The sequence below is a fragment of the Pan troglodytes genome, chromosome 1 (genome assembly GCF_028858775.2).
Source record: "Pan troglodytes isolate AG18354 chromosome 1, NHGRI_mPanTro3-v2.0_pri, whole genome shotgun sequence".
Taxonomy (NCBI): domain Eukaryota; kingdom Metazoa; phylum Chordata; class Mammalia; order Primates; family Hominidae; genus Pan; species Pan troglodytes.
This window is the reverse complement of record NC_072398.2, coordinates 213,380,974-213,487,655: the sequence shown is the minus strand read 5'-3', so window position 1 is coordinate 213,487,655 and position 106,682 is coordinate 213,380,974. Positions and strand designations below refer to the sequence as shown.

The following is a 106,682-nucleotide window of genomic DNA, read 5'->3' as shown; positions in this document are numbered from 1 at the left end:
ATCCCAGATACTCGGGAGGCTGAGGTACGAGAATCGCTTGAACCCGGGAGGCGGAGGTTGCAGTGAGCCGTGATCGTGCCATTGCACTCCAGCCTGGGCAACAAGAGTGAAACTCCGTCTCAAAAACAAACAAACAAACAAACAAACAACAAACCATGTTTCTTGATGCTGGGGAGTGTGGAATGATGCAGGTTGTTTATTCCTGCCTGATAACATAGAAATTAATATGAGCTTTCTGGAAGCGAGAGCTTCTACATTGTTTTAAGAGTCTTGAGCATTTTGTACCCTTTGACTTCCAGAAATTTTATTTCCAGGAATTCATGTTCAGATAATGGGAGAGATGGACATTGAATGATATATAAAGCCGTCCACGGCTGTGTTACTTGTAGCGGGGAAAACCTGGCACCACCGTGATCTTGATTTTTTATGCTTACATGTCATTAGTATCCATCTCAGTCTGCCAACTGCCATGTGTGAGAAAAATGCAACCCTCTTTATTGTTCTAGAGCTGAGTTTAATTTTTATTTCAAGACTCTGAGATGACCAAGTGGCAAAAACCTAGTCTCTGTCAGCTCAGGGACCCCCACCACATTTCCCCCTTTGGACTGCACCTTGCACTGGCACCTATGAGGTTCTTGGTGTGGTGTGGTTGTCAGTCTTTGATCTGTTTGGCCACCGCCTGTGCCTCTCCATTCCTGATCCTACAGGCTCTTCTGGTCCCACAGTTCTCTGTGTATAGAAAACATTCTCTGTCTGGGTTGTGAGAATGTGGCAGGCAGTCAGGCCCTCTGCGTGGACCCCACAGGCGGTCAGGCAGTCTTTTCTTCTGCTCTCATGCTGTGCTGACGCAGGGACTTTGGGGTCTCCTTGCTTCCTTTGGGATTGGCAGCATAGACTCCCTCTGTCTCAGATCCCCACGCTTTCATGGAGGTCTGGGGATTCCTTAGCTGGCTTGTGGTAATAACCATTGCTTTTAAACGAACCTCCTGATTTCTTCCACATCTTCTGCCTGTGTCAGAAGCTAGGCAGTTAGCACAGAATGCCCCAGCTGCCTGAACTTTTTGGGGGTGGGGTGGTACACGAAGACGACTCTGGAGGAACCTTGGTTAGAACCCCAAATAAGAACAGCTAGTATTTATTGAGCATTTGCTAGGTGCCAGACCCTATTCTAACTGATTTACGTGGATTTGCTCAGTTATTTGTTGTGAAACCTTCTTTGATAGGAAGAAACTAAAGCACAGACAGGGGAATCACTCATCCAAGGCCACACAGTTGGGAACGGTAGGACGGGGCTTTGAACCTAGGCAGTCCAGTTCCACACTTTCTGCTCCCAATCATTCTCTCCTGTGGCCAGCAGGGGCCGTGAGGGGTGTTGGTGCTGAGAGCGGGGCTGGAGAGGTTTGGGGGCTCAGAGCTGGTCTGGAGGAGGAAAGAAGTTCAGGGTCAGCCCCCTTTCCTGCTCCCTGCTGCTGTGAACTGCCTGTGCCTGGAAAGGGCTGAGCCACTCTGAGAAGTTCATGGGCCAATGTTCTGCTGCAGCAACTAAATCTCGAGCCGACTGGCCTTGATCTTGGCTCTGCCTGTGGAGTTGCTGAATGATCCACCTTGAGGCTTCTTGCAGCAGATGCATTTTGCATGGGGGCCTTGGAGGCTAGCTCCTTCCATGGTGGGGCTGGGAAATCCAGCCTCCTTCCACCCCTACATCCAGCCCCACTCCTGTCTGAGGTGCAGGGTGGAATCCTGAGCACCTACTGTTGTGTTCTCTCTCTATATGCCATCTCATCGGATCTTCCCACCAGCCCTATGTGATGATTCACCTTAAACAGTTGAGAAAACAGCCTCAGAGAGGTGAAGACACTTATCCCTGTCACACAGCCAGTGAGAGGGGCAGTGTGGGGTTGAACCTCCCTGACTCATGCTCATCTCACTCCATTAGGGGGCGTGAATAGGAGGTGTGGTCCCTGCTCTTAGACTTCTAGCACTGACAGGGTCCTTTGGGGAATGAGGCCAGAGTTTGGGTTATGAGGTTGGAGGTGAAGAGGGGACAAGGGCTTAGCTCTTTGCTAATGAATCCAGGAAAGCTTTCTACAGGGATTCTTTTTAAAGGACCTGTTTGAGGCTGGGCAAGGTGGCTCACACCTGTAATCCCAGCACTTTGGGAGGCTGAGGTGGGTGGATCACCTGAGGCCAGGAGTTCGAGACCAGCCTGGCCAACATGGCGAAACCCTGTCTCTACTAAAAATACAAAAATTGGCTGGGCCTGGTAGCGAGTGCCTGTAATCTAACTACTCAGGAGGCTGAGGCAGGAGAATTGCTTGAACCCAGGAGGTGGAGGTTGCAGTGAGCTGAGATCGTGCCATTGCACTTCAGCCTGGCCAACAAGAGCAAAACTCTGTCTCAGAAAAAAAAAGGACCAGTTTGAGTGAGAAGGGAAGGTCTGCCATCGTGTTCTGATGATAAACTTTGGAGTCGCACAGACCTGGGTTTGAATCCCAGCTCTACCCGTTTCCAGGTTTGTGGTTTTGAAGAAGTTCCTTATCTTCTCTGGTCTTGGGCTTTGTATCTGAACAACAGGTATAATAATGCCTCCTCTGACCCTAGAGAAGTAACAGTATACAATGTCCACATACAGACTTAGCTGAATTCATTGAGCTCTCACTATCTACTAGGCCCCAACCTAACTCTTCCCACCTCTAACTTCATTTGCTCCTCATCACACCCCATGGGGTGGATACTCAGAGTTGAGTCACCTGCCTGAGGTCATGCAGCGTGGAGGTGGCAGAGCTGGGGTTCCGTGGCCTGCCTGAGCTCCTCTTGCCCTTCTCTTTCTCAGTCCCGCTTGTGCTTGGCTATGGCTGCAGTAGTTCTGATCCTGCGAAGAGCTTCAAGGTGAAGCCGGATTCAGGATTTCCCAGGGATTCTCTAGCAGCCTCCATTATTCCCCGGGGAGTGCAGGCAGCTGGGGACTCAGGGTGTGGGTCCTCTTGACTCTCTCCCTGAGGCATAAATAACCCTTTGTCTCAACCCCCCCCCCCCCCACTTTTTTTTTTTGAGACAGAGTCTCATTCTATTGCCCAGGCTGGAGTGCAGAGATGCAATCTCAGCTCACTGCAGCCTCCGCCTCCTGGGATCAAGAAATTCTCCTACCTCAGCCTCCCAAGTAGCTGGGACTACAAGCCTGTGCCACCACGCCTGGCTAATTTTTTTATTTTTAGCAGAGATGGCGTTTCACCATGTTGGCCAGGCTGGTTTTGATCTCCTGGCCTCAAATGATCCACCCACCTCAGCCTCCCGAAGTGCTGGGATTACAGGCGTGAGCCACCATGCCTGGCCCCTCAAAGTTTTTTTAATCCCTCAAGCTTGTAGAATCTTCCCTGCTGGGGCAATGATACTCTCCTGGAGCTTGCCAGGGAGCTGGGCTTCAGGAATCATTCAGCTGGTGCTCCCAGCCCACTCTCCACCTGCAGATGGCGCTCCCAGCCCCCTCTCCACCTGGTGGCTGGTGGTGTGGCCTGACCCTGAGATGGCCAGTTGGTGGCTGTTGGTGGGCCCTGGGGTATCCCCAGAAGAATCCCTGTAAACCTGCCTGGCAGGCAGCACCAAAGGCACATCACCCTAGAGAATCGTTTCCTGGAGCGTATCTCTCTCATTTTGGGGTCCCCCTCCCAAAGGCAGACCCCAAGACAGTGCTTGGTACAGGTAGTTTATGTAGGGCTTGATTCTGGGAAACAGGGGAAGAGAAGAGAGGATTCAAGTGCTACAAGTTAGACTTTGGTGTGGGGGACAGTGCTCCCTCTTGCTGGAACATTCTGAGAAGCCTTAGGAAATGCATCTCTGAACTGTCCACCAGGGGAGATGGAACGTTTACCCACCAGCCTGTGTCCCTGCCAGTAGAGGTGGCCCCACAGGTGTTAACTCCCCTGTGTCCGGACTGTGCATCTGTGAGTCCCTCTGCTGCTTCAGAGAAGGAGTTCCAAGCGCTGGGAGGTGACCCTTGCAAGATGTTGCCGGAGGTCTGTGTAGAATTGGTCCCTGCAGCAGCGGCTGGAGAAGGTATGGCAGGGGCAGTGAGAGGATTTGCAGAGGGGTAGAATCCGCCAGTGTCCCCGGCTTTTTTTCTGTGTGCTGACCAAAAATCAGAGTGCCTTGACCCAGGGCCTGTGACCAGGCCAGCTTCAATTTTTTTCACAGCACGTTTGAACCCAAACTAGGACCTTGAACATTCCTAGGCACTGGCAAAGATATCTAGGGTTACTAGAAAGAAATTGGCCCAGCCCTTTAGCCAAACTCCTTAAGCCCTCATGTAAATTCCATACCTCACCCCCTCGCTGCTGACATAACCTCAGTAGATGCCCCTTTTCTCTTACAGTCCCTCAGAGGATTGTCATAGCACTCTGTAAGTTCTCTAATGAGTACTTTGCATGGACTACCCTGGCGTTTAGGGCTTCTTTCTTTGGAATCTCTGCCCTGTCCTAGTACAGCTTGGGGCACTCCTTTGTGGGAACTCCCCTGCCATTGTTTTTTGGGGTGATTCCAGCTATGGATTTGCAGGGACAAAACAATAGGTGTGAAGGAGGGTGCACACCTGCATCTCTGCCTCGCTGGGTCACTCAGTCCCCAACCCCTGGCCTGGGAGTGCTGAGGGGTACCCTGCAGTAATAGTCCCTCTCAGTCCCTAGACTCCAAGACCACAGCTGGCCTTCCATGCTTTTGTGTCTTCCATGTTTTTTGGAGATGGAGTCTCGCTCTGTCACCCAGGTTGGAGTGCAGTGGCACGATCTTGGCTCACTGCAACCTCCACCTCCTGGGTTCAAGTGATTCTCATGCCTCAGCCTCCTGAGTAGCTGGGATTACAGGTATGTACCAACAGGCCCGGTTAATTTTTGTATTTTTAGTAGAGTTGGGGTTTTGCTCTGTTGGCCAGGCTGGTCTTGAACTCCTGAACTCAAGTCATCCACCCATCTCAGCCTCCCAAAATGCTGGGATTATAGGCATAAGTTACCATGCCTGGCCATTTTTGTGTCTTTCTTGATGAGCACCTGCTCTGTTCCAGCCCTGTGCTGGGCATATTCACATCTTTTTCTTCTCTCTCTCTCTCTTTTCTTTCTTTCTTTCTTTCTTTCTTTCTTTCTTTCTTTCTTTCTTTCTTTCTTTCCTTCCTTCCTTCTTTCCTTCCTTCTTCCTTCCTTGCTTGCTTCCTTCCTTCCTTCTTTCCCTCCTTCCCTCCCTCCCTCTCTCTTTCTCTTTCTTTCTTTTTCTTTCGCCTGTGTCTTGTTCTGTTACCCAGTGTATTAGTCTGTTGTCACACTGCTGATAAAGACATACCTGAAACTGGGAAGAAAAAGAGGTCTAATTGGACTTACAGTTCCACGTGGCTGGGGAGGCCTCAGAATCATGGCAGGAGGTGAAAGGCACTTCTTACATGGTGGTGGCAAAATAAAATGAGGAAGAAGCAAAAGCAGAAACCTCTGATAAACCCATCAGATCTCGTGAGACTTATTCACTATCACAAGAATAGCATGGGAAAGACTGGCCCCCCATGATTCAATTACCTCCCCCTGGATCCCTCCCATAACACATGAGAATTCTAGGAGATAAAATTCAAGTGGAGATTTGTGGGGGGACACAGCCAAACCATATCACCAGGCTGAAGTGCAGTGGCACAATCACAGCTCACCGCATCCTTGAACTCCTGGGCTCATGTCGCCCTCTCCACTCCAAGCAGTGGGACTACAGGCTTGAGCCACCATGTCTGGCTAATTTTTTTTTTTTGAGAAGTAGGGGCTCTTGCTGCTTTGCCAAGACTGGTCTCGAACTCCTGGCCTCAAGCAGTCTTCCTGCATCCCTCCCAAAATGCTGGGATTACAGGCATGAGCCACCACACCCAGCCACTTTAACATCTTATTTGATCCTCCCAATTCTACAAGGCAGTCGTTACTTCCCTCTGCATTTTACATGGGAGGAAACCAGACTCAAAGAAGTAAAGAAACAAGCCCCAGGTTACTTGGCTGGGCAGGAGTGGGGTCAGGATTGGCAACCAGATGTGCCCCCTGCCCCCCGACCACCACCATCACGTCCCCTGCATCCCTACTTCCATCCCCTGCCTCTGCAGCTCGGCCTTCCAGGCCAGACCACCCAGGTGAAAGGCAGGCACTATATTTTACAAGGCAGGGAGCCTTGGGGAGGCGCCGAGTGGGAGGAGATGAAGTAGGTGGCCATAGCTCTGCCAGGTGGCAGCTGTGCCCACTCTTAGTCCTGACAGCCCCCACCTCAAACCATCCTGCAGCCCTCAGTCTTGTCTCTCCACCATCTCTTCCTTACCCCCCTAGACTCCCAGAGGGTCCTCATGGCCCATCTAGTCTGGACTTCCCTTAAAGTAGTGAAATCCTTTGTGGAAATGACATCTTACAGGGACTCCTGGCACATCACACAGATTAGAGCAGGTCTGGTCTGGTGGCAGTCAGGGTCAGGGACAGGGTGCCACTTTCTCTTCCTCCTATTTAAGATGCCCCTGAGGCCATTGTGGAGAACCCTGGGGTCCCAAGGAATGTACTTTGAAAACCCCTAGTGTGGTCCATACCCCTCCTTGAGCAGGTTGGGGAAGGGGACCCAGTGAGGTCTCCTGACTTGTTCAAGGTCATCTGAGGAGTCAGGGGCAGAGGCAAGGCCTGAGTTGCATGGTGTCCCAGGCACGTCTCCCCAGAGTCCTCTACATTGCCAGGGGGTCTCCATGGAGGCTTCCAGAGCTGCACTTTGTGAAATCCCCTATGCAAATGCCACGCCTGCCCGGGTGCTGCGTTTGCTCACAGCTGCAGAGGCTGGTGCTTCCAAAGCCTTATCACTAAAGCGGGCATCTCATTCCGGGCCTCCTGCACCCTGCTCTCCAGGTGGAGATAAGGAGCATTATCTATCTCAGAGAGCGGAGCTCCAGGAGCGGACGTAATAAATGGTGTTTGCCGATGGGCGCTATGTTCGGAAGAATCTCCTTGAAAAAAAACCCAGAAATAGCTCTGCGGGCTCCACATTCCCCAAGGCCTGACTTCCCCAGAAGACGCAAGGACCAGGCAATGTGAGACCGTGGAAGACCCCTGCTTTTATAGGGCCCCTTTCTCAGGGGGAGCACCCAGAGAGGCCCCCAACATGAGTCAGGGATGAGCTGGGCTACCAGCTGGCAAGAGGAGTACCCAGGGTCCCGTTGGCCTCCATCTGGCTGTGTGGCTCGGTTAAGTCTCTGCACCTCTCCAGCCTCAGTTTCTCCATCTGTCCCAGAAGCCCTTGGCCTGGATAATCCCTGGTTCCTTAGTAGTTCAGGCAGCCTTTGTCTTCTGGACCCCATGCTGCCTTGGGTTCCACGGATGCAGGTAAGTCTTGGGGGTTCCCGCCCCGCCTGCATGCTCAGGGAAGGCTCTCCACTGCCGCCTTCCCCCGCTGCCAGTGGCTCCCACCTGCTCCCCTCCCAGAGGGCTGACTCCAAAGGAAGCCTGTCCTTTGTCAGCAGAGCTGCCTTGCCCGGCCAAGAGGCTTTCATCTCTGTGCATAGGATTTCCCGCCGCATCAGCAGAAACTTCTGGCTGCTTAGTGCAGGGACTAGGGGGTGGCTCAGTTGTTGAGGGCACAAACTTTGGAGTAAAGCGACCCTGGCCTTGAATGCTGGCTATGCCATTTATTCTGTCTGACCTTGAGCTAGTTGCTTAACCTTCATCTGACTCCGCAACCCTAACTGGGATATGGAGACTAATAACAATATGTAATTAAATTATAGGAATGACTCAAGAAATAAATGATAACAAGTGTAAAACACCCAGCACACTGCCTGGTGCCTGGTGCCTGGTAGAGACTCTATTATGATAAACTGATTGCATTAACAACCTCAAGTTTTCAGTCTTTCCCATACCTAGAGGCTTTGCAATGAGACTTTGAAGTTGCTTTCACTCAAGAAGCAGAGGTGATCTCCCCATCCTCTGCACCTGGTCTGGCTTTGTGATGTGCTGTGGCCATAGAATGTGGTGGAAGCAATGATGGGCCAGATCAGAGTCTAGGCCTTGTACATTTACACTGGCATGCTCTTGCACTTCCGTTGTCAGAAGAACATTCCTGGCTACCTAGTGGAGAGGAGACATGGGGAGGAGCTGAGTTGCCCTAATTGAAGCCAGCCCAGATCAGTCAACCAACCCCACGACACAAACCAGAGCCATCCAACTGACCCACAGACTCATAAACTTAAGAAATGCCAGTTGTTTCAAGCCACTGAGTTTTGGGCTGGTTTGTTACACAGCATTGTTATGGCACTAGATAACTGATATAGATACTTGTATGATTTACTTTAGAATGACAGAGGTAGCCCTGTGTACTAACTTGCTATGTGGCATTGGGGAAGTCACATCTTTCTGAACTGTGAGTTCCTATTTGCTAAGTGGCAGTCTTAACACCCAGGGCTTTCGTGGTGACAGTTCTTGCTAAGCTTCGTTGCTAGAATTAGACTGGGGTTTGAACGTTAGCTTTACCCCTTTCTTCATGCCTGAACTTGACTTATCACTTGGCCTGTCTGAGCCTCATTTCCTTCCCTTGCTGGGTAATCAAACCATCTTACAGGACTGTCGTACAGATTACAAATTCTTACAGGAAGGGCTGAGTCCAGTGCTTGGCACATATTAGGGACTTGTTCCAGTTATCTATTGCTGCATCCCAACACACCCCAACACTTTGAGGTTTAAAACAACAGCTATTGATTGTTTTCTTAATTCTATGGGCTAATGGGTTGAGTTTTCTGCTCAATCTGTGTTCCGTAGGGTGGTGGGGTAGGGGCAGGGGGGAGTATTCCTGGGAATTGAAAACTGGGAGTGTCCTAGGCCACCTGAGATGAGTTGGTCACCTTGTTATTGCCTGGATCATTCATGTAGCTGCAGCCGCTGTAGGCTTGCTGGGCTGGGGGGGTCCAGGATGGCTTCAGTCGTGTGGTTGGCAGTTGGTGCTAGCTGTGGACTGGGAGCTCAGCTATACTCTCTGCCAGGGCTTCTAGGTTTTTCTTTATAGCCTGGACTTCCTTACAGCATGCAGTTCTCAAGGCAGCATTCCAAGAGGGAGTGTCCCAAGAGTGAAAGCCCAGCCGGGCTCACGCCTGTAATCCCAGCACTTTGGGAGGCCAAGGTGGGCAGATCACTAGAGGTCAGAGTTTGAGACCAGCCTGGCCAACATGGCAAAACCGTCTCTACTAAAAATACAAAAGTTAGCCGGGTGTGATGGTGCACACCTGTAATCCCAGCTACTTGGGAGGCTGAGGCAGGAGAATCACTTGAACCTGGGAGGTGGAGGTTGCAGTGAGCCAAGATTGCACCACTGCACTCCAGCCTGGGTGACAGACAGAGACCCTGTCACTTACACACACACACACACACACACAAGGCCGGGTGCAGTGGCTCACGCCTGTAATCCCAGCACTTTGGGAGGCCGAGGCGAGTGGATCATGAGGTCAGGAGATCGAGACCATCCTGGCTAACACGGTGAAACCCCACCTCTACTAAAAATACAAAAAATTAGCCGGGCGTGGTAGCACGCACCTGTAGTCCCAGCTACTCCGTCTCTACTAAAAATACAAAAATACAAAAGTTAGCCGTGCGTGATGGTGCGTGCCTGTAATCCCAGCTACTCGAGAGGCTGAGGCAGGAGAATCGCTTGAACCCGGTAGGCGGAGGTTGCAGTGAGCCAAGATCGCACCACTGCACTCTAGCCTGGGCAACAGAGCGAGACTTGGTCTAAAAAATAAAACAAAAAACAAAAACAAAACAAAACCCAAGGAGTGAGCACCCATAGAGCACCCACTTGCTTCTGCTAGCTAATGCCCCAAAGACCAAAGCAAGGGGCATGGCCTCCCCCAGAGTCAATGTGAGAGGGGACTTCAGGAGGGCAGAAACACTGAGAGGCATGGTTCACTGGGACCAGCAGCAGATGTGCTGGTCTGCCGCAGATCCATAGGTAGTTTGAGTTGTCACTGTGGTTATTATCCCTATAATGAAAGGCCTGGATTGATGATCTCTGAGGTCACTCCCTTCCAGTGCCTGTATTCTGTGATTCAGGAGGATGAATGACTCACCCAGGGCCACATAGGGAGGTGGGAGAAGAACCAGATAAATTGTGGAAGTCACATAAACAGCACTATTGATAAAACAATCAGTAACTGAGAAACGACAGAAACATAAAACATTCTATATCTAGCTGTTTGTTAGGAGTTTTAAATGTGGCAGGACCATCGCAGGGGCAAGCTGGTCTGTGCCTGCATCATTGCAGACAGTGATGGGCTGGGAAAAGAGTCAGAGGGACCTGAGGCCATGAGGGTGATGCACACAGATCCTACTGAGCAAAGGCCTTGCCAGAGGGGACGTGCCTTCAAACCAAGAGTGAAAGAATGTGTACAAATTGAGGCTCAGAGAGCTCAAGCCATTTGCCCAAGGCCACACAGCTAGGACATGGTAGAGCTGGGATTCAAACCAGCTGTATCTGGTTGCAAACTCCCAGGCTTATTTTTCAGGTCATACTGACTCCAGTCTTCCTAAATCAGTAGCCCTGCTCCAGGGTGCTGGGTCAGGGTAGATAGATGGCCCTCGGCCCAGTGGGCCTACAGGTCAGGAAATCCCATTTCCTCGCATTCTTGATCCGAAAGCCTTTCTGACAGGCAGCTTGCTGCATGGTTAAGGTCAGACTTTGGATTGGGGAAACTGGAGTTTGAGGTTCAGATAAGTCTCTTCCTGGCTGTGTGACTTTGGGCAAGGATCTTAACCTCTCTGGGCCTCAGTTTTCCCAGATAGCTATAAGGATGAAATGAGAGGGTGTACCCTGAACCCTTAGTCGGGGGTCTGGCACCCAGTAAACCCTCCGTAATGCTCCCTGGTGTCCCAGCCCCAAACACCGCCATCCTCTGTAGCAGTAGTGGAAGGGACAGGATGACAGATGACCTCTCTAGGCCCATTTCAGACAGGATTCTTCCCCTCAAGGCCCAATAATGCGGGTGCAGATATGTCTGCCTCCTCCTCCATCCCTCTAACCCTCCACCCCCCGGCCCCGACACCAGCACAGGATTGAGAAGGAAACTCAAGCAAAATGAATCGGTTGGCCGGCAGGAGCAGCTGTTGATTTATTTCTGGGAAGGGCCCGGCGTCCCCTGGAACGGTGACCTCTATTAATGTTGACGTGTTCAAAGCCTCATATTGGGATGCAGCACGCCTCTCCTGTCCCTTTAAAGAGCCCGCTGTTAAGTTTCAAAGACCCTTGCGGAGCATGAGGAGTGTCTGGGAGCACGATTCCTCAAGGAGGAATATTCCATCAAACGCCGCGTGATAAATGGGGACCCGCGTGGTTGTAGACACTCACTTTGGACGCGAGTGGCCCAGCGCAGGCGACTTCACTCGCTGGGATAAAAGGAGATTCATTCCAAGCTGAGAGCCTGAACAAACAGCCGGCGCCTGTGTGTATTTCGGCTGCCCCTGTCCTTTGCTGCAGCTAGTTTCTTGGCCTGGCCGGAGCTGGTTTGGGCTTGGAGAAGGTCAGCTCCTCACCAGGAATCAGAAGCTCTGTACTAAGGCGTCTCTGTGTGCCCAAGATGTGCTGGGTGCTTTGCATAAGCTGTCTCACTGCATGCCCGCTCTTTTTGGCCAGGTGAGAGTTATTATTCCCATTCTCCAGAAGAAGGTGAGGCCCAGAAGATTTGGGGAACTTGCCTAAGGTCACACAACCTAATAATCAGGAAGCCAGGAATTTGACTCCTAAAGAATTTTCTTGGCTCGCGCCTGCCTGTAAATGCCAGCACTTTGGGAGACCAAGGCAGGTAGATCGCCTGAGGTCAGGAGCTCTAGACCAGTCTGGCCAACATAGCGAAACCTCATCTCTACTAAAATTACAAAAAATTAGCCGGGCGTGGTGATGCGTGATTGTAATCACAGCTACTCGAGAGGCTGAGGCAGGAGAATCGCTTGAACCTGGGAGGTGGAGGTTGCAGTGAGCCAAGATCGCTCCACTGCCCTCCAGCCAGGGCGACGGAGTGAGACTCAGTCTCAAAAACAAAACAAAAAACAACAGAAAAAGAATTTTCTTTGTCCTACCCAGAGTGTTAGCACCGATTGAACCCCTAAAGACAAGAACCAACCATGGCATTTTACAGTTGGAAAACTGAGGCCCAGAGAGGGAATGTGACCTGCTCAAGATCACACAGCAAATTCGGCAAAGAGAAATTTTCTAGTGGTCAACAGAGAAACAAACGGCAGCCTCTGACCCATAGTTGGCACTTACTAGGTTTAAGTTTGTTTCCTTCCCCCTCTCCCTCCCTCCCACCAAGGGAAGGAAGGGGGCATTACAGTGAAGAGAACTAGAAAACCCAGGGGTTGGAGTGAATGGCTTGGGTCACACAGGGAGCCTGGACTGGAATCAGGTGGTGATAAACCTCCCTTCTGTATCCAGGATTCCCTTCAACTCTCACCGAAAGGACTGTTGCCCAAGTGTCAGCTGCAGAGGTCGCTTTGTGAGTCAAGGATGGCTCCCTGCTCTGTTGGACTCCCAGCAGAGGTCACACAGCTTCCAGAAGGATAGACTGGGATCCTGGAGAATCTGGGGTTGCTTGGGGCCTCCCTGGAGCTCTGGATAACACCCTTCTCTTCCATGTCACCTGCTCTCCCACCCAGGCCCCACTCCAGAGAGACGGCCTAGAACTGATTCTTCAAAAGTACATAAGATAACACCAGGACCCCTGCTCTCCCCCTGGCTCTTGTCCCACTGCAGAATGGCTGCTAAGCCCTGGACACACCCACCCTCTTTTCTGCCTCTGGCTCTTTTTCATGTTGTTCCCCCAGCTGGAACACCTTTCCCTCTCCCTTCATAGCCTAACAAAGCCCTTCCTCCTCTTTTGGGCTCAGCACAGTGGTTGCCTCCTCCAGGAAGCCCTCCTTGCCTTTAGCCTGGGCTTGTGTCCCTCCCCTGGGTTCCTGCAGCCCCTGGGCTTGCTTCTCTCAGCATAGTAATCACCCAGGCAGTAACTCCCTATTTCATCTATTTTCCAAACAGGGCTGTGAGCCTCTTGAGGGCAGGGCCTGTCCCCCATTCCGGTCAGTGCACCAGGGCCTGGCACTAGTAGGTACTCTGTAAACAGCTGTCCTGCAGCGATCCGTGGGACGTGGGCATGGCTCGCTGTGTGTGTGTCTGGGCAGGGGTCTCACATGCCAGCTGCTCCTGTGGGAAAAGGCCTCAGAGTAGTGGTTTGGAGTGGCTTTCTCACCCCCACGGGTCCCACAGCCCCCGCTTCCCTGAGCCCCACTGCAAGGGGTAGCCTATGAGGGCTGGCCAGAGTCAGGGCTCTTCACACCCTCCGAGCTCCCAATCAATCCCTGTTCCTAACGTGCCCTAGGATTGCTATTCTTCCTTGGCCCGGCCCAGGGCTGGATCGATTCCTCTCTTAAAGGCACAGGCCTCCCTTTACAGCCATCAGTGGGCATTCTGCAGAGAAGTTTATTTACAAAAAAAGTCTTTTGTTTTATTCTTGACTCGGATGGTGCCAGTTCTCATTCACTGACTGTGGACAGGGGGCAGGTGCTGGGCTTGGTGCTCGTTATGGATTATCTAGTTTAATCTCTAGGTAACCATCTGAAACGGGGGTATTAGGATTCCCTTTTCAGGTGGAGACACCAGGCTCAGGTTGGTGTGGTAACTTTTCCAAGGCTGCACAGCCCCCGAGGGGCAGAGCTGGGACTGGAACCCATTTATCTGATGCTGGGATCCATATGCATAATGGAGAATGAACCCAGCTTGGGTGAAACTCTGACAGCAGCCCCTCCACCCCCACTACGGGTCTGGGGATATCCCTGAAGCCCCCAGCACCCTGCTGCCTGCTGTACTGGGGCCGCCTCAGCCCCAGTCCCTGGTCCTGGGAGCAGGTCCCTCCTTTCCCATCCCTCCCTCAGCCTCTTGCCTGCTTGATTGCAATTAAGGATGAGAACCATCGAATAGGGCTCGAATGGTGAATTAATAACCTTATCTCGCCCCAGCCAAATCTGGGGCCATTGCACACCTCTGGCCCAGGGTGGGGAGGGCTTCTTTATCAGGCTGCAGGCAGCGCTCAGATTTTCCTTCTCAGACAAGATGAAACAATTATCTCGTCTGCTGGCTGCTTCCCCTCCCCACCCCCAGCTGCTGCTGCGAGTGCCCAGCCACTGCCTGGAAATTCCTTAAAGCCCAGGGCTTCTGTTGGGAAATGCACCCCGAGCTGCTTGTCTGAAGTCTCAGGGCTGGATTGGTTCCATGCAATGCATTGGTGCCTGCCTCTGTCACCGAGCAGGGAGTGACGGTGTTCCCCTGGAAATGATGGTACTTTGTCTAGTTCGGGGTGGAGGCTGTGTCATGGCAAGGGCCACTTTTAGGCTATGAGCTCCCACCTGCAAGGACAAGGACTGGTGTTGGCCTGGCAGGGAAGGGTCTCAGTACCTAATTTGAGAAAGAAAAGATGGCGCTCCCCTTGATCCTCTTTGGCTGTTGGCTCATTTTCCTCCTAGCCATGGTGGAGAGGGGGGCTCTGTTTCTCGGGGGTACCCTGAGGGCTCTTGCCTCATAGGCAGTAGAGAGGTGACACTGCTGTTGCCCTACCTAAAGTCTCTGCCTCCTTGGCTGACTCTAGCTGGTTCACTTGCTCTGCTGGGAGACCCTTGTCATGGTAAAGGGACCCAGATTTGGCTGTGATGCTGGAGGGAGAGAGAAACAGCTGACCCCTGTGACACGGGCCCACATTTCAGATGCTCACCACGGAGGTGGCTCAACACAGCTCAAAGAATGTGGAGGCTTGGTCAGACCTCGTGGCATCCTGGCTCTGCTACTCGAAAGCCAGGGTCTTTGGGTGAGGAATCTGACTGTTCTTAGCCTCAGGTTCCTCCTCTGTGAGCTGGGGACACTGGCAGTAAGGAGTACCAGGCGATTTTGAGAGGCAAACGAGTCAATCTGTGTGAGTGCCTAGAACCATGCCTGGCCCAGAGTCACGGTTGTGTAAGCATCTGCGGTCATTCTTCTATTTGATCTTCATGTGAGAACCCTCTGAGAGGTCATCAGAAAACTGAGGATTAGAGAGGGGAGGAACTTGTCCAGGGCCACATAGCTCTGAAGGGAGAGCTGGGATTTATTTATTTATGCTAGAGACATGGTCTTGCTGTGTTGCCCAGGCTGGTCTTGAACTCCTGGCCTCAATCAATCCTTCCCTCCTCGGCCTCCCAAAGTGTTGGGATTACAGGCATGAGCACCGCATCTGACCTTAGAGAGCTGGGATTTAAATCTCTAAATCCTTCCACCTTATTTTGCGGACAGGGGCCCAGGGCTCTGGGTCTCCCCTCTGTCCCTGACTCATCATGTGACCTCAGGCAAGTTACTTCACCTCTTTAGGCCTCTGTTGCTGCACCTTTAAGATGGTGATATCCCCTCTGCTGAAAGAAGGCAGAGGATTGATTAGATGGAATGGAATAGACTCGAAGGGGCCTCAGAATCCATCCAGGCTCATTCTGTCCTTTTAACACTATGGTCACTAAAGCGTAGAGAAAAGGAGAGAGCTTCCAGAATTACACAGCGTTTGGGATGCAGCCAGGGCCAGAAGTTTCCAGCATCCAGAGCCCGGGTCCAAGAAGTCACCTCTGGTGGCCTTCCTTGTTGAGACTTCAGGATCCTCCCCACCTGGTGGGTGGTGTCACCCACATCCCAGCTGCAGGTTCTGTGGCTTCTTGGCTCAGCCCTCTTATGCCTCTTCTGATGGGTCTGGCCAGTTACAAACTGTGTCCATCTGTGGCACACCTTCCGAAAAAACCTGTGGAGGCCGGGTGTGGTGGCTCACTCCTGTAATCCCAGCACTTTGGAAGGCAGAGGCGGGCGGATCATAAGGTCAAGAGATCGAGACCATCCTGGCCAACATGGTGAAACCGCGTCTCTACTAAAAATACAAAAATTACCTGGGCGTGGTGGTGCATGCCTGTAGTCACAGCTACTTGGGACACTGAGGCAGGAAAATCGCTTGAACCCAGGAGGCTAAGGTTGCAGTGAGCCGAGATCTCGCCACTGCACTCCAGCCTGGCAACAGAGCGAGACTCTGTCAAAAAAAAAAAAAAAAAAAAACCTGTGGAAACTGGCCCCATCTGGCAAATGAGTGGGGAAGACAGGAAGGGATCCCCCAGAAAGTGGAGAGAAACAGCCTTGAAATAAACGATGCCCTGCCAGACCCAATATTGAAGGGGGATTGGATCCTATCTTGGGAGATTGATGCCCCAACCCTGTTGGTCTCGTAATGTTCCTATTGGATTACTGATACCCCAAAAAGCGAATGCCCCAGGAATACTGATCTTTAAGGATTATTGGGACCTCAAGCTCTGGAAATTGTGATTGTAGGAGCATTAATTGCCCAAGAACACTGTTATTTAAGAAGTACTGAGTGCCCATCTCAGGAAATTGATCCCCTGAGAGTATTGATTCTACTGTGCTGTTGATACCCCAGGAGCTTTGCTTTCTACTCTCCAGGCCCTCAGCAACCTGACTTTCCCCGAGTTCATTTAGGGGCAGCAGGGGTCCCTGTAAGTGATTTCTTCCAGGAGGGAATTTGGAGGAACATTCCAGAGCTTGGCTCTCACACTTGAGCTGCATCACAATCAGTTAGGGGGCTTTGTAAAACACAGCCTGCTGGGCCCACTCCCAGAGTTTCAGATTTAGCAGGTCTGGAGTAGAGGCCAAGAATTTACACTTGTAACAAGTTCCAAGGTCTGTGAGGCCACACTGTGAAGACCACTGTTCTAGAGGTGAGATGATGGGTTCTCAGCCCCAGCTGCACCCGGGCATCGTCCATGAAGCTTTGAAAACTCTGTCAGGGGCCCCAGACCTCACTCCTAGAGGTTGACTTAATTGGTCTGGGATGGAGCAGGACATTTAAAAGGTTCTCTGGGTGATTCTGGTGTGGTCATGAGCTGGGAATCAGCCAAGTTTGGGGTGAGGTGAGTGAGCACCTGTACCCTGCTAAAGGTTCTGAGATGGGGGAGGCAAAAGACACACCTTGGGCTTAGCTCCCAGTGGGGAACCCCCAGACTCAGGGCCAGGCAGCCCAGGGGCCTCCCCTTGGAGCTACTGAGGTGGCACTGCTAGGGGGTCCATTCATTCATCTACCTGCCTGTATTCAGTAGACATGGCACTGTTCTAGACCATGGGGATGAATGAGGCAGACAGAGCTCCCCACCATCAAGCAGTTCATAGCATCAATGTGGCTATGGACCATGTTGGACCACACTCATGGTCCAAAGGTGTCCTGGCACCCAAGGCTCCCTTTGTTCATACTCATGACTGTCAAAGTGATGGAAGCTAGATACTGGGACAGGCAGTGGAGTCAGGGCTGGGCAGGGGACGGCGGGTGGGCTCTCTGTATACCCTCTGGGGAGATTCTCCAAAACCAGCCAAGAAGGGGGTTGATTGTTTCTTGTTGGCAGACGTTGGTCAGCTTCTAGGCACCTCACGGTCACCCAGTCCAACCCCTGCCTGCAGCAAAGATGGCAGCAGCCTCCCCTACTCATGGGCTTGTCTCCTGGTGGTGGTCTAGGAGCCCCTTCTATCTTAGGTCTCTGCCCCATTTTGTTCCTTCTTTGGCTGACAGTCTCTCTCTCTCTCTCTTTTTTTAGAGACAGGGTCTTGCTTTGTCACCCAGGCTGGAATGCAGTGGCATGATCATGGCTCACTGCAGCCTCAACTTCCCTGGCTCAAGGGATCCTCTTGCCTCAGCCCCCCAAGTAGCTGGGACTACAGGTGCATAACAGCATGTCAGGCTAATTTTTTAAAAATTTTAATAGAGATGGGGTCTCTCTCTATGCTGCCCAGGCTGGTCTTGAACTCGTGGGCTCAAGCAATTCTCCCACCTCAGCTTCCCAAAGTTCTGGGATTATAGGCGTGAGCCACCACGCCAGGTAAGGGTTTTTTTTTTTTTTGTCTCTGGTTTTTGACCCCTTCCATCTCTGTTTCTCCTTTGTTTGCCTATCTCCACCCCTCCAGCACCCAGTCAGACCACTGACACCTTAGGACAGTTGGATTTTTTCTAGCTCTGTCTCCTTGGACAGCACCTTTCCTGGTTGGCTCTATTCCCTGCCCACACCCCCTTCCTCTTGATAAACACTTTCCAAACCTCAAGCTCCAAGACCCCTTTGGCAACTGCTTGACCTGTTTCCTTCCCACTGCCTGTGGATGTAAGATTCCCTCCCTGGTGAGGGCACACGGAGCATCCCGCCTTTCCCCTCTCCCCAGGCTTGTGCACCAGGGGGCTACTCAAGGGGCAGAGCCCCCAATGGGCAGGTTTCAATCTTGGTTGGGTCAGGAAGCGAGGTCCTCAAGCCTGGTCGGGGTGGTGGCTGTGGTTCATTCTCTGATCAATATTAATTTGGTGACAGGTATTGACTGCCTGTGGTGCTTCAGGCAGAGGGAGAGAGAAATAGTCACAGTCCTTACCCTGGTGAGTTAAAAGGATAATGCTTAAGATGCCATTCACCCACCCTTCTATCCATTTGTCATTCATTCATTCATTCATTCATTCATGTATCCATTCATTTATTCGGTAAATAGCAAGCACCTACTACTGTATAGGAGTAAACCCGAGACAATCTCTGCCCTCAAAGTCACCCCCTAGTGGGGAAAACAGACAAGCAGACAGACAACTGGGGGGCTTGAATGCAGAGCTCTCAGCAGATTCCAGGTCTGGGTGGCCAGACCTCTTTTTGAGCTGACCCAGCAGCGGGCTAGGCTCGGACAATCACTGCAGCCGTTGGCTCTGGCCTGGCTCAGGGACAGGTGGGGCTGATTGGACACAGCTCAGAAGGGTGGTCCTGGGATGCTACTAAGCCTCCCTGAGCTAGAAAGGGATTGGGGGCCACACACCAGAACCTGCTATAGAGTGCGCCCCATAAAACCTCAAGGATGTCGTGCATGAGAATGCAAACCGGCTGCCGGGGGAAGGGGAGGAAATCCATTTCCCAGCTCGGAAATTATTGAATATTTAGGAGCCGGAGCAGATCATTTAGAGGGGAAATGAATTTCTCCGGTTTCCTCTGGCCAAGATAAATCAGCCCGGATGCTCTTGTACTTTCATTTACCCCCACAGAACAGGTCTGGATGGGTGTTTATGCAGCGCTCAAATAATCATTCTTCCAGAAGTGGTAGCGATTGCTTCCAAAGCCATCGACTTTCTATTAATGCTGGTGTGGTGACCCGCTTGGTCAGCCCCTGCCTGTGCACATCCCTGGGGTGTGGAGCCCAAGAAGGGGAGGAGCAGGGCTGGCTGTTCATAGGTTTGTCCGTAGTGCCATTTCCCTCCGGATGGTTGAGGTCTTGCAGGCTTGACAGGGCATTGAGCAAGCTCCAAGCCTTAGCCAATAACAGCTGGAGACCTACCAAAGTTGGCTAAGGGTCTGAGCTGGGAACAGGAGGATTAGGGGGTGCAGGATTTAAGTCAGATTTAAGAAAGAACTTCCTGGGCCCGGCTTGGTGGCTCAAGTCTGTAATCCCAGCACTTTGGGAGGCAGGTGGATCACCTGAGGTCAGGAGTTTGAGACCAGCCTGATCAACGTGGTGAAACCCAGTCTCTACTAAAAATACAAAAAATTAGCTGGGCATGGTGGTGCACACATGTAATCCCAGCTACTTGGGAGGCTGAGGCAGGAGAATCGCTTGAACCTGAAAGGCAGAGGTTGCAGTGAATGAAGATCGCACCACTGCACTCCAGCCTGGGCAAGAAGAGCAAAACTTTGTCGCAAAAAAAAAAAAAAAAAAAAAAAAGGAACTTCACCTGCAGTAGACGGTTGTGGTATTGCTCTCCCTGGGTGAGTGGTCAGAGCAGAGACCCTCTTCTACGGGGCATGGAGGCAGGGGATGGACTGAATGGCTTCTGAATCCTGAATGACCCAGGATTCTGTGATGTCCAACTAATCTTCGCAATGTGATGTTTTCCTAGACCAGGGTTCTGCAAACTTTTTCTGTAAGGGACCAAACAAGTAAATTGTTTTGGCTTTGGAGGCCATATGATTTCTGTTACAACTGCACAACTCAACTCCACTGCTGTAGTGCCGAAGGAGCCGTAGGCAACGTGTGAATGAGTGGAAGTGGCTGTGTTCCAATGAAACAGGGAGTGAGTGGCCTGGACTTGGCCCACCTGCCATAGTTTGCTGGCTTTATTCCAGAGACTGAAAACTCTTTCGGGGTTTCTTAGAGGAATCAATGTTTCTGGCTCTTGTCCGTTTTTGAAACAACTCTCTTTCGCTTTCCTGATGAAAAAGTAACATTTGCTTATAGAAAACATTAAAATAATACAGAAAGGTAGAAGGGGGAAGTCGTTGGTAATCTTCCCCTGCTCAAAGTTCACAGTTTAATGTCTGTATGTATTTTTGCCCTAATATTATGTTCTATTTAAAGGCCATCTTATACAGACCGTATTTACAGAGGCTGTTGTATTTTGAGTCCCAAGTGGACTCTGGTTTAAAAAGGAAATCTGGAGACGGCCGTTGGGAAATCAAGTCCAGGGTGATAGGAAATGGACAAAGTAGACTTCTCTTTCCTGGGGGTGTTCCCTCTGAGGAAGCTGCCTGATGCCTCTGAGGGTGGAGGAGGGATGGGTGGAGGAGGGATGGGTTGAGGAGAGGCGGGGAGGGGAGGGGGCCGGGGCCTGCTCCTGCTCCTGCTGGGAGCTCAGAAGCTGCTGGGAACAACTTGCAAGAACCCAGCCTTGGGGCAGGGACCGCGAGACCCCAAGATGCACATCCCAGTGGGTCCCGGACAGCTGCAAGATGAATCCTGAGCCTCACAGGGCTGGTTTTTGGCTGCCCTGAGGAGCTCTCAGCTTGGGCCTCTGGGCTTATCTGTCCACTTCTGGAGGGGAGGAGAGGCTGTTTCCAAGAGGACCCCTTGAATGCTGTGGGAGGCTGCTCCTTCTCCTCCCCCACCCTCCACCTTGAGCAAAAAGACACTGAAGCATCCGAACCCTGAAACAGGGGCCCACATCCCCACGCACTGGCTTATCTTCAGTCTCAGATCCGCAGAGGAGGACATATTTTTTTTCCCTAATGGTGACAGGATCAAGGAGAAAGGAAGAGGACAAAAAGGCCACCTGAACCAGCTGTCCATCTCCACTTCAAGGCAGAGAGGAGGATTGGGGGGCAGGAATGGGGAGCATCGCCCCCTGCCAAGGTGAGACTTTTGCCCACAGTCCCCACTGTGGCCATCACACACCTTGGCCCTCACTCATTTCCGGCACTTGGCGTTCTAGGATCACAGGATCACACTCAGGTCTGACCCTCGGCTCCTGGGGGCAGGGAAGGGCCCAAGACACAGTGGTTTTCTGTCAGAGGCCGAACAGCCTGATGGTTCTAGGAACAGGTTTGGGAATCACTCAGGTCTGAGTTCAAGTTCCAGCTTTGTCACTTCCTCATCATGGGCCAGTTTGGCCCCATTTGAACCTCAGTTTTCTCATCCGTAAAATGGGTATAAAGTTAGCACCCTAAGGATGACATGAGATGCTTCATTGTGTAAAGTGTCTACCCCAGTGAAAGATACGAGAGTGATTTTTCATTCCTTCCTGCATTTCTTTGATAAAATCTAATTGGGGACATCAATAAAATCTTGTACTAAATCTCAGACTGATAGGAGGCTCTGGAGAAAACTGTTTTCTGTTGTTTTTGTTCTTTAGAATCTTAAGATTCTCAATGACAAAGCTGGGCTGCAAGCTCCTTGGGCAGAAACCCTGACCAGCACATTCACGGCTGTATCCCTCTCTAATGCCCAGTCAAGGCCTGGCACCCAGTAGGTGCTCATAAGTAGTTGTGGAAGAATGAAGGTATCAAAAGCTGCAGAAAGAAGGGCTTCCCCCTGCAGAGAGTGGAAGAGGCAGAAAGGCTGAGCAGTCACCTTCCCACCCCCCACCCCCGGCAACCTGAGAGCTGATGGCCCAGTTTTCCATGCCCCTGTGTTATGCTACAAATTAATTTCAGGTCGGCCAGATCCAATTTGGTTCCTGAGGCTTTTTTTTTTTCTCTCTTTAAAGAGGTGTAATTAAAAAACAATAACAACAATGGAACAGAAGTTCAGCTATCACAGTTGATTTTTCACAGAGGCTGGTGATGGGGAAGCTGGCACAGCCCTGTGTGATTCTGGTAGCTGTGCCAGGCAGGGAGCAGGCGGGTGTCCCTGCCTCCTTGAGCATGTGCGGTCCCAGGAGGGACACCGAGGCCGGGCATTTCTTCCCCCCGACTGGACTGTGGGGCAGACCTCACTGGCCTCACAGCCAAGCTAACCTCTCTCTTTGTCCCTGTTTGTCTTCTGCAAGGCTGAGTCTCTGGTCAGCTTTCTGCAGTCTTGGCCTGCACTCCTCAATCTGCGACCCACCGCAGGCTCCTCTCCTGCAGGAAGGCTGCCCAGCCGCCCTGTCATGTCACAGCAGTGTGGAGCTGGGAGGGGCCTTGGAGCCTGGGCTCCTACTCATCATGACAGCCAATGCTCACAGCTAGCTGTGAATGCACACCTACTATGTGCCTGCATCTCCTCCTCCTCCTCATGACATGAGGTAGGTGATGTCATGTCCCCCTTTTATAGATAAAATAACTGAGGCTTAGGGAGGTGAAGTGTCTTGTCCAAGGATAACAGCTAACAAGGGGCTAAGTTGGGGAAGACTGTGCCGGACGCCACCCTGCGGCAAGTTGAGGACACAAAACCAGGCAAGTCAAGCTGTTGATGTCAAGCAGTTTAGAGACCTTGAACCAGGCTGGCTGGCTAGCTGGATGGACAGACAGACAGAAAGCCAGATTTGGAGGCACAGAGAAAAACAGGTAATGAAGCCAGGCTGCACAGTGGATCTCTTTGTTCTCAATTTCATGGGCGATGAGTGAGCAAGTCTCATTGGCCCTGATGCTAGCTTGCTGTGTGAACTTGGCGATCCATTGAATCTCTCTGAATGTAATGATGCCATCTGTGAAATGAGGGCTTAGATACCACAGCTCCTAAAATCCCATTGGGCCTCAGTGTTCACTAATTTTCTAAATCTCCAAACTCCACAGTTGTAAGATCCACATTCATCCTGTAAATCCAAGGGAGTGGTGTGGGCGGTGGTGGATGACATTTTAATTCTGACTTGCTGAAATTCTCTAAGAGCAGCAATTATAAGCTGGCAGCTGAGAATGAGACACAGGTATCTTTTGTGTACATCCACAAATAGTACTTATTTTTTCTTAATTAGCAGCCAGCATTTAGAATCAGGTGATTTTTCAACTTTCTTTGGAAAACTGAAAGGTTAGGCAACATGGGATCCTGCTCCCAGCACAGTGGCAGAGAGCCTAAGCTTTGCATTGAGCTTGATAGATTCCAATCCCAGTGTTGCCGTTTTTAGCTGTTAGTCTTCCGGGGAAGTGACTCAAACCCTTTGTACCTCAGTTTTCTTATCTGTGAAATGGAGATGATAACATTACCTGCCTCACTGAACTAACTTTGAGAGAAACTTAGTTTATAGTTTAAACAAAGATGGTAACAGCCCTTTCCCAAAGCAGATCTCCTTCTTGCCTGGAGACTAGATTGCCTTTGTAGGACTCACATTAGCCACAAGATTAGAAATTATGGTTTAGGGGTCATGCAGCTGGAGGTTACAAGATTCTGACCCTCCCTAAACTGCTCCTAAGATCAGGGCTTGAGATATTTTGCAGAACCTGCACTTGATGGATCAGCTGGCCCCCTATCAATAAACTGGCTCATCTGATCTTGTGGCCCCCGCCCAGGAACTGACTGAGCACAAGAAGACAGTTCTGACTCCCTATGATTTCATCTCTGACCAGTCAACACTCGTGGCTCACTGGCCTCCCCCACCCAACAAGTTATCCTTAAAAACTTTGCTTCCTGAATGCTTGGGGAGACTGATTTGAGTAATAATAAAACTCCAGTCTCCTGCAAAAAAAAACCAAAAAAACAAAAAAACAAAAACAAAAAACAAAAAAAACCTGCCTCATAGGTTCGTTTGTTGAGTAAATTAATCCATGTAGAGCCTAGAACACATTGAGGGCTGTGTACATGTTAACTTTTGTTACTATTATTTCCCCCCCAACAGATACTATGGCAGCTAGGGCTGCCATTACTGTTCTGGAGGCTGGAAGTGCAAGATCAAGGTGCAGGCAGGGTTGGTTTCTTCTGAGGCCTCTCTCCCTGGCTTGCAGATGGCCACCTTCTTGCTGTGCCCTCACATGGCCTTTTCTCTGTGTGTGGGTCCTCCTGGTGTCTCTTCCTCTTCTCACAAGGACACCAGCCACACTGGATTAGGGTCCCACCCTTAGGACCTCATTTAACCTTAATCACCTCCTATGAGGCTCTCTCTGCCAATGTAGTCACATTGGGGATTAGGGCTTCAACATATGGATTTGGAGGGGGACAGGGTTCAGCCCATAACACACATGGTAGCAATCGGCCCAAGACTGAGTAGCTGCTGCCCGCACAGGACAGGATATATATATATTTTTCTGTTCATGACAGTCCCACTTAGGCTGACCAACCTTTAGGGTTTGCCTGGGACTGAGGGGGTGACTGGGATGGAACTCTCTATTTTAAAACCAGGCAAACCAAGATGAATTGGTTGCTTTCTTTTTTTCTTTTTTTGTTGAGACCAAGTTTTACTCTGTCGCCCAGGCTGGAGTGCAGCTGTGCGATCTTGGCTCACTGCAACCTCTGCCTCCCGGGTTCAAGCGTTTCTCCTGCCTCAGCTTCCCGAGTAACTGGGATTACAGGCACATGCCACCATGCGCAACTAATTTTTGTATTTTTAGTAGATAGGGTTTTGCCATGTTGGCCAGGCTGGTCTCGAACTCCTGACCTCAGGTGATCTACCTGCCTTGACCTCCCAAAGTGCTGGAATTACAGGCATGAGCCACCACACCTGCTTGAACTGGTCGCTTTCATCCTAACCTCAACCCATTTCCATCATTTATTTTACCTGCCTGGCTCCTGAGTTTTGCCTCTGCCTGGGAGTGACCACTAGACCCAGGAAGGCCGGTGGAGATGGGAACAGATGTGCTCTCGGTGCTTCCAGGAACTGGCAAGTGACTTGGCCAAGGGAGGGAGAGTACACAGCCCTGGGGACCCTTCAGGAGGCCGGGCTACTGAGGGTTAAATCTACCTCGAGAAACAACATCTAGCAACCACCAAGGGAGGGAACCAGCAAAAGCATTATCATGATTAATGTTATTTCAAAGACTTAATTTTTCCCCCTCTTTCAGGAATGTTTGTCTGCAGTTGCACCGAGTGCTATCTCTTGATTCTGCGTGTCCTTCCCCCAGAGTAATTTGGGACAAGGTCACTGTTCACCAGGCGCGCCTCCTTACCCCCAATCTACTTGCTGGCAGGCCTGCAAGGCTGAGGTGCTGGGACAGCAGGAGGCTGCATGGTGGGGGAGCCACACGGGGCCAGTCTTGATGCGTTCAGGGCTGGGCCCAGGATGGCTGCAGCCTCACCTCACCCAGGGGCAAACAGAGGCTCAGCCCAACGGAGTGGCGGGGGAGGAGTCTGGAGTGAGGACCCAGACCCTTATTTTGGCTCTACCCCTTGTCGGCTGGGGAACTTCTCCAAGCCTCAGTTTTGTCATCTGCAAAAGGGGGGCAAGAATAACGCTTCCCCTTCCAGATGATGTAAACGGCACTGTGCACACCAATCACCAGGGCAGGTGGGGAGGTGGAGGTAAGATGGACTCTGGACTCTGAATTTTTTTTTTTCTTTTCTTTCTTTCTTTTTTTTTTTTTTTGAGATGGAGTCTTGCTCTGTTGCCCAGACTGGAGTGCAGTGGCACGATCTCGGCTCACTGCAAATTCCACCTCCTGAGTTCACGCCATTCTTCTGCCTCAGCCTCCCGAGTAGCTGGGACTACAGGTGCCTGCCACCACGCCTGGCTAATTTTTTTGTATTTTTTAGTAGAGACGGGGTTTCAACGTGTTAGCCAGGATGGGCTCAATCTCCTGACCTTGTGATCCATCTGCCTCGGTCTCCCAAATTGCTGGGATTACAGGCATGAGCCACCGCGCCCGGCCTGGACTCTGAATTTCTAACAAGTGCTCAGGTGACAGCCATGCTGCTGGTCCATGGGCCACATTTTGAAAGGCAAAGGTTGTGAAGACAAAATGCAAGGTAAGTTCTTAGCTTATAGGAAGTGCTCAAAGTACACACTACTTATCATCATCACCACATCTGTCATCATCATCATCATCGTCACCATTTCATCTTCATCTCCATCACCGGCATCATCTTATCATCATTACTGACATCATCACTGACTTCCTTGTGGTTGGCATCATCATCATCGCCATTTCATCTTCATCTCCATCACTGGCATCATCTTCTTTATCATCATCACCACCATCATCATCACTGGCTTCCTTGTGATTGGCATCGTCATCAGCTCTTGTCTTTTGTTTCCCTTCCTCACATTCTCCAGAAGAGGTAACCAAGACCCAGAGATGTTTGAGACTTGCACGAGGCAATTTTATACAGAAGAGAAGTTGCCTAGGATTGAGGACTGAAGCAGACAAGAGCCTGGTGGCTGGAAGTCAGGAGACTGAGATTCAGGTCCTAGTGCTGTACCTGGCTCATTCAGCCTTTGAACTTTCTAAATGGAAAGGCCATTAAAGATTATCCAGTCTAACTCCCCACTAGCATCTGAGGAACCTGAGGCCAGACTGGGGATGGGGAGACAATATACAATCAAGGGTATAGATGTAGGAGCTAGACAGTTTGCATTCAAATCTCTACTCCATCACTTGCTGGTTACATGACCTTAGGTAAGTCCCTTCATCTCCCTGAGTCTCAGCGTCTTCATCTGTGAAACTGGATGTGCTATCCAGCTTCCAAGATGGCCTCCAAAGAGTGTCATTCCCTGGTATTTATAGCCTTGGTCAATCTCCTCCCACATTGTCCCAGGGTTGTTCTGTGTGACCCATAGAATATAGCAGAGCTGATGTTAGTATCTTTGGAGGTGAGGTTATGAGAGATGCTGTGGGTTCTGTTTTAGGTTCTCTCTCTCTCTCTGGCCATTCACTGTGGGGGAAGTCAGTTCCATGCCCTGAGTCCATTCAGGCAGCTTGTGAAGAGGCCCACATGGCCAATAGCCAGTGAGGAACTGAGGCCTGCAGTGACCACTTGGATGAGCTTGGAAGCACGTCCTCCAGCCCCAGTCAAGTCTTGAGGTGAGACCACAGTCCTGGCCAACAGGGAAACCCAGAGCCATTCAGCTAAGCCACTCTCAGATTGCTGATCCCCAGAAGCTGCGTGAGATAATAAATATTTGTTGTTTTAAGCTGCTAAGTTTTGGAGTAATTGACTACACAGTAATGGATAAATAACATGTGGGGATAACTATCTTGTAGGTTTGTTGTGAGGATTAAATTCACGTAAGCACTTTGTATAGTACACGATGCATGTTGAAGGCTGTGTGAAATGTAAGAAAACAATGGCAGCATAGAAAATATCGTCGATGAACCCCAGGGTCATGTAGCCAGGGTGTGACAGGGCTAATGATGCTGCAGTTCCTAGCTGCCCAGTTTTAACCATTTGTGCCCCCTAATCCTTATTGATTATGGTGGGCACCACAGGCTTTGCCAGAAATGGAAAAACAGTGTCAGAGGGTGGGGAGCAGAAGAGGAAGTGATGGTGCCAGTCAGTGGGCCCCTGGGGTGGGGAGCAGCCCCAGGGTACTGGGGGTGGAAGACTGAGGCACAGGACTGGAGTGAGTGTGTGTGTGTGTGTGTGCATGTGTGTGTGTGTGTATAGGTCACCTCTGGAGACCCTTCCAGCCCAAGACTGGCTGATGATCTGATTTGCTGCTTGTTTCTGGCCCCGCTCTGTGTGGAAGACTCAGAAAAACCATGGCAACCACGGGATAATTAATGATCAGGGATGGAGGAGGCCAGGAACCTGGTGTCCCCGAGGCCACGTGGAGAGCAGCTTGGGAGGAAGGTCCACTGGGCTTTCTCTCCGTGACCATGTGGGCTTCCTTGGAAGAGAGATATCAGAGAGGGTCCAGGTGGGAGATAAGCCCCTGGGCCTGTAGCCCTAACAGTCCAGGAAGCACAGGCCTCTCTGGGCCCAGTAGATGGTTCCTTTGGGGTCGTTGGCTCCCAGGCCCTGGACTGCTGAAATTAATGCATTGTTTTCAGGAGGCCGTCCATGGCTTCCACCAGGTTCTCAGATGGGTCTGGGACCCAAACCATGGAGACTGTCTAGATATTACCCATTGTAAAGACATGGAAATGGAGGCACAGAGAGGTTAAGAGACCTGCCCAGGCCACACAGCAGGCTGTGGCAAAGTCAGGCCTGGAATCCAGGCCTCCTTGCTGAACTCTCCCAGGGTAGGACCCACAGTGGGTGGACCAGAATGTGCTGTGCATGTGGGCCCCCCTGGCTGGCAGAACTCCCGTCAGGACAGCTGGGTCACTCCTGCCCCCTCCCTGGGCCAGATGGGCAGCTCTCTCCTCTGCTATTTTCTCCACCTTTGCCTTTTCACAGGGAGTGACTGGGGTGGAAAATTCTAGGGGAGCACAAAGTCTGCCAAGTTTAAACCTGGCACCAACCCAGGCACCTGGCTACTAGGCACTTGGAAATAGAACTGGTAAAAGGGTCCCTGGGGGACTGGGCTGCTGGGAGCAGCTTGGCAACTGCCTCTCCTGGCTCCTGCCAGACTTTCTATCCCAGGAATATTCCCTCCTCGCTAGAACCTGCTGCCATGTGCCAGGAACATCTGGAAGAGAGTTTTCTGGCAGGTCTGGGGGTACAGAAATGGGTTACAGGGGGCTTGGTCATGTATTATATCACAAACATCTACCGTGGTAAGCGAACCAGTGTGCGTCTGCAGCGCCTGCTGCAAGGGACTGAGCGAGGCCCCCGCACATCCTTCATTTCCCTTCGAATCACTTCTGTGATATGGGGTTCCCCATTTTACAGATGAAGAAACAGGCTTGGGAACTCCAGAGGACTGCCCAAGTTCACCTAGCTTTTCAGTGGCAGTGCTGAGACTTGAATCCAATCTGTGTGACTCCAAAGCCTGCCTTTTTCCATGGTCTCTCCCTATGCCCTCTACACCCACCATGTCCAGGTACCAGTCTAGATGCTAGGGATATGGAGATAAACGAGCCATGAGCCTTGCCCTTAAAGCACCTGTAGTTTAGTGAGTGTATTAGCTATTGCTGCTATGCTAATGCCCCATAACAAGCAGCCCCCAGCTCCCACATCTCAGTTGCTTGCAACCACAAGCAGTTATCCTTCTTGTTCCCAGCTGGCTGGGTCGGCTGGGGTGGTTCTGCTTCAGGCTGCAGGTTGGCCAGGTTGGCTTCACCTGTCTCTCATTCTCCTTGCACCAATGAAAAAGAAAAATACTCAGGTCCTGTTTTCATGACTGGGAAGGAACACGCAATGTCTCCTAAGGGTTCATCTTAGAACTGGGGTACTGTCATGCTGCTCACATATGGAGGCAGGTTACACGGGCAAGGCCTACATCATCAGTGTGGTGGGGAAATACACTTTGCCTCCTCTGATGTGAGGCACTGCAAAATCACATAGCAAAAGCAAGGATGCCTAATTCTCTAACAGGGAGGCAGGAAGAATAGGCCACAATAATCCAATCACCCACAGGGTGGACTAGAGACTTATGATAATAATATTGTACTGCATTCTATCAAACCTAAGCTGCAAGACACACCATTAATTTATGTACCACTAAGAAAGAAAAGTGGCTGTGAACTAAAGTATGGCATGATGCTTTCTTAGCCCATCATATTTTTATTTTATTCTTACTGAAAGAGCTATTTGATGCTGAGGCATGGAAGTGTCAACAATGGGAACAGTTGGAACCAGGTTTGCTCTTGCAGAGACAATGACGACTGTCACAACTGTCACTGTCCAAGGAGACTATGAGATGCCATTGATTGTAAAACACATTTTGATTTCAAGGATGTGAAAATGTGTGTCTTAGAACGGATGAAATTTGTCATTTACTGAGAGTAAGTGGTTGTTCTAGGGTGGACATTGTGGCTAAAATTTCTATGTGGATAAGCTCATTTGTACCTCAAGACAACCCAAGAGGAAAATATTATTATCCCCATTTCAAAGATGAGTAGGGCAAGATTCAGAGTGATCATGAGGTGGGAGGCAGGACTTGACTCCTGATGTGGGGCTTGGACACCGGACCAAATGGCGGACTAGCTAAAATAGAGGGGGCAAAGCAGCTTTCTATAAGACACATCCACCAGTAGGCCATGTCAGTTTACCATTGCCATGGCAACATGCAGGAGTTACCACCCCTTTCCATGGCAATGACCTGACAACCCAAAAGTTACCACCCTTTCCCTAGCAATTGCTGTATAAACCACCGCTTAATCTCCATGTAATTAAACATGGGTATAAATACGACTGTGAGGCTGCCCTGAGCTGCTGTTCTGCCTATGGGGTAGCCCTGCTCTGCAGGAGCAGTCAAAGACTGGAGCTTTATCACTGGCCCTTCAATAAAGCTCTGCCTTCTTCTACACTTTCTTCTCACCCTTGAATTTTTTCCTGGAGGAAGCCAAGAACCCTCATGGGCTAAGCTCTGTTTTGGGGCTTGCCTGCCCTGCATCAGTCAGTTGTCCTGCCCAAGACTCATGGTTAGCAAGTGGAAGAGCTGAGATTTGCACCTAGGATGGTCTGACTTCCAAGACAAAGTGATAAAGAGTGTGGGCCCTAGGACAAACTATACTTCAGTTTCTTCATCTGTAAAATTGGGATGATAGGAGTAACTACCGCATAGATTATTGTCCTATGAGAGTTCTGAAAAGAGTGTCAGGCACAGAGCACTCAAGACGTGCTGGGTTCTCTGGTAGAACCAGAGATTTTGCCTCTCTGAAGCTAACATTAGTGTAATAAAAGCTGCAACCGGACTAAGAGGAGAGGACTATGGGAGCCCAGAAAGGCAGGCCAATAGCTTAGTAATTTGGGGGAACCATCAGAAATTTGCTGTGAGGAGAGCAAAAAGAATGTGTGATTCATGTGTGCACTTATTTATTCAACAATATTTGTTTACCCACTGTATTAGTCTGTTCTCATGCTGCTAATAAAGACATACTCAAATCTGGGTAATTTATAAAGGAAAGAGGTTTAATAGATTCACAGTTCCAATTGGCTGGGGAGGCCTCACAATCAAGGTGGAAGGCAAAGGAGGGGCAAAGTCACGTCTTACATGGCGGCAGGCAAAAAGCTTGTGCAGGGGAACTCCCATTTATAAAACCATCAGATCTCGTGAGACTTATTCACTATCATGAGAACAGTATGGGGCAAACAGCCCCCATGATTCAATGATCTCCACCTGGCCCCACCCTTGACACGTGGGGATTATTAAAATACAAGGTGAGATTTGGGTGAGGACACAAAGCCAAACCATATCACCCACTGTGTACAGGTAGTACACAGTGACTGGATTTGAAACCAAGTTTGGGGGATAATTTTTAAAAATTGAGGTATAATTTATCTACAATGCAACACACAGATCTTAGTGTTCAGTATGATGAATTTTTACAAATGTATACAGCACCCCAATTGCAATGGAGAGTATTTCCATTGCCCTAGAAAATTCCACTGTGCCCTCTTCCAGCTAAATACACCCATCTCCACCTGTTGTTTTTTTTTTAATTTCTGTCACTGTAGGTTGCTTTGCCTGTTCTTGAACTTCATATTGTGAACAAATGTGAACCTGAAAGGGCCAGACCTTCAAGATGGATCCTGAGTGGCTAAGTGGGCTAGGCTCCGCTGTTCTTGCTTGTAATCCCATCACTTTGGTAGGCCAGGGTGGGCAGATCACTTGAGCCCCTGAGTTTAAGACCAGACTGGGCAACATACCAAGACCCTGTTCTTTACAAAATAAATAAATACTAACCTCCCCCAAATAAGAATGGGTAAGTGGGCCTAAATTTAAAATAGAGTGAAGCAGCCACTTACTGACTATGGTTACACAACTACCCTGACTTCCCCAGAAAACCTGCACCTTTTTATCTTTGATACTTTCTCAGCTCACCTGAACCAACCAATCAGGGCTCAAGTGTATAAACCGATCAGGGTTTGGCTGTATCAACCAATGAGAGCTCAGCTATATTGACCAATCAGGGTTTGGCTGTATCAACCAATGAGAGCTCAGCTATATTGACCAATCAGAACTAAGCAAGTTTCAATCCTTCATTTGCACAACTTGATCTGATTGGGAACCTGGGCAGGAACTTTTGCGCAAAACTTGATCCTTCCCTCATTCCTGGGAACTCCCCTTCATTTTCCAGTGGAGGGTGCATCTCCAAGTTTGCAAACTGTTTTCTGTATAAAGTCTCTTTCCTCTAAATTTCTTTTCAGAGAACTTTTGTGCATAATGTAAATGGAAACTTACGGATTGTGCTGCTTTGCATCTGGTTTCTTTTACTCAGCATAATACGTATATGATTAATGCATTTGTTTTATGTATCAGTAGTTATTTTCTTTTTCACTGCTGATATTTCATTGTTGCTGGTTGTCAAATTATTGCCTGTCCGCTCCACATTCACCCTTCTTGCCTGCTTGGTAAAAATGGATCTGGGCCCTTTAAATTTTCTCCCTGGCCAGCAGGCATGCTGGGCTTTGCCAGTAGAGGGCGCTGGGGAGCCCCAGCAGCGGGGAGGTTCCGCTTCCTGTTTGCCACGTGCTCACAGCGTAGGCTGCGGCACCACGTGCAGCCGCTCTCGTGCAGGCGTTTGCAGTGTGCGGCTGAGTTCGGCAGCTCGCACAGCACCCCTTTCAAGTTGTTTTGCAGTGGGTGCCTCTTGTGAGACACTGTTTCTGAGAGCAGCTTTTGTGGCATCTTACAGGGCAGATTTCTGGTACGTTCTAAAAGTTGAATTTCTAACTTCGGCTGGTTGTGGCCCCTGACTGTTTGTTTTTTTTTTTTGTCCTTCCTGTGGCACAGCCATGCCCTCTTAAGCAAGGCCTGGTGGTCAGCCCCCAAGGGTTTGTGTGTGGGGCACTTCTTTGTGGGGTTGGGGAGTGACAGGCTCTACCTCAGACCAAGGGCTTTTCCTTAGGGACTTGATTTCAGCTTTCGGAGGAGACTCTTCCATAGCGGCTGTACCTCAGCCACATGTGTGGGACTGGGGGCCCTTCCTTGGGGGCCCAAGCTTAGCCCCTTGTGGGGGCACTGCCTGGAGGGGGTTATCTCAGCCTGGTGGAGGGTCCCTTCCCTGGGGTGAGGGGCTCTTTCTGGAGGTCTCTATCTCAGCCTGATATGGGGGTCTCTTTTTGGGGCTCTATTTCAGTCCTGGGGTGGCGGGCTGTTCCTTGGGGGCTCCACCTCAGCCCTGGGAGGGCTCTTTTTTTGAGGACGTTTTCTCTGTCACAGGTGGCAGGAGGGTGTCTCTTCGGGTCTCTACCACAGCCCTCAGGGGCTTTTTCTTTGTGGACTTTATTTCAGCCCTAGGAGGGGACTCTTCCTTGGGGGATCAATCACAGTCCTGGGTAGGGGGGCCCTTCCTTGGTAGCTCTGGGAGCTCTTCTTTGGGGCTCTATCTTATCCCTTGAATAGGGACTCTTCCCAGGGGGCCTCAGCCCTGGGGGCCTCTTCTTGGGAAGTTTTTTTTAAACCTCTGGTGGGGGACTTATCTTTGGGGATCCTATGAAAGCCCCCAGGGGCTCTTTCTTGGGGACTCTACCTTGGCCTTGAGGGGTTCTTCCTTGAGAGCTTTATCCAGCTCTGGTTTGGGGGATTCTTAGCGGGGGGTTGTTTATCACAGCTCTGGATGGGGTCTGGTCTTCGGAGGCTCCATCTCAGCTCTGTGGGTTGTGGTTGCTCCTTGCGTCTGCTGTTTCTGTATTAATTATCATTCTCTTTACTCCTTATCAGTCAATTTCTTGTTAATTCAGTTCTCTATTATAAGTTAATAATTCTTCATAAGAAACTTTCCCTGTAAAAATCACTGTATGGTGTCCTTTCCTTGACTGGACCCAAACTGATACAGAATTGGTGTCAGGAATAGGTATCAGGAGATGGAACCACAGAGGTACCATTTTGGGAGTGGTTTTCTGGTGATTTTGGGCTTGGGTGTAGTGTCACGTTCCTTGCCAATGGGAAATGGGGTGCTAGTTACCCAAGGCATGTGGTGACATTATATGAGTCTATCATTTGCGGTTAAGACAAAATGCCACCTGAGGCACGTCTGTTGGGAGCCAGAGTGATGCTGCACTTGACTGTGTGGCCATAATGAGGACTGTGAGAACTGTGTGGTGGGTTGGATCCTTTTGAGGGCTCCTGTCTTCAAGGAACCAGATACTATGCTCTATTTAAAACATACATAGGCAGGCCGGGCACAGGCATGGTGGCTCAGGCCTTTAATCCCAACACTTTGGGAGGCTGAGGCAGGCGGATTGCTTGAGCCCAGGGGTTTGAGGCTGCGGTAAGCTATGATTGCACCGCTGCACTGTAGCCAGGTGACAGAGCAAGACCCTAGCTCTAAAAAATAATAATATAATAAGAATTTGAAAAATGTGTAGATAATGACATAGAAAATGACAAGCCCAGGTCCATTAACTCTTCCTTCGAGCCACAGTCTGAGAATCAGACAGCTTCCATGGCAGCCCTTAAGGAAGTTCTTATTTCTTGCTGCCACAAGGCTGAGACTGCTGAAAATAAAACAAAAAATTTAATTGTGCTGGTTGCTGAATTATGACAACAGTTGGAATCACATCTGGACAAATTAGGGCATGAATCGTGAAAGAATGGGGTCCTGAAACATGGAATGGGGGCAGTTGTTGGACTCTGATGAAACTGACAATCTAAACTGCAAGTCACTCTGAGCCCACCCACCCCACCCCCACCCCAACTTATCAAGTGGAAATACCTTTCCCTCCGCAGTGCTGGAGGAGACTGCTTTTTCTCTGTTAAGAAACCCTGTGATAATCTCGGCTGGAGCAGATGCCGTTCTCAAGACTCATCACAGCCACCTGCTGTTGTCACTAGCCCCTAGCTGTGGTCAGATCTCAGCATGTTCCACGGTGACAGGTATACACGGACCTAGGAGGAAACAGAAAAAGAACGACAAGACTGGAGACATGTATGGGAGTGGATTCTAAGGGTTTTAGATCCAGGAAGGCAGAATGTAACACTAGCCTGGGCTGGATGCATTGATAGGGGCACACTCATTAGAGGTTCTGAATTTGGCTGTTAGCTTCTGCAGCTGGAGGTGGCTCTAACAGCTTGGTTGGTTGACTGAAACTTGGACTTGACAGTAACCTGCAGTTAATGAGGGTTGTGATGTCATGATGTGGAAGAGGGAATCCAAAGGCTTGGGGAGACCGCAATGTTGGACTGCATGTATCATGTCCAATCTGCACTCCCCTGCTGCCACCACCTATGTTCCACAAGAAGGACCCAAAGACAGAGACATAGAGAGATCCATTAGTGAGGGAGCCCCTTTGTCCTTGAAATGCACGGTGGCTGCTCTCTTTTGTAGGCCACTGTGAATATAGAGGCGGCCTCCATTGAGATGGGCTCCCTGATTTCAGTGGGGATAAGGGGGTCCTGGAGTAGCAGATACCGAGGGGCAGCACTTCACTGTCAAGGACAAGGTGGGCACACATTGGAGAGGGTAGCAGGAATGTATGGGAAGGCAGAATGCCTTTGCCCACAGGGATTTCTAGTGGTGGTGAATTGATTAGAGTGTCTCTGGGAATGAAATAAGTGGGCAGCCTACTAGAGTATTATTTCATGTATTTTTATATGTGATAGAAAGTTCTAGGCCCGGTAGCCAAAACCTGGCAATTGATAGTCATGGCTTCTCATTCAGTTTCCAGACCCTAAGTCAATTCACAGACCCAGAATCCCTGGGTGGCCGGGTCCCCTTGAGGAAGGAGCCTGCATCATTGCCATAAATACTTATTGTAAATCTTCCACCAAACCTTCCTCCAAAGGGACCTGTGACCATTTACCAAAATAATGGGGAAATGGACATACCCAGACAGTTCTGGAGTTACTTGGCACTAACTCTGAACTGATGCTGTTTCCTGGGGATCTAAAATGCCACTCTGGCTCATAAGTCAAAGTGGGGCTTGTGATGGTCAGGGATAGAGTCTTAGCTGTAGTCTTACTCTCAGTAGATTTGCTTGGTTCATGCCCACCCCGAAGTTATTTTCTGAGCTCCTGAATAAACAATTAGAGTAAGCACACTTGGTAATTATCCATTTTCTTCTCTCTTCTTGCCATTTTTGTTTTATATGCAAGTTTTTGGAAGTCGACTTTATAGTCTTTAGGTGACAGAATGTTCCATGGAACTGTGATCGGTATTTAAGTCCTAATAAATATAGTCCACGACGACTCCTGGGCCTATTAGTCTCCTTGTTTTGGGGAGTGAGTGAGAACTTACAAGGATGATAGCTGCATCTTTTTAGATAGAAATACGCAGTTGTGTTGTTGTACAGGACTTCAGTGGTGTGCAGGAGGATTCATATGGAAGCTAAGTAGTCAAAGAGATGGGCTTTTCTGGTTATCAATGATTGCTTTTCTGTGTCCAATCACCCTTCTTGCCTGCCTGGTGAAAATGGATCTGGGCCCTTTAAATTTTCTCCCTGTCCAGGCAGCAAGCTGGGCTTTGCCAGTAGAGGGCGCCGAGGAGCCTCTGCAGCAGGGACCTTCTGCTTCCTGGTTGCCACGTGCTCACAGGGCCTGCTCCTGCAGCACGTGCAGCAGCTCAGTGCTGGCTGCTGCCGTGCTCAGCAGAGGCCAGCAGCACCTTATTTTAGGCAGTTTTGTAGTGGGTGCCTCTGGTGAGACACCTCCTGTGAGCAGCTTTTGTGGCACCCTGCGGGGCAGATTTCTGGTAAGTTCTACAGGTTGGCTTTCTTGCAAGTTCTGCCGGTGTGCACCAGACCAACTTTTTTTCTCCCCCAATGTAGTGAGGCACAGCCATACCCTCTTCAGCAAGGCCTGGATATCAGCCCTCAGGGGTGTTTGTGGGAGGATGCTTGTTTCTGGGTGGAGGCTCCTCCTTGGGCACTCTGTCAGCTCAGGTTGAAGAACTGTTCTTTAGGGGCTCTGCCATAACGCTGGAGTAGAAGCCTCTTCCTTGAGGGCTGGATGTCAGCCCTAGAGAAGGTGCGTTTGCTTGATACTCTAGCTCAGCACTGGGTGGGGTGGGGGACTTTTGCTTCTGAGGGTCTCTTTCAGCCCTGGGGGGCAGCAGCTGCTCCTTTTGTCTCCTAAACCTATATTCTTCAGAGTTCCCTTTCCTTTCTAGCCAGTTTCTTGTTAATTCCACCTCCCATTATGGTTAATAATCCTTTATATGAAACTTACCTATTCAAATGACTGCGCAGCTTCCCCCTCCTAATAGGATGCAGAGTGATGCCCATTGTGCATACTGGCCACAGTTTGTCCACAGTTTTCCTGTGGACATTTCCAATTTGGGGCTATTATGAATAATCTGTGACGTGTATTCTTGAGTGGATGGGCTTTTTTGTGTGATGCGTTTTCATATCTCTTGGATAAATACCTCGAATGAGGTTCCTTTGGGAAGGCCAGGCCACAGGGCTTTCAATTTGTCTAGAGGGTGCTGAGGAGCTGCTGGAAGTTTTGTATGTCTATTTTAAGTAACACTAATGGATTCGATGTGAATCTTAGAAGGAGTGAATGGGAGGGGAGATGCCAGTCTTCAATTCCCCAGATGAGGGTGGCAGCTCAAACTGGTGACTTGGTGTGGGACTTTGCTCCATTGTCTTTTTCCTAATCTGTGAAATGGGTTTTTCACAGGCGTGCATAGGATCGTTGGCAGGACTGAGTGGGATGATGCATGAGGGGCACTTGGCATGGGGCTGGCATGGAGCAGATGCACAGTGGTGGCAGCCAACAGGACTGCCATTTTTAGGTGTTTCAGGCAGGATGTCCTAGCTTCCCCCTGGTGCTAGCCATTATGTGTTCACAGTCCAAGAGCCCAGGGGCGTGGCAAAGGGTCTTGGTGCCCTGCTTAGAGACAACTCTGGACCCAGAAGGTGGGGCACAGCTGCCCGTTGTTCTGCAGTGCTGGGCACTTTCTGATGCCTTCTTGTGGCATCCCTCAGAGGAGTGGGTGGACAAGGTGGCCTTGGGTTCTGGGCACTTTGCCCAGCCCCCTGACAATCACCTCAGCTGGCATCTTGCCTGTCCAAGCCCCGAGCTGCTGTGCCCCAGCAAGTCAAGCGGCCATGATTAGTCAAATAAAATTTCCATCTGTTGAAGAATTTACGAGAGTTATTACTGGCTATAAAACCGATCTGAGGAGAAAGATGGATCCGAGGGGGTAAGTGCCTCTAATTATGTGCAGCAGTGACGTTTAAATAAGGTAGCACAAGTCCTTATTGGAGGGAGCCAGGTCCCTATCCCTCTCTGGGCCCAGAATGTGGCCAGACTGGTGGGGGTGGTGCTTCACTGCAGAGGGAGGAAAGAGGAGCTACCCTATGCAAACTCGGGGACAGGGGTCATTGCGGCTTAATTTTTTTTTTTTTTTTTTTTTGGTAGAGACAAGGTCTTGCTATGTTGCCCAGGCTGGTCTCAAACTCCTGGGCTCAAGCAGCCCTCCCGGCCTCCCAAAGTGCTGGGATTACAGGTGTGAGCCACTGTGCTTGGCCACTGTGGCATTTAGAAAGATCTTAGATGCCAAAGGGCCTAGCGCAGTGCCTGGCATGCAGCAGTGACTTAATAAATGCATGTTTCTGCTTTACCTGCTTCCCTCCTACCTCCGAGGACTGAGCTGGGCCGCTTACAGGATGCAGGCAGTGGTCTCCCTGGGCCAGGCTCTTGTTGGCACAGACTCTGTGTGATCCGCCCAGGTAACCTTGCTGGGTCTTCATAGCTTCGACTTTAAAGTGGGACAATTAATTACCAAAGGAGCACGGGGAAGGCAGGCTTTTGGGTACGTGGGCCCAAACTTGTTCTTTTTGGGACTGAGTCTCGCTGTTTCACCTAGGCTGGAGTGCAGTGGTGTAATCTTAGCTCACTGTAACCTCTGCCTCTTGGGTTCAAGTGATTCTCCTGCCTCAGCCTCCCAAGTAGCTGGGATTACAGGCACCCACCACCACGCCCAGCTAATTTTTGTATTTTTAGTAGAGACGGGGTTTCGCCGTGTTGGCCAGGCTGGTCTCGAACTCCTGACTTCAGGTGGTCCGCCCTCCTCGGCCTCTCAAAGTGCTGGGATTACAGGTGTGAGCTGCCGCGCCCGGCCCTGTTCTTAACACATGACTTAGCTCTAATGCCTCCAGCATCTAGGGAAGGAGATCACATCGTGGGTTTCTCCTCATCTCAGGTGGGAAGGTCTCGGGGGTCCATGCGCTCACCTGAGGTCACCTGGATCCCAGATGCTCCTGCCTTCTTGGAGGAATGTGGCTTTAAAAGGCCAACCCCTAACCTTCACCTTACTCAAGATACTGAGAACAAGACCACCTGGGAGCAAATGTTGCCTCCTGGTAGCTGGGGAGAGCCGTGAGATGGTTGGTGCTGGAAATTCTGCCTGGAGTCCGGCATAACTGAGTTCCCGGGACCCAGGGTGGGGACGAATAATCCCATCCCAGAGAGTCCGAGCCTTCAGATATAGGGCTCCGGGGCCTGAGACTCTGAGGTCGTGCAGCAAATTCATGGCAGGTCCACTGACTGCTAGGCCAGGGGTCTTGTCGCTGGTCCACGCAGAAAGGAAGGATGGCTACTTTCTGTTCCTCCCCTGACCACCGCCCCATCAAGCACAGACCAGGCCCCACCCCCTGGGCCATTTAAAACCAGAGGCCCAGGTGCTGTGGCCACGCTTTCAGACCGAGAGTCATCTGTTAAAAGGCTCACACCTGGGCCGGGAGCCATCAGAATTCAGTCTTCCTGAGGCTCTGGTTCACCTCCAGGCAGGTAGGTCTCACCGTGGGTCCCTTTCTCTCGGCCAGGCAGCTTGAGTGTGACTGTTTGGCAGTGGTTGTGCACTGTGTCTGGAGCCCCTGGTCCCCGATATCGAACCCCAGGGGGTTGGGCTGCAGGCGGGAGCCCAGGGGCTGGCGTTTGTGGTGGGGCTGCAGGAAAAACCGAGCTTCTCTGGTCAGGTTGTGGCCTGTGTGGGTGGTCTTCTCCTTGGTGCCCCCCCCCGCCCGCAAGGTCTTGTTCCCCGGTGACTTCTGAGCTGTGGGCCCCAGGTGGCAGTGGAGGGGCTCCCAACTCTGGCGCTTTCTGCGTGGCCTCCCGGGGACTCAGTTTTCCTCTGCGTCCATGGGGGTGGTAGGGCTGCCTGGTGGGGCCCGGGCAATAATGGAATGAGTGTGTGTGAGAGAGGGGGACCCCAGGCCTCTGATTCCTCGTTCGCCTTTTGGGGCCAGGCTAGGAGAAGCGGTGGGGAAGCGCTTACCTTGCCGTGGCAAGTTGATGTCTCTTGGACTGAGACCTTTGGGCCAGAGTGGCCTGGGTCTCTGGGAATTTTCATTTCGTCCTGCAATGAAAGAGCCTGGCCTGTGGGTCCCCAGACACTGTGGGCTCTGGGACAGCTATGGAATTTCTGTCTTTGGATGGCTTCTATCGTGCTGAGGGATTCATTCTGTCTGGGTTTCCCGTTGTTTAAAACCAGGTGGGCTGGGGAGCAGGAGTGTGTGGGGGCTGTGTTGATGCACCCCTGTGTTGGCCCCGAGCTGGCCCAACGCTCCTCTGACCTCGCTTTCAGACCATAGAGTCAAGTGACGGGGTAGCGTGGGGGTGCTTTGGGGTGTGGTCTTCAGACAGCCTCCCCGGAGGTGCTGGCATCCCTGGTTCCCTCTTAGTCATAATACGTGACCTCCATGGCTTTCCCATCTCAAACTCAGGGTGGAGTGGGTCCCTCAACCCTTTTCCCCACTTCTGCGGGACCCTCGGCCCCTCCCCGTGCCCCCTGCCTCCAGCCTGGAAGGAGGTTCTGACGAATTGGAGGGCTGCAGATCCCCCTGCTGGCTCGACAGCCTTGGTAAGCAGCTCATTACGTTTTCCCCATTCTATTCCTCATTAGCCGCAGGTGCTCTCCATGAGAGGGTTGCCAGGATTTCTGAGTTTTAGTGGCACCTGGGGCAGGGGAAGGCTTATGGCAAAATGTTCCTTAGTCTTTTCTCCCCCATTCCCTCCCCCTGCACAAAAGGATGAGCGGTTGGGAGCCTTGGGGCTGACAGGTTTTGTGAGTGTGCAGTGGGGGCTTCCGCCCTTGGAAAACAGGGGTTGGCTCTCTGGAAACGGGTTGCGATGGAGCTCCATGCTTTACCGGCTGATGACTCAGCAGGTCTGAGCCTCAGCTTCCCATTTACTAAATGGGCTAACTGGGACAATGATTGATCTAGTGCCTTCTATCATGATAATCATTATTTTTGATAATATGTCCCAGACAAGAATAGCAAAGGTTGGAAAGCAGCTCTGTGTTGAGCTGAGCAGGGCTCGGGAAACCCCGGTGGGGGTGGGGGTGGGGGTGCTGGTGCTTTCATGGAGGCAGAAGCCTCTGGCTGGTCCCTTCCCTTGGTGGGCAGCTATGGTCCAGTTCCCGGCTGACGGTGGGGCTGGCCTTAGGTGTGACGCAAGGGGTGGGTAGAGGCCAGGGAAGCTGCTCTGTATCCTGCAGTGCACAGGCCGGCCCCTGCTGCAGACAGTCATCCTGCCTCAAATGTCAACAGTGCTCAGGTTGAGACACCCTCAAGCTCCATGCCTGGCACATAGTTGGCTCTCTATAAAGCTTGGATGAACACCAGTGGGCAAGCCAAGGGGGACTGGTCATAAAGTCAGCCTGAAAACTGGGGGTTCACTTACTTCCAGCCCAATGTTTCTTCCTATTGCTCTGTTAGGCATGGTCAGGAATGCTACGAGGTTCTGACAGGCAGCTTCCAGTCCTGGGTACCCTTGGAGGTGGGGTTGGTGATGCTGTGACTTCAGCAGCCTAAGCTCCTGGGCGCCCCCCCCCACAGCATCTCTCATCCTGATGCCTATTGGGTTCAGCTTCGTCCTCCTTGTCTCGCCCCCACGCTGTTGATGATCCGCCAGCCCCACTTGGCATGCCTGATGTGGCCTGAGAGCCTGGGTTTTAATAGCTGAATATTTCTTTAAAAGAAATTCCACTTGTCTCGAGGCCCGCGTTCCTCCAGCGTTGCCTGCCTGGCTCCCCGGGGGAGTTCACGCAGAAACTGATGTGTTAACAGGCTGCAGTGTCTCCCTTTCCATCTCTCCATTTAGCCTCCCTTGGAGATGGCCTGGTCGCTGGCTCTCTGTGCCCTTGCCCAGTGGCTCAAGATGGCACATGACTTGGGGCCCCCGGATCTGGGTAGGGGGGCTGTATAGACACCAGATGTTGGAATCCACCCAGGTAAAGCCACCATGATGCACAAGTCCCAGGTGCCAACTGTGCAGCGGTTGGGGGCTCCAGCCAGAGTGGAGTTGGAAGGGATGCTGCTGGAATCCAGCTTGTGGGGAGATGGTACCAACTGGAGGTGCTGGATGCTTCCTTCTTTGAGATGAGCAGGCAGCGATCACCGGGTCTGGGGCTGTGTGGAGCAGGTTGGGGCTGGCCTTCCTCCTCTGGGTCCCTGAGTGTGGTGGGCCTGAAGGAAGAGAAACATGTCAACTTGGCTGTCCAGGCCAAGTGTACTAAAGAGTAACCTCCACGTGGGCAGGGATTTTTATCTGCCTTAGTTCACTGTGGTGTCCTGGTGCCTAGGAGAGCGCCTGGCATGGAGGCCGCACTGTCCCCCACTCCTTGCCTCCAAACCACCTCTGCTTGAGCTCTACCTACAGACAGGACCTTGTGCTTTTTACACATTAACTCATCAGACACTCGCAATAACCATATGGAGTTGGTGTGATAACATACCCATTTGACAGGTGAGGAAACCAAGGCCCAGGGAAGTGAGGTAACGTGCCCAAGCCCCTCTCCATGGCAGGCTATGTAGCATCTCTTAGGTCTCAGCTCAGGGTTCCCCTCTTAAGAGGTCTGACCAGAGCCCTGGCTCCATTCCACACATGATGTCATTGTTGCTCCCTTGTAGCACATGTCACCCGGCTCTCTATAAATGTCTGATTCACTGACTTATTCACGATCTGTCTCCACTCCCCGGAATGTGAGGTCTCTCAGGACAATGTCTGGCCCCTTGCAGGGCAGAGCTGACTGGTCTGACCTGACATCTGTGCTCTTACCCACCAGGCTTTCCTGCCTGCCTGGTTTGATGAGCCGTGGGTTCATTACATCTGGCATGGGCACCATTTCCCGGGTCCTAGGATGTGAGGCAGAGGTTCCCTCGAGACCTCTCTCAACTTCCAGGGAGTTAAATCTCACCCCAGGTTTTAGAGCAGCCAACTTCCCGTGGCCTGCCCTCCTGCAGAGTAATTACTGTAATTTTCCCAGTGTCACCCTCAGCCTTTGGATGATATTGTGACTGAAATGTGAGAAGCAATGACACCCCGTGACACTCCCAGCCCTTGTAATTGAGGCTTTGAAAGCACTGCTGACGTCTCCAAAGGCATCTGGGTGCTCCACGGCTGTGATGGAGGTGGGACCTCTGGACCCTGGCTTTTTGACTTTGGCTGCTTTGCAAATGTAGTGACTAATAGATGTGATGTGTTGATTCACTCTCCTGTCTTCCCAAAATTGCGTTCATATCCCTGATCCAATCTGGAGCCTTGTAGCAGCCTCGTGAGGCTGGGACTGGTACTTTGGCCCTGACTTAATCGGCAGAGAACTTGTGCATTCCTTGAAATTGTACAGCGTATAAGTGGCAGAGCCTGGCTCAAACCTGCGTCTTCTGCTCCCATGTCACACGCACTCTGTCTGGGACCTCTTCTGTGCAAATATCCCATTCAAGAGGGCCTCCTGATTATTCTACCACTATCTAAAGTTGGTTGCAGAGTAGCAATAGCAAAAGCAAAAGTCATAACCTTGGGCGCTGACAGCCTGTCAGGCACCGTCCTAATTGACTTGCCGTGTGTTAAGGCACTTATTCCTCCCTGAAGCCCACTGTGGTGGGGGCTGTGATTATCCCCACTTTACAGATGAGGAAACTGATGCCCAGAGAGGGTATATTTAGCCCAGGACTGGGAGCCATAATGTGATGGAGCTGGGATTGGAACCGACGTAGTCTTCAGAGACCAAACTTTGACCATACTGCCGTATGAATCATCTAGAAAGCCATCATTCCTGGAACGCACTGCATTTTTTTCTCAGGGGTGTTCATTTGTTCATTCATTCCTAAGCTATGGTTGAATGAATGAATGAATCTATTATGTACTGACCATTGTTCTAGGTGCTGAGGATTCAGTCCTGGGCAAAACAGACAAAGTTTTGCCCCCGTGCAGTTCCATTCTAGTTGGGAGAGACAAGATAAGCAGATGATGAATGTGGTTTCAGGTTGGGAGAACTATGGAGAACAATGAATGGAAAGGGAACAGAGAGTGATGAAGAAGGTGACTTTGGCCACAGTGGTCAGGGACGGGGGAAGCAGACACCTGAGGGGGAAGCGAGATGGGTGAGCATCATGAGGAAGGGGTTCCAGGCAGAGAGCAGCATCTGCAAAGGCCCTGCGGTGGGACTGTAGAGGCCTGCTCTGGAAACAGTGAGGAGGGCATCAGGAGGTGAGGTCAGAACGGTAAGAGTGAGGAGATGCTGGGGTTGCATCGGATGATAGGATCCGACTTCGTTGCTGGGGACAGAGCCGGGGGATGAGGCGGAGGCAGGGGGACCAGTGTGGGGGCCGTCCCTGTGGTACAGGGGAGAGACGATGCTGGCAACTTAGCCTCAGGGTGCTTCTAAAGAGTCTCTTCTTAGATATCACTCTCTTCCCTTTCCTCCCGGACTGACGTCTGCACATCCTTCTCTCCCGGCTAAGACCTTCCCTGCTCTCCTGGGGGTTGAGTTTGGCCTTGTCTAAGCCCGTGGCTGGGTGCATGGCTCCCGGGCACTGCTCTTTTGTGGCTGCCTTGTCCAGTGGTTTTTTGGTGCGCAGTAAGCCCTTTGCTTTTTGGGTATTGACTGTAGATCAGTGCTCACCACGTTTATCCTCCATAGGTGCTTTATTATTATTTTTGGCATCTGCAGAAATACCTGCTTTATGTGTTGCCTGCTCAGTTATGTCTCATTGTTGCCTTTATTTACTTATTTCACACGAGACAATGTCCCTGCTTGGCTTCTCGGCTCAGTCGGATGCCGTGACTGCTGACACGGGAGGAATGACGCTGCGTTACTCAAGCAGGTGGCAGTGTGGCTTTTCTCGAAAGCATGAGGCCCCAGCCTCCCTGGGTGTGCAGAATGGGTGCTCGTGAATCCCTCTGGTGGGACTGGGTGTCTGTGGGTTCAGTCCTGGGGGCCAGGGGTGAGCATATATGTGATGTGGGGTTTTAGAGAATCAGTCAGGGCTCCGTGTGTGTAAGCAATAGAAATTGCCTCTGGCCAACTGCAGCAGAAAAGGAATCATCAGAAGGAAACTCTTGTATCTGAAGTTGGGCCAAAAGACTGGCTGGGAAAAGGTGGGAACCCAGCTAACTCTGGTTGGGAATAGGGTGGCGGGCAGGTGGGGGTGGGTGGGTGGTGTTTCTAGCAAGATCTGCTCAAGGCCCTCTGGGGACCCCATCAGGATGGGTGGCTCCAGCCAGCTTGAGAATTTTGCAAGACTGGAAATCCATGTACCCAGAGAGAAGGGACCTAACTGGTGGGGATTTGACCTTGTGGCCAGGCCTGGCCTGGCAGTGTGCAGGGCTCATGTTCAACAGTCCTGCCAAGACTGCAGTTTGGGGAGAGGATCACTCCTGGAAAGGAATTTTGGGGTGCTGGTGTCAGAAGAAGAGAGGCTGGGCACTTGGCTGCTACAAGTACCTCCTGTACCCTTAAAGAGCCACACATGTGAGCTGTGTTTTGGTCTTTTAAGATGCTAAGGACGGAGGATATCATCAAATGGAATGTTAAAGTACAGGACCGAGTTCCTCTGAGCCAGTGAACGGGCTGGGCTCAGAGTGCAGAGAGGTTCCCAGGTCTGGGGAAGTTTTGGACATAGTGATCCGGCTGGGCCTCTAGGGCTGGGTTGCCTGGAATAGGAGGGGCGTTTGGGGAATGGAGCTCTGAGTCAGCCTCACTGCAGGGGCAAAGGCCTGGAGGCTGGGTTTGGTGGAGGTGAGGGGCAGAGTTGCCGACTTACTGCTAGGGAGTGGGGAGTGAGGCTGGAGCTGCAGGCTGAAGATGTCTTTGGACACCAGGCTGAGGAGTGTAGTCTTGGGAGGGTAACTGTGTCAGGAAGCAGAGTGGGAGGAGTGGTCCACTGCTTCGTGACATCCCTCCTATGTGCCTGACACTATACTAAGTGCTTTGTTGTAGCCTGTTTAACCTACCGATGCTGCTATTTCCCTTTTATACAGATGAAGAGACGGGGGGTCAGAGAGGTGAAGTGACTTGGACAAAGTCACATAGTGAGTCAGTCACAAAGAAGGTCCTACTTCTTGCTATGTCGCCCAGGCCTGGCCAATATTCTCCGCTGGTCTGTGTTGCAGAATCGCCAGCTGTGAAGTCAGGCAGCCTGCTGATCTGTCCTGTTGAGCGCCTTGATTCTTTTCCTTCAGACTTCCCTTCCCCAGTATCCCTAGAGCACACTGGGCATGGCTGTGGGCTGGCAGGGGTGGCAGAGTGTAGGGAGAGGGTCTGGGGAGACTTTCTCCTTGTCACTGCAGAGCTGTTTCTCTTCTCTCCGTTTCCTCTGTAAAGAGCTGGTACAAAGCTAGCAAAATCAGAGTCAGCAGAAAAATCTAATTTTCACCTTAGACACGTTTGTAGCTGGTAGATAGTCACCCACCTTCTAGACTTTCCTTCCAGACAGGGCTGAGCTGAGTCCTGCCCTGGACATTGGGAGACCCCCTCTGTCACGAATTCCCTGCCTCTTGTTAGGCAAGACAGTTCTTCTCTGTAGGCCTCAGTTTGTCCACCAGTAAAAAGGGGGTGGTGGTGATCGTGGCGGGGTGTTACAAGCCCACATGCCTGCAGGGGCCCTCCAGGAGAGACAGAGGCATGAAATAAACCAGGCGCAGGGCAGAAGAGGGCATGGGAATACAAGGGGCCTGGTGGGCACGTGCTCAGCTCATAGAGTCAACCCCAGCTCAGGGCCAACCAGCTGTTGCTGTGTAGGGCTTCTTGGGCCACATCTTTGGATTATTTTCAAGAAAATCCAGAAATCTGAACTATGCTCCAAAATAATTGAAATTTTAAATGTTAGCAACTGATTTGAAATTTTTGAAAGATAGTATAGGCCAATAATAGTAGCTCCATGGGCTGAAACTGGCCTGTGGGGTCACCAGCTTGCAGTGTCTGGATTATTTGGGTCTCCTCCAGCCAGATGAGCTATGGCTACATTTAATAGGCGTATAAATAAAAATAAAATATTTGCCTTCTAGATATGTTGATTTGTATTTATTCATGAGGTCTGTGGTTTATAATTGGCATCTGAGCTCAGAGTTAATAATGGGGTAGAAGCCTCTTTGAGAAACTTTAATCAGAGATGTAGAATTGGTGTGCTTATACCTCTCTCTCCAGGTTACTTCCTCCTCCTAACATCTATCCTTAATCCTTCCTGCTGCAGACTTAGCCTAGCCTAGTTTCTATGGCAACAGAGTATGCTACCTTTTCTCTCCTGGTAGATTCAGAGAGAAGGAAGCAGGGAGGGTGGCCTTGAGATTTTCATAACTCAGACAGCAGTTCCAGGTTCCTCTACTTTCTACACCTGCAAAATCAGGGGCAGGACAGGTTTATCTGAAGCCAGTGGGCAGCCCAAGAGCAAGATTTATTGTCTCTCATAAATTTTTAGAGACCTCTGGCTAAGAGCTACCGACTTTATCACATTAGCTGCTACCTTAGTCCCCAGTCTGGAGGGTGTTCGTGGATTAGTTTCTTTACTATCCAGAGAGCAGTGAGTTTATAGGCCCTTTTAAGGGTGGGCTTGGGAAAGACCTATAGGAACCAAAGGCTTAAAAGAGGATCTAGGGGTCATACTGGCCAATGTGCCGGTCATTTCTACCATGCACAGTGCAGAGTTTGGGAAAGACCTCAGAGAGACAGTAGTGGCAGAAGAGGATCTAGAGGTCATAGTGGCCAATGAGCTGGTCATTCTCGCCATGCACAGTGAAACCAAGATGGACTGTATAGTCAGGAAAGGGAAGTGGCTCCACTGAGGTTGTGGTGCTGATAGCAGTTGTCAGTCCTGGGCTCTGACCGGGAAGAATAGGGGAAGTGGGTAGGATACAGACATTGGAGTCAAATGCCTGGGTTTGGATCCTGGCTTCACCGCTGTGAGGCTGGGGGCGCGGGTAATTTACTTAACATCTCTGAGCTTCTAAGAACTCATCTGTAATGGGAAGATGACAGCAGTTACCTCCTCATAGGTTATCGTGAGGATTGAGATGATACTTGTAAAGCGTATAGAACAGGGGCGGCAAACTTTTTCTGTAAAGGACCAGATTGTAAACATTTTGGGCTTTGTGGGCCATATGGTCTCTGTCGGACGCTGCAACTCAGCTGTTGTAACTTGAAAGCAGCCATAGATAGATAATATGTAAATGATGGGCGTGGCTGTGTTCCAATAAAACTTTATTTATAGACACTGAAATTTGAATTTCAGATACTTTTCATGTGTCACAAAATAGTCTTCTTTTTCTGATTTTTTTTTCAACATTTAAAAATACAAAAACCATTCTTGGCTCTTGGGCCATATAAAAACAGGCAGTGAGCCGGATTTGGCCCATGGGCCATAGTTTGCTGACTCCTAGTATAGAATAATGCCTATTATGTGTTTATTAAATGTCAGTCACTGATATTACCTTGATCTTTATCATTATTCTTTTTATCTCAGGAGGGTGGGTTGAAGACAGTCAGATATTTGGCTCAGAAAGAGGTGACTTGGTTTGGGGGAAGGAGCATATAAACCGTTACCACCAGGAAGGGAAGATGGGATTTGTCCTGCACTGTCCCAGAGGTGTGTCCTCCAGGCCCGATTGGCAGAATTGACAGGGAGGTAGATTTTTGGCTTCGAGGCCCCTAGCAGCTAGAGGTACTGAAAGTTGCTATAGACTGCCTTGGGCATAGTTGAGTGCCTGTCACTGGGGGTGTCAAGCAGAGGACAGATACTCCTGACATGCTGCAGTGGAGGGGGCGTGCTCACCGGCTGGACAAATGGACACTGAGGTGCTGGGGTCACCATCGTTTCTTGCAGCACCATCAAGGCTAGTGGAAGAGGGGGTGTTTTCCTATTCTTCCACGGTCCTTTTCTTAATTCGTGAAGTATCTTGTCCTCTTCCTGCCTTCTCAAATAATCCAGTGACATGCACAGGCCACATTCTCCCCATTTGAACAGGAGAGACAGAGAAAGAAAGCAGGAGAACAGGGAGGTGGTGGGAGACAGGATGCAGCGCTAACCTTCGCTGTGGACCTTGTGCAGTGCATGCGCTTCGTGTATCCCTGTGAGGCTGAGCTCTGCTGGGTGTAGTCTTCCGTGTTCACCTAGTGTTTCTAGGGGAAAAGTCCTGCATCAACACATGAGAAGTTTGCATAATGCTCAGATTATTCCCTAATATATCGATTGCATTGGAACAAATATGCATTTTAAAAATTAGTGTTATGGCAGCATGAACTGCACTTTGGATCGGGAGTTATGAGCGGTGGGAGGGTCTTTTCTAGATAGGGACTTCCTTGTAAGGCTCACCTCACCCCAGAAGGTGGGCTGTTACTCGGCACTTCAGGGCCTGTGAAGGTTTCTGGGCTTTCGGTGAGGTTGATCCTCTCCTAAAGTCGGTTTCTCCCCCAGACCCCAGCAGCTTGTCTTTTGGGATCTCAAGGCACCATACTGGATCCTCTCATAACTTCTGATCCCACCCATTATTTGGGGGAAAGCTGACACCAGGGATGTTGGGGCAGCTCCACAATTCTGACCACACAAACTCAGCAAAGATGTAGTTTATGCAGGATCATGCTGGACCGGAGAGAGGAAGCCCAATAGTGGTGGGAAGAGGTTGGGGGGCTCCCTTTTGAACGAGAGGGGAGCAATGACGTTTAGCAGGAATTGGCCATGCATCCCTAGCTCCCAGCTCCCTGGAGCCTCTGCCATTTGACCAGTAAGTCCCACGTGCTCTGGAGCTACAGGGACCCAGAGGGATGTTTCTGGGGCCAGACCCAGGCAGTCTAAGAACCGCTTTCTTTTGCATCAAAGCCCACCATGGGGCCTCTGTGTGGGTAATGAGGTCTTGTGAGTACCTCTTCCTTAGAGCAAAGAGGAAAGGAAAAAAAAAAGGATTGCCTGGAATGTATTAGTCTAATTACATTTTCCTAATGTGGTTGACCCTGGCTCACAGCAGCGAGCTTATCAAAGCAGCAATCATACCAGCATTATTGGAGTTTTAATAAGAGTCAATTGGTTATTGTCCTCGCTGCGTCGGACACTGTCGACGTAATCCTCCGAAGCCCCTCGGGAAGACAGGGAGTTTGCTTTCTTTGCTGGAATATTATTTACGTTAATAACAAGGATTAGAGGCTTGTTCTATGTGTTTAGGAGAAGCAGAGCTTTTCTTTGTTCGAGTAGCTCCTGGCTGCCGGCTGTGTACCTACTCGTGGCCCCTCTGAAGTCTAGAGAGCACCAGGCTGAGAGTCTGGACCCTGGGGCCATAGCTCCAGCTCCTGGCTCACCGATCGCTGTGCCTTGCTCTGTGAGCTTAGCCAAGCTGTCTCACCTCTGTGGTCCCTCCTTTGTGAAATGAGAAGACACAAGTAATAACAATTAGCGAGAATGCAGGGGAAGCCTTTCCTAGCACGCAGCAAGCATTAACAAATGCAGGCTCTTCTAAAATAGCCAAATACAGTGGTAGGTGCCGGCTTAGCTCTACCCTTATGCGTATATTTATGATGCCATAGAGTGGAGCAGCTTTGTATCAGGATTGAGCATTTCCAGAGTGCCCGGTTCTGTCCTAGTTACTTGACACAAGCTGGGGAGCAATTTAGCCTGATGAAGAGGAGGCGGGGCTGCAGGGCTCACATTTCTGCTCTCCCCTTAGCTGTGTGACTTTGGGCGACATTCATGACCTTTCTGTGCCCAAGCAAGGATAATCAAAGGGTCTCTCTCACAGGCCTAATGAGAGGATTAGGAGAGGCAATTCATGCAGAGTCCATAGAACAGCACTTGGCCCATGCCGAACAGATGCTGGTTATTGTGAGATTAACAGGATTTCTGAGCTTCCGTCTTCTACTTTGCGAAGGGAGGGGGAAGAGGCTGTCTGTGCAGGGCCACAGAGGGTGCACTAGAGTGACGTTTATGTAATGCCTGGCACAAGAGGGTAGCCAGAGGTGGTGGGGTGGGCATACAGGTGGGTAGACTGAGGCCAGATGGTGCAGGGGTTGGCCTGAGTTCACCTTAGCAAATTAGATGCCCACCTGTGGGCATCGCTGTCATGGCCTAGAGGTAGCGCCACCTTCCCTCTCACGCATGAGGACTGCAGAGTCGGAACTAAAGCCTGGGGTCCTCTGAGGCCAAAATCTGGGCTCGTTAAGCTCCAGCAGGGGCTTGGGGGGTGCTTTCTGTGACCGAGGACTCGGCAGCCTGACGGATAATCGCTTCCTGCCTTTCCCTCATTTTGCTAATGAGGAAAGCTCTTCCACCAGCTGAACAGCTAGGCGCCCTTGCCCACGCTGGGGGGTGGGGGCGGGGTGTAGGCTGCTGAGTCCCAGGGCCAGACCCAGCACCAGGCACATAGTAGGTGCTCCGTAAATATCAGCCCCACGTGGAGCTTACAGTATGTCAGAGTGGAATGGGGACAGGATACTGGGGGACTGGGGGTAGGGGGTGTTTAGGGAGCCTTGAAAATTCAACTCCTCAGGGGCCAGGGAAGGCCCACTGAGAAGGTGCCATCTAAGTAGAGAAATCCAAGGTTATGAAGGAGCAGGGTGTGCCACTGTCAGGGGGAAGGGTGTTCAGGCAGCAGGAAGAGCAGGTGCAAAGGTCCTGGGGTAGGCACGTGCCTGGAGTGTTTGAAGAGCAGAAGGGAGCCAGGGAGGCTGGAGTGCAGCACGCAAGGGGGCCTTGTGGACAAGGCCACAGCCAACTCTGGGACCACAGCAGCTTGTCGGGCCAGGCTCTGAGCTGCGGTAGAGGTGTTGACAGAGGCACCTGACCCCTGGAGCCGCTGGAAGAGGGCTGAGGGCCGCCTCTTTTGAAGGTTTGACTCTAGCATCTTTGTCTACGTCTCCCAGGAGATGATACTCCTCTCTCAGCTGGGTGGATGTACCTGCCATGCCAGGCTCCCCTTTCATCTCTCCAGTCCTCTTCATTTACCTGTTCCTAGACAGGAGGCGTGGGCTCTGGAATCTAGGTGAGGAGAGAGAGGCCTGGAGGTTCCTGGGAGGTGCTCCTTGCTCCTTCCCAAAAGTTCTAGGAGGACACCCCTGCTGGCTCAGCCTTCTGCAGCTGCCCTGTCTGTACTCTGAGAGGACTCCTTTCATCAGAGCAAAATTTAGCCTGATGCTCTCTAAATACAGGTGGGTAGACTGAGGCCAGATGGTGCAGGGGTTGGCCTGAGTTCACCCAGCAAATTAGAGACTGAGGGCTGATGTCAGGCCGTACGTTTGGAGCCCAGGGGTCCAGCTGGGCAGGGTCCCGGGAATAGCCTGCAGAGGCCACCCCATCCCTCCCCACTCAGCTGATTGACTCCTGGGGCCTGAGTCCTCACTGCCTGGAACTGGAGGAGGAGGAGGGTTGGCTCTTAGGATGGGAGTGGCCAGGAAGCTCATTAACCAAGCACCGGGCTGGGGAGGTGGAAGATTCCGGAGGGAAGTGAAGAGAGAGGTACCAGAGGCCAGGAGGTCCAGCCAGGGCTGTACTGTCAGCATTAGAAGCTCAGGCAGACCCAGAGGTGACATCACAAAGAAACCATCACAGGCCTGGACCCAGATATACCACCAAAAGGCTATCGTTTCCTGCCAAGGTCACCTGTGTCCCATGGTAGTTAAATCTAACAGCCACGTCAGTCCTCATCCTGATCTCAGCAGAGTTAAAGATATTCTTTCTTGAAACGCTCTTGAGCTCTTGGCTTGACTCCACTCCAGGCACCTGCTTAACTTTGAGAATGTCCCTTTTGGGGCTCCTTGAGGCCTCTCCTCTCCTCCCCCATCCTCCTTCCCTCCTAACATTCATGTGCCCTAGGTGCTCTCAGTCTAGTAGAGTGGACAGACCAAGGCTAATGAACCTAGCATGAGGCAGGGGCTTCTTAGAGCTAGGACAGAAGATTCCCGGGACAGTATAAGGAAGCATCTGTTCTACCTGGAAGAGTAAGGGAGGGCTTCCTGGAGGAGGCCTCAGACCAGATCTGTCACTGTTTGTGCTATCCAGATGCTGAGGTTCAGGGAAGTGAAGTCTCTCACCCAGGTCACATAGCCTGTAAATGATGGGGACAGGATTTGTCCCCCTTAGCCTTGCCTCCCCAACCACAACTTGTGACCTGCCTCTGAGGGCCACAGGGAGCCATGGGAAGCTTTAGAGCGGTGGTCAGAAAGCAGCTCAGGATGAAGACAGCACGAAGGTCCTAGGCAGGATGGGACTTGCCCAAGGAGCCTTCACCCTGCCCCTTCCACCAGGCTTTGGTGACAGCTGTCGTCTCTGAGAGGACCTAGAAGACAGTCAGATCATGGGTTTAAACCAGATCCTGTGTACAGCCACTCCAGGGTCAATGAGTTTGGTTGCTTGGTGCCTGGAGCTGATGGTGAGGACTGCTGGGTTGGTCCTGAACTTGCCTTCCTCCTGTTTTGGCCCTCCCGCTGTGCCCCTGGTGTACAGCTAGTTCCAGGAGTTGCGGGGTGAGGCTCACTCGCTTCGGCTCCCCTGCAGTCTCCCAGGAGCTTGGACGGCTACTTCCTTGCAGACCCCCTCTCTGTGGAGCTGAGTCTGCTTCCGTTCCACTCTGCCGTCGTCCCTTCTTCCTGCCATATGTTCCTAATGGCCTCATTTTTCCTCCCAGGCAGAGTCAGTGGCCATCTGCAAACTTGGCAGTGTCACATACGTTCCTGTACCCAGCTTGCTCAGAAGGGTTTTAAATAAGGCCGATTCTAGCACCGGTCCCTAGGGTTACCTCCTGTTTTATGCGTTCCTTCCAGAGGACCTTATTTGATCCTATTGTTTGTTTCCTCTTTCCTTTTTCTTTGGACAGGGTCTCGCTCTAGCTCCCAGGCAGGAGTGCCGTGGTAAGATCATGGCTTACTGCAGCCTCGACCTCCTGGGCTCAAGCAATCCTCCCACCTCTGCCTCCTGAGTAGCTGGGACTATAGGCATCCACCACCGTTCCTGGCTAATGATTTTTTTTTTTTTTTTAAGAGATGGGGGTCTTGCCATGTTGCCCAGGCTGGTCTTGAATCCTGGGCCTGGGCCCAAGTGATCCTCCTGCCTTAGCCTCCCAAAGTGCTGAGATTACAGGTGTGAGCCGCAGAACCTGGCTATTTCCTTTTTCTAAGCCAATAACCTACCTGTGGCAGAACAAGCGCCTCTCTTTGAAAAATGCCAATCATGTGTCTATTGTCCTGGGTCAGAACTTTCAGAAAGTCCAAGGTCCCACATCCTGATTCTCCAGGAACATTTTAGCCTCTCTGGAGCGCCACCTGGTTGTTTACATCGTAGAAATGCTACTTCCTCTACCAGCAACTTCTGGCCAGCAGTTCTTGGGTGGCACAGCGCCCCCTGAAATCCTTCATCCCTCAGCCCCAGGCTCATGCTGCTCCCACTTCGAAGTGTGTCCCCATTCTCTCGCACATTCCACCAGATAAACACGTGCCTGGTGGTGGAAGGTGTCTGAGATCCTTGGCCGGTGATAGCAGGTGTGAGACGGGGTGCTCATCTCCTGTGCCAACTCTGATAGATTGGCTGTTGCTTACCAGAGTGTGGTGTGGAGCCATTCCAGGCTGTGCTTGGGCTCGTGGGAAAGAATCCATCTGCTGATTGATTCGTGATGTCTGCCACCTCTGTGATGGAAAAGATTGGTGGTATGTGTGCTAGAAAGTGCCATCTGAGGCCTGCTGCCTTTTGTTTTGAAATAGTCTCACTCTGTCACCCAGGCTGGAGTGCAGTGGTGCAATCTCAGCTCACTGCAACCTCTGCCTCCTGAGTTCAAGCGATTCTTCTGCCTCAGCCTCCCGAGTAGCTGGAACTACAGGCGTATACCACCATGCCCGGCTAATTTTTGTGTTTTTAGTAGAAATGAGGTTTCACCATGGTGGCCAGGCTTGTCTTGAACTCCTGACTTCTGGTGATCTTCCTGCTTCGGACTCCCAAAGTGCTGGAATTACAGGCGTGAGCCACCGTTCCTAGCCCCGCCGCCTTTTTCTCTTGGGTTCCTTGTCATGCCATGTACTGTGGAAGGTGACATTGCTGGATGGTGGCACATGTTGGCTGCTTTGAGGGCTGAATGGGAGACAAGCTCTGCTTGTCTTAACCAGTTTGGGGAACAGTTGGGAATTGCTCTGTGCTTAGCAGCAAAAAGCTGTGGGTTGGCCCCTGCGTTGGGGTAGGCTGGGGCAGCTTTGGTAAACAGAAAGGGTTTATCCAGGCATGGGGCTTTGGGATCCCTCCAGCCTTGGTGCAGGGCCTGCTCTTTTCCTGGTGGCATCTCACTGGCCCCGAGGGGCTGTAAGGCTGAAGCATTTCCTAAGCTGTAGGCCAGGGTGTCTTTCAGGATCCTGGGTGGGGGAGGGTATGAAGGGGCCCAAGCTAAGCTGCTCCCACTGAGACCCTGAATCATCATTTCATTCCCTTCTGTCTCAAGACTGTAGAACTGATGTCTAGTTGGCTGAAAGCATGTTGTCGGGTGTGGCTCCTGATTCAGAGAAGGGCCACTTTTGGTGAAGCAAAAATCCCAAGGACCCTGGGATCCCAAGAAGCAGTAGTAAAAGAAAGAATAGTATTCTCGGGGATGAATCTGCATTCTAGTCACACAGCTGTACCTTGGATTTGCTGTGTGGCTTTAGGGAAGTTAATTCCCTACTCTGGGCCTATCTTTCTTCTCCGTACAAGGAAGAGGACTGACTAGAGATCTAAGGGCCCTTTTTGCCCTAACTGATGAGATGGGCTGTCTTGGGCACAATGTGTCTGATTAGCTTTCGGTGGGGCTTGTTTGAGAATCTGAGCTCAGGGATGGTGAGTCCTGGAGGCTGCTCTTCCAGACATGGATTTGGTGCTCATGTGTTGGGCGATGAGTTGAAGAAGAGATGCTGGAGTTGAGTGGCCAGTGTGGGAATGATAGAGGGGCTGAAGACACAGGCCCGACCCGGGTCATGAGAAGCCAGGCCCTGCCTGCCTCTCCCCAGGACTGTTTTTGCCTGGAGGTGGGATAGGCACCCATTCTAGAAATGTCCCCGTCCCTGGCTTCCCCACTTACCTTGTACTCTTTCTCTGCCTCTCCAGCCCTGTTCCTTCTATACATACCCGAGATTCCAGATGTGCTAAACGACTCACAGGCTCACAGCTCAGTGTTTGATTTCTCCCCTGGGCATTTGTACCCACGGACCCTCTCCCTCCTGGACCCCTCTGCCTCCTGGACCCCTCTCCCTCCCACAACCCCTTCTCATCTCCTTCAACATTCAGCTGGGGCAAGCCACCACAGAAGCCTTCTCTGACCTTTGCCTTGTACCTTGCATCTGGCTTGAGTCAGAGGCCATCCAAGACTGCCTCCCTCCCCATTAAATTCCTTTGCCACCCTGTCTGGGTTTGATTGCTGCTTCCCCACATTATAGCTGTGTGAATTTGGGAAAATCCTTCTATCTTTCTGCCTAGATCCCTCATCATCAGATCCGCAAAAGGAGACAGTACTTGTGTTAGTCAGGATAGGCCAGGCTGTGTTGCACTAATAAATATGTCCTGAAATCTTGGTGGCTTAAAATACCCAAGTCTGGTTCTCCCCTCTGCAAAGCGCTAAGATGAGCTGGGTGCCTCTCTCGAGTGGCTCTCTTCCATGCAGTAACTCAGAGATCCAGGGTTGCTTTGATCTATGGCTCCACCCTCTCAACATGGGGCCTCCGTGTTTACCGCTAAAGGGGACAGACCACAAGCACACAGATGTCCCGCTGCTTTTTAACAGTCTTCGCGTGGAGGTGATCACTTCTGCTCATAACTTTATAGGCTAAAATGTCTCATGGCCCTACCTGGAGTGGGTCTTCCATGTTCCTGGGGAGGGAGACCTGGCTAGGGGTAAGCACTAGGGAATCTACTACAGTCCATGAATCCATAAAGCTTAAGAACCTTTTGGCTGGGTACAGTGGCTCATACATGTAATCCCAGAGTTTTGGGAGGCTGAGGCGGGAGGATTGCTTGAGTCCAGGAGTTTGAGACCAGCCTGGGCAACATAGGGAGACCCTTTCTCTACAAAAAATAACAAAATTAACTGGTTGTAGTGGTGTGCACCTGCAGTCCCAGCCTCTTGGGAAGCTGAGGTGGGAGGATTGCTTGAGCCTAGGAGGTCGAAGCTGCAGCGAGCTGTGATTGCGCCACTGCACTCCAGCCTGGGTGACAGAGTTGAGACCCTGTCTTGAAAAAAAACCCAAAAAATAAAAAACCCTCTGGTTTAGTGACTGGCTTGTAGCAAAGAAGTGGCATTAGCCTGGGAAGACCTTAGGATGCTCTTGTCTAAAGAACAGGTGGGAGAACTGAGGCTCAGAGAGGGCTGGGGCCTTGCCTGAGATGGCATGTGGAGTCTGCGGAGGGGCTGTAGATCCTAGTTCTCCCACAGTCCAGGCCATATTCTTCCTTCCTTGTTCTGCTCACTGTAGCCTGGCCTCCTGCTGTGGGATACAGGCAGGGATGGGGGTGTCATCTCTGGGGCTCTTGTGAAATTATTTTAAGACCATGGAAAACAAATTAGAATTTCAAACCATCCAGCCCTCTTGAAAGCAGACTGGGGGTGTGTTCGAAGTAATGTAATTTTTGCTTTGTTTTATTAATAGGATGTGGGAGGTGAGGGGAGGGTGTGAGCCGATGGTGACTGAAGATGCTGGCTTCAGTGCCTTGGTTGACAGTGCCAGTCCTGAATCGGGAACATTGGAGGAAGAGTAGGTGTGGGAGTGTGTTTTGGGGGTGGGGGTGGGGAGGATAAACCCAATTTGGTACACACTGAGGCTGAAGGGCCTTGAGATAGTTCCGGGTAGTGGCCAGGGAGCCCTGGCCTGGACATACAGATTTGGCAACTGCTGGTCTGCATCTGGGAGGTTCTAAACTGGAGTCTGTGGTCTCTCTGGGACTGGGGGGCTGTGTTAATTTCCTTTGGTTGCCATAACAAATGACCACAATCTGAATGGCTTAAGAGAAATGTATTCTTTCATAGTTCTGGAGGTCAGAAGTCTGAGATCGGTCAGCAGACTGAGATCAAGGTATCAGCAGATCCCCAGTAACCTCCGAAGGCTCTGGCAGAGGATCCTTCCTTCCTATTCCAGCTTCTGGGGAATCCTGTTCCTGGCATGTGGCTGTATCACTGCCGTCTCCGGCTCTGTCCTTACATGGCCTTCCTCTCTGTGTGTCTGTGTTATTTCCCCTTCTTAGAAGGATATCAGGAACATTTTCTTTTTGTTCTTTTCTTTTTTTTTTTTTTTTAATGGAGACAGAGTCTCACCCTGTCACCCAGGCTGGAGTACACTGGTGCGATCTCAGCTTGCTGCAACCTCTGCCTTCCAGGTTCAAGCGATTCTCCTTCCTCAGCCTCCCGAGTAGCTGGGATTATAGTGCCTGCCACCATGCCTGCTAATTTTTGTATTTTTAGTAGAGACGGGGTTTTGCCATGTTGGCCAGGCTGGTCTTGAACTCCTGACCTCAGGTGATCTGCCTGCCTCAACCTCCCAAAGTGCTGGGATTACAGGTGTGAACCACTGCACCCAACCAGGATACCAGGAATTTCTAAGTCATTGGGCTTAGGGCCCAGCCTAAATCCAGGAGGATTTCATCTTGAGATCCCTAGCTAGTTACACCTACAAAGATCCTTATTTCCAGATAAGGTTACATTCTGAGGTCCTGGGGTAGACATGAATTTTGGGGGACATGATTCAACCCACTACAAGGGCCATTTATGGGTGGGCTTCGGGAGGGCTGCACACCACCTAGATCCATACGTAAAATCCCATGCATACATTTCCCCTGGAAAGACACACAGCTCTCTTTGATTTGTTAGGGCCCCCACAGATGCGGGGACCCATGCTCCTCCAGGACCCATCTCTGGCAGATAGGGCTATTGGGACAGAGGACAGGCCACAAACACAGAAAGAAGGGGAATGTGGAGAATGGGCCATCCATGAAGGAGCCAGATGGAGCCAAGAAGATATGGCAGAAAGATGTTTTGGAGGCTTTGGGAGACTGGCCATACCTCCTAGGTGTTACAGGCATCTTTAAGAACCTGATTTTTTTGGATCTATTCCCACAAGAATGTACATAATGAACACACACACCTTTGGTATACAGCTCTGGTACACGAGCCCCCCGTACCCCAAAGCCCATCCCTGGGCCTCTGGAGACCCTGATTCAGACTCCAGTTAGGGTACCTTGCTAGAGGAGAAGAGTTTGAGGACAGGGGGAGGGAACAGCACTAAATGCTGCAGACAGCTTGAGGCAGACTGACAATTAGGAAGACAAGGGCCATTGCTTTCGCTTCTGGCATTGAGGATTACAAGAGAGAATACGGGCGAAAGTGCTCTGTGGTTTTAAAAGTTAAATGACTTATCTTGTCATTTTTTTTTGTTAAACGCTACAAAGCAATATCTGTCCATGGTAGGAAAAAATGAGGAAATATGCAGATAAGCCAAAGGAGGAAAATCCCTTTAATCGTATTATGCATAGATCGCCATGGCGGCCACCTGGGTATATGACCTTCTGAACCTTCTTCTCTGTATTTTATTTGACATGAATGGGACCATAACATACGTAACGGTGTAACTCACATTTTCACGTGAAGAAGTGCTCATGAAACATCTTTACCAGCCACATAGAGTTCTGTTGTCTGGTTGTACTGCACCTTAACCAGTCTTCTGCTTCTGAACAAATTGTTTTGCATCGTTTCCTTCTTGGTAAACAATTCTGTAGTGAACATCCTTGGAGTTTCTTTTGTGCATCTGCTTCTATAGGGGAAAGTACACCACACTCTAAACCGTAAAGCACTTTACTGATGTACACATCTCAAACGCCTTTTATTTGATGCTGAATCTGTGTGAAGCTAGTCCTCAGCTATCCCATCCCACATCTGGGAACTGGCTTTAGGCAAGTTAATTCCCCACTCAATCAATGGCACATTGCAGAATGGAACCTTTCCAGTCAACATGGCTCACCATGTGTTTGCCAGCACACACCCAGTATGCCAGGCCAGCTGCTGATTGGGCAAATGGGGACAGACACTGAAGTGGGCCCCATAGGCCCACCAAGAACAGGTCTTGCTTCCAGTTTATGGATGAGGGAACAGAGATTTAAAGGTCATGCAACTAGTAAGTAGCCCAACAATCATTCAGACTGGCTCTTCTGGGTACCTGATATGGTTTGGCTGTGTCCCCACCCAAATCTCATCTTGAATTTCCACATGTTGTGGGAGGGACCCAGTGGGAGGTAATTGAATCATGGGGGCAAATCTTTCCCATGCTGTTCCCGTGATAGTGAATAATTCTCATGAGATCTGATGGTTTTAAAAAGAGGAGTTTTTTTTTTTTTTTTTTTTAAACTCCAGGGCCTGTGACCCTAACTGGTCCCATGTGTCGGATAATGCCTGGAGGCTGTCTGTGAAGGTGGTGGTCCGTATTTAAAGCATTCATCACTTGTGCTCGCTTTGGCAGCACCACATATATGAAAACATTGATTACTTAATACTTGTGTTCTGTGCTGAACTAGAATAGAGGAAAAGGAGTTCCATTCCTGCTGCCGTTTGGCTCTCTAGCTTCTGCAACTCTGGCCTCCTTGTGTGTCCCCGAGGTGAGCTTATTTCTCGTGATGTTAAAGGGATCTAGAACTGCATGGTCATCGGGCTGGAGATGTCACCTCCAGGCCTCTTCTGCAGACAAGCTGCTTCTATGTTCACTTTCATTCTAAGGAAAGGCTCTGTTTTCTGGGGAAAGCTTCTCTTAAGCTCCACTGGCCTACAATTCTGAAATGAGAAATAACTCTTGCCTTGAGTTGGTGTAAAGGGGATATCTTGGGCCATTGGCTGAAAGCCTTTGAATTGTTAGTAGCTTGGAGCTTAAGAGTCTCTAGGGTGGGTCTGGCATCATCACCCTCTAGATCTAAATGGATATCCACCTTCCATTCTGCCTCTCAAATTGTAGACTGGTCAAGCTGCTTAACCATTTCGAGCCTTAGTTGTCTAGTCTGTGATATGGGAATCGTGTTAGTCCATTTTCATACTGCTATAAAGAACTACCTGAGACTGGGTAATTTATGAAGAAAAGGGGTTTAATTGACTCACAGTTCTGGAGGCTGTATGGGAAGCATGGTTAGGGAGGCCTCAGGAAACTTACAATCATGGCAGAAGGTGAAGGGGAAGCAAGCACTTTCTTCACATGGTGGAGTGGAGAAGAGAGAAAGAGTGAAGGGGGAATTGCTACATGCTTTTAAACAACCAGATCTCATGAGAACTCACTAGCTTGAGGACAGCAAGGGGGAAGTCCGCCCCCATGATCCAGTCACCTCCCACCAGGTCCCTTCTCCAACATTGGGGATTACAATTCAACAGGAGATTTGGGTGGGACACAGAGCCAAACCATATCAGGAATTGAACTTCTACCTTCCATGTCTCATAGGAACATTAGAAAGCGAGTTCCATTGTCCTCTGTGGGTGAAGAACAAGTACCATATGTTTGGAAGAATGATTTGTCATAACCCACTTTCCCAGAAGTTGTTATTGTTCTGAAATTGAACTTTTGTTATTTTTGTCCTCGTATTTTTTGAGAGCAGTATAGAACGTTAGGAAAGAGATTCAGCATCTTCCTATGCTGGGTACCGTGAGGTGTTCTTCTCAAGACAATGCTATACCCCATTTATTCCTCATGGGATAAGCACCACACTTCTTCCCGTTTTACAGGTAGAGCAGACTGAGGCTCAAGAGATAGCATGGTGTGTTCAAAGCCTAGGTTGTGGAGTCAGACACAACATGGGCTTGGGTACTGTATTAGTCCGTTTTCACACTGCTGATAAAGACATACCCGAGACTTGGCAAGTTACAAAAGAAAGAGGTTGAATTGGACTTACAGTTCCATGTGGCTGGGGAAGCCTCACAATCATGGCAGAAGGCAAGGAGGAGCAAGTCCCGTTTTACATGGATGGCAGCAGGCAAAGAGAGAATGAGCTTGTGCAGTAGAACTCCTCTTTCTAAAGCTGTCAGATCTTGTGAGAATTATTCACTATCACGGGAACAGTATGGGAAAGATTTGCCCCCATGATTCAATTACCTCCCACTGGGTCCCTCTCACAACATGCGGGAATTCAAGATGAGATTTCGGTGGGGACACAGCCAAACCATATCAGGTACCCAGAAGAGCCAGTCTGTATGATTGTTGGGCTACTTACTAGTTGTATGACCTTTAAATCTCTGTTCCCTCATCCATAAACTGGAAGCAAGACCTGTTCTTGGTGGGCCTATGGGGCCCACTTCAGTGTCTGTCCCCATTTGCCCAATCAGCAGCTGGCCTGGCATACTGAGTGTGTGCTGGCAAACACATGGTGAGCCATGTTGACTGGAAAGGTTCCATTCTGCAACATGCCTCTGATTCTTGATAGGAACATTTGGACTATCCCCTTTCGTCCTGGGAGATAAGAGGACGCACCTAATAGGTTGTTGTGACAATGAAATGAGCAAATGCAGGTAAATTTCCTAGAGCAGTTGACAGCACAGATGTACACTGCCTTGCTGGTCCTTCAGGGTCTTAGATTTCAACCCTCTCATCCCACTGTGACAGGGATGCTTGTAGGGTCCTTTGCCCTAACTCACTATGGCTCCAGATAGTTGTTAGCTAGTTTATATCTGCTATTCTTCATCTCAATCCTCACTTCTTACAGTTATTAGTATCTTTTTTTCACTCCACTCTTTTATTTCTTAATTTGATGGGTGTGTTAGTTTTTTCCTTGTTGCATAACAAATGACTACAGATTTAGAGGCTGAAAACAGCACTAATTTGTTATCTCACCATTTCCTTGGGTCGGGAGCCCAGGCAAAGCTTAGCTGGGTCTCCTGCTTGGATCTCACATGGCCACAGTCAAGGTGGTGACTGGGCTGTGTTCTCATCTAGAGGCTGGAGTTGGGGGAGAAGTGCTTCCACACTCATCTGGATTGCTGGCAGGATTCATTCCCTGTGGCTGTGTGACTGAGGGCTCCAGCCTATTTCTGGCTCTTGGCTGGGCCTGTCCTTGGGTGCTGCAGGTGGCCCTGAGCCCCTAAGAGGCTCCCGCAGGCCTCTGCCACGTGGTCCTCTCCATAGGCAGAGCCCAGCATGGTGCTTTGCTTCTTCAAGGTGGACAGGGTGTCTCTCTCCAGCCTGTTCAGACAGAGTCTAACAGGAAATAGAATGAAACGCCATCACAGGAGAGACGATTTATCACCTCTGCCTTACCCTATTGATTAGAAGGAAGCTGCAGCTCTCACCCACCCTCAAGGGGAGGGAATTATACAAGTATGTGGATCACTGGGTTCGCCTTCAGGTGTGTCTGCCTTGGTGAGTTTAGTAAGCTGACAGCTTATTGAAATACAAAACAAGAGTTATTAGTTTAAAGCAGATACAATGCATTTTGACCATCAGATGTCTGTTTGTCTTGTGGTTCTAGGCTGTGTTCTGGAGAGTGAAGGGTGCCAGATAAATAAGTTATTTAGCCTGTTACTCAGCCTGTTACTGTTTGTTTTTTGTGTCTAAATGGCCTGAAGTGAGAGGAAGAATGGAGAACAGGGGAGGAAAGTGAGCAGGACCTCAAAAGGGATAGAGGAGAGAGGGGACATATACATGGACCTTCTTTACATACATATGCAAATGCCTTTTGATAGACAATTTTATTTTTAATTATCATTTTTTTAGAGATACGGTCTCACTCTGTTGCCCAGGCTGGAGTGCAGTGGCATGATCATAGCTCAGCACAGCCTCGAGCTCCTCAAGCAATCCTCCTGCCTCAGACTCCCAAGTAACTGGGACTACAGGTGTGCACCACCATGCTGGCCTATTTTTTTAAGTGTTTTTTTTGTAGAGACAGGATCGTGCTTTCTTGCACAGGCTGGTCTTGAACTCCTGGCCTCAAGCAATCCTCCCACCTTGGCCTCCCAAAACCCTGGCATGACAGGTGTGAGCCATGACACCTGGCCCTGACAGTTTTAGATAAGTGCATAAATGTTACATTTATAAAGTTCAGTATATTTTTTCCCTTGTTTTGCTTATCTCCTAACCCTCCTTCAGTGACATCCCCCCTCACTCCCACCCTGGAACCCATGCTAATGATCTCATATAGATCTTTTTCATATTTTTCCATGCTCTTATAGTCAGTTACAAAAATATATGAATGCTTTCCTGGATCTTTTCCCATTCAACCATGTCCTATGGAAATCCTCCCACCTCAATGCTGTAGTTCTAGTGCATTCTTTTTTTTTTTTTTTTTGAGACAGTCTCGTTCTGTCACTGGGGCTGGAGTGCAGTGGAGTTATCTTGCTTCACTGCAGCCTCTTCCTCCCAGGCTCAAGCAATTCTCATGCTCAGCCTCCCAAGTAGCTGAGATTACAGGTGTGTGCCACCACGCCCACCTAAATTGTTTTCTGTATTTTTAGTAGAGACAGGGTTTCACCGTGTTGGCCAGGCTGGTCTCCAACTCCCGGCCTCAAGTGATCCTCCTGCCTTGGCCTCCCAAAGTGCTGGGATTATAGGCATGAGCCACCGCGCCAGGCTTCTAGTGCATTCTTTTAACAGCTACATAATATTCCAGTGCGTGGGTGTGCTGTAATTCAACTGACCATTCCCTATTGATGGATATTTGTTTCATTTCTCATTTTTTTTTTGCCATAATAAATAGCACCAAGATAAACCTCCTTGCATGCACATACATCCTACAGAGCTAGTTTTATTTCTCTGGGGTATAATCCCAGGCGTTGGATTGCTGGGTCAAAAGGTTTGTGTGCTGTTAATTTTAATAGCTGTTGCCAACTGGATTTCCCCAGAGGCTGTAATACTTCACATTTACCCTGGTAATTTGAGAGAGGTCGTTTTCCTGTATCTTGCCAGCAAGAGATGTTATTGGCCTTGTTAGTTTTGTGGGGGCTGAGAGGTATAAAGTGATCTCATTGTTGCTTTCCATTTTCATTTCCCTGACAAGCAGGGGGGCTGAGCAGCCTTTCATCTGTTTGGCCCTTTGGCCGTGCTCTTGTGAGTTGCGTCTGTGGATCCTTTGCTCATTTCCCCGTTGGGTCCTCTGCCCCTTCTTGTCCACCGTCAGCCCTGTGTATAGCATAGATATTAACCCTCTTTTTGCCTTCTGTGTAGCAGTTACTTTGCCAGAGATGTTGTGTGTTCATTTTGTTTATGATATCCTTTGCTATGTAGAAGTTCTTATTGTTAGTCAGTTTAAAAAAAATCTGTGTCTTCTTCTGCAGTCTCTGGGTCCCCAAGGTTGGTTAAGAAGCCTCCTTTCCACCCCCTGCTCCTGCCACATGCCTACCTTCCTTTCACATCCACAGCTCTGGACTGGGGCTGGGAGTCAAGGAGGGCTGCTGCCTCAGCTCAGAGCTTCCCAGTCAGGATACAAGTGTGCCCAGCTCTGATGCCCTCAACCCTCGGAGCAGCCAGGCAGGGCCTGGGGTAGCCAAAGCCTGAGGAAGATCACTGCCTGCCATGGACGGCCTCATCCCTTTACCCCGTACAAATATTTTCTGTTTTCCAAGTTTGCATGCTTCAAGGATGACGGCTGAGTCAGCCAGGTGCAGAGGAGGAGGGTGGTGTGACAGAATTCCTGGAGAAAGAAACAGCAAGAGGAGTGGGGTGGGGGGTCTTGTCCTACCTGAGGAGTCCCACCCTGGGCCATAGGAAGAGGTGGGCACAGGGGAGCAATGGGCATGTGGGGAGGTGTACCACCAGGCTGCAGAAGGCCCAGTGCAAACCAAAAAGGGACCCAGAGTGGGTGCCCACCATAGCGGGGACGTTGGGGAGAGGAGAGTTGGACTTGGACACTTTGCCTCCTTTTTAGTACATCTGAGGTGGGAGGGGCAGGGCCCCTGTGTGACAGCTGACCTCCTGGCATGGCTCAGGTCATCTCTCCTGGCTGCTCTTGATCAGTGGTCATCAAAGAGGTATACACGAATTTGCAGGAGAGTTTGAGAAGACCTGCAGAGTGCAGGAGACAGAATTAGAACTGCATTTCTATTTATGTTCTCATTTCTTCCTCTAAAGGTGTATTTTTGTGTGTGTTTAATGATGTACTTAATATTAGGAAGGCAGTGCATGTTCTTAATTATAAACAAATATGTATCAGGACATATACATAATCAGAGTTTGGAGACAACTGCTCTTAGTGGCATGATGTATGGCAGCCCTTGGTCCTCTTACCTTCAGCGACTCCCAAGAGCGAGGGGATCCCCTGACATAGAAGGGAGGGATGCTCGTGTGCGCAGGGGAGGACTGGGAAAGTGATTGCTGGGAAGGGAATAACTTCTCCCATGCTCCCAGAAGGGCCATCTCCTTCTCCATATCACCCCTTAGAGCAGTCCCTCTCAGTGCCCCTTGCATGTTATTCTAGCCCCCTTTTTTCTTTCCAAGATATCTTCTAATTTGTAGTGATTTTGCCTATTTACCTTTTTCCTATTTCCTCACTAGACTGTAAGCTCTGTGAGAGCAGAGATGGGATGTTTCAGTCTTGGTGGTGTCCCCAGCACTTAGCACAGTGCCAGGCAACAAAATTGGCCCTCAATACAGAGTTGGGGAGTGTAATGAGTGGATGTTCCAAGCACATGTTAGTGTTTTCCATACCTTATTTATTTCCATGTCCTTGAAGGTAGACATCATCATCTCCATTTTGTAGGTAAGAAACTTGGGTTCAGAGAGGTTGAGTAATTTACTCTAGGTCACACAGCCGTTTGTGCCTAGAGGTGGGAGAAAGAGAGATAACATTTTCCAAGTACCTGCTAAATGCCTGGCTCTGACCATACCGTTGTTATAGGACCTTTGGGGTGTCATTTTTCTGGCTGGAAACCTGTGGCTGGTGGCACCTTTGCCTGAGTTTTGCTTAGGCCTGCCGGGCTCATTTCACGCACTCAGCCTGGAAGGCTGCACTTGGCTCATGCCACTGGCCTGGGTCCCACGCCTGCCAAGGGAGAGTCAACTGTGGAATGGCAAGGGGTGTGTGAGCAAGCGTGGTGTGTGGCCACTGCACACAGTCAGACATGCCAGCTGCTGCAGTGGGGCAGGCAGCTCTGGGTGCCAGCACAGGTGCCAGCTCTCTGTGGGTCTGTGGCTGGACCAGGTGCACCACAAGCAGCTTCCACGGCTGGCACTGGGGAACACAAAGGCACCCGGAAGCTTGGAGATGCCAGGAACCACAGGGCCCCAGTGAGGAAGTCACAGCCCTGGCATGGGGAGCTCCCAGGTCTGGGCTCCCTGAAGGGCCACAGCTCTTCTCTTCTTCTCTTCACCTGCAATGTGGTGAGCAAGGGGCATGTTTCAGCCCTGTTTGTGTTACAGCTCTTTTAGCCTCATTCAGTGGTTCCCAAGTTCTTGTCCCGTGCCCTGGAAGAATGAGATAGGCAGACAAACAGAAGGTGAGCAAGACGAAGAGGAGCTTTATTGAGCAAATATAGCTCAGTGGAGGCCCTGGAGTGGGTAACTCCTCTCTGCAGCCTGTTGTCCTGATGTCTGCTCAGCTCTGGCTGATCCCAGGGCTTTTATGGGCCTCAGAAAGTGCATGCTGATTGGTCCATGGGCACCCATGGGCGGGCCCAGAAAAGGCACCACAAGTTCCCACTCTGTGAGACTGGCATCTGGCCCCCAGCCTTCAGGTCCTCCCTGATCTGAAGGTGGGGCCTCACCAGGGACCCACCCCCTTCTACCCAGGAAACTGTCTGCCTCCAGCTGCTGTTCATAGTGCCCCAGGCTGTAGGTGCCAAGGGGCACCTGCAGGCCAGTGCCAAGTTGCCCTTAGCCCTCCCTTGGCTTCCCTCCTGTGTTCATCAGCATCCAAAATTCAGAGGGGGCTGAGGCAGCAGGAGGCTGGTGTGTCAGCACTTTCCTGACCGTGTGCACATCTGGCTGGGCTGTGACAGTGCCTGGGCTTGGCCTTGACTTTGCTCTGAGATTGGAGCAGATGCTAACAGCAGGGAGAAGCCGGGCAGTGGGAGCAGGCTTTTCTGAGCCTATGAGGGTTGGGGGGAGGGGGCCTTCCTGGGCCCCTAAGAGTGCAGAGATGACTGGGTGGCTGCAGCTGTGCCTGGCAGGGGGTGGGGCCGGGCTCCTGCCTACTCCATGGAGCAGGAGGCCTGGGTCTGCTGCCATAGTTCGGACAGCTGCAGCGGCAACCAGGGATCTCCTGCCCCAACTCGGAAGGGGCAGGCCTCCTGCTTGTCCCCAGCTCCCGCCAGCTCCACGGAGTGTACAGCCCTGGCCACGCCTCCCTGCTGCAGCAGGCATGATGGCAGCAGCTGCTTCAGATGGCTCGCTGCTGCCATCACCTTGATACCACCTCATTGGCTACGAAGAGGAAACTGTGTTCACAGAATAGTAAACTGAGACTCAGAGATGAGAAGCAGCTTTCCAGGGCCACACAATTAGGGAGTGGAAGATCCGGGATTTGAACACAGGTCTGTGTGAATCCTAGGCACATTCTCTTGCCACCACCCCAGCAGCAATTTCCTTTATTTTGAGTCAGCTCAAGTGCCTGGTGGTGGCTCTGAGGTCTGCATCGGGCACATCGGGGTGCAGAGTGAATGTGGGTTCCCCTGGCAGATGCCTCCCTGAGGGGCCATCAGCATGGTGAGGAGGCTGGCTAGATCAAGCCGCCCTGCGAGTGGGCACTGGGCCATGGGCACCAGGCCCCGAAGCCAGCCTGATTTGCCTGTGGAACGAGGAGGGTGATGTTTTATGCATGGTGCCTAATTTTGCCCCGGCAGTCTCTGGCTATATTTAACACCATTAATCATTATTGTTGGCTCCCGGGGGGATGGATCCCTGATTAGTGTCAGAAACACATCTTATGAGGAAGAGAGAGGGAAAAAATAAGAGCTTCACTCCCAACTTGATTTCTTCCAACTGAAGCCGGGACTCCCATTCCTGCCACCATCTCTTTGCCATCTGCAGAGTTTGTGACTTGTGGCATCCTTGGCTTGGGATCCTGCCCCTCATCAACCCCATCAGGAACCCCTATCATTGGGGCTGGAGCCAGGGCCTCTTAACCCCAATAGGCCCCTCTCAGTTCAAAGAAGAGGAGCCCCTCTTTGCATCAAAGCACTGTGTGGCTCAGCCAGGTCAGGACAGCTGCCCCAGGTGGAGCTCAAGAAAGGGTGGACCAGGCGCTTATTAGGCTCTTGCAGTAGGCAAGTCTCACTGCTCAGTACCTTACCTGCCTTATTCCAGTCGTCCCGACTCTGACCTTCCTAACGGATGTGTTTTTAACCCTTCTTGACAAATGGGGAAACTGAGGCTTGGAGTTAGCTTTCATAGGCCCATGGCTGGTTTGATCGAATGTGTATAATCACCCCCTCTCCATTTATAAAGTACCATGTGAACATTGTGTAACCCTGTGGTTTTGCCTTCAAATATCTGGAAGGGTCTTCAGACCATATCCAATACAGGCAAGCGTCCATCTTTCTGATAATCAAACATCACCATGCATATAGACCAGAGATTCGTGTACAACATTCATGTTCTGCTGTCTTCGGGCCTCAGATAAGGAGCTTGAAGCCCCTTCTGCTTATCTTCATCCTCCTCCTAACTCTGCCGTTTGACCCCCCACTCCCTTGGGGCCCTGCTCATCCTGCCATTACCTTTGTGTTGACATTGGGACAGTGGCTCCTTGTCTCCTCTTGGAGATCATGAGGCTCTTTCCTGAGCAGAGTGTCTGCCCTCCTGCTCATCGTGATGACTTTTCTTGACATGACTTTAGGGCTCACTAAGAACCTTCCCTAGCAGGGGTGTATATGGGAGACCAAAGAGAAGGCAAGGACAGAAGACCCTGTTATCATCCAGGGAGGTGGCAGACTGAAGATCCCAGAGAACTAGACAGAGGTCAGTGGAGAGTGGAGACAGGAGGACATAGGCTCTCTCTCTGGGGTGTGGGAAGCGACAGGACCACCATCAGGTTCACATCTGCATTTTTTGGGGACCAAAGGCTTCTTGCCCTGGGAGAGAGAAAGCAGGGGCGGGACAGTTGGTCCCCTCCCATCCACCCTGCCCAAGCCTGTCCTGAGCGGTGTCTTCTGACTTTCTTGCACTGTCGAGGGGACGATAACCACACAAATGACAACAGATGCTGGCCTGGGAATGGAACAGCATTTCCTAAGCAAGGGCTGGACTTCCCTCTCTTCTGTGCCAGATCTAGTGTCTCCAGGTTAGACTGCATTGGGTGCTCTTGGTCTGAAATGTTCAAATCCTGGGGCTCCCTGGAAGGGTCTGGAGTGGCCATCTGGAGCCCTCTTACTCTTGCATATGTGGAGCTGATGCACTGTGAGCACCTACTGTGTGCACAGCCTGTGCAAAAGGTTTTATCTGCGCAGCTAGTTAACTGAGGAGTCGTAATGCTTTATGGGTAAAACCAGGATATGGTTTTCATTTTTCCACTTGTTGCTTTTAATGGAATTCCTTCAAGTTCTCCTTTTTTTGAGCCTTAAGGTCCTCAGGCAGATTTCATTATTTTCCGGCCATTTCCAGTTAAAATATAATCTGATTCATTTTAGAACCTGGGACCTCACATCTCATCTAAAGCACTCTAAACCCTTCCCCTACAGCTTGTCCAGGCTGCTCCAGGAGTGGGGAGAAGGAAGGAATCTCACTCTCTATTGGACAGGCAGGTTGCAGAGGGTGAGTGGCCACCTACCCTGGTCTGGGTTAGCTCTGCCTACTCTGGTGATCTTCTGCTGTGGTGGCACCTCCTGGCTCCTGTTCCCTGACAACCTCCACCTCCCGGCCTGTGTCACCTCTCCTGGCCCATACTCTGCTCTCTGCAAGGTTGGCATCCTTTGTGTAGAATATGTGTGGGGAGAATTGGTATTGGGGGTGATTCTGTTGGCTTGCGGTCAGTGCTGCCTGGTAGAGGATGGGAAGGGGGCAGGTCTGGCCCCAGTTGTGAGTAGCTTCTTGTCAGCTCTCTTTAGAATCTCGGGATACTTGGCCCTCCTTGTCCTTCATTTTGGCTTCAGCTGTCATTCCAGGGCACCATGAAAAGTCCCTCTCACATTCTGTTATGTGGCAATCTCTCTTGCTGACGCCTCACAATCACCCTGTTTATGGGATTATTCCTATGGACAGATGGGGAAATAGAAGCTCAGAGAGATGCAGTCGCTTGGCCAAGGCTGCTCAGCAGTGGAGAGTGGGTAATATCTGAACCTAGGTCTGGCTGACCTTAAAGCCCGTGGTTAAGAGCCCAGTGGAATGGAATCACAGTACTGCCATTTCCTAGCTGTGTGACCTTGGACATAGTTACTTAACTTCCTTTTCCTCATCTATAAAATGAGGAGGATGACTAGCAACAATATCCTGGGTTTCTGGGGGGGATTCAATACATTGTATACCATAAGACTCATGATTGCATTGGCTACCAGGACTGTTGGTGGCATTGTCCATCAGTTACACCATCCCCTCTAGGCTCCACAGGAGAAATGGCTTTCAGGCCATGATGTCTGGAAAATAGATGTTAAACAAGCAACAGTTACCATAAATTGATTGTGTTTTCCTCTTTGCTTTGGCTACTAGGAAGCTCAGTGAAATTGCTCAAAGTATATAGGCCTCCCTGGTCTCATCTTATTTTTTACTACTTTTCTCTTTGCATAATTTTTATTTGTGTCTTATTTCCTACTGTATGAAGTTGTATTAACATGTTAAATTTCTGTATCAAGCTCTTGTTGTCATAGGCCAATGTTGCCATCAGAGGGGAAGTTGAGGGCAACGTAGAGATCCCACAGAGAGTTGCTCTCCCAGATCGTGTCCAGTTCTTATTCCTTAAAGAAAAGCACCTTTGAAAACAGAATTGCCCTTGTGGGAGTGGGAGAGGGGGCTGGTTAGTGAGACTGGACTTTCCTTCTAACTCTTTGGATGCTGAGGTATGTGGTAGGGGAATCTGCTGATGACATCTGCAGAAGGAGGAATGCTTAGCAGCTCACTGTATCAGTTTAAGATTGATGCAGAAAATCCCCAAATGAGAGGCTTAAACAATCCAATAGTTGATTTCACTTTCATGTTCAAATAGTTTAGAAGAGGGTCCATTCCTGGGGTGGCATGGGGCCCCAGAGTCCAGGTACGTTAATAGCATTCTCGCTCGCACTGCTGTGTAATAGCTTCCATTCTCAAAGTCACTCATGTTCCATGTCCAGAGTCACTGTCGTTTGCCCTCACACCCTGCATTTCAGAAGGGAGGGCAAAGCAAAGAAGGGCAGTTCCTAGAAGTTGCAGAAGACAGCCCCTCCCCACCCTACTTTGTCCTCATTGACTAGTTTCAGGACCGGCCTAGCTTCTAGGGAGGCCTGGGAAAGGAGTCCTCATTCTGTGCAAACTTGGGCTTCTTTGAGCCTATTTCCTCCACTATAAACAGTCTGACTGCCTTGCAGGGTTCATGTGAGGATTAAATAAGAATGTAGTAAAATATAACAGGTGTTCTGCAAATGTAAATTTGCTTCTATTTTTAGTTTTCCCTTCCCTCCGTTACTTGGGACTAAGAGAGAAGCTTTAGCTACACGAAGAAAGATTTAGGAGCAATAAAAAAAGAAAACTCTTTGAGAGGAAACGTTGCAGCACACACCAGGAAGCTGGGATAACAGATTCCCTTTGGCTTCAATCAGGGAGGCAGTAAAACTGAAATTAAACAGAAGGGTGGGGGTCCCGCGTCAATCACTAGAGGTTAGATAGGTGCAGAAATGGGGTACAGACCCTCAGAAGGACCTCCCGTGCCGTTTGATTCCAAAATCTTGTTGTGATCACCTTCCCCGAGTTCGAGGTGGTGCGTGCAATACATGTGCAAGGCGGGTTGCGTTTGAATGTGCAGCTGTTTTCATCCTCAAGATGAGCTCGGGCATTTCCAAGACTGTCTGCACACCAAGCACACTGACATAGGGTACAGCATTGCTCAGCATCTCATTCCGCTGATGCCCCTTTCTGCCAGGGCTGAACCCTCAGGAAGTCTCCCCTGGGGCCTTTAAAAGCTGAGCTAGGGAGGGAGGGAGCCCAGCTGGTGGCTCGCTCTGCTCAGTGGGGGCTGCTGGGAAGTGCTGCTCTTCCCTGGGTGTCTTACCAGGGTGGAGATGTTGAAGTCAGCAATGGGGCAGCAGGTCCTGGGGACCCCAGCTGCTCTGGCTACTGAGCATGCTCAGACACGGACTCTGCTGGGGATGGTTTGGTTCCCTGGAGGAGAAGGAAGAAGAGGAGGAAGAGGTGGTTTTGGGTGGGGTGGGCTTTAACTTGATGGAGGGAGGAGGATGGCTCTGTGCATGCGTGCACCTGTGTGTGTGTGTGTGTGTGTGTGTGTGTGTGTGTGTGTGTAGGTAAGCACTCCCACTGTTTTAAACGTTCTCTAGCACTGCTGGAGTGATGGGCAGCTGGAGGTGAGTTAGCTCATACATGCAGGTGCCTTCAGTATCTCATTTAATCTTCACCATCCCAAGAGGTGGGCATCACGCCCCCACTTACCAGAGGTGAAACTGAGGCTCGCATGGGAGAACAACTTGTCCAAGGTCAGTGGCAGCCAGCGGTATATTTGGAGAGATACAAATCCAGCTTTGTTAAACACTCAGCTTTGCCCTCCACCCCCTCTGGGGTAAATGGGCATAATCCCTACAGAGGATGCTGGGACTCTCCAACCCCCAGCTCTCACAGCTACCCTGTGGCTCATACCGGATTCAAACCCCAGGTCCACCCGGCTTCAAAAGCCAGCCGTGTGCTTCTTGATCTAGTCTTCCGATCTCTTCAAGCTTCTTCAGCAGCTGAGAGGATGCTCTAGACTTAGATTGCAACGAGTAGGGAGGTTTAGGTGGCTACTTGTCGGAGTGTTAACTTCTAAGCTGGGAATTTCTAGAATGATAGAGTTTGCACAGCACCGGCACTGCCGTGGCAAGTGGGCCAGCCCTGAGGGCCTCGGAAGGCAGCAGAAGTCTGCTCTCTGCTCTGGCACGTTCTAGGGACACGCTGCTCAAGTATGGCTCTTACAGGGCCTTCCCTAGGGGTGGTATCCACACTCCTAGCATGGTGCTTCCTGGGTTTCAGGCCAGTAGCTGAGATCTGGGGCACCTGCTACTAAGAAGCTCTTGTTTAAGCAGAAAGAGCTCAGACTTCCAAACCTACCAGGGTTGGGATCCAAATCCCTCCCGCCTCTCTGTGGTCCCTGCTGCCTGAGAGCTTCAGTTTCTGCACCTCTCCAGGCAGGACAGCAGCTGCCACCTGCTAGGGCACTGTGGCAGTTCGAGGTGATGCCGATGTTGTGCCCAAGCCCTGCCATGAGGGCACTTGATGCATGGTAGCTATTAGTCGTAATTTAGGACCTCTCTGTCCCTCCTATGAGACCACGTATGCTTTGGAGCTAAGGACCCCACCTCTTTGAAGTGCCTGGAGCTTACTTCATGCCATATCGGCGCTTCCCAGGCTGTGTTCTGCAGACAAGAATGTTCCCGAAAAGAGTGTTCTGTAACCACCGTGCATCGGAGGCATTGCGCTCAGTAGCCTTCTCAGGATCTTTAATATGGCAGAAAGCATTGTGACTCTGCAGGTGGACAGGGCCAGGTATCCAGCATTTCTCAAGCTTGACCAATAATCAGACCTTCCTGTCCTGCCTTCAGAATGCAGTGTAGTGTGCAGTCGAGAGAATATTCTGGAAGCCCGCAGGCCTGGGTATGGCTCTGGCAGCTTCCTGTACTTGCTGCCTGTTTCCTCTCTGAACCCTGAATCTCATTTCTTCCTCTGAGGAGTGGGGAGATGAATCCCCAGCCTTCCAGGTGGCTGATAATTAAATTGTGGGGTGGAAGTAAAGCGGTTTGCACAGGGCCTGGCCGTCAGTGGGCTTCCAGCAAATGGGAGCCAATGTTCCTGGCAGGGGCTGGGTACAGGGCAGGGGAGCAGGAAATCTGACTTGGCTGTAGGAGGTGAGGAGGTGGGAGCAGGATCATTGAGAAACTGAAATGCTGTCGAATCTGAGTGGGGCAGAGGACGGAACTGAGTCTCCCTCCATAAAGGCGTTTTGTCCCGGAGTAGATTGACAATCTGTGTTACCTCCACCACATCTTCAGTCTGGGGGCACCTGGGTTCTCTCCTAGGATCTCAAGGAATTAGCTAATTAGGCTGGTGTGCCTAGAAGGCAGAGGTCATGTGGGTCTGGGAAGCCGTGAAATGTGCAGTGAAACTAAGCGCAGTCATCAGTCCTGGCTTCTGCCTTCCCTTTTCCTGAAATATGCGGTGGGAGTGCTGCAGGGTGTGGCACATGTCATCACTTCATGCCACAAATATCTACCCCAAGATATTCGCCCGAGGTGCCCTAAGGAGCTCATGGTCTAGGGTGGAGCTAGACCAGCAAATGCAGAATTAGAATAGGTGACTGGGGAGGGGCCAGGAGGGCAGAAGACCCACTGCTGCTGGGAGGGAGGACCCAGACGGGAGTAAGAGTAGGTGATGGCAGAGGTGCTGGCTCTTAAAGGAAGCCACAACAGCTCGCCTGGCAGATGCTGGGCTTGGAGAAGGACATTTTGGGAGAGGGAGTTGGTGGAGGGGGCCATTCAAAAGGACCAGAGAGTTTTCTTGGGAGTTCTGTTTTAAGATTTTAGTCTGAGTCACATCCTAATTTCTACCAGGATGATTGAGATGCATGAGATTGACTTGCATTTGTTCCAAACATGCTTTTCAAAAGCAAAACTGCTTTTTAAAAAAATCTATTTTTGTTCCCCCAGGTAAAACAAGTTCATGTCATTCTACCATTTGTCTGGCCAAGGACCCTCTCCGGTTTTCACTTTTTAAAAGTCTTTCCTTCTCCATTCCAGCTCCTGGACCCTCCTGGTGGGAAGCCACGTGTGTGTTGTCCTCAGATATGTGTGCATCCGTGTAAAATAAGCAGGCGTTTGCCTTAACCGACATCACTAGTCTTGTGCTATTTAAGTTCTTGTTTTACATCTTTACCATATCCACCCCACACGCTGTTTGAAAGCTCTGTCTGCACTGCTGTGAAGTCCACTCACGAGCGAGCTCTCCATGGATGCATTCCTGGCTCAGCCTCTCCCTAAGTGATGTCCACTTTGGTCCCCTCTCTGGTTTTCCACTTTACTAATGATGCTGTAGAGAACGTCCTTGTAGAGTCCCATCACAAGCTTGGAGGATGTGGTTTCTCTGGGGGGTGTGCCAAGGTTTGGGAAATGCCGAGTCAGCAGGACACGCACATCAAATTCACCGTGTTCCCAGATGCCTTTCCAGCCAGTCCCATTGGGCTCACTCCCACCAGCGGGGTTGGGAGCTTCCTTTTCCCACATCTGTGCCAGCACCTGTTGGCGATCGTCTAGTTTTGCTAATCTGATATGTGTAAAACATCTCATCCCTTTACTGTGTGTGTTGCTGATCAATGTATGGTTGAACATCATCTGCTTATATGCTTGCTGTTTGGATTGCTGGTGTCTGAATGGATGCGTTTATACACTTTGTCAATTTCCTCATCTTTTTGTCTTTTTTTTTTCTTGTTGGTTTCTAAGTTCGTTCCATGTCATTTTTAGATGTTGCTAGTATCGTCTCCCATTTTGATATGTTTGTCTTAAAGGTGTCTGTGTTTTCACTGAACAGAAATCTATTTCTTTGTTGCTTCCTCTCTTTTTTTTCTCTGGCCTTAGAAATTGTGTGTGTGCCTTCTGTCTTGTTTTTAGAAGTCCTTCCCTTTACCAAGACCAAAAAAATTCTCCCACAATCTCTTCCCTTAGCTTTATAGTTTTACTTTTCAAATTTAGGTCTTTAATCCATCTGGGTTCTGTCCTGTGTTCTCTGTCTGATAAGCACACAACCTCGTTTTTCTCTGTACTGTAAATCAGCTCCGCCCCCGCCCCCACCACCCACATCCATCCTTTTTCCTCCGGTTTCAGGAACCACCTTTATGGTGCTGAATTCAGCTCTTCACACACAGGAGGTTCTATTTCTGAGCTCTCTCTGCTGTTCCGTTGGTCTGTCTGTTTTTTTACGAATGCCTTAGCCGTTTCTATTGCTGTACCTCTGGGACATCTCTTAATGCCTCGGAGGCCAGAAGTTTTGCTCTTCTTTTTCATGATTAAGCAATTGGCAGACCCTTTTCTTCTTCTAGACAATTTTAGAACTTATTGACCATATTCTCTAAAAACCCTGCTGTAATTATTATTGAAATTACTTGAAAATGTCTACACTACTTTGGGGAGTTAACATGTGACTAATGTTAACATGACAGTTGCCCTTTTGGGTCATTTTAATAATGTAAAACGTTTCTCCATACAAGTCTTGAGCATCTGATTCAATTCTAAAATAGTGTATATGTTTTCGTTGATAATATGAGTGGGGTGTCATTTTCTGTTGTGTTTTCTTCTAGTTGGTTATTGCTAGGGCAAAAGAATGCTGTTAATTTTTAAGTTGGTCACTTTGAACGTGTTCAGATTCTGTTGGATTTTTTCTATAGATGATATTATCTTAAACGTGAACAATGGTGGTCTCTCTGTCTCTTCTTCCAGTTATTTTACGTGATGTTTCTCCTTTGCCCTACTGCCCTTGCCGGGACTTCGTTTGATGTTGAGTTGTTGCAGTAGTGGCAAACTTCCTTGCCTTGGTATCAATTTTTTTTTTTTTTTTTTGAGACAGAGTCTCGCACTATTGTTGCCAGGGCTGGAGTGCAGTGGCGTGATCTCGGCTCACCACACCCTCTGCACCCGGGTTCAATCAATTCTCCTGCTTCAGCCTCCCGAGTAGCTAGGACTAAAGGCCCGTGCCACCATGCCTGGCTAATTTTTGTATTTTTAGTAGAGACTGGGTTTTGATATGTTGGCCAGGCTGGTCTCAAACTCCTCACCTCGTGATCCACCCACCTCAGCCTCCCAAAGCGCTGGGATTACAGGCATGAGCCACTGTGCCCGGCCACCTTGGTGTCAATCTTAAGAGAAATAAGGTGAAAATTCCCAGCAAAGGGCGGCATTTGCTGTAGGTTTTACTGTGTTGTGTTCATCCAGTCAAGGAAATTCTCTTCAATTCCTTGAGTTTTTAAAAGTAAATACATGTTAAATTTGGTCAAACGCTTTTGCCAATCTATTAAAATAATTCTTGCACTTCTGTGCTAAACTCTGTTCTGCCTAAAAGTACTTATAAAGCTCTGTGTGCCAGACTGTGTTGTAGGTGCTTTGTAAATATTTACTTTCTTAATCCTTATGACAGCTCTATAGAGCTAGATACTGTTTATTATCTCCTCCTTGCAGATGAGACAAGACACAGAGAGGTTAATTAATGTACTCAAAGTCACACAGCTGGTCAGGCCCATCTCTAGCATTTGCAATACTGGGGAAGAGTATAAATGGACACACAGCAATTCTAGATATTTAAAGCTGTAAAACAAGATAACAAACTGTTAAACATCTATCCCCTTATCTGAGAAATATACGTTGATAAAGATAAAATCTACAAGATACCAAGATGGCCAAATTTAATGATTATTGCACATTTTGGCATTCCATTGTAAGTCTGAGATAGTTGGATGAGTAATAGTCATACATAACTCATAAATTATGTATTCCATAAAATTTTTCTTGCCTTCAATAAAATAAATTCTGATGTAATCAAGATTTTCATGTAGTTTGTGTTCTATTATAGTAGTGATATAAAAGATTAAAAATAAAACATAATTATGCTCAAAGCATACAAAATTAAACTTTTACCACCTAGAAGTGAAAGTAAATGTAAAAAAAACAATTTCTGAAGCTTTCAAAAAGTTTTTCATCTAAAATTGAGAATTATCTGTAAACATTAAGAAGCAAAATACAAATCAGTACGAATTTTAAAATTAAATGTATTTAAAACAAATTTATTCATGCTTTGAAAATACAATGTTAGCATTCGGTGTCCATCTAGTTGCCAGCATAAATCATTGGTCTCATGCTTTTACCCTTATAACATCTACAGATGGGTATATGAAGGGTCATATGAATTGTTCAGGGTTTCGAAATGTTCCCAAGCTGCAGCGTTGAGCTGTTGTGAACGCTGTTCTAATTTAGCTGCTAATTCGTATACCTCTGCTACCCCAATGAGGAGCATGAAGAGAAACAAGAAAATGGATGCCCTGCATTTCTAGGAAATGATTCTTCATTTCGTGGGAATCTATTGCAGGAGTGCTAACAGGAAGATTTGATAAGTTGGTTAATTTGTCTTTTCTCTTACCAAAGTGCTTTTGCAGCTCAAATCCTCCCTGCACCTCAGAGCTGTGCCCTCCTTCTGTCGACAGCACTACATACAACCAACTTCCATGGTGTGTGGATTCAGGTTGCTATTTGTTTCTATGAAGTTGAGCCGGGGCTGCTGGGGAGTGTTTCCCTGGGCCCTGAATGGTATTAGTCATGAGGGTGGACGTGGAGTCAGGAGTTGCATCGTGCTGGCACAGAACAGCAGACCCCGGATGACTGTGCATGCGTGTGTGTGTGTGTGTGTGTGTGTGTGTGTGTTGGAGGGCAGTGGTGCACATATTTATCAGATGATGGGGTTTAGGGCAGAATCCCCTTTTACCTGGGCTGAAAGGAGTTACTACCGAGGGTAAGGAACAGAGCTGGGGTGTGACCTCAGGCTGCCTGATTCGAGTCATATCCCCAATCATAACATCATGTAACTTTCTCTACCATATTGTCTTTAATTAACTCTTAGACTTACTAGCTGATACTTTATTTTGCAGAAAAGATATCTTCAAACAGTTAGTGATGGCTGGGCATGGCGGCTCATACCTGTAATCCCAGCACTTTGGGAGGCCAAGGCAGGCAGATCACTTGAGGTCAGGAGTGTGAGACCAGCCTGGTCAACATGGCGAAACCCCATCTCTACTAAAAATACAGAAAAATTAGCTGGGCATGGTGGTGGGCACCTGTAATCCCAGCTACTCGGGAGGCTGAGGCAGGAGAATTGCTTGAACCTGGAAGGCAGAGGTTGCAGTGAGCCGAGATCGTGCCATTGCACTCCAGCCTGGGTGATAGAGTGAGATTGTTTCAAAAATAAAGATAAAATAACAAACAGTGATACCTGCTGCTATGGTTTGGCTGTGTGCCTATCCAAATCTCATCTTGAATTGTAGTTCCCATAATCCCCATATGTTGTGGGAGGGACTTGGTGGGAGGTAATTGAGTCACAGAGGCGGTTATCCCCATGCTATTCTCGTAATAGTGAGTGAGTTCTTACAAGATCTGATTGTTTTATAAGGGGCTCCCCCCCCCTTTTGCTCGGCACTTCTCCTTGCTGCCGCCATGTGAAGAAGGAGGTGTTTGCTTCCCTTTCCACCATGATTGTAAGTTCCTGAGGCCTCCCCAGCCATGCGGAAATGTGAGTCAATTAAATCTCTTTCCTTTATAAATTACCCAGTCTTGGGTATGTTGCCCAGGCTAGAGTGCACTAGTGGTGCAGTCTCAGCTCACTGCAGCCTTCACCTCCTGAGTTCAAGTGATTCTCCTGCCTCAGTTTTCTCAGTAGCTGAGATTACAGATGCCTGCCACCTTGCCTGGCTAATTTTTGTATTTTTAGTAGAGAGGGGGTTTTGCCATGTTGGCCAGGCCTGTCTCGAACTCCTGACCTCAGGTGATCCATGTGCCTCGGCCTCTGAAAGTGCTAGGATGATAGGCGTGAGCCGCTGTGCCTGGGCCTTGGGTATGTCCTTATTTAGCAGCATGAGGACGGACTAATACACCTGCCAAGGGTATAAGTGGGGAGTGAGAGTGTATGCTGCATTGGTCATTTCTGACTTAAATCATTAAATTCAGCAGAAGGTCTCTATGACTGTAAAGGCAGACAGAGTGAGCGAGGGAGAGTGATAGGGAGTCTAAGCACAGAGTAGGACTTTTGAGCCAGCAAGACTTGGTTCATATGTCAGCTTTGCCAATTTCCATCACTATGCCTCTGGACAGTTTATTTTTCTAATTCTCAGTTTTTGTACCTGTAAGTTGGAAAATTGGATATACACTTACTTCCTAGGGTCCTCATATGGCCTAAGTGACATCACATACGAACCCTAAGAATTCTGTCACGAATCTAACCTACCCAAACTGGCTCAAAGAAAACAAGGAAATTGATTGATTCAACGAATTTAAAGCCCCAAAGGTAGTTCATGCTTCAGGAGCAGTTTGATCCAGAAGTTCACAGTGATGTGCCCTGGCCATATTTCTCTGTGACATTCTTGGCCCTGTCCTTCTCCACAGGCCTGCCTCTTCTTCAGGCTGTAGTGGGAAACACTAAAGGCTGTGGTGGTCTCAGAGCTGACACCCACCAGCTGAACACGAGCAAATGGGTCTTTGGGGGCCTTGTGTGATGAGGAATGAGAAAGCCTCTTTCCCAGAAGCCCTTAGTTAGTGTCTCCTCCTCTGATTGGCTTGAGTTGGGTCACATGGTCCTCCCTGAACCTTCACTTTGTCAAAAGGTTGGGCTGCACCCCTGAGCTGAGAGTGGGGTGAATACATTTCATCTAGGCCACAGGCTGACATGGGGAAAGGGCAGGTCCAAAGCAAGACCTGGGTGCAAGACTGGGGAGGCAACGAGGACACAGGGACCCAGCAAATGGCTGCCCCTGACCATTGCAGCCACCTCCCAGCTGGTTGTCCTCCTTCCATCTTTGTCCCCATCTTTTTTTTTTTTTCTTTTGAAATGGAGTTTTGCTTTTGTTGCCCAGGCTGGAGTGCAATGGTGCCATCTCGGCTCACTGCAACCTCTGCAACCTCTGCCTCCTGGGTTCAAGCGATTCTTCTGCCTTAGCCTCCTGAGTAGCTGGGATGTAGGCACACACCACCAAGCCCAGCTAATTTTTGTATTTTTAGTAGAAATGGGGTTTCACCATGTTGGCCAGGCTGGTCTCGAACCCCTGACTTCAGATGATCACCCACCTTGGGCTCCCAAAGTGCTGGGATTACAGGTGTGAGCCACTGTGCCCGGCAGTCCTCATCTTCTATCCTCAACCCAGCAGCCAGTGTCATTCTCCTAACACTTGGGACAGACGGGACCCACCTCCTCTCTGCTCAGAAACCTTCAGTGGCTCTCCATCTCCCTAGGGACCAAAGCCGTATTCTTTACAATTTCCTAACAAGGCCCTAGATGCCCTGTGCACCTCACTTCTCCAGGACCTCACTTCCTCTCCCTCCAGCTCCCTTCCAGCCACACGGGGACGCACCCACTTCAGGGCCTTTGCATTTGCCCAGACCCCTGCCTGGAATTCTCTTCCCCAGATATCTGTGTGCTTCCTGCCCTCACTACTTTGGGGTCTTGGCCAACTGGGACCCTCCTCAGTCTAAAACAGGAACTCTTTCATCTTCTGTCATCTTCTACCCCTCACAAGTCTTGGCTTTATTTTTCTTTATAGCTAGTGCTTTATAAAATAGATATATTTTCTTTTTCTTTTTCTTTTTTTTTTTTTTTTTGAGATTAAGTCTCCCTCTGTCACCCAGGCTGGAGTGCAGTGGCGCGGTCTTGGGTCACTGCAACCTCTGCCGGGTTCAAGCGATTCTTCTGCCTCAGCCTCCCAAGTAGCTGGACTACAGGTATGCACCACCATGCCCAGCCAATTTTTGTATTTTTAGTAGAGACAGGGTTTCACCATATTGGCCAGGCTGGTCTCAAACTCCTGATCTTGTGATCCACCGCCTCAGCCTCCCAAAGTGCTGGGATTACAGGCGTGAGCCACTGCGTCCGGCCAAAATAGATGTATTTTCTAACAGACATACAGACATGCATACACACCCTCCACTCCAATGTCAGCTTCCTTAGGGCAGCCACTGTTGTCTTGTTCATGGCTATATCTGCAGAGCCCTGTGCAGTGTATGGTACATAGAAGGTGCTCAGTAAGTATTTGTTGAGAGCTGTAACTCTAACCCCACTGCCTCTTCCTAACAGCCCACTGAGGGTCTCCTCTCTCTCACCTACCTATCCACTCTTGTCCTAGGGACAGGCTGGGAGGCCGTAGGGACAAGATGTCACCTACCCTGATGATTTGTGATATGTGTCCTGGACATTGGTGTATCTACTCCGGTCCTTGGGAGTGGCTGATTAAAGGCATCATCTTCCTGCTTCCTCCTTTTCCTCCTCTTTCTAGGCTGCCAGGATCTTATTAGCCCTGTTTACACGGCCGGGATGTCGAGCGATTAATTTTTAATGGCTTAGTTTATTGCATGTTTGAATGGTTTATTGAGTAATTCTCACATTTAAGTGATTAATTCTCCAGAGTTCAGAATGACTGGTTAGTTTTACATTAATGGGGGTTTCTGAATGCCAAGAGACAATCAATCAATCCTTCCTGCCAGGGAGAGTAATGTTAAGATACCTCAAGGTACAATGAGGTTAAGAAAAGACATAATTAAAACCCTGTCCTCCCCTCATGCAAATTTGATGTCTTTCTCTGTTTCTCCTTCTCTTTCTTCTGGTACTCCCCCTGTTTCTCAGTACAGCCCTTCCTGAACCCGGTTGCTCTTTAAGAGGCGCAAGTCTCCCTCTGTCCCTGGAGGCTCTGACTTCCCTAGTAATGAGGCCCAGTCCAGCTGCTGCTGGGAGTGGGACTTGCTTAGCGCTTGGTCCCCAGGAAGGGGACTTTGGAGCAGAGGAGGCCTGTAGCAGAGGTTCCTGATTTGCGGGGAAGCTGGGCCACATCCTCAGGATACAATGTCCGGTCACACCTTGTAGCCAGACAAAGCCCAGGTGGGCCTCAGGAGGATGTCCGCACAGGGAGCAAGGGAGGGTTTTGGGATGGGGTTTTGCCTTTGGATTCTTCCGCAGAGCCCTGCGGCCTGCTGCGCTTTGAGCAGGAGAGAAGTGGGAGCTGCTTTTGCATCTGCATGAATCTCCTGTTATTACTGTAGCAAATTACCAAATGCAGTGGCCCAACACAGCACAGATTCATTATCCTGCAGTTCTGGAGGTCAGAAGCACGGGATGTGTCCCACTGGGCTACAGTCAAGGTGTTGTCAGGGCTGCCTCCTTTTGGGGGTTCTAGGGAAATATCCATGTCTTTGCCGTTTCCAGCTTGTGGAGGCCACCTGCATTGCTTGGCTCATGGCCTCTTCTTCCATCTTCAGATCTGGCAGCGTTGCTGCATCTGCACATCTTTCTCTGACTCTGGCCATACTCTTCGACATTTAAAGGACCTTTGTGATTACTGTGGGCTCACATGGATAATCCAGGATAATCTTTGCCTTCTCAAAGTCAGATGACCAGTAATCTTAATTCCATCTGCAGTCTTCATTCCCCTTGGTCTTGTAATCTGACATAGTCACAGTTTCCATGGATTAGGGCATCAGAATCTTTGTGCTTTGGAGACCGCAGCATTGACAGGATGAGAAACAAGACGGCTGACAGGTTGGAGGCACAGACCCTGGAGCCTGATACCCTGGTTCAGTCCTTGCTCAGCTCCTCAATAGCTGTGGGGACATGAGTAAGTTTCCCAACTGTGCCTCAGTTTCCTTATGAAACTGAGGCAGATGATAGTACTGATCTCCTAGAGTTGTGCTGGGGAAACGAGGAGTGAAGTAGTTGGCCTGGTGTTTGGATCATAGCAAGTATGCCGTGTTATGTATGTTTATTGCGGTACTATTCACAATAGCAAAGACTTGGAACCAACCCAAATGGCCATCAGTGATAGACTGGATTAAGAAAATGTGGCACATATACACTGTGGAATACTATGTAGCCATAAAAAAGAATGAGTTCATGTCCTTTGCAGGGACATGGATGAAGCTGGAAACCGTCATTCTCAGCAAACTATCACAAGATCAGAAAACCAAACACCACATGTTCTCACTCATAAGTGGGAGTTGAATAATGAGAACACATGGACACAGGGAGGAGAACATCACACACTGGGGCCTGTGGGGGGTGGGGAGCTGGGGGAGGGATAACATTAGGAGAATTACCTAATGTAGGTGATGGGTTGATGGGTGCAGCAAACTACCATGGCACGTGTATACCTGTGTAACAAAATTGGATGTTCTGCACATGTATCCCAGAACCTAAAGTATAATAATAAAAGTATGCCATGTTAGCAGCAGTAGCAGTGCTGATACCCATAAAATGAGATGGAAACTGGAATGATGTTGCCTACTTCAAGAGGTTGTCTAGGACTCACTGAGAATGTGGGTAAAAGTGCTAAGTGGAAAGTTCCTTGCAAGATGTTTACAATCACAAAGCAATTCATAAGGGTCCCTGATGGAGTCTTGATGAGCAAACTCTGGAGAGCTTGTGTGTGCAAACATTGCACAGACTTGAGGGACACAAGACCCCAGGTACACATTAACAGGAGGCAGATGGCAATAAGAGCTCAACAGACCAATGTGAGTGAACACACTAAGGCCTCTACCCTTTTTCCTTCAAATGTTATTGTTAGTCCTTTCATCTGCAAAAGATAGTTATTCTCATCTGAAGACTACGGTGTAGAGAGGTGCTTAACTTCAGGCCACATAATTAATCATGGCAGTGATTAAGAGCTTGGGCTGTGAACCCACAGGTACGGATTTGAATCTTGACTACACTCAAAGGTGGGTGGCGTGGGGACAACTCTGTCACTTCTCTAAGCCTCATTCCTTCATCTATAAACTGGCAATGATACTATGCCCTCATCATTGGGTTTTTGTGCGGAGTAAATAAGAGAGATACTGTGTGAGAAGTACCATACCCAGTGCCTCGTTCTTAGTAAGCGTGCTCAGCAAGGATTCTGGATTCATAGTGGTCCGTGGAGGAATGAATTCCTGTTTGCAAGTTGTCTGGTGTTAGAAGCTTTATGGGGTGAAGGTTTGGTGTGGATCTTGAAGGACTGAGAGGTGTGATGGAAGTGAATTTTAGGCAAAGAAGAGATGTAGAAAGGACAGAATTCTCCAGCAGCAAACATTCCAGCGTGGCTTTAGCTTCAGGTGCATGGAGAAGATGGGGAAGGTTGGCCAGAGACTGGTGGGCTTTGTGTGTCAAGCTAAGTTTAGGCTTCATCTTGTTGGCAGTGGGAGCTGTTGAAGAGTTTGGAGCAGGAAAGTAACCAGAAGCCTATAGAAGAAACTCATGTTTTAGGGACACGGGAGTGCAGCCCATATGGAGCTATCATGCCGCCAGCAAACCAATGTATTTTTAAAAATTTATTCATTCAACACAAACCGATTTAACAAAAATATGCCAGTTACGTGGTAGAGATGGGGAAGTAAAATACAAATATGAACTTGTCTTCCTGGAGCCTACGTTCTGGTGGTGCTTGGGAGAGGTAGACAACAGCCAGCAAACACACAGCATAATTATGTATGGTAATAAGTGCTATGACAATAATAAAACTAGTCAATGCAATATTGGGTTGGAGTTGAGTGGTCAGGAAAGGCTCCAGATCTCACTCAAGCTAAATAAGAGTGATGAGAGCTGGTTTTTGGAAGGGCTAGCCAGGGGTTCCACACAGAGGGTAAGGCAAACATAGGGGCTGAGGAAGGAAGAAGCAGGCTGTGGTCCAGGGACAGAGAGAAAGGAAAGGCCGTGGCCTGTTAGGAACTAGGCAACAGGAGGTGAGCAGCAGGCAGGTGAACCAGTGAGGCTTCATCTGTATTTACAGCCGCTCCCCATTGCTCACATTACTGCCTGAGCTCCACCTCCTGTCAGATCAATGGTGGCATTAGATTCACATAGGAACGTGAACCCTACTGTGAACTGCGCGTGTGAGGGATCTAGGTTGCGCGCTCCTTATGAGAATCTAATGCCCGATGATCTGTTGGTGTCTCCCATCACTCCCAGATGGGACCATCTAGTTGCAGGAAAACAAGCTCAGGGCTCCCACTGATTCTACATGATGGTGATTTGTATAATTATTTCATTGTATATTGCAATATAGTAATAGAAATAAAGTGTACAAGAAATGTAATGCACTTTTGAATCATTCCGTAAACCAAGCCCTACTCCAGGTGTGTGGAAAAATTATCTTCCACAAAACCAGTCACTGGTGCCAAAAAGGTTGGGGATCGCTGATACAGCGTCTAGATTTAACTGTAGTTTGTTCTGATTTTATTCAACTTTTTCTTCCACTGGATTATTCCCATCAGCGTAAAACCTTAATACATTATTTCTTCTCTTGAACAAAACAACCAAAACCTCCTGGGGCCCCAATTCTCTGCACAATCTACTGTTGTGTTTCTTTGCTTCCTTTCAGAGCAGAGCTCTTCAGAGTTGTCTTGCTGTCTCCCATATCTCTCGCCGCATCCTTTCTTTTCCTAAAAGCTTTTCATTTAGAGAAGGTCCAAGAATAGTTCAATACGTTCTCCAGTATCCATCATATATATTCACTAGTTACTATCTTTTGACCCCATTTGCTTTGACACCTTTTCTATCGACACATGCTGGGTTTTTCTTGATCTATTTGAAAGTAAATCTCATGATATTTTACCTGTAAATACTTTTTCATGGATCTGCTTAAAAATAAGAATATTCTCTTTGAAAACCACAACATAGTGATCAAACACAGGAAATTTAACATTGAAAATATAACCCATATTCAAATTTTACCATCTGTCCCCAAAATGTTCTTTCGAAAATTTCACCTTAAAATGTCATGTGGCGAGACTCGCTTTTTTTGATGTATAGTTCTCAGTTCTGATAAATGCATGCAGGCATGTAACCACTCTGGCAATCAAGATATGAGACAGTTCCACCACCTCCAAAAATTCCTCCAGTCCTGTTTAGTTAACTCTTCTCACCGCCCCAGAAACGACTGATCTGTTTTGTTACTATAGTTTTGCCTTTTCCTGAATATCATATAATTGGGAATATGCAGTATGTAAGTCTGGTTTATTTCATGTAGCATAGTAATTTTGACAATCATGGATGTTGTCATGTATATCAATAGTTCCTTTTTATTGCTAAGTAGTATTCCATTGTATGGATGTACCACAGTTTGTTCATTTACCAGCTGAAGAACATTTGGGTTGTTTAGTGATTATGAATTAAGCCTCTGTAAACATTGGTGTAAGGGTTTTTGTGTGAACATAAGTTCTTATTTCTCTGGAGTACATAGGAATAGGATTACTTGTTTGTATGGTAAGTATATGTTTAACTTTAAAAGAAACTCCTAAACTGTTTTCCAGAGTGTACACTTTTATATTCCCACTAGCAGTGTATGAGAGTTCCAATTTCTCCACATCCTTGTTAGCTCTTGGTATTGTCCTTAAAATTTTATGGTTTTAATTTGTTTTTCTCTAGTGACTAATGACATTTAGCATCTTTCAGTGTGCTTACTTACCGTCTGTGTAGCTTATTTGATGAAGTGTGAAAATCTTTGGCCCATCTTTGGAAGTGAGTTGTTTGCTTTCTTATTATTGATTATTAGTTGGTCTTTATATATTCTGGATACAAGTCCTTTAGCAGATGTGTGATGTGTGACTTGCAAATAGTTTCTCCCAGTCTTTGGCTTTTCATTTTCATTCTCTTGGTAGTGTCTTTCAAAGAGCAGAATTTTAAAATTTTGGTGAAGTCCAGGATATTAACTTTTTCTTTTATGAGTGGTGCTTTTGATGTTGTACCTAAGAAACTTAGATGTTCTTAGATCTAAGGTCACAAAGATGTTCTTATGTTTTTTGCAGGAGTTTTATAATTTTCTGTTTTATATCTATATTTTACATGATCCATTTTGAGTTAATTATGTTTTTTGTAAACAAGTGAGGAATGAGTCGAGGTTATTATTTTTACACGGAGAGGTCCAGTTTTTCCAGCACCATTTGTTGAAAAGACTGTCTTTTCATCACGGAATTGTCCTTGTACCTTTGTCAAAATCAATTGATTAGATTTGTGTGAGTCTATTCTTGACACTCTGTTCTTTTCTACTGATCCATGTGACTGTGCTTTTACCAATGTCACATTGTCTTGATGACTGGGTTTTCTGTCTTTTTTTTTTTTTTTTGAGACAGGGTCTGGCTGTGTGGCCCAGGTTGGAGTGCAATGATCTGATCTCAGCTCACTGCAGCCTCTGCCTCCTGGCTTGGCCTCCCAAGTAGCTGGGACTACAGGTGCATGCCACTGAACCTGGCTAATTTTTTTCTTTTTTTGTATTTTTAGTAGAGATGGGGTTTCATCATGTTGCCCAGGCTTGTCTCGAACTCCTGAGCTCAAGTGATCTGCCTGCCTTGGCCTCCCAAAGTGCTGGGATTATAGGTGTGAGCTACCACACCCAGCTCTATCTTGATTATTATAAACTTATAGTGGGCCTTGAAATCAGATAGTGTGAGTCTTCCAACTTTGTTCTTTTAGAAATTGTTTTGGCTATTGTGATTCCTTTGCCTTACCATATACACTTTAGAATCAACTTGTTGATATCTAACAGTAATCCTGCTGGGATTCTGAGATTTTGATTAGGATTGAATCAATAGAGCAGCTTAGGTAGAAATGACATTTTAATGATATTGAATTGTCTAATCTGTGAACATAGCATATCTATTTTTTTTCCTTTTTTTTTTTTTTTTTTTTTTTTTTTGAGACAGAGTCTCACTCTGTCATCCAGGGTGGAGTGCAATGGCGCAATCTCAGCTCACTGCAACCTCCGCCTCCCGGGCTCAAGCAATTCTCCTGCCTCAGCCTCCCAAGAAGCTGGGACTACAGGCGTACGCCACCACGCCCTGTCAATTTTTTTTTTTTTTTTGTATTTTAGTAGAGATGGGGTTTCACTGTGTTGCCCAGGCTGGTCGTGAACTTGTATTTTAGTAGAGATGGGGTTTCACCGTGTTGCCCAGGCTGGTCGTGAACTCCTGAGCTCAGGCAACCCACCCGCCTCAGCCTCCCAAATTGCTGGGATTACAGGCCTGAGCCACCACACCTGGCCATCTCTCTATTTAGGTTTTCTTTGATTTATTTCATCAGTATTTTGTAGTTTTAAGCATATTTAATGTTTTGTTAGATTTACACCAAAGTATCTCTCTCATAATTTTTGATGTTATTGTCAATGATACTTTTTTAAAGAAACACTTTTCAGCTATTTATTGATAGTATATAAAATATAATTGGTTTTTAAAACATTTAACTTGTATCTTGTGACTTAGTCAAATTCACTTATTAGTTCTAGGATCTTTTTTGTAGATTCTTTGGCATTTTCTACTTAGACAATTATGTCTTCTGCAAATAGGGATAGTTTTATTTATTTCCAATTCATGTGTCTTTTGTTTCTTCAGTCTTGCCATATTGCACTGGTTTAGGACTTTCAGTTCAATGTTGAATATGCGTGGTGAGGACTGACATCTTTACCTTGTTCCCAGTCTTAGGGAGAAAGCATCCTACTTCTCACTATTACCTATGTGAGTTGTAGGTGTTTGGATATTCTCTTTATTAGGATAAGGAAAGTCTTCTCTGTTCCTAGTTAAAAATTTTTATGATAAATGCTTGTTGAATTCTATCCATTGATTTTTTTGCATCTGTTGAGATGGTCATATGGTTTTTCTTTTTCAGTCTGTTACTCGTTTGAATCATACAGATTTAAAATATTGAACCAGTGTTGCATTCCTGGGAGAAGCCCCATTTAGTCATTGTGTATTATTCTTTTTATATATTACTGGGCTTGCCAAAATCTTATTAAAGAATAATATATCTTCATGAAAGATTTTTGGTTTGAGTTTTGTTTTATTTTGTAATATCTTTGCTTTTGGTTCAAGGTAATACTGGCCCCACAAACTGAGTTGGGGTGTGTTGCCTCCTCTTTTGCTTTCTGGGAGAGATTGTGTACCGTTAGTATTATTTCTTCCTTAAATGTTGGGTAAATTCTCCAGTGAAACCGTTTAGACCTAGAGTATTCTTTGTTGAAGGTTTATAACTAAAAAGTCTATTTCTAATAGTTATATGGCTATTTAAATATATATTTCTTCTTGATTGAGCTTTGGTACTTTATGTCTTTAAAGGATTTATCTATTTTACCTAAATTGTCAAAGTGTCAGGTAGAAAGTTATTCCTAATATTCTCTTGTTATCCTTTTCGTGTCTGTAGAGTCTGAAGTGATGCCACCTCATTCCTGATCGCAGTCTTTTGTGTCTTTTCTCTTTTTTCTTAGTCTTTGATCTTTTCAAAGAACTAGCTTTTAGCTTTTGGCTTTATTGACTTTTCATCATTTGTTTTCCATTTTCAATTTCGATTACGGTCATTCACCACATGACATTTTGATCAACCACAGATGGCATATATGATGGTGGTCCCATAAGATTATAATATTGTAGTTCTACTGTACCTTTTCTATGTTAAGATACACCAATACTTACTGGCTGGATATGATGGCTCATGCCTGTATTCCTGGCCCTTTGAGAAGCCAAGGCAGGAAGAACCCTTGAGGACAGGCATTCAAAACCAGCCCGGACAACAGAGCAGACTCCATATCTACCAACAAAACAAAACAATACATACAATTATATTACAGTTGCCTACAGTATTCAGTACAATAACATGCCATACCAGTTTGTAGCATAGCAAGACTCTATATCTACCAACAAAACAATACATACCATTATGTTAGTCACCTACAGTATTCAGTACAATAACACGCCATACCCGTTTGTAGCATAGCAAGACTCCATATCTACCAACAAAACAAGACAATACATACCATTATGTTACAATCGCCTACAGTATTCAGTAGAATAACATGCAGTACCAGTTCATAGCATAGCAAGACTCCATATCTACCAACAAAACAAGACAATACATACCATTATGTTACAATCGCCTACAGTATTCAGTACAATAACATGCCGTACCCGTTTGTAGCATAGCAAGACTCCATATCTACCAACAAAACAAGACAATACATACCATTATGTTACAATCGCCTACAGTATTCAGTACAATAACATGCCGTACCCGTTTGTAGCATAGCAAGACTCCATATCTACCAACAAAACAAGACAATACATACCATTATGTTACAATTGCCTACAGTGTTTAGTACAATAACATGCAGTACCAGTTTGTACCATAGCAAGACTCCATATCTACCAACAATATGTACTATTATTTTACAATCGCCTGCAGTATTCAGTACAATAACATGCTGTACCCGTTTATAGCATAGCAAGACTCCATATCTACCAATAAAACAAGACAATACATACCATTATGTTACAGTCGCCTACAGTATTCAGTACAATAACACGCAGTACCAGTTCGTAGCTTAGGAGCAAATGGCTATACCATACAACCTAGGTAAGTAGTAGGCTATACCATATCTTTGCTTTCAATGGCCATACATATTTTGGGAGGAGAAAAATAGACTTTATAATTTTTTAAATATTTACCGTTTCTGTTTCTCTTTCTTCATTCCTGAGTGCTAGATTCAGCATTATTTTCCTTCAGCCTGAAGAGCTTTAATTAGCATTTCTTTTTAGAGCAGTTCTGCTAGTAATTTTCTTAGTTTTCCTTCATCTAAGAATGTCTTAACTTCATTCCTGAAAGATTTTTTGCTGGGTATAGAATTCTGAGTTGATATCTCTTTTCTTTCAGTCCTTTAAAGATGCCTGACTGTCTTCTGGACTCCATTTTTTTTTTCCCCTGGTGGGAAGTCTGCAGTCATTCAAAGTGATATTCACCTATATTTAGTGTTTTATTTTTCTCTGGATTCTTTGAAGATTTAAAAAAATATTTGGTATTTAGCAGTTGGGTTATAATATGGTTTTCTGGATGGTTTGCATGGTTTTCTTTGAATTTATTTTCTATGGGGTGTGCTGAGCTTCCTGGCTTTGTAGATTTGTCTTTGACCAAATTTGGGAAATTTTTAGCCATTATGTCTTCAAAACTTTTTCTGAGCCAGTCTTTTTCCTCTCACTTTGAAACTTCAATGACATGAATGTTAGATCTCTTTATATTGCCCCACAGGTCTCTGAAGCTTTGCTCAGTAAATTTTTTTCTCTCTGTGTTTTAGATTGAATAATTTCTATTGATATTTGAAAATCCCCTTACTCATTCCTCTGTCATCTCCATTCTATGGAGCAGAACTTTTCTTTGTTTTTATTTTTTATTCTAAATTAAGAATTTACAATTGTATAAATGTATGGGGTACAACATGTTATAATTTATGAATACAAGGTGGAATAAGTAAATCAAGCTGGTTAACACATCCATTACCTCTAATCCTTAACATTATTTGTGATGAGAGCTTTCAGAACTGTCAGCGAATTTGAAATGTACAATACTCTGTTATGAGTTATATTCACCATGCTATGCAATAGAACTCAAAATATTAATAGCATTTTTTTTTTTTTTTGAGACCAGGTTTTGCTCCCATAGTCTCTAGGCTGAAGTGCAGTGGTGCAATCTTAGCTCTCTGCAAACTCTGCCTCCTGGGCTCAAGCAATCTTCCCACCTCAGCCTCCTGAGTAGCTGGGACCACAGGCACACACCACCACACCTGGCTAATTTTTTTGTACTTTTGGGAGAGATGGGGTTTTACCATGTTGCCCAGGCTGGTTTCAAACTCCTGAGCTCAAGCAATCCACCCGCCTTGGCCTCCCAAAGTGCTAGTATTACAGGCGTGAGCCTCTGTGCCCAGCCTAAAATATTAATAGCTTTTCAGGCTAAAAATATTTGAGCATTATGCTGTGAGACTCTGTGTTCTTTTAACATCCTATGGAGAACATTTATTTGGTTGTGTTTTAGCCTTCAGTCACCCCTGTTGCACGCAGCCTGCAACTCTGTCTTGTCCTTTGTGGGTGGTGATTCCGCTGTGAGTTCAGTACAAAGGCCTGTGCTCTACTGCCATGGGTGTGTCCCAGCCATGCACAGGTGAGCTGGGACCTGTGCCCGTTCACATATAGAATCTGGGGAATCCTTTCTCTGACTGGCTCCCATTTCTTCAGTATTCTTCCCCAACTCTTTGAGTTGCATAGGTTCCTTTTCTTGGTCTTATGTCCAGAGAGACAGGATTTCGCTCAGTCTTGGCTGTGCTAGAAACTTGTCTCAGGTCAAAGTTTGAGAGAAAACAGGAAAATAAAACAAATAGGAACCTCACCCTCTGCAGGTTGCTTCTCCAAGTTTTGATTCTCTTCAGTCTGCCTGTTATTTTTTTCACTCATTGTCCTCAGGTTGTTGGGTTTTTTGTTTTGTTTTGTTTTTTGTTTGTTTTTTCATTTTGTCTAGAATTTTTAGTCCTACTCAGTAGGAAAGAGGGCTGAAGGAGGCTTACTTCATCCTGGTGAGCATCAGAAGCCTGTGGTAATGTACCTTAATGCCATTTTTTTTTTTTTTTCTGATCTGGGATCAGAAAATGTGCGTGGTGTTGGCTGCCATGTCCTTCAATTTTGAACACTTCTTTAATATTTCATTGTTGTGTATGCTGTGATATTTTTGCAGAGCCTGGGCCAGTTTGATAGAATTGCTCTCAATCTCTCACCCTTTCTTGAATCAACCTTTTCAAGCTTTTTCTCACCTCTTCAATGGACATGCTTTAGCCAAGGCTGCTGGTAACTTCCATGTTGCTAAATCCAATGGATAGTCCTTTGTTTTCCTCCTAATTTCTCATCCCATTCGATTCTTCCCTTCTTGAAATACTTTCTCTGCTCGGCCCCGGGACACTGTTCCCTCTGGGTTTCTTGCCCTCCTCCCTGGCCATTCTCACTCAGTCCTCTTTATTGGTGCCTTCCCAAGGCCTGGCCACTAGACCTTAGAGGCCCTCAGGCACAAATCTTTGTCTACACTACATCTCTTCATGATCACTTCCATCCCAACCACTTTTCTTTTTTCTTTCTTTCTTTCTTTTTTTTTTTTTTTCGAGATGGAGTCTCACTCTGTCACCCAGGCTGGAGTGCAGTGGCGTGATCTCGGCTCACTGCACCCTCCATCTCCTGGGTTCAAGCAATTCTCCTGCCTCAGCCTCCTGAGTAGCTGGGATTACAGGTGTGTGCCACCACTCCTAGCTAATTTTTGTATTTTTCAGTAGAGACGGGGTTTCGCCATGTTGGCCAGGCTGGTCTCAAACTTCTGACCTCAGGTGATCCACCTGCCTTGGCCTTCCAAAGTGCTGGGATTACAGGTGTGAGCCACCGTGCCTGACCTCAACCACGTTCAATTCCATCCATTCAGGAACTCCCAATTACACCACTAGCTCAGAGATCTTTACATACACTTAATAGGCACCTCCAACTTAACATGTCCCAAATAAATTTCTTAATTTCCTCCCAAATGCCAAACTCTTCCCCCATGGTCTTTTCCATCATAGTAAATGGATACTTTATTCTTCTAGCTTTTCAGGCTAAAAATTGTGGTATCTTCCTTCATTCTTCTTCTGGTCTAATATTTCAGTCTATGAGCCTTACTTAGGTATATCCAGAATCTGATCACCTTGCACCCTCTTCCTGGCCACCACTTTAGCGCAGGCTACCCACACCTTTCACCTCCTGTAATCTTTCTTCTGCTCTCTGCAGTCTATCCTTTCTATTGGCCGAAGTGATCCTTTCACAAGTGAAGTCAGATCATGCCATTCCTCTGGCCAAGCCCCCAGTGGCCTCCCACATCTGCAAGCATGATACAGAGGCTTGCAAGGCCCTTCTCAGATCTCCAGTATCCTCCCTCCACTCACCGTGTCCCTGCTACACAGGCCTGCTGGCTGATCCTAGAACTCATCTGACCTTGTCTTCCTCAGGGCCTTTGCACTTGCTGTTCCTTTGGGGTGGAATGCTTTTCCAGGTATTCACGTGCCTTATTCCCTCACTTCATTCAGTTTTCTGCTCAGATGTCACCCTAGAAAGAGGCCTTTGATGACTGCTCTGCTTAAAATGGCATTGTGCCTCTGTGCCTCTTGAGTTCCCTGTCCTTACCAGGTTTTCTTTTTCTCCGCTGTACTGATCTTCCCTGACATGCTGTGTTTGATTTGGTGCTTATGGACGTTCTTTCTTAGTAGAATGTAAACTCCAGAAGGGGAGAAATCATGCCAGCCTAGAACAGGTTTTATACCTAGGTAGATGCTAATGGGGATTTGTAGAATTGGTGGCTCAGTAAAAATGCTTCTGAATATACAGATTTTATCTCTGTCTTCAAAGCTGGCTCGTTGGACCCATCCAAACTTTCTTTTACAGTCATGTGCCAGGGGAAGAATGGCCCCTGCCTCCCAGCCTCCTCCTCCCAGGTCAGGTCACTTGGGCCACCAACCTGGAGTCCTTTTCCATCCCCTACCCTTGCCATGCGCACCTTGTTTCACAGCCACAGTGGAGATCACTCTGCCAGTGTCTCCCATGACACCACATGCCAGGGCCGAGAAGCATTTATCATTCACCTGCTCTCATGGTGCAGAGGGCGTTGTCGGCAGCAGAGCCTGCTTCCCGGAATGTCATGCAGGCGGCCAGTTCTCTGTCACTCTGGATGATTGAGTGTGAGGAATCTATCACTCAGCCTGCCAGGAGGCGAGGCAGGAGGCCGGGTCACCACAGCTCCATCTCCAAGCTCCTTCTTGGCTCTCCCCAGGTCTATGTCAGAGCCGATTAAAGGCAGATAAGCCTGTTCTCTGCCCTGCAGCCGGTGACAGCAGGGAGCCACTGGCCAGGGCCAGGCCATGGCTCTCATGCTCAATAGTGATGGGTAGATGCAACTGCTGTCCAGAAACGGAAGCCGAGCAGATAGCTGGGGGAGCGACAGCTCCAGAATGCTGCCTTCGGGCTGAGCTGCCTATCCGGAGGCCTCTCTTACAGGAAACACCCACATACAGTCTAGGCACCCAGTCTGCTGTCTGTCTGACAATTTGTATTCTGCAAGATGAGTTCATACACCTTTCATTGAATATCCCACACCCGCTGGATTTTTCCCTTAAAATTTTTTTTTACTAGGGCCAGGTGTGGTGGCTTCCAACTGTAATCCTAGCACTTTGGGAGGCCTAGGTGGGCGGATTGCTTGAGCCCGGGAGTTTGAGACCAGCCTAGGCTGTTGCCTAGGAAAATTAGCTGGGTGTGCATGGCTTGCACCTGTAGCCCCAGCTACCCAGGAGGCTGAGGTGGGAGGATTGCTTGAGCCCAGGAGATTGAGGCTGAAGTGAGACGCGATCGTGCCACTGCCCTCCAGCCTGCGCAAGAGCGAGATCCTGTCTCAAAAAAAAAAACAACTTTGTTTTTACTAAAAGTTTACTCTAAAAATAATATAGTTGTGGGAATTTAACAAATGCATACAGAAGTGTGCCCAGCTCCACAAACAAGATACAGCATAGTTCCGTCATGGCCCCAAATTCTGCCATGTCCCCTCTGGTCATCCCCTCTCACCACCTGGCTGCCAGCGGCCACTGATCTGATTTTGGTCCTTATAGTTTTACCTTTTCCAGAATGTCATGGGAATGGAGTCATACGGTTTGTCGTCTTTGGGGTCTGGCTTCTTTCAGCCTCGGGCATTTGAGATTTATGCACATGGGTGTATCGGTTGTTCATTCTGTTTTATTGCCAGGTAGTATTCCACTGAATGGAGATTTGTGTATTCATTCCCTAGCTGAAGGACTTTGGGTTGGTTTCTAGTTTTTGGCAGTTAGGAATAAGGCTATCTGGCTACTATACGTATGTGCATAAAGGTTTTTGTGTGAACGTACGTTTTCATTTCCCTTGAGTAAATACGTAAGTGGAAATGCAGGTCATACGGTAGGTGTATGTTGAACTTTTTTTTTTTTTTTTTTTTGAGATGGAGTTTTGCTCTTGTCACCCAGGCTGGAGTACAATGGTGCGATCTTGGCTCACCGCAACCTCCACCTCCTGGGTTCAAGCGAATCTCCTCCCTCAGCCTCCCCAGTAGCTGGGATTACAGGTATGTGTCACCACGCCCAGCTAATTTTTTTTGTTTGTTTTTGTATTTTTAGTAGAGACAGGGTTTCTCCATGTTGGTCGGGCTGGTCTTGAACTCCTGACCTCAGGTGATCTGCCCGTCTTGGCCTCCCAAAGTATGCTGAACTTTTTAAGAAACTGCCACACCATTTTCCAAAGTGCTGGTGTCATTTGCCATTCCCACCAGCTGTGCATGGGATTTCCAATTTCTCCACTTCCTTGTCAGCACTTGGTAAGGGTGGGCCTTAATTTCAGTCATTCTAATAGGTAGGTGTATAGAAATATCTTGTGATTTTAACTGGCATTTTCCTAATGAGTAATAATGCTGAATACCTTTTCATGTGTTTATGTGCCATCCATCTATCTTCTTTGGTGAAGTGATTCTTCAAAGCTTTTGCCCATTAAAAAAAAATTGGCTTGTTTCTCCTATTACTGGGTTTTGAGAGTTCTGTATTAAATATATGATTTGTAAGTATTTTCTCCCAGTCTATGGCTTGTCTTTTCATTCTCTTTGTAGTAAATAGCATCTTTGGAAGAACAAAAGTTCCTAAATGTGATGAAATCCAGTTTATCAATTTGTTCTTTTGTGGGTCAGACTTCTAATGTTCTAAGGAAACTTTGCCTTCGTGGTTTCTCCTAGGTGTTCTTTTAGAAGTCTTACGGTTTCAGGTTTTACATTTATTTCTGTGATCCATTTTAAGTTAATTTTTTGTAAGGTGTGAGGTATGGGCTAAGGTTCTTTTTTTGGTATATGGACATCCAATTGTTCTTTGCTATTTGTTGTAAAGACTGTCCTTTCTCCATTTAATTATTTTTCGACCTTGTCAAAGAGCAAATGACACTTTTTTTGTGTGTGGGCCTATTTCTGGACTTTCTGTTCCATGGATCTATGTTTGTGACTATTCCCTTTTTTTTCTTTTTGAGATGGAGTCTCACTCTGTCGCCTAGTCTGGAGTGCAGTGGCACAATCTTGGCTCACTGCAACATCCGCCTCCCGGTTTCAAGCGATTCTTGTGTCTCAGCCTCCCAAGTAGCTGGGATTACAGGCGCACCACCACACCAGCTAATTTTTGTACTTCTAGTAGAGATGGGGTTTCATCATGTTGGCCAGGCTGGTCTTGAACTCCTGACCTCAGGTGATCTGCCCGCCTCGGCCTCCCAAAGTGCTGAGATTACATGTGTGAACCACCGTGCCTGGCCTTGACTGTTCTTTTACCAGTACCCCCCACATTGTCTTGGCTACTGTAGCTTTTGAGTAAGTCTGAACATCAGGTAGTGACCATACCTACCTTTTCAGCAGGGGGGTTGCTGTTCTCTCCACTTTACAGATGAAGAAACTAACCACAATCATGGAGTCTTCCTGATAGTCTCCCTTATCATCAGGTGTTAGATGCTTAGCTCATGTTTAACACCTAATGCCTGGTGCCTCGCATGCTTGATGCTCAGGACATCGCCTTTGCAGTCTGGGTTGGGTTTGACTCTTAGCTCTGTTTTTGTTAGTTGTATACCCCTAGGAAAGTAATCTTACCCCTCTGTGCCTCAGTTTCTTCATCTGTAAAGTGGACATCACCTGCCTTATACATCGTGGCAAATATTAAATGAGTCCATGTATCAAGTGAAACCATGTGAAATTGCTGATCTCTGACCATTTTCACAGACACAAATGACAGTTTTACCTAGTCCAACCTAACATGCAAAGCATTCCTTGTAGTACTGGAGAAAGAGTAGGTTCTCCAGAAATGCTCCCTGTAGCTGCTGCCATGCTCACTAATACAATGCCTGCTTCTGCTGCTGTTGCTATGACATTGTTATTACTGAAGGTGGTGGCTCTGAGGCTGATGTTTCATGTTCCTTGTGCCCTCTAATCAGGCAGCCAGTGTCTACAAGGACTTCCCAAGTGGCAAGCTTCTTGCTGAGTCTGCCAAGAGTAATCCAACCCTTTGCAGAGTTGGATTGTGGGGCAGAAGTGCTCACCTAGCAGGATACATGTGTGTGCAAAGTGCAGCGGGAGAAGCTGAGTGGGCAGGAGGGGTGGGGGCCGCTTCCTGGATGTGGCCCATTAAGGGAGCCTGGTAGGATGGTTGGGAATTTGGGATGGGGGGAGTGTTCCAGGCACAGGTAATGGCTTGTGTAAAGGCTTGGAAGGGGCAGTGGACAAGCTTCAGGGGGAGCCTGAGGTTTGACTGTTGGGTAGAGGGGGAAGCTGCTTATGGTGGCCTAGGCTGCCTGCACAACTAACCCCATCCTTTGCGTCCGCAGGTCCCACCCACCTCTGCCTCCGCCATGGCTGCAAGAACCGTTATCATTGACCACGGGTCTGGCTTTTTGAAGGCTGGCACGGCCGGCTGGAATGAGCCTCAGATGGTCTTCCCGAACATCGTGAACTACCTACCGTGCAAGGAGAACCCTGGCCCCAGCTATGCCCGTAGGCGTGTGAGCCTGGGCATCGACATTTGCCATCCTGACACCTTTAGCTACCCCATCGAGCGGGGCCGCATCCTCAACTGGGAGGGTGTGCAGTACCTCTGGTCATTTGTGTTGGAGAACCACAGACGGGAGCAAGAGGTCCCCCCTGTGATCATCACGGAGACACCCTTGAGGGAGCCTGCGGACCGAAAGAAGATGCTGGAGGTGAGGCCTGCTGGGGCCTGCTCCCACTCGGGAGCGGGAAACAGACTGACACTATGTCTGGACTGATTGGGCACCAGGAATTCTGCTTTTTAAGATAAATTGCCAACCGGGTGTGGTGGCTTATGCCTGTAATCCCAACACTTTGGGACTCCCAGGCAGGCAGATTGCTTGAGCCCAGGAGTTCAGGACCAGCCTGGGCAATATAGTGAGACCCCTGTCTCTATAAAAAATACAAAAATTAGCCAGGTGTGGTCCCAGCTACCTGGGAGGCTGAGGTGGGAGGATCAGTTGAGCCCGGGAGGTCGAGAATAGAGTGAGCTGAGATCACGACACTGCACTCTAGCCTGGGCAACAGAGCAAGGCCCTGTCTCAAAAAAAAACAAAAAAAAAACAAAACAAAAACCCAACAGAAACCAACAAATTGCCCCACAAACATTTCCCAAGAACCTAGTGAGTGCCTGGTGTGCCACTAAGCAGGGGAGCTTATGGAGGCCCCACCTGCAGACGGACATGCAGCAACCAACGTGCTTGGTGGAAAGGGGGTTACCAGGGAGACGTGGGATATTTGCTTATGGATTCCATAATTGCTGATATAGGCCATGTTCTGGCCCTCAGAGAGCTTCCATGAAGGGGTTAAGAAATAATTCCAGGTAGTGATGAGTTCTAGAACCATAATGAAATGGGATCATGGTGGACTGTTGGGGGTGGGGAACCTGTTTGAAGAGAGTGCTCAGGAAGGGCTTCTCTGACGGAGGTGATTTCAGCAGCAAGAGTGGCAAGAGGCAAATAGGATGGTGAGGTTGGAGGAGGCTGGGCCTTGTAGGCCTGGTAGGCTGTGGGGAGTGCTTGGATTCTACTTTAAATCAAGGATTGGCAACCCAGTGAGCCAAATCCGGCCCACCACCTATTTTGTAAATAAAGTTTTATTGGAACATAGCCACACACATTCATTTATATGTTATGTAAGATAGAAAGAGAGAGGAAAGAAAAAAGAACATATGCTCATTGCCTGGTAGGTAAAGCCCTATTATTATTTTTTAAATAAAAACTTTCCAAACATGAAGACAAAACAGGAATTCTGATATTTAGGGTTTGGCAGAGTGTGCTTTCATATGACAGCATCTGAGTTAAGTTGTTGCAGCAGAGACTGTTTGAGACCATACATCCAGTTAAAGGCTAAAATATTTACTATTGTAGGTTTACTACATAAAATACATGATGCCTAGTTAATTAGACTTGAGTTTCAGATAAATTACAAATAATGTCTTAGTATTTAAGTATGTTTCATATTGCATGGGCCATACTTACACTACAATATTATTTATTATTGATCTGACATTCACATGTAACTGGGCATCCTGTAGTTTTATTTGCTGAATTTGGCAACCCTTACTGTCTATCCCTTTACAGAAAATGCTTGCCAGCCACTGCTCTAAGTGAATAGGAAGTTCCTGGGGAGTTTTAAATGGAGAGTTTTAAATGGGGGAGTTGTATCTGATTTTCTATTTGAAAAAGAGGACCTTGGCTGCTATTTTGAGAAATGGCTGGTGGGGGGACAATTTTCTGAGAGTAGTAATGGAGGGAGCCCCCTCCCACTGAGGGGAGACGATTGGCTTGTGGGGGCTTGAAGAGGTGAGTAAGTGGCTGGGGCCACAGAAGGGTTGACTGTTAGGATCTTTCTGCTTCTATGGGATTAGAACCTTGGGGAGGCTGCCAGAGCTGAGGAATGGGGGGCAGGGGGGCTTTGTAAAGATTCAGGGGGTGAGGAGCAGGGGGAGAAAACCAGCCCAGGGACTCTGGCAAACCCTAAATACCAGAATTCCGGGTTTGTCTTGACGTTTGTAAGGTTTTTATTTAAAAGAAAAAATAAGGCTTTTCCTGCCAGGCAGTGAGCATCTTTTCCCTTTTTTTCTTTTTTCTTTTCTTTTCTTCCTTCCTTTCCTTTTTCGTTCGTTCTGGCGTCTTTTTTCTTGTCTGTCTTATCTTTCTGGTCTGTCTTTTCTAGTCTTCCTCCACTGTTTGGAGACAGTGGTGAATACGCAACACTTGTTTCTTTTCTAATCTGTTCTTCCTTCTAAAGAGGCGGTTCAGGCTGCACATGTGACCCGTGGCCACGTTGCTCCTGCAGCCAGTGTCCCAGAACCATTTCTTGCAGCCCACAGAGCTCTTCTCACCCCTTCACCGAAGTGGTCTTCTGAACAGCCACGACCAGACAAGCTCCTGAGGGCAAACCCAGCTCCCCTTCTAATCCTCCAGAGCTGCTGCATTATCCTCACTGCATAAGCTCCAGGGGCCCTGGGCGCAGCATCCTGGGGCAGCCCGAGAGTCCCCCCGAGGATGGGGCTCTGTGCTGGGGGGAAATGCACTGAGTGAATTCTCCCTCGTTGCAGATCCTGTTTGAGTTGCTGCATGTCCCATCGGTGCTCCTGGCCGACCAGCTGCAGATGTCCCTGTATGCCTCTGGCCTCCTGACCGGAGTGGTGGTTGATTCTGGCTATGGCCTGACCCGCGTGCAGCCTTTCCACCAGGGCCGCCCCTTGCCCGCCAGCGGCAAGACGCTGGAGTTCGCCGGCCAGGATCTCTCCGCCTATCTCCTCAAGAGTCTCTTTAAGGAAGATTGCGATAGACGCTGCCTGTTTCAGCTGGAGACAGTCGCCGTGACTCAGATGAACAAGTGCTACGTGCCGCAGAATCTGGGGGAGGCCCTGGACTTTCGTGAGAGGCAGCAGAGTGCCTTGGATGAGAGCAACACCTATCAGCTCCCAGACGGCTCCCGCGTGGAGCTGACCCCCATGCAGCGGGTGGCTCCTGAGATGTTCTTTAGCCCGCAGGTGTTCGAGCAGCCGGGGCCCAGCATCCCACGGGCCATTGTGGAATCCGTGGAGTCCTGCGAGATCTCCCTGCGCCCCCTGCTGGTCTCCCACGTGATGGCCTGCGGGGGCAACACCCTCTATCCCGGGTTCACAAAGCGCCTGTTTAGGGAGCTGGTGGGGGATCACGTCTCCTCCACCAAGGCCACGGTCTGGGAGGGTTCCAATAGAAACTTTAGTGTCTGGCTAGGAGCGTCCGTGGTGGCTCACCTTTCTACCTACCAGTCTGAGTGGATGTCCCGAGAGGAGTATGGTGAGCATATGAGGATGTGACCCTACTGGCTCACTCCTGAGAATGGGCTCCTGTTAGATGGGCACGGGCGGATTAATTTTAGCAAAATGTTCTGGGTGGGGGTAGAATGAGGTGGGCTGGGGTTGAGCTGGCTTTGGAATTCTGGGGGCATGAGGGTATTTTTTAGGTTCTAAGGTTTTATCTTGTTGGAAGAGTGGGACCTACCCAAGGGGGAAGACAAGATGTCATCCTTGGAAACCCTGCAGGGGACAGTTTTTCCAGGGTGGCCTATCATTGGGGTATGAGTGGCTGACTGCCATCTCCATGCCTGAGAGCCACTGATTTTTCATTGGCATTTCCCCTGGTTTGTCTCATTCTTCTTGGTTGAGTAGGTTTTAACTGGGGTAACACTCCTGCTAGGAGTCCCAATTATTTTTGACTAGGGGATGGGGGACAGTTGACATTTCTGGTCCTACAGGCCCTTTCTGGCCAGGGAGGCATTGCTGCAGGTGAGCCTGGGATGCCCTTGCCACCCGTGGTTGGATCTTGTTTTATATCTGCAAATAAATAGCTTGTTTGGAAGCAATGCTGGCTCCTGTGATGGATGGGGATAGGGTGCGCAGCCCCTTGGGGAGACTTAGGGAGTGTAAGTGTGAGAGAGCCAGGTGGGGGCCAGGGCGGGCTCTGAGGTGTCTGGGGCCTATGAACAGTGGCTGCCACTGAGCAGAATAGGCAAGGGTCTGGACCCCGTGTTCTTTCACTGCCACATTCTATCCATCCATCCCAGGTGTCCCCATATTCTGTTTAAAGTTTCCCTTCTTATTCGTATTTGTTTGGTATATATCTGATGAATATTCAAGTACCTAGCATGTTTTAGGAGCTGTGCTGGACCTTGGGGACTTGAGAAAGATGCACAAGGTTTCTGGTTTCAAGCTTACAGCCTCCTGTGGGATCTATTGTAGACAGTATATAAGTAAACATATTTCTGATGATGAAGAATGAAATGAATCAAATGTGACACGGTCATGTGATCTGGAGGTGGAGGGATGGCCACTTTCAATGGAGTGGACTGAGATGAGGTTGCTAGGGACCATCAGTAACTGTGTCTTCTCCTTCCACGGCACACTGTGAGGCAATGCTCCCAAGTCTCCAGCAGTTATATAGGGCCAGGTGGCTGAGTTCTGGCTCAGTTGGCATGCACCTGACCTTAAAAATACTCCTTCACAGCCTGTGGGATGGGTCAATGGGGAGGACGTGTAAGCCCTAGGGGATGGATGGCAAATGCTGCAGATGGAAGGAGCCTGAGTGCCTAGGTGGAGCAGAAACCCCTGCCCAACCCCACTAACACTAGCCTGTGGCATGAGGAATCTATGTTCAGCCACTGAGAGTGTGGGGATGTTTGTTACAGCAACTGTTTTGCTTACTCTGACTAATACAGAGAAGGGAGCCACAATATACTATTTATTTAATAAAATGTGTTTTCTGTTAAGTGCCAGAACTGGGGTTTGAACCCAGCCTGGACTCTCAACCACAGTGTTATCCAGCTGTTTCTGAAAGGGATTCTTGGCTCCTTAATGTTAAGAGCTGGAATAGAGTAACAAGTGTAGTTTGGAAGACTGAAGCTCAAGGAACCCAGATATCTCAGGGCAAGTAGAGGAATTTGGAGGGCAGAGTCCAACTCACCTTGTCTTTGAACACATGAGCCATATTCTCATGTGTTTGCTCCCACACTTGAAGCATCAGCAGTCCCCAGGGAAAAGAGTGGGGGCCTGGAATAACAATTCTTAGGTAGACCAACTCAGAACCAGCCTGGTGCAAGCCCCAGACTTGGTGTCAGATTGAGTTTCAGGCTGGCCCTATCATGAGCTGAGCTGCCTTGGGCAAGTTATTTAACCTCTTTGAGTCTATCAAGTATAAAATAGGAAGTAATAACCACCTTCTCTCAGAGATTTGGAGTTGAAGATGAACTAAGATAGGGGATGAGAACTCACTTTGAAGCTGTGACGTGCTACTGAGGTAAGAGAAATGACTTTCAAGCTTTTAAGGTGATGTCACTCGCCTATTAAACATGAGTGTTAATAACAATGGCAGCTACCATCGCTTGCCAAGCATTGTGGTGAGAGCTTTACAAATGGAATCACATTTAATCCTCACGTGCACACTGTGAAATGAGTGACGTTTGTCTCCACTTACAAATAAAACCAAAGATGAGCGATGTTAAACACTTGTTCAAGTTCACACTCAAGTTCAAGCTATTCATGATTTGTCAGAGTTAGGAATGGATTCAGCATTCCTAGAACACTAGGCTAAAAGTGGCTGAAACAGATTTATTTGTCTCAGGCAACAAGTAGACACTCCAGGTGAACAGTGTCAAATCTACATCACCAAGGTCTCTCTTTTTCTTTCCATTTCTCCACCTTCAGCATGTAGGCTTGTTGGATTGTGGTCACAAAACAGCTGTGGCAGCTCCAGGCATCACCCCCTATATTTCCGGCAGGAAAAGGAAGCATGAAGGGAGTGTCTTATCTGGGTCTGTCACTTGCTATTAGAAAGTTGTCACCTAGCAGATTTCTGTTTGGCTCATTACTTGGAGGTAGCTGAAATAGGTGGCACACAGGTTTGAGTGAGCTGATCCACAGTGTCTGTTCCTTGGCAGAGGAGGGCTTTGAATCTAGGTCTGTCCATACTAAATCCTGTGTTATCATCGATAGTGGCAGGCTGCCTTCTCAGCTTTCTGGGCCTTCTTGGTTCCCTTGGCCTGAGATGCGGATGTGTGATTTTTTCCAGGCTTGTGTGAAAGCTGCTTTTGGATAGCAGTCGAGGTGTGGGCACC

At 48.8% G+C, this 106,682-nt stretch overlaps 1 protein-coding gene across 4 annotated transcripts; it reads left to right on the top strand.

Moving 5' to 3' along the window:
• The first annotated feature begins 32,692 nt into the window (after positions 1–32,692).
• Positions 32,693–104,435, top strand: ACTL8 (actin like 8). 4 transcript variants are annotated; one of them, XM_001156798.7, is made up of 4 exons: positions 38,027–38,336; positions 39,339–39,925; positions 100,376–100,747; positions 103,138–104,435. In XM_001156798.7, exons 3-4 carry the CDS (start codon positions 100,400–100,402, stop codon positions 103,888–103,890), a joined length of 1,101 nt encoding a protein of 366 aa, XP_001156798.1. In that variant the 5' UTR covers positions 38,027–38,336; positions 39,339–39,925; positions 100,376–100,399; the 3' UTR covers positions 103,891–104,435. The 4 variants fall into 4 exon arrangements, with proteins under 4 accessions (XP_016810603.1, XP_054535894.1, XP_009447646.1 ...); XM_016955114.3 differs by lacking the exons at positions 38,027–38,336; positions 39,339–39,925 and adding an exon at positions 32,693–32,897; XM_054679919.1 differs by lacking the exons at positions 38,027–38,336; positions 39,339–39,925 and adding an exon at positions 36,718–36,881.
• The last annotated feature ends 2,247 nt before the right edge of the window (positions 104,436–106,682 follow it).

Excerpts from the sequence above, each read along its gene's own strand:
- ACTL8 (XM_016955114.3), top strand. The coding sequence starts at position 100,400 with ATGGCTGCAAGAACCGTTATCATTGACCACGGGTCTGGCTTTTTGAAG. Across the intron at positions 100,748-103,137 it reads ACCGAAAGAAGATGCTGGAG|ATCCTGTTTGAGTTGCTGCA; the intron begins GTGAGGCCTGCT and ends CCCTCGTTGCAG.